The sequence below is a fragment of the Cervus elaphus genome, chromosome 2 (genome assembly GCF_910594005.1).
Source record: "Cervus elaphus chromosome 2, mCerEla1.1, whole genome shotgun sequence".
Classification (NCBI taxonomy): domain Eukaryota; kingdom Metazoa; phylum Chordata; class Mammalia; order Artiodactyla; family Cervidae; genus Cervus; species Cervus elaphus.
This window is the reverse complement of record NC_057816.1, coordinates 39,976,635-40,120,813: the sequence shown is the minus strand read 5'-3', so window position 1 is coordinate 40,120,813 and position 144,179 is coordinate 39,976,635. Positions and strand designations below refer to the sequence as shown.

The window sequence follows — 144,179 nt, the reverse complement described above, 5'->3', positions numbered from 1 at the left end:
CTAATACTTTGGCCACCTGATGGGAAGAACTGACTCATTGGAAAAGACCCTGATTCTGGGAAAGATTAAAGGTAGGAAGAGAAGGGAACAACAGAGGATGAGATGGTTGGATGGCATCACCGACTTGATGGGCATGAGTTTGAGCAAGCTCCAGGAGTTGGTGATGAACAGGGAAGCCTGGTGTGCTGCAGTCCATGGGGTCGCAAAGAGTTGGAGGCCTCTGAACAGATTCTTTCCTCATAGCTCTCAGAAGGAATAACTCTGTCAATACTTTGATTTCAGATTTCTGGCTTTCAGAACTTTAAGACAATAAATTTTTATTGTCTAAGCCATTCGGTTTGTGGTACTTTGTACCACAACCCAGGAAAGGAATACACTTAGTCAAGCTTACCACACATAATAGGCTGTGTTACCTGTACTTGGAAGAATGAAGGAAGGAGTTGATGCACATCTAAAGAATGTAGCCCCGGGGGTAAGGAGCAGCTGCCTGGAGAAAAGGTCAGGAGATGACAGAGGCAACTGGGGAAGAAGCCTGGATTGATGAGCAGGGTGCTGAGGATGGTCTCAAATGAGGGACTGAGAAGGATAGTACTTTGTGTATATATATATTAAACAATCTAAATATAAGTAGATGTCATTATAACCGTTGACAATATCATCACCAAAAAATTAACTGGCTATCTACAGAAAAAAACTACCGATACAACTAGTGTGTGATGATCATTCCTGTGATCAGCTGAGAAGCGTTAATGGAGTTTATATTAACTCTTAAAATGTTAAAAATTAAAAGGTTTCTATTAACATTAACAACATTGAAAAGGAAATGGTACATATTAACTTTGACTATGTTAAAAATTAAAGGGATAATCTTTATATCTGTATCAAAAACTGAGGCACAAACATCTTGATAGAGGATGTATGAGTCCAAGTGACTTACAGCATCATGACTGGCAAATACATCTCTTTATCTCAATGTGGCTACGTGACATGTTAGCACTTTGTTTCCTAAAGTACTTTCTTCTGCTGAAATGTTGCCCGAGATATAAGTAAGGAACACCATAAGGCTAAAAGAATGGGAAAAGGAAGAATAAATGGAAGGAAGAGAGGGAGGAAAGAAGGAGGCAAGGAAAGAAGGGAGGAGGGACTTAGGACATTTTAAAATTCCAGACCCAAGTTCTAATACACTTGAAGTAGCCAGATTTGGTTTCAGATAATACTGGATATTTCTAAAGTAGATATTGAAATATTTGACAAATGTCATGGTTAAATTATTAATATGGGATAAAGATGTTATTTAATAGTAATCTGTAAAACTTAATGCTTCTTCAGAGTTCTCAATTCATGGTTTACTTCTAAAATCTTTGAATCAGCATCTAATTTTGCAAAATAGAATGAAGATTCCTTGGAAGTCTAAGCACTAGGTAGACAGGAAAGAAATTTAATGACAGCATCTTGACATCTTTAATACTGAGCAATATTAATATGATAACAACAGCTACTCCTTTATTCTAAGGATTTCCATTATAAGGACTTGTGGTTATTCATTTTCCTTGCTTCTTGTTAATTATAATTTTTAGGGCTATGTGCATGACTTGAATTCTATTAAATACCAAATGACTTCCCACATATTTAAGTTTGGAATCAACCTCTTTTAATAGATAGAAATTACTCTTTCCCCAAAGAATGATACAGTAACAGCGTCCAAACAGTCAAAATGAATGTCATTGTCCTTCTTTCTTATTGATGAATAACTGATGAGTCTAGTACCAGGTCCAGCTAGGAAAGAAAATGATAATGCATAAGTGGCAGTAGATTTCTGGGGCAGAGTTGGGGGAATGGATTGAATGTCCTTCTATTTTAGGGATCTACTAGTATGTGTGCAAGAAAAGCACTTTGATGTGGTTTTTAAGGGAATGTCTGGTAGATATTTCCTGGCCTGGGATAGTCCATTTATAGGGTATACTGTCTATGTCTCTAAACATTCTGCAAAACAGTCTGATGTCCACTGTCCTCTGTGAAGTCGCTTTTGTAAAGAAGGTCCTAGATGAAATGACTGGCTGAGGCAATGACTTTGGGAAGATCTGAACCAGTTCTGATGTAATGCCTCTTCCAGGAAAATCCCAGGACTTTGAGGGGTGCTTGTTTGTGGTTCTATTGCAAAACATGACAGTCTTGGACTGTCTAATGTATTAGACTCAATATTACCACAAGTGGCCATGATCATACAGCCCTGTTCCACAGCATTAGTGAGAGTAAATGCCTTGGCCAGAACTCTGCCAACACTGTTTCTAGCCAGACATCCATTAGTAAACACTGCTGTCTTAAAACATTGTTTGGCTCCTGTGGCTGGCTCATCCACATAATGGAAACTAGGTCCAGATTTTTTAAAGTATAGAAATGCTATTCTCCAAGAGAGGTAGTTAGAAATTTGGTGGATTCATGATAGAATTTTGCTAAAGTTCTGTTTCATTTCTTTTCTTTTCTTTTTTTTATTTAAAATGTTCTTGCTAGAAAATATAGGGACTCCTCTGGCAGTCCAGTGGTTAAGACTCCAAGCTTCCACTTAGAGGGGGTACATGTTCAATCCCTGGTTGAAGAACCAAGATCTTACATGCCACAGTGTGTGGCTAAAAATTAAAAAGAAAGAAAGAAAGAGAAAAATATGTATATATAAATATTTCTCATTTAGTGATAATGTCAATTAAGGAGGTAACTCCCTAGTTCTCTTAATAACTCAGCCATGCTCAGTGTTGACACCTTCTTCATAGAGATCAGCATAAATTGAAACATCTCTCTTCAACCTGAGTAGTTGATCAGTCTTAGTGGGCATTTCTAACAAATTGAGAGGGCTTAGTGAAAATGCACATTATAAATAATTGTAGCATTTTACACATTCTTAAAAACAACAATCCTTTAACTTAGTAAATACTTCATAGTTTTAAAAAACATGCCACTGTGTGCTCTGTCTTTTGATCTTTGATGGCCCTATGAGGTGGAAATGTTGTTGTTTAGTCACTAAGTCATGTCTGACTCTTTGCAATCCCATGGACTATAGCCTGCCAGGCTCTTCTGTCCATGTGATTTCCTAGGCAAGAATATGGAGTAGGTTGCCTTTTCTTTCTCCAGGGAATCTTCCCAACCCAGGGACTGAACTCATGTTTCCTACATTGGCAGGAGGATTCTTTACCACTGAGCCACGAGGGAAGCTGTAGGAGGTAGAAATTGAAGGCAATCCATATCTGCCTTCCATGAGTGAAACAAGCTCAGAGAGATTAAAAACTTGGCCAGTGTGACAAGTAAATTAGGCTGTTTTCAAGATCAGCCTGAAGGTCTGTGATAGCATTTTCTTAGTATTCCTTGTTGAAGGAGGAGAAACTGCCAGCTAGGTGGGAGGCATCCAAACCCTGTAACTTGCACACCAGTCCTTTGATCTAACCTGGTTTTGGTTCCCCCAGGCTTTTGAGAACCCTTCAGTGACAGCTGCTTCTATAACTTGTCTGGAATGAAAGGTATTTAACCCTAAAAGATTATTGCCATGTGTAAGTAGTAAGAAATCATGAAGTCTTATCAGAAAACCAGTGTGACAAGAAGCTTTAGAGGCTATTTCACAAACCAGTAGTACTTGACATGGTTGCAAAAATACAATATATTACCCTCTCAGTTAAGGAACAACAAATAAATAAGGATAGTAAATTTCCTAGACCGGCGTTAAGAGCAGTGATGCACTTGGTGGGCATTTGTAAATATTACGATATTGAACTTGCTGAATGTCCTTCCCTCGAAGAACCCTGTGAACCTCCAAATGTTCTCTTTTGCAGTCATCACAACATTCCCACTGAGTGTTGCCTAGACAGGAATTATCATCCCATTTTAACCTATGGAGAAGCTGAGTGTTCAGAGACCAATGGACTGACCCAAGGTCATATTGTTGAGTCATCTGGAGAGACTAACCCCAGAGCTAATTTCTTAATGATATGATTGTCACAAGTAAGTGACAGGTTTGAGGTAAACAAAGAAAACTATTTGGAGAATGAGGATATTTATGGCACGCCAATTAAATATGCAGATGGCAAAGACAGAGTCCTAGTTCCAACCCTACTCCTGACTTGTTACGAGATTTGGACAAGTTACTCAACCAGACTGAGCCTCAGCATACGCCTTCTAGAAATGAAATAGTTGAACTAGATCAGGGATTTTCAAACTTTCTTCTTTTTTAAGGAAAGTCTTCCTGTTTTAAACATTTATTCAAACTCCATTGTAACATTATACATTTAATTGATAAAAGCTGAGTTGCATACAATTCTACCTCCTACTTGGCTTGCTTCACCTCCTACTGGATTTCCTGGACACAGTTTAGAAACCACAGTATTAGGTCATCTGAAAACTCCTTCCTGTTCTAAAAGTCAACAGTTTTATGATTGAAAGCAACTAGCTTTCTAATCTGCTACCTGTTCATGTCCTACATATCATCTTGCACAAAAGAGCCCCAGACTTGTAGTCAGAGGAGCTGGGTATGGATCCTGCCCCAACAACCAATTATCAAATGTCACTTGAATCAGATTACTTCACTTCTTTAAGTCTTTGTTTCCTCATCTCTAAAATGAAGAAGTAGTAACCCATCTCAGGTAAGAGTGCTTTGTAAACTGTAAAAGTCTGAATAAGTATGCAATGTCATTAGCATGATCTTCTGTGTACAGCACCCTTCCGTGGAGAAATGGCTTTATCCTCCTAGTGATATGGAGTCCCAACATGGCTGGAGCTTCCCTTAGGCAAGGCCGCTGTAGAGGAGAGTCGGAATTTGTCACACTTGGGCTTTATCTTCCCTGTGAGCCAAAAGCCAAGTCCGTCGTGAGGGTGTGATCTAACAGAACTGTAAACAATTAAACCAAGGAGGCACCATTGTTAAGAATAAAGGGAAGCACTGTCCCCATAACTTGACCTTGATAATAATGAGCCAGCTCTGTTTCCCCCTCCACAAAGAGCCACAACCAGTAATAATTACTGCCATTCCCTGAGTACTCACCACGTGCTAGGCACTGCTTTTACAAGTTCCCTTATTCAGTTTTCACGAGAGCCCTCTCCAGTGGGGTTAGCCTTACTTCATATCTTGAAATGGCCAACAAAACGGGGGTCTTAGTCCCATTTCGCAGCTTAGAAAGTCTGAGTGATTGTCTCGGGCTCACACAATTGGCAAGTGGCAGAGCCTGAACTCTGAATTCAAACCTCTGAACCATTCAGCTCTGTGTCTCTTGGTTGGAAGAAACGGTTTTTCTCGCTCAGCTTGAGGGCGCAGAGCCTCCGTTCCTCTTGATCCCTGCAGTACTTTAGTCAGCTCCGTCTTTCCAACTAGATTATTTTTTTAAATTTCTTCCTCCATCCCAGGTGCTACATTCATCTTCATAAGACTCGGAGGTGGAGAGCGCCCATTAGTCACTGCCGTACCCCTCCTTGTCTCCGCCTGTCCTCTGTACTGTTCTCTGCTCAGGAGTTGGAAAACCAAGCCACAGCTCTTACCCCGGGGAGTTAGCCCCATAACTAATTCATCTGTCAGGAAGATTCTCCTCTCGCACTTCTCCTCTTCACTTCTGTGTTTTTCCAGTTCTTTCTCTCTGCCTGTTGCACACTTCAGCCCTTAAGATCACATGACTTCAGCCTGCCCAGGCTCTTGGCAATGATTTTGCTGACCTTCGGCTTCCCCTCGCGAGGTGGCCAGACTAGCTCTCTTATTAGCACCTGGAAGACGCTTTCCCAGCCGGCAGAGGTAGAGGTATGCCGGAGGAACAGGGGTGAGCACAAGCCTGGAAACTTGCTTGGTCAGCAGGCCTTGGGCCCCGTTCAGCTTGGACATTTCACTTAGGTGGCCCCCGTCCACTGGAAGCATAAGCGTTTACTGCCCAGCTAGGCATGAGGCCATCAGGACGCTCTGCCAGGCCCCAAACCGGGCGCCAGAAATCACAGTAATAAATGGAAGGAAGATGGTGTGGTGCAGTGGAGAGCACATCAGCTTTGGGATTTGAAAAATCTAGTGTAAGTCATTGCTCTACACGTTACATAGCTGTGAGGCTTTGGCAAGTCATTTAACTCCCTGGGCTTCAGGTTACTCGTTTGTAATATGGGGAATTACTACCTACCTAAATTGTTTCTCTAAGGATTATAAGCCATGGTCTAGTACATTAGAGGCATTCAACCAGTGAGAGCACTTATTTTTCAAAGCCCTAATTCTAAATCACTTGCCCTAATCACTTCCTCAGAAATTCGTATTCATTTTGGAGTTTCTGAGCAGCTGTTTTTACCTCTTATTCTTTCATTTCGCTGTGCTGCAAACCAGCCTAGAACATTCTCATATTCTGGTTTCACTTCCATCATTAGCAGTTCCACCCAGTTGACCACTGCCTAAAAAGCAGAACTCAGGGTTTAGCTGTCAGATCCAAGTCAGCATTAACTTTGCTTCTCAAGTTTTAGTTTGATGTGAACCTCACCATTGACATGCTGAAATGGAAGAAGATACTATTTGCCATCTTTGTTACAAGCTCTATCTGTATATTGACAACTTATCATTTGTATCAAGGAACCATTCCATGTGCATGAATATAGACAATAGTCTCTTAATATGCAGACAGAACCTAACTTGAACAAAATATTTAATTAAAGTACTCTTTTCAAATGAATGTTTGTGACCATTCTCAGCCAAGAGAAAACGTCCTCTCTTAGGCAAGTGAAATCTATGCACTTAACAAGTATTTATTGAAAGTGTATGATATACAAAGTCAAAGCTATGGTTTTTCCAGTGGTCATGTATAGATGTGCAAGTTGGACCATTAAGAAGGCTGAGCACCAAAGAATTGATGCTTTCTAACTGTGGTGCTGGAGACGACTCTTGGGAGTCACTTGGACAGCAAGGAGATCAAACCAGTCAATCCTAAAGAAAATCAACCCCAAATACTCCTTCGGAGGATTGATGCTGAAGCTGAAGCTCCAATACTTTGGCCACCTGATGTGAAGAGCTGACTCATTGGAAAAGACCATGATGCTGGGAAAGATTGAAGGCAAAAGGAGAAGAGGGCGGCTGCATCACCAACTCAGTGGACATGAATTTGAACAAACTCTGGGAGACAGTGGAGGACAAAGAATCAGACACAACTCAGCAACCGAACAAGAACAACACGATGTACAAAAGACCTTGTAGATGCTGAGATACATGGTAGACATAGGGGTCATTGAAACAAATCCCCCTTCTCATAGAGCTTAAATTGTAGTGGAAACTCACAATAAACAAGCAAACATGAAAATTTTAAAAATTAATTTGAGATGATTATGATTATAATGAAAACAAAATACAGTGATAGTGACTGGAGATGCTGTTTTATTTATTTTTATTTTATATATTTTTATCTTAATTTAAAAAGTCAAAGTGATAGGTGAGTATAGTTTAGAAAAATTAAATCCCCAAATAAATATATCGAGCAGGGAGAGGAGAGAGAAGGGGGCTTCTCTCTCGTGGAGGTGATCCCTGAGCTGAGACCTGGATTATGAGGAGACAGCTATAAAAACGCCCAGGAAAAGCCTATCAGGCAGAGGAAACAGAAACCCAAAGGTAGAGGTGCAGAGGCGCTTGGTCCACAGGTTCATGGAACAGAAGAAAAAGACAATTTGGTTGAGACGAACTGAACAAAAGGGTGAGAGGTAGGAGGGGAGACTGTAGAGGTAGGCAGAAGCCAGATCAAGTAGGATCTTATAGACTATGGCAAGACTATTGGCTTCATTTAGTTACAGTGAAAGTCCACGGACAGGGTTGAATTAAACAAGGAAGAAATATGGACTGATTTGCATTTTTAAAAGATGATTCCATTTTCTGGCTAGAGAATGGAGTATAGAGGACTAACAGGGAAAATATGAGGCTGGAATGGCAGTCCAGATGAGTGATGATAGTGGCTTAGAGTAGGATCACATGAGTAATAATGGGGAAAGTCAGGATTTATTTCAGAAGAATTTGTTCAGAATTTCCAGAATTTGTTGATGAATTGGATTTGGGGAGTGAGGTAAAAGCAGAAACTAGAATGATCCCTAGGTTTGGACTTGAATTCCTAGCTGTATGGTGGTGCTGTTTACTGAGATAGGAAAGATTGCAGTTGGAACACATTTGGGGGATTTGGTTTTGATGTGTTAAGTATGATAGACCCATGAGACAACCATATGGAGATGTCTTGCTTGGCTATTACAGGATATGTCTGTTTTCCCTCTCACAAAGCATAACCAATTGCTTGGCTGAGTTAGACATCTGCATGAAAAATCAGCAGACACTATGCCAGAACCAGGTGCCTTTATAATGTATTTGCAATTTTTTTCTAAGAGTTGATTCAGAAGACCATGGTGGGTATTCCTTGGACACCTATGCTATTGATACATTCTAAGATGTGTCTGAACAGCTGTGGTTGGTAAAGAAAGTAGCTTCCCAGAACAGAGTTATATTTGGCGAAAAAAAAAAAAAAAACTTTCCAACTATATTTTCCACTTGGCATGTAGATAGAATATGACATGCTATGAAGATACAATACAATGTAGTTGGAAAGTGTTTCTTAGTCTTGCTAATGAAGAAAGGTTTTATTTTTATTCTCTTTCAGATTCTGGTTCATAGATTTATAGCTCTTAGAATTAGGAGGATCTCAAAGAACAATGGGTTTAGCTCCTGATTTCAGGCACACAAAGTATCAAGGCAACAAATGCCTAGACAAATCACACCACTTTTTGTAGTCGTTCTCTGCCTTTGAGAACTGGGATTTTTCTTTGACAGTCTTACTTTGCACATTCAGGTCTTAAAAAACAAGTTTCAGCTAAAAATAAGTAAAAATGAAATAAGTTAAATACAGACAAATAATAAAATTAATTCTATTCACTAAGATGCTTCCTTATATGAAAACTGTGCTTTGAAAGTGAAAACCACGATACCCTGCTCTAGTGTTTAAACATCTCACCCAGGATATTATTTTGCTTTTCTAACACAAAGTTCTTAGATTAATTTCTGTCCTGTCTCATCTATATAAGAAGAGTGGGAATTAACAAGGTTTTTGATACTGCTTTATAGCTAGGCTCTTTCAGTTTATCAAACTCTATTATAATGGCTTTCTCATTTTCAGACTCATTCCTATAGCTATTCTCTTACTGGCTGATGGGTCTGTTACCTTTTTGGAAGCTCCCCTAAGCTAAGTTCATTACCAAACTATGATCTCCCCTCAGTTATAAATCTGACCCTTACACTAGTCTATTCCCAAGACCATCTCCCCTAACTATAAAGCAGAGATATTACGACACATTGAAACAAAGAAACCAAGGAAGTAAAATTATTTGTAAGTCAAGGAAGCAGTCACATCCATAACAAAACTAAAAAACAATCACCATTGTCTACGTTCAGAACAATTGTTGTTCAGTTGCTAAGTTGGGTCTGACTCTTTGCGACCCCGTGGACTGCAGGGCACCAGGCTTCCCTGTCCTTCACTATCTCCCAGAGTTTGCTCAAATTCACGTCCAGTAAGTCAGGGACGCCACCCAACCAATCCTCTATTGCCCTCTTCTCCTCCTGCCTTCCATCTTTCCCAGCATCAGAATCACTAAAAACCAAAAAGAGGGAAGTTATTTCAATAACAGCTTGCTGACATATTCCACCCTTTCTTGTCACGGACTCTCTGTCGCATTTCTGTACCAAAAATCTGAAGGTTTTTTTTGCTGAGCCTTTCAAGGTAACATTAGAACTCGTGTTTTGCATAAAAACTCAATTCAACTTGTTCTCTCTGAAAAAGTTAGTTCAACTCAGGTCTTGCATTTGTACAAGACAAGTCTGATTCTTATAACTAGGATTGCTTATCGAGTGACTGGAAAACTTCCCTTCTCAGCATCATGGCGTGCGTGCACACTCAGTCACTTCAGTCGTGTCCGACTCTTTCTGACACTATGGACTGTATCATACCAGGCTCCTCTGTCCAGGGGATTCTACAGGCAAGAATACCAGAGTGGGTTGCCATGGCCTCCTCCAGGGGACTCCCTGACCTAGAGATTGAACCCACATCTAGGTACATCTCCTGCATTGCAGGCAAAATCTTGACTGCTGAGCCATTGGGAAAGCCCCCTCTGCATCATTAACGCAGAACAAAAGCTGGAGCTACAGACTGCATTACTTTTGTCTTCATGCCTTCAGTCAAGATTAAGAGCCACTGACATCAGAAAAGAATGTTCTCCTTATAGTTTAACTTGTCACCTTCAGAGACACAATAAACCAATTCTATTCAAGAATCATAGCCTATTATTCTTTTCTCTCCTTCCTCAACCAGAAAGGGCTCTCTACTTCCCAACAAAATAACAACTACCTCAACACTAATATAGGAATCAACTATAATCTTTAATCTATTTTATGACCATGCTAGTACCTTTGGTCTTCCCCTGGGACTTCTACCTGATTCTTTTAAACAATTTTACATTTCAACTGGAGAATTTTACAGTGTATTTAACTTTCTGACTTACTGTGTATATTTAATAATCTCTTGAAAAGCTGAAGTGCACTTACTGGAATACTGGAATTCTGGAATTTCCGACCTTTCCTCCTCTCTTTTTTCCTTTCCTGAGATGCAAGTCTTGGCGATGAGCAGAAGAAGAAAATATAGACTGATTGGATATAGTCTTTGGAGCCAGGTAGATCTGGCTTTGTACTTCTGGTCTAGTTATTCAACTTTTCTCTTGGTCTAGTTATTCAACTTTTCAAAGTTTGATTCCTGAGAATGGTAACACTCTGTCATATGGAATGTTGTGAAGACCAAAAGAGATGTGGAAAGTCTCAAGCCTTGTGCCAACAAGTTGATTATACAAGTAGAGTTTGTATATTCCAAGTTCTTATGGAGTTTGGGAGTTGGATACTAGTTAACAGAAACTACTAATCCCAAATTTCCCTGATAATAAAAATTTCTTACAGTATTGGTTAAAAACATAATTCCAAGTTCCTATGGAGTTTGGGAGTTGGATACTAGGTTAACAGAAACTACTAATCCCAAATTTCCCTGATAATAAAAATTTCTTACCATATTGGTTAAAAAAACACAATTTTTGGTTACATCTCAGACTTGGATGAGAAACTGAAGAAACTCCAAGCCTTGGGAGTCAAGAAATTGTACTTTCAATAAACATTCCTTTATAATTTATACCATTAGAAAAGTTATGGAAATACTCATATAGGTTATCATTATCCGTCATGTCCTATAACTATAAGCAAAATCAAAATAAAATAATCTTATAAAATTGGAAATCCACTATACTTCAATAAATAATACATACACACATAAGTACATAAAATTTTAAAATAGCCACTTTAGTAATTTGATCTTGCAATGTGCGAAGCTTTATTATGTTCATAATTAAATTATACAGTTGAATATTTTAACTGCAATTTACACCAAATATTTAAACTTTTAGTCCATCTGTCTTTTTCTCTGTAAGTTCCACAAAACAGTCAAACTTCACCATCATTAGTGAATGAAAATGAAACCACTCTTGGCTTTAACTGATTTAGTATCAGCAGAATAAGAGCCAAGAACAGTGTAAAGCATTTTGTAATGTACAGCACTACATAAATGTTGATTATAATAATTATTAACTGTTATAATTATAATAATAATGACCTACATCTACAAGACTTGACTTGTGAGTTAACCAGCTAGGTGCATTTTAATAGGTCTTTAGCAAATCTCTCTAAGCTTTGCAGAGCCAAAGCTTGGAATATTATGCATAAAAACAGTATAAAATCTCTTCTTGCCTGAACCCAAATTAATTTTTAAAAATTCTTTCTTTCCTTAGGTGTTTTCTAGCTAAACATACATTTTAGGTTATGTTTTGCAATGCATTTAGATACCTTTGTGGTTTAAAGTGTTTGGCACTTGGGTAAACATTTCTATATTTCATTCAGAGATAACACTGTGGATGTGATTATTCTCTCCTTGTGCTGTATGTGGCAGGGACCCAGAGAAGTAAGAAAATGAGGAGGAAAGTGTGAGAAAAAAATTAGATAGATCCATATAGCAGGAGCAGCTCTTTCCAAGTGAATGACCGTTGAAGGTGTAGCATTTACTGAGCACTTCCTAGGAGCCAGCTACTGTCCTGCTGGCCTGAACACAACTACTAATTGCTCTGTTGGTTCACTGGTCTGTTTTGTCTCTGAGCCCTGTGATCAGCCTGAGGCATGACAATTGGTGGTGACTGGTGGATAATTCTCTGTTAAAAAGAGCCAGACTGCTCATGGTTGCCCTGGCAGCAGCTACCACACCATGCTTGATGCTGTATTTCAGAACTGCTTATCAATTTTCTACTTTATGACTATGGTTATCTCACATCAATGTGCTGCTGCTAAATCACTTCAGTCGTGTCCGACTCTGTGCGACCCCAAAGACGGCAGCCCACCAGGCTCCACCGTCCCTGGGATTCTCCAGGCAAGAACACTGGAGTGGGTTGCCATTTCCTTCTCCAGTGCATGAAAGTGAAAAGGGAAAGTGAAGTCATTCAGTCGTGTCCGACTCTTCGCGACCCCATGGACTGCCCACCAGGCTCCTCCATCCATGGAATTTTCCAGGCAAGAGTACTGGAGTGGGGTGCCATTGCCTTCTCCACATATCAGTGTAACCATACACAAAAAGCTGATGGTTTATCTCGCTTTCATACACTGGAGTTAGTTTGAAAGGAACATACTTTAAGGCTGTTAAACAATTATTATTAGACAATATCTAGAGTATACCATCAGGTATTTGTTGATAAGGTGCTTTCACATTATTTTTCACTTGTCTCCTATTAAAATAATCTTTTTTCTTATGTTAGTTCTTTCCTATCACTACATTTTTTTCTGTAACATAGAGCTTAGGATACAACTACACATGTAGAAAGTACTCAAATGTCAGTTGGAATAAATGAACTAATTGCACTATAGAATCTTGTTGGTGATCATTTCTCTTCATTTGACATTTCAGTAAGTGACACTGATGAAAATTTCTGTAACTTAAAAAAATCTGACATGTAGTGCTTTTAGAAAGTCTTGAACTACCAGCCATATGAAAGTCTGAAGATGGTCACCGACAGTGATTAATTATACTCCAAATGTGTTGGATTAGGGTATTTTTCTTTCTCATTTCAGAAAAATTAGAAAACACTGAAATATGTAAGAGTCCAAAATAAAACAGTTTCTGGGGACTTCCCTGGTGGTCCAGTGGTTAAGACTCCATGCTTCCAGTGCAGGGGGTGTAGGTTTGATCCCTGGTCAGGGAACTAAGGGCCTACATGCTGTGCAGTGCAGCCAAAATAATAATAATAATGAATAATAAAAATAAAGCGAAGGATTTCTGCTACTTTTAGTGTATGTGTATTCTATATGACCGCTGGGAATTTTATACTTTCTTTGGAATTATTCTTTCTTTTTCATCGTTTACATTTTGGTGTGCAGTATTCCAAACTTGGGTTTCCCTGGTTGCTCAGACAGTAAAGAATCCGCCTGCAATGCGAGAGACCCGGGTTTGATCCCTGGGTTGGGAAGATCCCCTGGAGAAGGATATGGCTACTCACTCAAGTATTCTGGCCTGGAGAATCCCATGGACAGAGGAGCCTGACAGGCTACCGTCCATGGGGTCACAAAGAGTCAGACACAACTGATTGACTAAGCACAGCACAGCAGCATTCCAAAATTACTTTTATGCATTTGCACATTTTTTCCCATAAAAATAAGTGTACACTTATATTCTATTATAGTTCAATATAAGCATAATATCTCCCTTAATAAAGATGCTCATTTTTGATTGAATAGCTAGATGACTGATGAGAGTAAGAGGTAGAGATGGGGGCAATGTCTACAGGGAGACATCTGATAAGGAACTGGGAATTATTCTTCAGTTTCATAAATAGATATCTCTGTTTTCTACTTCAATTAAAATTAATTTACATCCATTTTAGGGTATTAGATACTATCCTTCACATCAGTGTTTCTCAGTCTTTAGAATACTTCATAATGGTCTGAGAAGCTTGTTTTTAAAATGTAGAGAATTTCCATCCTAATCCTCAGAGGTTTTGATTTAATAGCTACCCAGGCATTTATCAGTTTTGATTAACTGGCATTTAACTCCACTTCCCATTTTCTTCCTAATTTCTCTTCAGTGGAATCTCCCTTTGTGTAGTCTTTGGAAGAGTCATCTGGGCCTGGGCTGTCGGCCCCATTGTTCAGAGGCTCCTTTTCAGAACTTTCAATCTAGAGCAGTGATGCAATGACAGAATTAGAAGGGATGGTCACAGCGTCAGTGTACAGACAATGTCATTCCTGCCTTATGACCTGTGTTGTGACTCCTCTAAATCTTTCTTGGTTCCAATCTTCGGTTAATTCTGTGGACCCCAGATACCCTTCCAATCAACTCCTTGGTAGCACGAGTTGATTTCTATTATTTGTAGAACTATAGGGAACCATTACCAATATAAATGATACCAGTGAAATTTAGGAACTTGGGTTTTAGCAAGTTCTCCAAGTGATTCCGATGCAGGTGGATCCTTAAACTACATTTTGAGAAATACTATTGTATGTCTTAGGCTTCCATGATGTCTCAGATGGTTAAAAAAAAAAATCTGCCTGCAATACGGGAGACCTGGGTTTGATCCCTGGGTTGGGAAGATCACTTGGAGAAGGGAATGGCTACCCATGCCAGTATTTTTGCCTGGAGAATTCCATGGACAGAGGAGCCTGGTGGGCTACAGTCCATGGAGTCACAAAGAGTCAGACACAATTGAGCAGCTAACACTTTCACTTCATTCTATGTCTCAAGTATTCTACATAGCTCCTGATGTTATGACATTCATGAAAAAGACACTCAGTAAATGCTTGCCAAGGACTTCCTTCCAGTAGTTAAGATTCTGCCTTCCAGTGCAGGGGCTGTGGGTTCATTCCCTGGTCCCATGCACCACAACTAGAGAAGCCCACATACCACAACAAAAGAACCTCTGCACTGCAACTATGACCCAAAGCAGCCAAATAAATAAAATAAATATTTTTAAGTAAAAGCTTGCTAGATGAATGAATGGACAATAGATGGATAGATGATGGATTCCTTGTAAGGTAGACCTGACCTCAGGTCTACTAATGCTAGACTTCTGCCAAGTAGATGTAAGGATATTGATGTTGTTTCCTAGTTTTCTTGTTAGGTATATGTGTTTGTTTTACTTTACTATAGTTGAAAAATCACAATGCAGTTTAGAAAAGACATGATAGTCAGAAACTGGCAGGAAAGAATTCATGTTATAAATAGTATCTTATCAACAATGAAGAAATGAGACTTTACAGGTGTTGTCACAGGTTTTTGGCTGGCTTTGTTTTTGTTTTTCTTTCTGGAGGATGGCATAGGTCTTTGACATTTCATACATTTCTTCAGTATTTTACATACTAAAGAAAAACAGTAAACCCATGAAAACAGCTGATTAAAATCTCCTTTTCTTGCTGAAGTAGGTTGAAAAGTAGGCCAGTAGTTAACATAATTTTTCATGACTTTGACCTTGATGGCAACTTCTCCAAAAGCTGTGCAAAGGCCTTGCTATCATTAGTTTTCTTCTTAGGGCTTTTTCATTTGTGATTTCCTCAGCATTCCAAGAAGTCCTTATGAGTGCTAGTGAATGGTCTTCATCAGAATCTTCTTTTAATTTACAGATAGAGTCCTCTTTATAACTCATAGGTCCTTGAGAAATGCGGGTACTTACCTGTGTACCCCAAAGACTGAGACTTAGTTGACATTAATTTATGTTTATAATTTTGGCCATCGTTCCCCACTACTAACTTCTCACGCTTTTTGATTTGAGAGGCCATGTGAGGTGGTGGGACAGATACTGACTTAAGAACTTGGACACGGAGTTTGAATCTTGTTTTTAAAACAATCCAACCATAATGATGGATTTACTTGTCTGTCTTTTCTCACCACTTGGACAGGGATCATGTTTTCTTTGCCTTCTTATTCTTTCCACCTGGCATATAACTCGTCCTCCACTAATGTTTACTTAATGAAGCTTGAATGAATTTCTAATCTTGGGCAGCTCACAGTCTTCCTGGATTTCAGATTTCTCATTTGTAAAATAGACCAGTTGCTCTCTAGCATTATTTCCAGGTCTGACATTCTGCGATTATATGATCTATGTATACTGAAGCCAACTTCCCTAACTCTCTTGTTTGGGGCATTGAGAAATGGCATTGCATTATTTGCTTTATTATGAGTGGCTTCTTCATCTCTGAGTCATTCTTACTGAAAACAGTTTCAAAGAGCCTGCACAATTGCTGTATATTTAGTGTGGAATAACTTGGAGAACTGCCCATTCGATATTTACTTTTATAGTTTGAGGCAGAGCTCTCTGCTCCATGGGGACTGCTGAGATATTTCACGTAGCTTCTTAAAGACATCTTCCATCTTGAGGAGTTTGATACTTAACTGATTAGACTGACTTGACTGCATTTCAGCCTGTTTGTCAGTCCGCTAATAAGAGTTCAGATTCTAGGGCATCCATCTGCCCATACCATACTACAGTTTTTCTTTACCCCTTTAAAGTAGAGAAATTTGCATGGAGAATCATAGAAACACAAGGGCTGCAATCATGATATCAACAGTGTAGATGTAGTGTGGGAAGGACCTAAGGTTTGTTGGAAGGGCTTCAATAAATGCCTGAATGGGGTATAGTAGGGGAAACATCTAATGAGACAGGATTCTGAATTCTCCTCATTCCAGCTTCAACCATCTCAACTATGAGCAAACCTACTTCTGTCCTTTTTACATGCTGATCTTCTGAATACATTTATTTCAAAACATGTTCCGTAGCTAAATAGAAGTTTGACCTCTCAATGTAGTCTACTTTGTCATTTATGATCAAGAGGCTGAAGAGGATAAGGGATTTTCTCTTGAGAGAGGTAACTGAAAGATTCAGACTCATTACTAATTTTCAAAACAAGGATGTTCAGGAAAAGAAATGTCAGAGATCTGGAGGTATAGGCAGAAAAGCCTGCAGTAAGAGAATGCTTAACTTTTATAATTTACGAAGCACTGATACATACACGTCATTGGATCTCCATGACAGATTTCAGAGCAAACACTGCAGGTGATTTTTTTTTTTCTTTGTTTGGACTGCACTGGGTCTTCATTGTGTGTGGGGGCTTTCTCTAGTTGTAGCAAGGTGGGTTTACTCCTAGCTGGATGTGTGGGCTTCTTGTTGGATGGGTTCTCTTGCTGTGGACCATGAACTCTAGGTGCCTGAGTCTCAGTTGCTGTGGTACATGGACTTAGTTGCCCTAGGCATGTGGAAACTTCCTGGATCAGGGATGGAACCGGTGTCCCCTGCATTGGCAGGAGGATTCTCAACCACTGGACCAACGGGAAAGTCCAGGGCAGGTGTTAGTAACCCCAATTTATGGATGAGGAACCTGACACTGGGCAAGGTCAAGTGGCAGGGACAAGGCCATCAAGTGTGTGCGGGAGCCTGGCCTGGGCCTCACGTCTTCTGACCTTGAACCCAGAGCTCTTTGTATTACACCACACTGCTGACTACAGACAGACAGATGACAAACAAGCGTGTCAACATATCTGGGAGACATGAGTTGGTCGTGGGTAGAGGATTCACACACATTCTGGTGCCTCAGGATATGATTTGGCAACCGTGTACTTTTCCCCAGTCAAGCTGACGTTGCTCACAGTCTGAATCATGCGCATTGCTACGGTCGGGGGAACATCTGAGCATACTTCTCCATGTGCTATTTTAACAACATCCATTTGCTAATAAGAAGACAAAATCATCCTAGTAGATTATAAGGAAACCTGCCTTTTGGTTTTGTCAGACTGCTGTTCTGCCTTTTGGTTTTGTCAGACTTCTGTTCTGCTTAAAAATCTTTTTGGTATTTATCAGAATTTTCTTGGCCAACACGTTTAATGTGCACTTAATTAGGTTTTATATTAAAGTCTAATTTTTTTTAAATGTCATTTTCTTTTCTCCTCCCATCTCCTACTCTTATCTACCTCCCTAAAAATTATTCACTATTCAAAATGTAAAATATCTTTTCAAGGATAAAAAAGAAAATGTAAAAAAAATGAATTTATAACCTTACAACATAGGATTCAATATATAGTAATAAATTGAAAGAGTTTAGAGATTAGATTATAAAAATGAGAGAACATTTGAAAAGAAAAACTAGGCTTTTAGGAGGAACAACTGTGTGGTTCTTTTCAATGCTATGTATAAACCAGGTTGAAGTTTGAGATTAAAAGTCATATTTATCTGTAGGAAAAGGTTTTAAGGCCTTTAAAGGTGTAAAATTAATAAACTGTGTAAAGAATTGGGAAACCATTTAAACTAATTTTATAGAACAAAACTCAGAATATTTAATTAGGTCATCTTAGGATAATATAAGCATATTATTTGAGAAATTGCTACTGTGTTCATAAGCTAGGGTTAATTGATAAATTGCATCTTAAAGTTGTTTAGGTGTCTTTGACTTCTTTGAGCCAGATGTAAATAGGATAATTAGTTTGAGCGGGGAGTAGAAAAAGAAAATGATCATGGAGATGAGGTCAAATCTTTCCCTTTTCTTTGTCTAAGAGAAAAATAAATGAGGTCTTCTACAACAGACCCTTCAGGATAGCAGATCTTTCTGTCTCTTAAGATTAAGTACAGATGAGAAAGACAGAAGTAACAGCTTCTTAAATGAGATATAAATTCATTTCTCTCCTACATGAATGAAGTCTGGAAGTAAACAGTCCGGGTTTGGTAAAGTAGATCTACAATTGTCAAAGCCACAGATTCTTTTCACCCTCTTGCTCTGCCACCCATAGCACAGGGCTTCTACCTGATGATACAGAATCGTTGCTGGAGCTCCAGCCATCACAGTTTGTTTTCAGCCCAAATGAAGGAGCTAGAGATGAAGAAGAAGCCTACGTGATTTCCTATTATTAACGAGTCTTCTGGGAAATTCCAAAGAACAATTCTACTAACATTTCATTGATTAGAATTTAGTTTTATAGACATACCTAAAACCAGAGATGGTTTTTTGCCTTTTTTTTGGAGTGGCTATAAACCCAGCCTAAATCAAGTTCCTATCACCAAGTAAAGAAGGAGTGGATATCTGGGATTATGTCTGACACAAGTCTTTTTTTTTTTCCATTACCATTTTGGTTAGTCAGTCACTTGAGCTTATGTTGCTGGAGTTTGCTCGAAATCCCTTGTTTTCCCAGTCTGGACTAAAGTGTAAATAAATAGCTTATTTATTTTTTTCCTCCTACAACTTGCTAGGAAATGCATTTTAAGACATTGTTCAGTACTAGATGCAGGTTGCTCCTTGTGGAACTCCAGAAGAACTGAAACTCAGAATAAAACTCTGTAGAATCATCACTATATTCCTAAATATATGAACATAAATTTAAATGTTATTTAAAGTGATAGGCATACAAATAACCATATTTCAAGCTGGTATGAACCTGTGTGTACCATGAGATTTTTCTGAGAAAAATAGCCACATGCAGTTCAAATCTAAATAAGGAAAACATCTCTAAACATCCTGTAGCTTGTTTTCTAGCAAGGATCATGGGAATGTTAGTAGACACCAGAAAGAATTTGAATGTTCCTAGTCTTAACTTCAAGAAGAGTCATGGCAGTCAAGGCCTGTATACCCTGGGTTAAAGATGTCAAAACAAAAATTAAGGGTACAGATGACTGAACTTAAAAAAAAAAATCACTATTTAATCATGTAAAATTTTGTTACAGGGATCAGAGGTACTACTGCAGTTATCTCAGTGAATCTATTTTTGACTATCAATGCACAAAATACTGTTTTGTTAATTTCCCTAACCTGTTTTTGGCTCCAAATTAATCATCACTGGTTTGCTAAACATATATATGTATGTATACCTATATATGCACATATATATATATATATAATTGAAGTTGACTTAAAATGTATTGGTTTACAGTGTACAGCAAAGTTATTCAGTTACACATATGTATGCTTTTTCATATTTTTCCATTATAACTTATTATAAGATATTGAATTCATTTCCTTGTGGACCTTATTTATTTTATATACAGTAGTTTATATCTGCTAATCCCAAACTCCTACTTTGTCCCTCCCTGCCCCCTTCTCTAAAACTGTTTGCCTTTCCCCTTTGATAACCATAGATTTGTTTTCTATGTCCGAGTCTGTTTTGTAAATATGTTTATTTGTACCATCTTTTAGATTCCACATATAAGTGATATCATATGATATTTATCTTCCTCTAGTTTGACAAACATGTACTGAGTGTCAACTGTGTTCCAGGCATTGTGCTAAGAGATGAATAAAACAATCTCTGCCCTCAAGGAGTTCAGTTTGATGATGACAAGTTGTTTATAATTTTCATCCTTAACAAATGAATAATAGTAACATTGTACTCTGCGAACCTGGAATCTGGGATTAAGAGACATGGTTGATTCACCGAGAACAAAGTGAAAAAAGTACAGGCTTACGATGCTGAAAACATCTGTTTGAAGTTCACAGTCACTTACTACCTGTGCCCTTAAGCAGATTAGTTGTTGTTATTTGTCATGTCCAACTCTGCAACCCCATGGACTGCAGCACGCCAGGCTTCCCTGTCCATCACCAACTCCCAGCTTACTCAAGCTCATGTCCATTGAGTTGGTGATGCCATCCAACCATATCATCCTTTGTCGTCCCCTTCTCCCACCTTAAATCATTCCCAGCATCAGGGTCTTTTCCAATGAGTCAGTTCTTTGGTAGCCAAAGTACTGGAGTTTCAGCTTCAGCATCAGTCCTTCCAATGAATATTCAGGACTAATTTCCTTTAGGATGGACTGGTTTGATCTCCTTGCAGTTCAAGGGACTCTCAAGAGTCTTCTCCAACACCACAGTTCAAAACCATCAATTCTTCGGCACTGAGCTTTCTTTATAGTCCAACTCTCACATGCATACATTGACCACTGGAAAAACCATAGCTTTGACTAGACAGACCTTTTTGGCCAAGTAATGTCTCTGCTTTTTAATATGCTATCTAGCTTGGTCATAACTTTTCTTCCAAGGAGCAAGCGTCTTTTAATTTCATGGCTGCAGTCACCATCTGCAGTGATTTCGGAGCCCCCGAAAGTAAGGTCTGTCACTGTTTCCACTGTTTCCCCATCTATTTGCCATGTGTAAACAGTTGCCGGCATGGAGCAAATTCTAGTTTTTCTATTTGAAGCTCTCTGGAACGTTTTTATCTCAAGTATTCTTTTTATCAAAGTATAGTTGATTTACAGTGTTGTGCCAATCTCGGCTGCACCGCAAAGTGACTCTGTTATACACATATGTCCTTTTTTAAAAAAATTATTTTCCATTATGGTTTATCACAGGATAGTGAATATAGCTCCCTGTGCGATACAGCGGGACCTTGTTGTTTCTCCATCCTATATACAGTGGTTTACATCTGCTAATCCCAAACTCCCAGTCCTTACCTCTCCCATCCCCCTCTCCCTTGGCAACCCCAAGTCTGTCCTCTAAGTCCATGAATCTGTTTCTATTTTGTAGATAGGTTCATTTGTGCCATATTTTAGATTCCACATGTAAGTGATATCATATGATATTTGTGATATGACTTACTTCAGTTAGTATGGTAATCTCTAGGCCCGTCCACGTTGCTGCAAATGGCATTATTTCATTCTTTTTATGGCTGAGTAGTATTCCATTGTATTTATGAACCACATCTTTTTTTGCATTGTTTCCATATCCATAGTGCTACTATGAACAGAGGGATGCATATATCTTTTTGAATTATAGTTTTATATGGGTATATGCCCAGGAGTGAGATTGCTGGATCATATGGTAATTCTATTTTTAGTTTACTGAGGAATTTCCACATTGTTTTTCATAACGGCTGCATTTTCTTCAATAATTTTGATCTATGGTTCGTTGAATCCATGGATATATAACCCGCTGATAAAGAGGGCCGAATGTGTGTATAAACTGCAAAATGATTACCACAATAATTTGGTTAATATCCATTAAATAACAGTTACAATTTGTTCCCCCTTGTGGTAAAAACTTTTAAGACCTGTTTTCTTAGCAACTTTGAAATATACAGGACTTTTTGTATGGCATTTTCTTCTTTTTTTTTTTTTAACTATAACTGTCATGTTGTACATTATATCCCCAGAACATATTTATCTTTTAACAGGAATTTTGCACTCTTTGTCCATCTTCATCCAAAAATAATTGCAATTTTTCTTTTTTTTATATTTATATTTTTTTGATGGACAATATGTTCAAAATTTGGACAGTTTGAATAGAATCGTGTTTTGGCTTTTAATCTTTTAGAGCATTAGGAGTGAGTTCAAGTTCAGGCCAAGATAGAAATAGAAAATATAAAAGTAAAATTCAGGAAAGAAAAAAGAAAATTTGTCAAGGTAGAAGTATAGGATTTTTTTTTCCTCTAAAAGTCTGAGAACTTAATATGTGACTTTTAAGCATGTAGATACAGGATGTGTAGGTCTCTATGTACCATCTGGTCCCACCTTCACATACATCAGGGGTGTGCCTTTCAGGCAGAGCCCATACATAGCAAGCTCTCTTTGGCCCAACTGGTATTTTCAGTTCAGTTCAGTCACTCAGTCATGTCTGACTCTTTGCGACCCCATGAACCGCAGCATGCCAGGCCTCCTTGTCCATCACCAACTCCCGGACTTTATCCAAACTCATGTCCACTGAGTCAGTGATGCCATCCAACCATCTCATCTTCTGTCGTCCCTCCCCTTCTCCTCCTGCCCTCAATCCTTCCCAGCATCAGGGTCTTTTCAAATGAGTCAGCTCTTCGCATCATGTGGCCAAAGTATTGGAGTTTCAGCTTCACCATCAGTCCTTCCAATGATAACTGGTATTTTAGCCTATCTAAAATAATATAATTAAATCAGTAGCCTCACAAGTAGAGAAGAGCCACAAATTAAGAAACTGGGAAAGCAAGTTAACAGCAAAAAGTTTAGCACGTTTCTGAAGTATAAATAGCTTAAAGAAGATTACACAAGGTGCTTTAAGTACTATACAGTTTTCATGTGGAAAATAGTCCATGCAGAAAATCTCTGTACTGTGTTCTGAAATAAAGAATAATTTCTGAGACAAAATGATCTCCAAGAAGAAAAGCATGATAAGGGGTTTTTTCTTGAAGAAGTGTTCCTATTGATTTGGGCAATCAGTAAAAGTGTAATGATGCTCTTGTAATGTCCCCCAACATGGCTGGCCAACATTGAGGGTTTCTTAATAATAACAAATATAAATTATAATAACAGAATTGATTGAAGAGGTAAATAATGTATATCTGGAAAAATTAGAGAATAGGGAAGAATTTTGAACTGTGAGGTCTAAACAAGCATTATGGAGGATCAGAGTAGGGAAAGATTGGCGTTATCTTGAGACCCAGCAGGGAGGACTTCACAGAGGGACACTGGGGTGAGACCAATAAGATGATCCCTGGAATGGAGTTAGGGCCTTACAGGTCCAGGGAAATCACATGAGCTGTAAAGAGTAATTTAATACAAACAAAATGCCATCCCTATAACTCCTTCCTCTCCCATAGTAAGGCTATAAAGGCTCCTAGTGTTGTCTAGTTCTTTTTCTTTTTTGATCAATGAGGGAACTGTGACATGCATGTGTATGTGCGTGTGTGTATGAAAGTCATTAATAGTGCTCTTTCCCTTCACCTGAGTGTGGAATCAGCTGACAAAACAAATAACTAGAGGTTAAAATAGCAGCTTTATTAGTGGTGGCTGTTGTTCAGTCGCTGAGTCAAGTCCAGCTCTTTGTAACCCCAAGGACTACAGCATGCCAGGCTTCCCTGTCCATTAACCTTAGAGCTTGCTCAAACTCATGTCCGTTGAGTCGGTGATGCCATCCAACCATCTCATCCTCTGTAGCCCCTTTCTACTTCTGCCCTCAATCTTTCCCAGCATCAGGGGTTTTTTTCCAGTGAGTTGGCTTTTTTTTATTACTGGTAAAAAGCTAAATTGGAAGACAGAGCTTTGTTATGTGGCTACACTTCATTGCCTAATTGGGTAGACTTACTCATTTAGATGTGGGTTCACTGGAGACTCATGCCTCCCTAAGCAGGTCCCGGCCCCTTACCATTTAGCAGAGACAGACCAGACAGACACAAGGTCTCTGCAGGCAGGCAGCTCCAACCAGGTGAAGCCTACACACGGGGTTAGAGGTAGAGTGAGTTGAACAAGGCATCTAGGGTGCAAAACTCAAGGAGGCCCTCACTCTCAGCTCATGACCATGTCTGTCTCCTGACCCTGAGGGCGCGGGCCTCCTTCATTTTTGTGCCTCAGGTGCCTCCCTGGCCTCCCACTATCCTGGATCCACCAGCACGTCCATTTGTTTTTCCTGAACTCACCAATCAGGTGAGTACATCCCTCCTCTTGCCCTACAGAGAGTGACTGCAGAGGGAAAGAGAGGCCAGAGGTGTGACCTAGTGGAGATGTTCACACATGAAAAGAGGCTAGGGGAAAGGAGTCTCCCCTAAAAATGATCACAGAGGGACTTCCCTTGCAGTCCAGTGGTTAGGACCTCATGCTTCCCCCGTAGGGGCCATGGGTTCCATCCCTGGTTGGGGACCTAAGATCCCACAGGCTACACAGCACAGTGCAGCCAAATAAAGAAAAGAAAAAAAAGGATCATAGAAGTTAGAAGGCTATACAACCAGTGATGACCAGAACACAGGATTCCTGATTCCTGTTTGTAAAAAAAAAAAAAAAATGATATGCAGCTTTGAGTGATTAAACCCATTCACCAGAGCACTCAATTAACCAGGCCTTCTATAACTGCATGCATGCTCAGCTGCATCTCACTCTCTGTGACCCCATGGACTGTAGCCCACCAGGCTCCTCTGTCCATGGAATGCCCCAGGCAAGAATCCTGGAGTGGGTTGCCATGCCCTCCTCCAGGGGATCTTCCGGACCCAGGGATTGAACCCATGTCTCCTGCATCTCCTGTCTTGGCAGGTGGGCTCTTTACCACTGTGATCCCTGTTACTGTTAAATTATTTTGTTTTCATGACTCCTTTGGCAACTTAAGCAAATTATATATTGAATTATATGTAAACTCACACAGGGCATAGTAGGTTGGATGGTGGCCCCCCTGTAGATATGTCCACATCTCTAACATGAGAAGGTCACCTTATCTGGGGGGAAAAAAAGAAAAAAAAGGTCTTTGCATATGTAATTATATTGAGGATCCAAACACGAGATCCTCCTTGACTATCTGTGCGTGCGTGCTAAGTCGCTTCTGTCGTGTCCAATTCTGTGCGACCCTATGGACCGTAGCCTGCCCTACCCCTCTGTCCATGGGGATTCACCGGGTAGGCGCTAAACCCAAGTTTCCTTTTAAGAGCCATGCAAAGGGAAGACAGGTGGAGAAGAGGAGAAGGTCATGTGAAAGTGGAGACAGAGAAGGAAGTAAACGCAGCCATAAGCCAGGGAACACGCGGAGCCACCAGACACTGGAGGAGGCAAGGAAGGATTCTCCCCGAGGCACTCAGGAAGGGAGTGCGGCCCTGCCAGCGCCTTGATATTGGACTTCTGGCCCCAAGAACTGCGAGAGAATAAATGTGTGTTGTTTTTAAGCCACCAAATTTGGGTTAATTTACTACAGCAACCCAGGGAAACAAACCTAGGGCACAGACATATTTGAAAAGCCCCGTATTAATCATTTTCCCAAAACTTCACGGCTTAAGCCAGCATCTCACACAGTTTCTGTGCATCAGGAATTTGGGAACAGCCTGGCTGGGTCGTTCTGGCTCAGGATCTGTCCTGGGGCTTCAATCAAGATGCTGGTCAGAGCATCTGAAGACTTGGCTGGGGTGCTAGATGATCCGCTTCCAAGATGGTCCCCTCGCAAGGCTGGCAAGTGAGTGCACGCTGGTGGCGAGAGGCCTGCATTTTTCGCCACGTGGAGCTCTCCGTTAGACGGAATGTTCTCGTGACACAGTGACAGACTTCTGCCAGAGTAAGTGAGCCAACAAGAGAGCAACGTGGAAGCTGCAATGCTTTTTATGCTCAAGTCTGAGAAGACACACACCATCATTTCCTCAAGGTTCTATTGATTACACAGGCCATTCCTGTTCACTGTGAGAGGGGGCGAGACGCCAGCGTGAACACCAGGAGATAAGGATCACTGAAATCCCTCATGGACGCTGGCTAGCACAGGTCTCAAGTTTTTCAGGGTATTTTTGTTGCTGTTTTTTAGTTGTATCCAATTCTTTTCAACTGCAGCACTCTAGGCTTTCCTGTCCTTCATTATCTCCCAGAGTTGGCTCAGACTCATGTCCATTGAATTGGTGATGCCATCCAACCATCTCATCGTCTGTCACTCCCTTTTCCTCCTGCCCCCAATCTTTCCCAGCATCAGGGTTTTTCCAATGAGTTGACTCTTCACATCAGGTGGCCAAAGGATTGGAGGGTCAGCTTCAGCATCAGTCCTTTTAAAGAATATTCAGAGTTGATTTCCTTTAAGATTGACTGGCTTGATCTCCTTGCTGTCCAAGGGACTCTAAATTAGAGTCTTATTCAGCACCACAATTTTAAAGCATCAATTTTTTGGCGCTCAGCCTGCTTTACAGTCCAGTTCTCACATCTGCAGGGGCTTCCCTTCTGACTTGGATGGTAAAGAATCTGCCTGCAATTCAGGAGAACTGGGTTCAATCCCTGGGCCAGGAAGTTCTCACTTCTATATGTGACTACTGGAAAAACCATAGCTTTGACTCTACGGACATTTGTGGGCAAAGTGATGTCTTTGCTTTTAATAGGCTAGCTATTATTTAACGGCTAGCACAAGGGTATTTAGGAACCAGAACATTTCCTCCATAGCCACTTAAATTATCTATATTTAATCCATAATGCTGAACTATATAAAATACTTTTTAGAGTGATGGAGTTGAGTTATACAAGTTACTCACTTATTCAGTTTAATTTACTTTTATATTTTAGGTTGAACCATATGAAATTAGTGATTTTTGTGGATAAATAATTACCCAACATCAGTAACTTCGTGTTTTTAACATACTACTTATAAAGATAGGACTATGAACTGACACTTTAGATCAGTTTTTAAGCAGTTATAAAAACACTTTTCTTCCAATTCATTACTTAACCATATGTTTAAATGAACTAGAATAAACTATTCTGAAAGTACTCTGGTTATTTGAAATATTACTATAGCTTTGATGTCCCCATTATAGTTTTCTGTCCATGAGCCAAAGGATCTGTGAGGGCATTGTACCATTGTGACTTCATGAAGAGTAATTTAACATCCCTGGGACCAATTTTCATCCTCCAAGAAAGAAGGAATTTGACTAGATGACATCCAGGCTGACTTTCTGTGCAAAAATGTTAAACAAATTTTTATACGCCATGTTGGAGCCACTACTGGTTCCTTCTTTAAACTCAAAGTAGGACAAATTGCATATTTAATAGAGTTGTAGGAAAGTCTTTAACTATATATGTTTATTCATTAACATAGAGGATTAATAGTTAAACTCAAGGTCCTTCATTTTTAGCAGCCCAAAGACTTCCTCCCTCCTTTGTTCTCTAGAAAGCATAGACCGCCCTTCAGTAAATCAATTTTCTTAATTTGACTTGCTATATTTGACAACATTTCTTGGGTTCACATATTTTCTCTGTGCCAAGTACTACATTTTTCATTTCCCACAGAATCAGGACAAACTGAACATCCCCTGCCGCGTCCAGGGCAGATCTGGCTAGATGTCAACTATGTTAATTGGTATAGAGAAAACAGCAGCCCTACTTTTATCTGATTAAAAATCCCCACAAACATTCTCCTCCAAAGTAAAGCTATGTCAGTACGAAGTGATTTAATTACAATATAAAGTTTGGCAGATGCATCCTCCTGTCTTCATTTTACTGGTGCATGCAGAAATGCTGCTGTTTCCTGGAATCTTTCAGTATCTCAAATTTTAATCCTACTTTTGGAGGTTTAGAACTTGGTACTCAAAGTTTTCTGTGGCCTGCCAACTGGAGTAAACTATCTTTGCTTCCCAGAGATATTTTTAAACAAAAGATTTATAGAACAAGCTATAGATCTTCATTTAAAAGGGAGTTTAAAATATTTTATTATACTTTTTAAAAGTCTCCATGTTAAAAATTGCCCCAGGATGAGAGGATTATGTAATATAATTGCTTTAGTTAATTGGGGTGTGGGAGGTGTGGGTGTAACAGAATAAAAGGTAATGAACTTTGATAAATTTATATGAGCAATAACAAAGTACCAGAGAAAATTTAATTTTATCGGAGGGTGGCTTTATATTCAGTGCTCCTTCAAAATTGTATGCTATCTCTTTAATGCTGGAATTCCCCAGGACTCTCTGTCTCACTCCTGGGAGCTTATGCTCAGGGTGACTTCAAGTACTCTGTAATTGTACCTGGTTGACTTAAAAAAAAAAAAAGTTATTTAGTTATTTGACTGTGCTGGGTCCTAGTTGCAGCACTTGGGATCTTTTGGTGTGCGAACTCTTAGTTTGGGCATGTGGGACCTAATTTCCTGATCACAGCTGGAACTGGGCCCCGTATTAGGAAGGTGATGTCTGAGCCACTGGACCACTAGGGAAGTCCCTGATTGACTTTGTTTTTAGAGAGCAGAGCCTCGATGGTGACAGAGCCAGGCCAACAGCGGACCTTTGCTATGACTAGGAAAGTTGGAAGTCCTGGATTGTTCAGTTTCCAGTCTTGTATCTAGACAGCCTCAGGATGGGGAAGCCCAGGAAAGGGGGTATGTTTAAATAAACAGAGAGGTTTGCCTAGACAGATTCTCTTACTTGCAACTGTTTGAATTTGTTAAAAAAAAAAAAAAAACACCCATATTTTGGAAGCCTCATTTTCTTAGAGGTTGAAGTGCTCCAAAGGGATTCCTGAGAAGAGAGCTGCCTGGTTGGTGAGTGCAGATACTGGGCTGACAATAGAACTTTGCTTTGTACTTCATCATTAAGATCTAGAATGATTGATTTCTTGGAAATTTTGAATTGATTTTCTTGTGCTTCCATGTGGAGGAGACAGGGATCCTGATTTCAACAAGGAAAGAGAGCTCCATTCAATCGTGCCCACGGTTTGAAGGACACCGACTTTGATTTCTCATTTCCCCTCCCCCAGCCCCCGGTGGGCACTAATCTGCTTTCTATCTCAGTGGGTTTTCTGACTCCAGATAAATGGAATCATAAAAGATGAGACCTTTTGTGACTGACTTCTTTCACTTAGTGTGTTTTTAAGATTCATCATATCGTAGTGTATTTCAGAACTTAATTCCTTTTTATGGTTAAATAATATTCCATTATACAGACATACTGGGAGCTTCCCTGGGGCCTCAGGTGGTAAAGGATCTGCCTGCAGTGCGGGAGACCTGGGTTCAACCCCTGGGTCAGGTAGATCCCCTGGAGAAGGAAATGTCAACCCACTCCAGTATTCTTGCCTGAAGAACTCCAAGGACAGAGGAGCCTGGCAGGCTGTAGTCTGTGGGTCACAAAGAGTCAGACATGACTGAGTGATTAACACTGATTGTACCAACCACAGTACTTGTACACGCGTATCATTTGGGCCTGTATCTCCAGCTTACACATGAATATCCTTGGTATACTGGGAGTGTCTCATGAGCATATTCGAAACGCTGAATGCTGTTCAGGATGTGGAATAGCAGGAACGCTCATTCATTGCTAATGGGAATGCAAAATGGTTACAGCCACTCTGGGAGACAGTTCTGCAGTTTCTTACAAAACCAATGTTTTGTAAGATCACTAATGCCATGTGATCCAGCAGTTGTGCTCCTTGATATTTACCCAAATGAACCGAAAACTTGTGTCTACACAAAAACTTCTATGCAGATATTTATAGAGCTTTGTTTGTAATTACCAAAACTGGAATCCACCAAGATGTCTTTCAGTAGGTGAATGGAAAAATATACTTAGTTCATCTAGACCATGGGATATTACTCAGCACTAAAAACAAAGGAGCCATCAAACCACAAAAAGACATAGAGGAAACTTAAATGCCTATTACTAAGTGGAAGAAGCAAATCTGAAAAGGTGACACACGGTATGATTCCAACTACATGACATCTGAGAAAAGGCAAAACTATAGATAAAAAGATAATCTCTGGTTGACAGAGTTTAGGGAAGAGGAAGAGGTCAAAAGGGAGAGCACAAAAATGTTTAGGGCAGAAACTACTTATCATGATACTACAATGGTGGATAATGGTTATTATCATTTGTCCAAACCTATAGAATGCACACCACCAAGACTGAACCTTAATGCAAACTTCAGACTTTGGATAATAGTAATGTGTCGGTATAGGTTCATTGATTGTCACAAATATTAATAGTGGATGTTAATAAGTGGGAGAGGTTATACATGTGTGGGAACAGGAGTATTTGCGAATTCTCTGTTTCTCCACTCCATTTTCTTTTATTTATTTGGCTGCGCTAGGTCTTAGTTGTGGCACATGGGATATTTTTTTTTTACCTGTAGCCTGTAAACTCTTAGCTGTGGCATGTGGAATCCAGTTCCCTGACCAAGAATGGAAACCAAGGCCCCTGCATTGGGAACATAGAGTCTTAGCCACTGGACAACCTGGGAAGTCCCTCCATTTCATTTTGCTGTGAACCTAAAACTGCTCTTAAAAATGTTTTATTAATTAAAAAATAATTATATTCAAATTGAATGCATTTCTCTCCCTGCCAACTTCCTCTTCCTCCAACATCATCCTTTTCAGTAAATGGAATCATGATGTATCCAGCATCAGAAAACAAGGTCTCAACCTTTACTTTGGGTCCTCTCATGTATTTCATGCAATCTATTTATCAGATTTTACGCATTTTATTAATGCTTCCTATCTCTAGGATCTATATCCTTCTTCCCCTCTCTAATGCCTCTACTACAATGCCCTTTACCCACTGACCAGTTTTGCCTTGCTCTACCCTTGGGTTAAGAATTAGGAACAAGTACAATTATTTTTACAAGATTTTTGTTTTCTCAATCAGGCCCAATGCAGACCATAAAATGTAAAACTTAGCTGTTCAGAACTTTTTTGATAACTTCTCTCATAATGAGGCTTTCATTAAATTAAAAACCAAAGCATCACACAGGTAGAGAATGAGAAAGTAGATGGAATAATGGTTTATGGGCCAGGGACATCTTTTAATGTATCTGTTGAGTTTAAAAAATGAAAGGGACACAGAGGTCAATTAGATGTTGATGCCATTCTGGACTTAGAATTTGTCAAAGCATTCTCATTGCCTTCAGGACAATATCCAGATTCCTAAGCACAGCATACAAGGTGTTTCATGACAGGGCTACTGTCTTCATTTCAGCTTCATTTTCCCCTATTCTTCATTCACCTAAGTTGTTCAGGTCAAAATTTAGAAGTCATCCTAGTATAATCTTTTTCCCTAGAGTTGCTGTCCTCAGATTCTCTCCCCACTATTTGATCCACCAGCAAATTCTGTTGATCCTACATTAAAAATATACCTAAATCTATCTACAGTTCATTTCTGTGCCTTCCACTCTAAGTCACTGTCACTGACTATTCTTCTTGTCTGTAGCAATTCCTTCCTAACCACTTTCCCTGCTTCTATCTTGCTCAAAATTCCATTCTCCAAACAGCAAGGTTAGAAATCAATATATATTTTGAGATCACGTTATTCCTCTGTTCAAAACATCTGATGACTTTTCATCTCACTTAGAATAAAATCCAAATTCCTGCCAAAGCTCTGTATTAGCTTCCTATTGCTGCTTTAACAAAATTATCAAAAACTTAGTGACTTACATAAGAGAAATTTATTACGTTGTCTTATTTTAGACCTTATTCAATCTGTTGTCTTATTTTATTTATTCGTTCATTTGTTTATTTTTTAGGCTGCTTCACGTAGCATGTGGGATTTTAGTTCTCAGACTGGGAGCCAAACCCATGTCCCCTGCAGTGGAAGCACAGAGTCCCAGCCACTGAACCACCAGGAAATTCCCTGTTGTCTTATTTTAGACCTGTAACTTCCAGAATTCACTTCAAGCTGTCAATAGGGGTGGTTCACTACAGACGTGCTAGAGAGAACCCATTCCTACTTTCTTCCAGTTTCTGGCATTCCTTGGCTTGTGATCACATCATTCCCAATTCTGTTTGTGTGGTCACATAGCCTTCATCTCCTTCTGATTTCCTGCTTCCCTCTATAAGGCTGCTGTGATTACCTCGGGCCCCATCCTTAACTTATTCATATCTGCTACGTCCTTTTTTACCATGTAAGATAACAAATTCACAGGTTCTGGGAATGAGGACATAGACATCTTTGTCAGGGGAGGGGGTATGACTTGGTCTGCGACACTCTATACAGAAACCATGAGAAAAACTGTTCATCAGTAAAATCTGGATTTGTTAAATTTGCTGTTAGTGGGCAGCACCACAGTAATAGAGTTCTGATAACATCTCAAAAGGGGTGATAAGGGAAAGATATTTACAGAATTGGGGAGGAGGCTGGTATTAATCATAGGGTGTCTTGGTGGTGGGTACTAGTAGCCTGGGCAGGAATTGGTTAGAATTTGTAAGCTAACTGAATTACTAGAATCTATGAATCTGTGTAGAGTAAGAGTCAAACCAGTTCATATGTGGTCTTATATTGTAACAAACAGCCCAAACAAGCTGGTGTTAGACAGTAAGGGCTAAAATAGCTTTTGTTACACAGCATGGAATGGTACAGTAGATCATTTCAGTTTGCATTTCATTTCACTTTGCATACAATGATCATTCTTGCCTCATTTCTCAGTCCTCCTATTTTTTGAACAGTTTTCACCCTAAACTGGGAGAAAGCCCTTTATTTGTCTGGGGATGGGATCAATGCAGATCTGCATTGCTATTTTATAAGTTGCAATTATGTATTGAATTTTTCACCAGTCATATTGACCTCTACAAGCATCAGAATTTCTTGTCCTTTTTGCCGGCTGATCATTTGTAAATGATCAATATAAATCCTAGTGCAGCAATGGGGGTGCAGCAGCATTTAAGACACTGAAGATCATGTATCTGGTAACTGCAATGCAGACAGACACTAAGACAAAGATTGTCAGAGTTTGAAAGGCGTTTCAAATCCATATTCTTAGATTTTGATGTGACATAATCTATTTGGATGTGTGCTAAGTCAGGTCAGTCATGTCCGACTATGCGACCCCATGGACTGTAATCCCACAGGCTCCTCTGTCCATGGGATTCTCCAGGCAATAATACTGAAGTGGGTTGCCATGCCCTCCTCCCAACCCAGGGATCGAATCTGCATCTCTTATGTCTCCTGCATTGGCAGGCGGGTTCTTTACCACTAATGCCACCTGGGAAGCCAATCTATTTGGCTTCCTTACATAAGGAAGGAAGATTTATTTGGATCTTCCTTACATAATCAAGTTTCTTTTTTCTCTTAATATGCGTAGGGTTTATTCAACCTTACCAGTATATAACCTTACCAGGAATGGAAGTCTTAGGAATACCAGGAGCCAAGGCCACAGATGTCCATTAACTGGACCTTAATCTAGACGTTGGGGGAGAAAATAGCTGACAGGATAAACATTCAAAGCCAAGGGGATACATGCACAAAGAATAATATGGTGACCAATGGGGTCTTGTTCAGTTGTCTTGGTTGGAAACAGCCAACTTCATGCAGTTATCAGGTTGTTCCAAGGATCTAGGGTTGTCTACTGTCATGGGATAGCTACCTCCAGATGTTACCTAGACTCCTCAACATACCTTAGGAAGCCCTTCATAGTCTAGTCATATCTCTGAGATCATTTCCTAAATCTTTTTTCTCTTCTTCACTCTTCCCTCGGGGGCCACACGGGCCTTCCTGTTCCACAAACAAGTTAATCTGGTTCCTGTCTGAGCGCCATTGTCGTCACTGCTCCCTGCACACAAAGTGTTCTGCCCAATATTTGCAGTGCTGATCCCACAGTTCACTCAAGTCATGTGTCACCATCTTATAAAGACTTCCCCTTGTCATCCAGCTTAAGCTCCTCTTCCCCCGTCCTTCTTGATTCATTTATCTTGCTTAATTTTTCCTCATAGCATTCTTCTCTCCCTGTATCTGTCTCATATTCATTTGTTTGTTATATGTCCCACTTGAATACACACACAGTCAAGAAGGCAGAAAGAACACTTTTCCACTTGTTCACTGATGTGTTTTCAGGGCCTAGAACACTATTCAGCATATATATGTGCTCAGTAACTACTTGTTGATTGAATGAATAAATAAAAACCTCACATACATTTAATGTTTAGGCCGTATATAACAATTTGTAATCCCCAAATGGCCCCTTCTTTTGCATTTGTGGTTTTCCTCTGCCTGGAATAACATTTCCTTTATTCCCTCACAATTTCTAATCACCTTCAAGACTCTTTTTACGTGTCACTGCCTCTGATAAACCTTTATTGATCCCACCAGGAAGAACTAGGTGTCATCTTTCTTTGTTTTTACAGTACTGTTGGCATACTTCTATCATACTACTTAATACAGTTAGTTGACCCTTGAAGAAGGCAAGAGTTACCCTCTGCCTGCCACCCCACTGCCAAGCTGAAAATCCAAGTATAACTTTACAGTCAAACCTCTGCACTGTCGATTCAACCCACCAAAGATCGTATAGCACTGTAGGTGTAGTTATCGAAAAAAATCTAGGTATAAGTGGCCTTGTGAAGTTGAAATCCATGTTGTTCAAGGGTCAGTTGTACATTACATTAACATTTTGCCTAATCTATGTCTGTATCCTGAGACTCTAGTAGAGGGCTTTGCCCATAGTAAATTCTGAGTAAATGTTTATTGAATGAGTTTATTCTCTGAGTGACAATTGTGTGTCAAGCATTGTATGAGTTTCTTATGTACATTATTTCATTTATTTTTTAAAATCTTTATTGGTGTATAGTTTATTTACAATGTTGTGTTAGTTTCAGGTGTATAGCAAAGTGCATCTGTTATACATACACATATATCCACTCTATAAAGATTCTTTTTCTGTTTGGCTATTACACAGTATTGAGTAGAGTTCCCTGTGCTACACAGTATGTCCTTATTAGTTATGTTTTTTACATAGAAGTGTGTACATGTCAATCCCAATCTTCCAATTCATCCCTCCCTATCCCTTACCCACTGGTAACCACAAATTTATTTTCTACATGTGTAACTCTATTTCTGTTTCGTAGATAAGTTCATTTGTACTTACATGCAGTGGAATATCACTCCACCATAAAAAGGATGAAATAATGCTATTTAGTGCCACATGGATGGACCGAGAGATTGTCATACTGAGTGAAGTCAGTCAGACACAGACAAATATGATATCGCTTATATGTGGAATCTAAAAAAGGCTACAAGTGTACATTATTTTAATCCTGAAATCTGTAAGCTATCTGCTATGATTCCTGTTTTATATATGAGGAAACTGAATAACTTGCCCAAGTTTTGAACTTAAGTGTGTCTGACTCCAAATCTGATATTTCTACCATTGCCTCAAATGAATGAATAAATCTCCTTAATTTTATTGATACTGGTCAAAATTTAATATCCTAATTTTATCATTAACATTGAAACGTTGATCTTTTAGTTCAGTGTTGCATGCTCTAATACAATTTTACTTTATTCAGCCTCTTTAGATTACAGAGAAGAATGGATCCCAGGTACCTAAACAGCTCAAGTATCCTATTTTTATTCTGCTTCATGATTAGTTTTTGATGATGATTCAGGATAAAGGTTTGGTTAGTCCTCCCTTTTAACAGAATGATTATATTTAATAGCTAGTCCACATGTATTTTGAAGACATATAAAAGGCCCCAATACACTGTAATTCATATTGAGATCACAGAATTAACATACCTGGAAGAAAGGAGAATGTGGTAGGGGTGAGTTAAAGATATAGTAAAAGACTCAGATATATGGAGGAACCCTGGTGGTCACCCTTATTACTGTCTTTTCTGCATGCTATGTGAAGCAGTGTGTACTAAAATTTCAATAAAAACTTTAGAAGCACATAAAATACTATCATGAGAAGCTCAAGCAGTGACATGCCAGGCTCTAAAGTAAGACAGACCTGATATTTAACCCTTGCTCTCCCACCTAATAAAAGTGAGAAAGTGAAAGTTGCTCAGTTGTGTCCAACTCTTTGCCAACTTTTGGACTATACAGTCCATGGAATTCTCCAGTCCAGAATATTGGAGTGGGGAGTCTTTCTCTTCTCCAGGGGATCTTCCCAATCCAGGGATTGAACCCAGGTCTCCCACACTGCAGGTGGATTCTTCACCAGCTGAACCACAAGGGTGCTTAACTTTTCCTAAGCCTCAATTTCTTTATCTGTAAAATGGAGAGAAAAGAAGAGTATTTGGTAGGGTAGTTAATTACTACCATAATTTTGTTGTTGTTTAGTTGCCCAATTGTGTCCGACTCTTTGCAACCCCATGAACTGCAGCACGCCAGGTTTCCCTGTCCCTCACCTCTCCCAGATTTTGCCCGAGTTCATGTTGACTGCATCAGTGATGCCATTCAACCATCTCATCCTCTGATGCCCTTTCTCCTTCTGCCCTGAATCTTTCCCAGCATCAGGGGCTTTTCCAATGAGTCATCTGTCCGCATCAGATGACCAGAACACTGGAGCTTCAGCTTCAGCATCAGTCCTTCCAGTGAATATTCAGGGATGATCTCCCTTGAGACTGACTGGTTTGATCTCCTTGCTATCTAAGGGACTACTATAAAACACAGCATCAAAATTTTAGAGGCTTGATTTAATAAAGCAAGTAAAATACAACACAGGTGTTCCTGCTCATGCAGTTCTCTGGGGCAGGATTCCTCCAAAGATTAACTCGGGGCCCTAGGCTTCTATTTTTCCATTTTGACTTCCTCTAGATTCTTTGAAATCTTCATTCCGCTGGTAGGTAAATAAAGAGAATATGATGCACTTGCAGGAAGTTTTGGAGGTTTTGTGGGCCGAACCATAAATGGCTTTCATTGTTTCTGTCCACACTCCATCGTGTATCAGGTCAGTCACATGACTCCAACTAAGTACAAAGGAGGCTGGGAATCATAGTACGTGTGCTCAGGAGAAAAGGAAACAGACTCTGGGGAATTCCAAGGTGTCTCTGCTACTTTCGGTCATGAGATTGTTTCAGGGTTTCACTGAGAAAATAAATGTAATGTGCTTAGCACAGGCTAAGGAATCAACGCAGTAGCATGTAACTATTATTATCACAAGGATGTCGGCTGAGAGCCTGAATAAGGAAGTGAAGTGAAGTCCTTGCTTGGAGGTTCTACCAGAGAACTCAGCCACATTCAAAGAAACGTCCTTACTTTTGTGCAAGGTTATATAAGATTATAATCTTTAACTGATTCAGCAGCATTAGGAAGCATAAACATAAAAAGGTGAGGGGTGAAGAGGTTGCCAAGGTGTTCCTGTCAGTTTAGCTAACAGAATGTCAAAAGATTATAATTTAGTTTACCCTTAATGTCTAAGAAGAGTGGGAACAAAGAACTGGTATATTCTTTGGATTTGTGCATGGGCTTAACTGAAATAATAAAGGGTAAAAATTCTGGTTAATTCTCTCTTCCATATTCTTTTTCTCCTTCACTTTCTTACTTTCAAAGTTACAGACCTCATAAAGATTCTTTAGGTACAGTGTATTTTCTTCTCCCCACTTATTTTTCTCCTCTGTTGTTATCTAAAATAGTGTAAGAATCCTGAGAACAGAGACCACGTTTGCCTCGCACATTATTATATCTTAGCATCTAGCAATGCCTAGCACAGAGTAGGCCAGCAAGTATTTGTTGAATGAACTTAATCTATATGGTAGTAACTTCTGTCTTGGTGAAAGGATCTAGATAAAGTAACAGAAAGACAATGAGGTTTTTTTTGTTGTTGTTGGAATATAGCTGCTTTACAATGTTGTGTGAGTTTCTACTACACAGCAAAGTGAATCAGCTATACGGATACACATGTCCAATCTTTTTTAGATTTCCTTCCCATTTAGGCCATCACAGAGCACTGAGCAGAATTCCCTGTGCTATACATTAGGCTTTCATTAGGAATCTATTTTTTTTCTTTTTTAGGAATCTATTTTATACATAGTAATGTGTATATAAGACAATGAGTTTTTAAATCTTGCTTCTACCACTTGAGTATTTGTGCAATTCTGAGACTTCTAAGACTCTTTTTAAGCAATAGAGTAAAGTTGCATAAACATTTAAACTCTAAGACTTTTTCTCTCCTTGTATTAAGTGGCACAAAACTTTTTAGAGTTATAGTTGTTGTTGTTGTTGTTGATTTGCTCAGTTGTGTCCAACTCTTTGCGACCCCATGGACTGGGTGGCCTGCCAGGCTCCTCTGTCCATTGGGTTTTCCAGGCAAGAATAGTGGAGTGGGGAGCCATTTCCTTCCTTTGGGGATCTTCCTGGACCAGGGATTGAACTTGAGTCTCCTGAATTGGCAGGCAGATTCTTTCCCAGTGAGTCACCAGGGAAACCCAGAGTTATAGTAACGAGAGTTAAATGAAAAAATTCATGTAGTGTTCCTAGCACACAAAAAGCATTAAAAAAACTGTTGCTCCCTCCTCTGTCCCTCATACCTCTCTACAATATACTTTATAATTTAGGGAACCTTAGGAAATATGTTCTATTCAAATTCTTCCTTTCTACTGTTTTTGGTTCTGTTCACTTGTAATGAAAGCACTTAAACTTTCAAGTTGATGATCAAAGTTGAGAGTTATTAGTTCCCAAAGAATTGACAGGTTCACTGTTAGAACCGTGTACAGCACCCACAACAGTGCCTTACACACAGCAGCTGTTCAATACATATTTTTTGCAAGAGTCAATGAATTAATACAGTACTGAAATATGAACAATGTTCCATATGGATAATGACAGGATGGACGTAACTATATTTACCTGCAGCCCATAATACATAATTATTGTCCATAACCTGACAATTATGCTCTAAGTGTGAAAAAATGGGCAGATTTTATTAAATGAGAGGTTTGGAGTGGTGTTTCCCAATGGGCGACTTCAGAATGGTTTCATTCATTCATTCAACCAGCATTTGACTATATCTATTACGTGTCGGGCTTCCCAGTTGGCTCAGTGGTGAAGAATTGGGCTGCCAATGCAGGAGACACAAGAGATGTGGGTTCAATTCCCCTGGGTCAGGAAGATCCCCTGGAGGAGGAAATGGCAATCACCTCCAGTATTCTTGTCTAGAAAATCCCGTGGACAGAGGAGCCAGCAGAGCTACAGTCCATGGCATTGCAAAAGGAGTCATACATGACTGAGTGACTTAAACAAACTAAAAACAAACCTATTATGCATCAGCCACATTGCTATAAAGAAGCTATCTCTGCCAGCAGCCCCTGCTAGTACAATCAGTGCTCAGTGGCTCGGGCAATAAAAGTTAAAATAATTCGATAGCAGAAGGATGTACAGAATACTACACGAGCAACAAAAGGAAACTTCTGACTGCCTGGCATATCCAAGTATGACCAAGTAGTGTGATACTGGCTGGAGTGCATGTGGAGGCCTGGGAAGACATGAGGCTCAATGAGCAGCAGAGTTAGGTAGGGGCTACTGATCATGAGGGGCTTCCCTGGTGGCTCATAGGTTAAAGTGTCTGCCCACAATGTGGGAGGCTTGGGTTTGATCCCTAGGTTGGGAAGATCCCCTGGAGAAGGAACTGGCAACCCACTCCAGTATTCTTGCCTGGAGAATCCCATGGACGGAGGAGCCTGGTGGGCTACAGTCCACAGAGTCACAAAGAGTCGGACATGACTGAGTGACTTCACTTTCTTTACTGATCATGAAGGGCCTGTATGCCAGGCTGAGAGCCCTGAATTTTATCCTCTAGAGTAGCGACAAGGATTTTACAGAAGGGTTTTCATGCAAAGAAAAGACAATCAGATTTTAGGTTCAGAATGATCTGGACTGGAGAGTTGAGGTATGAGAGAGAGAAATCAACTAGAACAGTCTACATGGGAAAGAGATCACAGGCTGGAACTAAGGCAATAGAAGTGGTGTAGGAGACAGAAGATGAGTTAGAGGGAATGGAAGTAGAACAGGCTAGATGAGAAAAAAGAGAGAAGAGAGCTGAGAAGGAATCACAGTTTTCTGGCTTGGACTTCAGGGCAGGTGGTGAGGCCATTAACAGAAACAAGGAATACAGGAGATCACTATGGATTCAGGCTGTAAAATGGGCAAGGGCAAGAGAAGTTCAGTTCTGGCCACAGTGGGTTTGAGGCATCCGTGGAACTTCAGGGAGAGCTATTTCTTGACTAGACCAAGGAAAGTGGAACATACAGAAAAGCATATAAGAAAGAGTAGGTCAATAATTCCTATTCTTAGAGCACTTCTCCACCATCTACATTGCTTCATATAGTTTACTCCACAATTATACATCTCTCCAATGATCACTAATTATTTACATATTTGGATACTTCTAAAATATATCCTTGAAAAAGAGTATGGTGATATTTCTAATAGAAGCTAGTTTATTAGTAAAGTGAACATGTCCACAGTTATTTGAATAAAGGTGCTTTGTAAGAATCTCTTTGGTAGAAGTAACAGTGAAATACCTTGCTAGAATGTTATTCATAGCATGCAAAACATACATGTCGCCTTCTGTGTGTTTAGGAATAACTTTTAGATTTTCCCTAAAGATGAAATATTTATCTACTGATTTAGCTCCTGTTGACCTCACCGTGGGTGTACCAGCACAGAGGCCACCCAGTAACTTATTAAGTAGAACCCAGAGAAGAATAGCAAGGATGTCTTGAAAATTGGGTAACTCCACGGCCCAGTGGACACAGGGCAGCAGACTGGGCATCAAACCATAGGCGGATTGCAGATGCACTGAAGGAAGTCATTACAGTTTCGAGAAATTTGGTCTGGCTTGACAAAGATGAAGCCTGCTGGTTTAAGCACTTTATGTTCTTGGCAAAAGCATAGTACTGCAGAATTTCACCAGCCATCATGAAAAAAAAAAAAAAAAAGAGGGGAAAGGGAATGAGAAGAGACCACAAAATTCATGATGACACACAAAATATTAACTGTCTACTAGCTTTGCATCTTTTGAGAGTCACCAGACTGAAGCACAGTATTTCGGACTTGGTTGGCAGATGGTGTACACAGACTTTGAGTATGTTAGCATTTCATATGAAACTAGCAAGACTACATAGGACTACCATGGTAAATTAACATTCATAGAGGTTTAAAAATTAATCCTTAGTGTTGCAAGTGGGGCCCTAATAACATTTTAAGACTTTGTTAAGAGATCTGGATCTCATGTTAACATTCACAGGATATAATAACTCTTCTAAATGCCCACAGGACGGTTTCAGTGTCTTCTTTCCCTGAAAATCTGGTTTATGCAAGAGAAAAGAGGCCAAAGAGAACAAAGACTAAACCAGGGGTAGATGCCAGGTGGTGATGTCTGGGTTCTCTGAATGGGACGTCTCCATTTACCACCCTCTCACTTCCTTCTATGGTCTGGACCTTTAATCACCACAGCAGTCAGCCCTTGTAGGGTCAAGCTAATCTCTGGTGACATCATCCTACTACTTCCCTTTTGAAATTCCAGTGAAGCTATGTGTTTCCTGTCGTATTTGACGCCCCAAGAGAACCCTGGTCCATTAGTATTCAAATATAGACTGGCATCAACGCGTCGCCTTTTCAGAGAAGCGATAAACAAAAACAGGTGGTATTTCCAAGCTTCTCAAGAAAAAGGGTGGGGGAAAGAAAACAAACAAACAAACAAACCCCAACCCTCCTGGGTCAGGAAGCAGGGAGAGCTTCAATACCCACTGGAAGGAGAGGCCTGAGAATGAGTCGACGGAAGCCTCGCCCTTAAAGCCAGGAGGATGGCTTAGGAGGGGCGGCGGGGGGCATCACTGAACATCCCGTTCTTGATTCTATAACGAAAAAAAGCCCCGGGAGCTCCGACACCTCAGAGAGGGGATGAGGAAGCGGCCGCACCTCCTCTTTGTCACACCGTCGCTTCCGACCAAACGCTGGGACACCCCAGAGGCGGGCGAGGGGCGCAGCCGCACGCCCCGCCCCCTCTCCGTGAGCCCGCCCCCTCTCCGTGAGCCCGCCCCTCTCTGTGACCCCGCCCCCTCTCTATGACCCCCGCGAGCCCGGCCTCGGGCGACCTGTTGGCAGGGAGCATCACGTGACGCGGCGGGCCGCGCACTCCCCCCTCCCCCCATCTCCCGCGGGCGGGCCTCCTGTTGCGCCCGCCGGGCGGGTTCCACCACGTAACGCGCGGGCGCCGCCCCGCTCTGCCCTCGCCGAGCGAGGGAGGGCGGGTGCAGAAGAGGACGGAGAAGGGAGAAAGGGGGCGGGAGGAGGAGGAGAACGAGGCGGAGGAGGAGGAGGAGGAGGGGCGGCACCCGCGTCACGTGACCCGGGGCAGCCCGGAAAGCTCCGAGGAGGAGCCTGGCGCCGCCATTTTCCTGCAGCCGCCTGTGCCTCTCACCCTGCCGGGCTCCAGCTGACCAGGGGAGGGCTGGGCTGAAACTGAGGCGGGGGCCGGCGGAGTAGCCGACGCCGTGCCTGACCCCGCGGCGGACCGGAGCCGGCTCTTTCCGGTCCGGGTGGCGGCGCGCGGCCCTGAGCCCCGCCCCGGGCCGGCAGGCGGAGGAGGAGGGGGGCTGGTGCGGGGTTAAGGGGGTGCGGCGGGGGCGGGGGGCGGCGGGGGGCCCTCCGGCGCTTGGGGGTCCCAGTTCCCCGCCTGTTGCCGAGCGGGAGGGCTGGCGGAGGAGCCGCAGAGATGTCGGGCCAGAGCCTGACGGACCGGATCACCGCCGCCCAGCACAGTGTCACCGGGTCCGCCGTGTCCAAGACAGTATGCAAGGCCACGACCCACGAGATCATGGGGCCCAAGAAGAAGCACCTGGACTGTGAGTGGCGGCCCCCGCGCGTCTCACGCTGCCTCTTCCCTCAGCTGTGGTCTCCTCGGGGCCCGGCGGGTCCTGGCTTCCCCCCCGCAGCCGTGTTCTCTGTCTCTTGCCTCCATCACACCTGCCCTCGCGGTTTCCGTTCCCGGTCTGGAGCGTCCCTGACGAGCCCGTCGCCTCCCGCGTCCCCGGGGGCCCCGCCGCAGCCGGCCGGCCGCCCCCCACCTCGCCCCTCGCCGCCCGGCCGCCTCCGGTCCTGGCGCAGCCCTCTGTCCTCTGTCCTCTCTCCGCACCCAGCCGCCCGCTCCCTGGCGTCTCCCCGCCGCCGGCTCCCGGCCTCAGCGCCCCATTGTTTCCCGCAGCAGCCGCCTCGGGGTTTCCGTGAGCGCCCGGATCCCCCCCGTTTCTCTGCAGCCCCGGAGGTCTGCCTCCCCCCGAAGGGACAGTCCCTACTCTCTGCTCCTCCAGCCTCTCCCGTCCCTTCCCTGCCCCCCGCTTTCTCATCCACCTTTCCTCCCTTTCTCGGGTTACCTTTCTTCGCCTCCGTAGCTTCACTTAAGTTCCCTTCGTCTCTTCGTAAATATTATAACTCAGTCCCCGACTACCCCCCCCCCCCCGCCCCCGCCCTTCCCCTGGACTATTTTTCTTAGGATCGTGAAAGTAAAGGGCTTCCCTTGGTGTGGGGACAGCTTTATGGGAAATTCGGGATTTTTAATCACCCCTGGTGGAATTTAGTCACTGTGTTTTCTTGCTTCGGACTGGAATAAGTTGTGAATGTCAGGCGCACCCCCCCCCCCCCGTTTTTGTTTTTTTTTTTTTGTCTGATGGGGATACGGGAAAATGTTTGCTGCTTTTGGTGTCAGTTCTAGTAGAGCTATTAAACCTGGCGGTTTCAGTTTAGAAGCTTTAGTGAAGGGTAGACTGTTGGAATTCAAAGTGAATTAGTAATCAAACCCACAAATAACATATATCTTTTAAAAAACTGGTGAAAAGGTGTTTGGTGATGCTTGAGTTTGGACTCCGTTTTATTTTATGCTGGTTATTTTTTGGGAGATTAGCTTTTCTTACACGGCATAACATTACACCATTCACTGACATATACAGTTACTCCAGATAGCTCCTCCCAACTTTTTCCAAACCTGGAAGCCACCTGTTAATATCCTTTTTTATTCCACTCCTTTACCTCAAGGTACAAAGATCAGTGGATTACTCAATCTTTGACACGGTGGAGCTTTGACCTGAAACTTTAAGGGAAACATGGGGGGAAAGGCATAGTTAAGAAATAAGTTCCTTTTTTTTTTTTTTAATGGCTATTGGACACAGAAGCCTGACTGACTTTTCTCCTTCATGGAAGTTAGACTGTTTGAAGCAAGAGTGAGCATGTCCTGAAAGAGAATTCACTGACGGGAGTCCTGTTTTGATTTCTCGCTTGGACTTTGGCCCTAAGGTTTGCGCTTTTATAATAAAAAAAAAAAATGCACAAAATGTGAATTCTTTCAAGACGCTTTGCTCGTGAAGTACTGTTAGAACAAGTTATTGCTACAGACAGACCCATTATTCATTGTGACTTGTTCCTTCCTTGAGGAAAAGTTTAAAAAAACATTATTACTGCTCGGTGGTTCTTTCTGATGTGCGGTTCTTGCAGGTTGCTTGTTAAACCATCAATCCTTGACTGTTTTAAGGAATTCAGAATGTGTTTGAATGGTGACACTTTTATAAACGGAAAATTCTTTAAAATGCATTATGAAGCCTAAGTGCTTTTTTGATTATCTGATATTTGGAATAGACATTTTTACTGTTTACTTCTCTTCGAATAACTACTTGGATTTCTCTATTCAATCTATGGTTGCCTAACAGTTCTTTAGTGAGGTTGATTTCTGTTGCTTGTTTTCCGTGTTGAAGAAACTACTTGTGACTTTGTGAACTGTTACCCTCTTCTCTCATTTCAAAATGATAAATTATAACAAGAATAGATACCGCTTTTAAAAGTTCTTTTAAAGATTTTTGTCTTATTTCAAATGTTGCAGCTCTAACACATTGTGGAAAAGGTCAGAAAATAGGCTAGGTAAATTTAGGAGAGTGAGACTTGCTTGTGGTTTTATGAATGTTAAATGTTAGCCTTTTCTCTTATAATGGAAGCTACTGCAGAATCGAACTGGGATTACGTTTGGTATGGGTAATCTCACGTTTGTAGTTCTTTCTCTCTACCACTGCTGTGTTTATATATTCCTACTTCTTTAGAACTTGAATATTGCTGATAATGTTTGATTTTTTTTCTTTTAAATCTGTGTAGATAAGGTGCCACTAATTTCTATCAAGTGAAGTTTTAAAAATACACTAATACTGTCTTCCCTATATTGTTTAAAACACCTATATAACCAGTTCCATTAATAAAATACACTTAACTAAAGTCTGACCAATGAGTGGCTTTTCTCTTGCCTTACACACTTTAACATACTTTGAGAAAATCCAAAAGGCTTTTGACATCATGGCCGACCCCCCCCCCCCCCCCCCCCCCCGCCCAAACTTTGAACTTTTTATTTTGTATTGGAGTATAGCTGATTAACATACATAATTAAAAATTATGGTAGTTTCAGGTGAACAGCAAAGTGACTCAGCCATATGACACCATGGACTTTTAGGGCTTTAATGCAGATATAATTTTTCCTCTTTTAGTAATTTTTCTAGTGAAGGTTTAGTTTTGTTGTTAAACCTTTTAATATCCTGAGAAACTGTTGCCTAATTAGTTGAGCCTAATGAAAATAGTTTCATTTTTTAAATGTTAGTAGTTAATAAAAATATGCTTAGGACTTGTTTTTTTTGCTCCAAGCCTTTAGAGTGTGGAGGTGGTTTCTGTGCACCTTGCCAAGGTCTGTCCATATTAGGAAATGATTATTGTAATCCATGAATTATGGCTTAATTCATACTGCTTTGTATATATATTTAAGAAAGAGCTTTTGCTTTGCTTATATGGGTCAATTGATAATAATGTTAACTAGTGTCCGCAGTGGGAAAAGAGTTGTCAAACCTCTGAAACACATTTTTAAAAATAAACATGATTTGCATTTAATTCCAGGCCTCTAATGTCCACAGTCAAGGTGGGAGAATAGCAGCCCTTGTACCTGAAGGACTTCTGTTTGCCAGGCACTTATCATCTAATTTAATCCTCTCTCATAGCTATGGGATAGGCAAGTCATATGCATAGAAGGTTGTCTCTAACTCCATTTAAAGAGATGGATGTAGAATGCTGAAAACATTGATGATTGAAGTACACAGAACAGTTTTATAATTTCTTAAAAACATTCTTATCCGATTTCACAGCCTTCACTCTGCTTTTGACAAGGACATTTTTCTTTTTTCTATACTAGTTTTCTTTCCTTGGGCATTTATGTTATGACATGTTTCACTTAAATGAAATACTATGTTAACAGATCTAATGTCTTCACTTTTATATCCATGTTTTTCCCGGTTAATTTCAAGAGGCATTTCATCCTAGCCACCATCTGCCTTACATTCTGCACAACAAAATCAAAATCACGTTCTTATTAAGTATTCATTTTGAGCATATCTATAAGGTAGATACATTGTGGGTATTTGTGGGTTGTGTACTGGATTTAGACTCAGCCTAATTTTAATTGTGAAATTTGTGCATGTTTTTAAAGTAAGAATTTGTGAAAGCTTCAAAGTTATAGAAGATGTAATTTGTATTTGGGTTAGTGGTTTTTTTTAACATTGAAAAATACATATAAAATATTGACATGCAGCTGAAATAATGATCTTTTATAGCGAATTATTGATTTTTAATGTCTTAATGATATACAGTGGGTACTTAGTTTTTGTATTATCAAGAAGATGTCTGGTAACTGGGATCTGATCTGCAAGAAAGTGCATGTGAAGAAGGTAGTAAGTGGAAGATCTGCCCTTGATGGCTCTTGCTTAGAACTAAGGTAGCTGAGGCTGTCCAAATGGACAGTTACTTTGTAGTTCTGTTTGGGCTTACTGTTCTTTCCCATAAGAATTCCCATAAGAATTATGGTTTATATTTTCATTTTCATTATTTGACTTATTCTGTCCCTTACTCCTCTAATAGTTCTGAAATACAAAAAATGATGATTGAGTCATCAAAGTGATAATAGTAAGATTTGACTACTCCTGTCAAATCCAGGAGGTGTACAGTAGAACTCTACAGATATGTTTTTTCCTCCTTGATTTATTTAGTTATATTTCTGGATAGTATGTATTTTAAAAGAGAAACCTAGAAAAAGATCTAACCTCTAGCCATTTCAGTACCTGCCTTATTTGCAATTAGCAAATTAATTATAAAATATCTTTGTAAAATAATTAGGCATCACTGGACTTGTTATTTTAAGAAATAATATTTAGATTTTAGTCATCTATTTTTTATTCGTGTACCAGTGCTTTTTATGTTTGTATGTTTTGTATATCTGAATAATTTCTAAGATGTCTTAGAATTAATTTTGATTCATTTGATTTTCTCTCCTTTGATTTGTAGAGTATTTGTATTTAATTAGATGTTTTACTTTTTTAGCTTTTTAAAGCTCTTCTACTTAATCCTTTAGTTTTTTGGCTGTGCTGAAGGCTTGTGAGATCTTAGTTTCTCAACCAGGTACTGAACCTGTACTTGCTACAGTGGAAGTGTGGAGTCCTAACCATTGGATAGCCAGAGAATTCCCTAGATGTTTTAAAAATACATTAATTGTTTAATATAATTTATTTGAAATAGAATTGCTTTCATTTAAATAAAATAGTTTATTTTGACTGTGATTATCATTTAGAATACTTAATATGAAAGTTCACTGTTGTAATACATGGAAATCTCTTTTGTTCTGTTTTTTTTTTTTCCAGTTTCAAAAGTGCCTAGTTCCATGATTTCTCCCTTAAAATCAAAGAAGTAAGAAAAATAAACTTAAAGATTTCTTGGCCAGAGGTTACAGCCCTACCAAGGAGAAGTAGGGTTAGATTTTCAAAGTAAAGGCTTACTTTATTTGCTCTTCCTGTTCTTTTGGTGGCTGAAGTGGCATTTCCGTTACTTTGTGTTCTGTCTCAGTATGTTCCCTGTTAAATGGCTTTATATATTTCTTTAGAGAATTGAAGTTTTGGATTTGACCTTTTAGAATTTTGTATATTCATTGTATATATAGTTCTTTTCAAGGAGGATTGTTTGTGGGCAATTAGAATTTACTAATGATATTCCTTGAAAAGGGTATTTTGATGAACCTAAACCTTTGTGTGGAAAAATTAGGTTCAGAATTGTAGTTTGCCGGACTGTAAGAATACCAAGGATGTTTCAGGTTACATTAGAATGTAGTAGCAGTACTCATAGCGAGGCATGTGCTCTGTGCTTAGGCCTGGATTGTGTTTATGTCTATTTAACAAGTGTTTATTTGTGCTTACTTTGTGCTGGGCACTCACATTACTGAACACTTTGTATTTATTAACTTGTTTATTCCTTTCAACAACTTCGTGAGAGAGATTTTTATTATTACCATTTTGCTGAAGAGGGAACTAAGACATTGAGTTTAGTAATTTGCCCAAGTTTGCATAACCAAGAAAAGAACTGGGATTTGAACCCAGGTAGTCTGGCATCAGGTCTGGGTTTCACCTTAGTGTGACTTTTTATGTAATGCTTTTCTATTCCAGGAAATGAATAAGCCATATTTATTTACTCAAGGCAGTGTTTCTCTTTTTCCTGGCCACGCATGTGGGATCTTAGTTTCCCAACCAGGGATCAAACCCACGTCCCCTAATGTGGAATCACAGAGTCTTAACCACTGGACTGCCAGGGAAGTCCCTTGCAGTGTTTTTTGAAATGTGGTCCTCTGCCTCCTGGGAGTCCCCAAGACCTTTTCAGCATATTTGTGAGGTCAAAACTGTATTCATATGCTGAAACATTGTTTAGCTTTCCCATTTTCATTCTTCCACTATTGTACAGTGGAGTTTTCCAGAGGCTGTGTGATGTTGCAACAAGTTGAATGTAGTAGCAGATGGAAGAATACATCTGTTTTTTATTAAGCCAGATAGTAAAGAGTTTTGGAAAAAATATGAAACAGTGCCACTGTTCTAAATTTCGGTTTTGGAAAATAGTTATTTTTTATGAAGAATGTTAACATGATGAGTTTTACTATTTTAAAATGAATTAATCTTTAAACATTTCTCAGTTTTAATTTCTAACCCTCACAGTAAATATCAGAAAAACCACATAAAAGCTCTTTGGATTCCTTAATTTTTAAGATTGTAAATGTTCTGAGACTGAAGAAAAGAATGCAACTTGAAGGAAGAGTGTCTGTTAAGATGGGAGGAAAAGAAACTGAGAAACTAGATTTAAATGGTCCTTGCCATTCTCAGAGTAATTTTGCATTTGATTTGATGGGTAACAGTGACCCAGTCATTGTAAGACTGAGCAAGAGATGTGACATAATCCTTTGATTATGTCATACTGTTGAGTAGAGTGGAAAGAATGTGGTGTGTGACTTGCAAAGGAGACTGCACTGGGGCAAAGAGAGTTTCTAACAGTAATAATGTAATTTTTCCTAAAAGGCCTTGATAAAGTCCGTCCTTAGTTGACACTCTCAATCCTTTTTCCTCACTTTTTGGTTTTGTTGTATTTTGTTCTAAATATAGCTAAGCTGTGTCTTTTTCAGCTAAACAGGTTAGGTACCAGTTGTGCCAAAGTAAGTTCTTGACTCCCAAACTGTTAGCGGTCCTTTGCAGATACCATTCCTTGGACACAGAATATCTTTGCCCTCTGTGTCAAAACAGATCCATCCTTCCTCTTTAACCTTCTTTAAACTAACTTGCTTTTGTTAAAGGTCACGTTTAAAATCACCTCTTTCATAAGGACACTACTGAACAACACCCCCTGGTTATGATTTGGTTTGATTCTCTGTATATTTTGGGTTCATGCGTGTTTTAATTGTGAATAGAAACTGTTCTTTTTTGTACTGTTGTTTTGTTCTGTTTTGTACTTGTATATCTCTTCTCACACTACCTAATCAGTGATGCTTTGGGTACCCATTAAATGCTGAATGATTGCACATAATCTCCTGTCACAGCTCAGGCTATTGAATGAACAACTTATGGACATAGCATCGAGGTCTATTCCAGTAGATATTTTAGTAATGTTTTTATGGGCATTATCTTAGTTCCAATGAATGATAATCACTTGGTTACAAAATTATATATAAAGTCGTTCAGTAGCATTGATTAAAAAACATAAACAAATTGCTGTATTTCATGGGATCCATGAGGAATTGAGGTTTAGTTTTGTTTCAGTATTTTGAGATTTTCCCAAAGTGGTGGTATAGCAAAGAAAAAAATTTCATGGTTACAGCTACTCAGTTTGAAAACTATTTTAAAATGCATGATTTTGAGGATGTAGTCTTAAAAGAAGAAATTAATTTTAAGAATTAAGCAGGAGACCAGAGTTACATTTGAAATGTATCAGAGTTGCTTCCTTGTACAGCTCCAGGAGGTGCTGATCACATTGTGATCTATGTGGAAGCTGTTCCCCGTATGTAACTGTATAGCAACTTCACTTTACATAAAAGAAAGGTTGAAGTACACACTTAGTAGATAATGTCAGAATGCAAAAGAGATGACTGTTTTAGAATGAGGCTTTAGGAGAAGAGCAAAGGTTGGAGTGGTGATAGTGATGGCTGCGATAGTAAGACCACTAGGTCATCCATCAGTTGATTCCAGGAGCTGGTACGAATTACTGAAAGTCTTCTCTGAATGCTTGGAATTCCAGGAGTGATTTCTGAAATGGTGCTGGTATTTATAGTCATAAACTTGGTACTTGAAAGCTTGCTAGGGGCCCTGATTTACTCAAGGGAAATTTTTTCCAAGTAGTGGTTGAAGAAACTTAGACATGCTTTCCAAACTTTTATCCTCACTGAACGGGAGCAGGTGTACTTTATAAATGACTTCATAGGGTCTACTTAGTTGCTGTATTTTAACGTATGGTGGTTGTTTAGTCACTCAGTGCTGTCCAACTCTCGTAACCACATGGACTGTAGCCTGCCAGGCTCCTCTGTCCATGGGATTTTCCAGGCAAGAATACTAGAGTGGGCTGCCATTCCCTTCTCCAAAGCATCTTCCCAACCCAGGGATTGAACCTGAATTTCCTGCATTGGCAGGAGGATTCTTTACCACTGAGCCACCAGGGAAGCCCCATTTTAATATATTGGTTCAGCCAGCAAGTTCAGCCTACCCAGTACGTTTTTCTGGTAATTATAGGTCTTTATAGGTCTCCTCATGTGATTTATAGGCGCTAAGAAAAAGCATCATGGTGCGTGTGTATTAAGATTTTTATGTGCTGATAATGGAGTTCGTTATCTTGTGGAAGCTTCAGAACTACAGAAATAACACTTTAAATACATCTTGTATGTAAAAATCTTACTTTAGTTCATGTATATACCAAAAGTAATTGTAGTGATATTCACACTGGAAAGGGTTTGCAGACCTTTTTGTTGCATTTGAAACAATTGTTTACAGAAATTTGATTTCATGCATGGTATTGAACACTTTGAAATTTTGTCATTTAACTAATACAGAGCTATTGTGAAAAGGGGGATTGTGAGGCAAAGTGATTTTTTTATGCAAAATTTTTTGGGGGTGCTGCACCTTGCGGCATGTATTTTAGTTTTCCAACCAGGGGTTGAACCTGCTCCCCCTGCAGTGGAAGTTGGGAGTCTTAACCACTAGACTGCCAGGGAAGTCTCTTGTATACAATTTTTAAATTGAGATGTAGTTCACATAACGTCAGATATATTGACAATGTTGTGTATGACCTTTACTACTATCTAATTCCAGAACATTTTCTACCACCCCAAAAAGAAAATAGCTATCTGTTCGCAGTCACTCCCCAATCTCGCCACCCTCTTTCACTGGCAACCAGTAATCTACTTTCTATCTATGGATTTTCCTAATCTGGACATTTCATATAAAGAGAATCATACAATTCTTGGCCTTTCATGTCTGGTTTCTTTCACTTAGCAAAAAACTTTCCAGGTTTGTGGATATTGTAGCATGTAACAATACTTTGTTCTTTCTATAACCCCTAATAATATTCTCTTTATGGATAGACCACATTTTATTCTTTCGTCCATTGATGGACATTTGGGTTGTTTACCCCTTTAAATCCACCAAGAATAGTATTGCTATGAACATCTGCATAAAAATGTTTGTGTTAACATGTGTTTTCAGTTCTCTTGGGTATGTACCAAAGAGAGGAATTTCTGGTAGTTAAATGTTTAACTTTTTGAGGGTTTACCAGGTTGTTTTCCACAGCAGCTCTACCATTTTATATTCCCAACAGCAATGTATAAAGGTTTCAGTTTCTCCATATACTTTCTAACACTTATTATTTTCAGGGTATTTAAAATTTTATTAAATTTTTTTCACTGCAATCATCCTAGTTAAATATATACACGTGTGTGTGTGTGTGTGTGTGTATAATGATTTTGCTTGAAGTGAAATGAAAGTTGCTCAGTCATATCTGACTCTTTGTGACCCCATGGGCTATACAGTCCTTGGAATTCTCCAGGCCAGAATACTGGAGTGGGTAGCCTTTCCCTTCTCCAGGGGATCGTCCCAACCCAGGGATTGAACCCAGGTCTCCTGCATTGGAGGCAGATTCTTTACCAGCTGAGCCATCAGGGAAGCCCGAGAGTACCGGAGTGGGTAGGCTAGCCCTTCTGCAGCGAATCTTCCTGACCCAGGAATCGAACCGGGGTCTCCTGCATTGCAGGTGGATTCTTTACCAACTGAGCTATCAGGAAAGCTGGTAATGATTTTGCTTGACATTTTCCCAATGACTAGTGATGTTAAACATTTCTTTAGTGATGTTGAGCTTATTGTCCATTTGTATATTTTTGAAAATATGTCTGTTCAGATCTTTTGCCCATTTGATATTTGACTCTATATTTATTTGGAAGCCTAGAAGAGTTCTTTGGTATTCTGGATAGTAGGTCCTTATGTGACTTATATGACTATTTTTTCCCATCCTGCATTTTACCTTTCTACTTTTTTGATAGTAACCCTTCTACACCCTGGCCTTTTAAAAATTGAAGTATAGTTGATTTACAATATTTTATTAGTTTCAGGTATGCAGCATAGTGATTCATAATATTTTTATATATGATGTGCAGACCTTTTTAATTTTGAAGTTCAGTTTTTCTGTATTTTCTGTTATTTGTGCTTTTGCTATTTTATCTTAAGAAACCATTGGCTAGTCCCAAGGTATGCAGATTTAGGCCTTAACTACTCCTGAGAGTTTTATGTTTTTTAGCTCTTTTAGGTTTGATCAGTGTTGAGTTAATTTTTGTATATGGTGTGTGGAGGCAAGGTGATAGAAAAATGGAGGATATTTGAGTTTTTCCCATTCGTTTGAGGTTGACATGGGGTACAGCTCTGCTTCCTCTGTGTGACATAGAAGTAGAGACTAATGAGGGAGAAAAAATTGTCCTTAATGGCATTCTCCAGTACTGGTATAATTCATTGACTGTGGACAATTCAAATCAAACATTTTTAATTGGGTAGACCACTTAATCTAATCCAGCAAACTTTTTTTTTTTAACGTTCTCAGGGTAGTTTAAATGTGTGAAGAGATAACACATAGTTGCACGAGGATCAATAAGCAGTTATTTTTGTCTACACAGAATGGTGTGTATGATTCCATAGTATCTTACACTTCCCCATAATGACACTTTTCATGTGATGTAACTCTCTATAGCTTCTGCAATTATAAATGTTTATGGTTGCATGTCTTCTTTACTGTGCTAAATAGAACATATAGAAAGTTTGTAATGAAAAGATGCTTAAAGAATGAATGAGGGATAAAATTTTCTTGAGGGGTTGCCAATATGTTACCAAATAATGTTTTAGGTTTTTTCCATGAAGGAAGGGAAAGGTTGCTGTAGGGGTAATGTCTTCACTATGAGTAGTAGTTGTTTCTTTAACCTTTTCCTGTTTCCATAGTGAGGTTACTTTTTATTCTTTATGGTTTGAAAACATGAGGAATTATGGAAGTTAAGAAGTAGACTTCCGGAGTTAGATTATATAAAATTAGGGTAGTTTGACACACTTAAAGTGTTATTTATTCCAGGACCTACTTAATATTGATATATTTGACTTCAAATGTTTCTTAGGCTTTTTTTTCCCTATTATGAATTTTATTTGCTAATGTATGATTGTTGTAAGTGTACTCCTGGCAGTCTTTGACTTTAGACTTTGTGTTATCTGCAGTGGTTCACTTGACAGCAGAATGCTATAAATGCCTTACTTGCTGCCTGCTTGTGTGTTTTGTTATAAGACATTGGCAGAACATGTAAAGTGCAGAGGAAGATAGTTAAAAATGAAATAAATGACTTTAATAGGCTATATAATGAATGAACTGGATGTTGACCTTGATTGACTTCTTGAAATCCAAATTAATTTTTTGGAAAGTGTAATGTAGATAAATCTTAATTCATTTGTGTACCCACACACTCAAGAACTGAGCATTTTGTTTGACGTTATATTTCTTGGAGAAGATCTCAAATGGAAAATTAAGAGCAAATTTTTTTTTAAATTTCATATTATTTTAGTAAAATTATCTCGGAAACTATATAAGATCTTTTGCTTGTTCTGTGAGCAAGACTATGGGGTGAAAGTTCTGAGATTGAGTTCTGTTGAGTTGCACAGTGCCAGCAAAAACCCTGGTTAGAAAGAAGGATTAGGTGGAGTGCTAAGGAAAAGTGATTGAAGTCTAGGAAATATTGGAAAAATGAATGACACTTGGTCATTACCCTAAAAGGAACATGAGAGCTAATGGTGAAAATTTGTAAACAAATAACTGTAATGAATTGAGATAAATGAGTAATATTATTTACATAAATTATCAGAATATGGGGTGGAGTAATTAATTTTGAAGGAGTTAGTGACAGACAGCTTCATAGAGGAGATAACAGGAATTTTAAGGATGAACAGAGATTTGCCAGATGGACGGAGAAATTCCTTCTAAATAGATTAGCACGTGCAGTGACACAAAGGCAAGAAAGAGCATTTTGGTGTGTTTGGGGAAACTGTAAGTAGTGAGTGCCACATGGTGGAATGTAAACTGTTAATGAGAATGGGGGGTGATGAGGTTAGAGAGAGAGCCCTTAAGTGTCTTGCAGGGACTGGAGTTACCTTAATAAACTCTAGTCTCTTCTGCCCAGATCTTCATTTTAGAATCCCTTTCCTCCTGTTAGCTGCTCTCCTAGTTTTCGATGCCTGTGTTATAGAACTGCAGAAGTACTGAATGTTGTTATATGTTGTTGTTTGGGTCACTGAATGAATAGAATCAGGTATACTGACTGCATGACTTTTGTGGGCTTGTCTGCAGGTAGAGATTTTTTTTGTTTCAACTTAATGAATGAACTTAAACACAAACTATCTTATCATCTGATGACAGTCAGTGTAAATAGGAAAAGTTTGCTAAGATTCTTGGGGGCATGTTTGATTTATGTGATTTAACAGTTGATAGCAATTTGTTACATAGGATACATTAATTATTAGTTTCTTTAGGTTTTTAAAGCTCAATTTCTACCGAACAAGACTTTATTAGTCTAATGGAAATTAATATACTCATTAGCAATTACATGTTGTCTACTAGTATAAACAAGCTACTGTGTTGAGATTGTTGAGAAATCTAAAAGTGAAATTGTTGATCATGTCCTCAGTCTACTAAGGAAGATGACATATACAGATAGTTATATTACCGGGCAACAGTGTAAGATAAGTGCAGAATGGATGTCATTGAAAATAGAGGGGAGAGAGATAACTGCTTTTGATAAAGGAGGAGAAAGTGAAAATGAAGTCGCTTAGTTGTGTCCAACTCTTTGCCACCCCATGGACTATAACCTATCAAGCTCCTCTGACCATGGGATTTTCCAGGCAAGAATACTGGAGTGGGCTGCCATTTCCTTCTCCAGGGGATCTTCCCAAACCAGGGATCAAACTCAGGTGTCCTGCACTGCAGGCAGACGCTTTACCATCTGAGCCACCAGGGAAGTCCGTGTAGTGTAGAGGAGGAGAAATGGACCTTAAGTGGTAATTAGGAGGGGTGGGCATTTCAGGGGGAGGAAAGAGCGTGAGCAAACATTTGTAGGTCGCAGAGCTGGCACTGTGTTTGGGAAACAAAGGAATCTAGATGGTAAACAAAGGAATCTACCTTAACTGTAGATGGTAAATGGGGTGCTTTGAGACCAGAGGAAGGACAGGTTAGGCCTGAGGGGAAATATAGCTGGAATAACTGTCTGGTATGAGATTGTGGAGGGAATATGGATTTAATCCTGTGAACTTTAGATATAGCTCATTTCCTGGTAGCTTTTGGCTACTGTAGGTAAAGTTGGACCCCAGTTAAAGCTGATTTTCAAAGCTGTACTATATTTTCTGCTGCCAGTGTTAAAATAGGGAAGGCAAGTTTTGCTGATCTATAAGCTGAGAATAACATTTTACTGCCTTTAGCATTTCATGTTAATTTGATTATTAAAAAGGGTATCATAGTGGCGGATTGGAGGATTCTGAGTCTATAGATTGCTCAGGAATGAATTAATGAGGAAATCTTCTAAACACTAGTAATACATTCCTAATTTTGATCTGAAGATATTTTATTGACGCTTAAGGAACCTTTTCAGTCTTCATTATTACACAAAATCTGATCAGATCATTTATTTTTTAGGATATAGCCTGCATGATGGAAATAGTAGCTCAGATTTAAAGAATCCCTTCTTAAGCAGTTGACGTGCATTAATTCAGTTGACTTAAAAAAAAAAGCCGTTGAGTAGGTAGTCTTATTAGCTTTATTGTACAGATATATAATGAGAAACATAACTGTGATAGAACGAAATAGAGAACAAAATTAACACTTAAATGGCAGTGAAGAACCTTGGGTGGAAGTGAGGCAATCTGAGGAATCGAGATTCCCCAGAGCTCACAGAGAGCTTTTAGGGAATGGGGAATAGTTAGGAGAAAGCCTTTCCTTGAGAAATATAATTTCTGTAAATATGTAAGATTATATTTGGAAACAGCAACTTCTTATACTTTTACAAGGAATAAGCCCTGAACCGGAATGTGGTGTGCTGGCCCCAGACCATATGACCTTAGAAAGATCCGTTTCTCATTAAATTACTTGTTTTCCAAATTACCTCCCTGCTCTGCTCCTCTGTGATGCTGTATTTGGACCCCTTTAGCTTTTTTGTTCTTGGCTTGGTGCTTTGGAAACTAAGAAGTTTCTCTATGAGTTTTGCTTCATTCTCCTTTACAGTATCTCACCTACTGATACATATTATCTTTATTTGAAAAGCAATTTTAACTGGCGTATTTTACTGTCATTGGGAGTGGGGGCTTTGTTTTCTGTGACTTTGTTTTAGGAGAAAATGGCCAAGAAAAATGTGAATTTTCTTTTATTAAAAATATGTGAATTATGTAAAATGTTAAAATACTTGATAATAAAAGACTTCCTATAAGCCTTCCCACCCGTGTTTCAAATGCCTGCTTTTCTGAATTTTCAGTCAGGTTGACCACAAGATGTTTCATCCTTTCTTGTTTGTTCCCTTTGGGTGCAAGTAGCAATTGTAATCAAATTGCTCTTCTGTCCATCTGCAGAGGCATTTTTCTTTTTTCTGGTTTTCGTCTTCTTTTTATTTTAAATTTTGATAGCATCTTGTGCCTGTCTATTTCTTCTGAAAACGGGGATTCTTGCTTTATTCATCTTGGTATCCCCAATACCCAGAATATAATGCCTGGTCTATGATAATAGCTTAGTAAATCTTTAATAAATCTTTGATGAAGATAATGAACTCAACTATGCTGGGCTGGTGAATGAACTCTATCTAGTCAGCAGTTGTTTTGTTTTATTCTTTAAATGTGAAGTTCTTGGACAGAATTCATCTTAATTGCAAATATTCAGATATGATCTTGGTCTTTAGTGAGTTGGTTCACTTGATAAGTTCATAGTGTTCATGCTAGGATTATGTACTTGATACCTGAAAAGGGGTAATGGTGTGGTCCCTTAACATAGACCAAATGGTCTACACTGGCTATTTATCTTGCTTTTGTTGGCTGTTGGGTATAATGGGAGATACATAATGATGCATCACTAATCTATCACCATGTGTTCGTTTGCACAGTAATTTAAAATTATTTAAGTGATGAATTTGTGAATTAATGCCTTAAACCTTATTTTTAGCCCTTATTTTGATTTCATAGAACTACAGAAATCTAAGCATTATTTTTGTGTCAAAGATTCTTTGTTTGATGGAGAGACTGTTTCTTGAAGTATATGTATACTGTGAATATATATTGTGGATGGCATGGCCAACACTGCATCCATTTTTGTGAGTGTAGCTGCTTACTCTTTTTTGGTCTGCAACCATTTGTGTACTTGGGACCACCACTAAGAGAAGATCAGGGAGTTTCCTGACTCTGAGGTTAGGACTCTGCACTCTAATTGCTGAGGACCCAGGTTCAATCCCTGGTCAGGGATCAGCCAAAAAAAAACCCCCAAAGTTTGCTTTTATTTGCAGGTACGTGTATGTATAGTTAGTCTTGAGCTAACTTTTCAGATACAGCATGAGCTATCTTTATTTTTGGCAATATTTTCACCTTTTGTGACTTTAAGCAACTTATTGGTATTGTTTAGAATAATCCTTAGTTGTATACAATCTAAATTATATTAGGAAACTTGTAATATTTATTGTGCTGCAGTCCATGGGGTCGCAAAGAGTTGGACACGATTGGGTGACTGAACAACAACAACGGTATTTATTGTACCTTTTTAAGTGCAGTTTGCCTATCTTCAGATAGCAATTTTGAAAAGGGAGGGGCAAGATTTTGGAAGTGTGTACCATTTTTATCAAGAGAGTAGAAAACAAAATATCTTACTAATTGTAGTTCCTAGCTTTGGGTGAGATATTGAGAAGTTGATCTAGTTTTGGTTTATAAGGCCACTGTGAAGATAAATACAAAATTGAATGGATTGCTCTACATGAATTTGTTTCTAAGAACTGAATATCCAAGAGGGTTACAGGATAGCTGCATTTGATCTTTTGAAGATCTGGCTTGTTCTTTACATGAAAAACATTGTCTTCTGTTTTCAGATCTGGGAGTTACAATCACATTATCCTTATTCCCATTTGTACATTTGTTTTTAGAAGTAAAACCAGCTCTTTAGTAATCACTGAGAAGGTTAAGGTTTAGCAGGCAGTATTTCCCTTTTTATTTTTCTTTTCTCAACATTAACTTTTATAACTTTTCTTCACAGAACTATATAGTTGTATATTAGTTAGCAGGTTTGGAATTAGTGTTAGGTGTTAGTTCAGTATGAGATTTTAGACTTGGTATGGGATAAACCCTCCTTTATTTTTGTTTTTCATATTCTTGCAAAAGGTTGTTTTGAATTGGTGACCTAGAGTGGACAAAGGCATTATTTTCATGTGACTTCAGTAGCACGTCCCAGAAACACTGCATAAACATAGCTGAGTGGCAGTGAACAAGAAGGATAAGTACCGACTTAAAAGTTAGTTATAGAAAAAGAAATTAATTATAGAGTTGCAACTGGCAGCTAAGTTAGAAGGGTATTTATAAAGCAGCTCAGGAGGCTTGAGACACTCCTTGACTGATTGCAGAAAGAAAACCACTTCTTCCTCTCAGGAGGTGGAAACGTTTTTAAGAGAAGCTTAAGCTTGCTTCTTATCGTTGGGCTTATAGACTTAACCTAAAAATGCTTTTTCTTTTATTTTCCTCATCAGTTAGGTTTTCCTCACTTAGCCAGTGACCAACCAAGAAGGTGTTGTAGCTTTTGAGGCCCTTTATAAACATAGTTTACCTCCTTTCCTATTACTTAGAATTAGTAATAATTACATTTCTGGGGCCGAAACCTTCTTGGCTTTTTAACCTTGCTTGTAAATTAAGGCTTGTAGTATTTAAGGCATTTTGAGAAGGGAATACTAAAAATCTTGAAACCTGTTCCTTGTGAACTTGGGTTGAATATTATGATTCCTTCGGTATATCCTGTCAACTTCAGTTTATTGCAGTCAGAATGAAAATGAGGATGCCAATGTGCAGAATATACATACCAGATAAGAAGTGGTTACTGTCTGTACTAGAAATTAGGTTTGTGAGGGCTAAAGGGAAATGTGTGAATTTTAGAATAATTAGAGTAGATGATGACAAGACTTGAACCACGTGGAATGAACGGAAAGAGAATTCAGAGAAAATATGTATGTGTCTTCATCCATCCTCTAGTGGAAAGATTACTGTTTTAAATAATCAGCTACTGGTTTGTGTTAACTTAAGGTAAGCAAGTATTTAAATCTTTTCAACGGAGATAACAGCATCCCTTGCCTTGTCAAAGTGTTAGTTGTTCGGTCGTGTTGAAATCTTTGCCACCCCATGGATTGCAGCCTACCAGACTCCTCTGTCCATGGAATTCTCCAGGCAAGAATACTGGAGTGGGTAGCCATTCCTTTCTCCTGGGAATCTTCCAGACCCGGGGATTGAACCGAGGTCTCCTGCATTGCAGGCAGATTCTTTACTGTCTGAGCCACCAGGGGAAGCTCTTTGCCTTGTCAAAGGCACCAGTAATACAGAATTAAAAGACTAAGAATGTGAAAGAACTTCTTGGCAAACCCAATATGAAGAAATCCCCAAGTATAAAGATTTTGCCACTCTTAAGATTGATTGCAAGTATCTGGTTAACATTTCTCAGTGGGGAGAGGTTGGGCTTTATAAATTTTCTGAAGGTTTTGTAAGACATCTTTTGTGTTTGAGGTGGTTTCATAGTACTATATTGGGAAGGTGATGGAGGAGTAGTCTATTAAAAATGAGGGGAAATTGACTAATAAAATATACTAAATAAAGTAAGTGATACCTAATATTTCATGGTGCTTTAAAGTACTCTGAATATGTTGTCTTACAGTATATTCTTGTGAAAATTAATGACTGCTATCCCTATTTTTAAAATAGAGAACTTGAAACTGAGTGAGTAACTAACATGCCTTGAAGTTATAAAGGTGTAGAATAGTGAATGTAAAATTTGGCTCTAGACCCTCTAGTTACTCTGCCGTCACGTCGCCCTGTTGCAGTACAACCCTAGCACATGGAGACGCATTTGACCAAGCTGGGAGGTGTTGGAGGGACAGCATGGAGCAGAGTCTTAGTGATTGGTGGGATAGCATCCTCATCGTTACTGTTCAAAGCAGAGTGGAAACAAATAGGATAGGCTATCTCAGGACAGACTGTCAAATAAGTGTGTGTCAGAGAAGAACTCTTAATAGGGAGAAGCGAACTTCAAAGGAATCGAAAGAACTAAAAACATACACCCCTTCTCCCCACCTGCCAATCAAGCCTTCTGGAAGGTAGCCAGTATATCAGTGAAAGAGAAAGCTAATGTTCTCTAGTATTTGTCAAACTTAGGCAAGGATTTTGCTCTAAAAGTAGTAGTCTTCAAAATAGTAGCATTTTAGTTGGGTAGAAGGCTATTTGGGGAGCCCTTGTCACTATAGCAAAAGAGAAATTGGTGTAAGGTTGGTATTGTAAAATGAAGGGAGAAAGGTGGTTAAATTTTCCTGCTACTTGTCTGGACCGTTTTAGGATTTATATTATCTTAACAAATCAAGTGAAAGATACATTCTTGCAAATTTGAGGAACTCCTCAGATATCCATTCAGAGACAGAATGTGAGTATTGAAAACTATTTGTGATATTCTCTGTACCTAAATATAGATACTTGCATGAAAGAGCAAACTGTTTTTTATTCTTACTCTTTTATTATTAGTGTTACTGAAGTTGGTACATAAAAGCAGAACTAAATAAAAACCCACTGTAATTGCTATGTACAATATATGTTGTGTTAAATTCATTGTTTCCAAATTCTGTAGTAGTAGAGGTCAGTTTATCAAAATGTCTTATATTGAGAAATACTTAAAGTTTATATTTAGGGGAAACAAGTCCATGATTAACTGTTGAATGTGCAGAATAAGTTATGATTATGTTAATTTTTAATAGAAGAACTAATCTTCAAAATGCTGAATTTTGCTTTAATAAACTTAGGTTAATGACTTTTAAACATAGAGTGATTCAGATAACTTTATTTTGGAACTTCCCTGTTCTCCTGCATAGTTCTGAAAAAATGTTTTCAGATCAACAAACATATTTTGATGGTCAAAGTTTGGACTTTCACCAAACTTTTAGATTTAAACTGGTGGGTTTTTTTATTCTTTAATATTACTGAAGTGTAGTTTACATGGGATTTTTAAGTTGAAAAAATAATATCTTCAATTTTAGCAGTTTTATAAAGTAGATTTTAATCTCAGAATATATTATGCTTTGTACGAAAGTCATTTATCATGAACTTTTCAGATTCTTTTTTTTAATGCTGAGAAATGGGCAAACATGGGTTTATAGTGAATTTTATAAAAACAGCTGTATGGTTATGAAATGTATGAGAATGGAGATCTTTTGGCTGAAATGCTCCTAGTAATCACTAGGAAAAATACTTTGGCCTTAGTTTAGAGTGATGTATTAATAATGTATTATTTGCTCACATTTTTCACTTAAGGAGCACTATTTCAAAATTTAAAGGCATGTAGATGGGCTGTTATTTGGTGGTTACTATTTTGGGTTGTATCTGTCACTACTGTTTATATCAGTTGGAAAAAAGATTTTTCAGAAATGGCTTTTACTCTAAGAAGAGTGCCTGCTTCATGAACTGTGGTAGATGACTGGTGCTGCTTTGACTCACTGAAGGGGGACATACTGCTCTGCTTTAATTGTGAAGTGTGTGAATAAATGTGACTCCCACTGTCTCTTACTGAACTGTCTGGGTAATGCTAGAGGCTTTTGCAGGACCAACAAGGTTGCTGTTCATGACTTAGGTTTGGCAAGGGTGAAGCAGACAGGTGATGGAATGCCTCCGTACTTCTGTGTTATGTGGGTGATGGTAAGTGATCACGGCAGTCAGTTCATAGGCTTCCAAGCCACTGGTGACACACTCTCATTGTTACTGTAATTTTCAGTAGTCTTTATCCAAGGCTCCTGATTATCATGTATAAATAACAGCCTCCTCCTAACACTTGTCGGATTCTTTTTAAGGGCTAAGAAATCCTTCACACTTTTCACCATTTAACATGCATTTGTTCGTTTATTGGTTGTTTCTCTCACTAGTATATAGTGGCAGAAACTTTGTCCACTATTGTGTATTTCTTAAATATTTGGTGTGTGATGCAATGAGTGGTGTTGCTGTTCAGTTGCCCAGCCGTGTCCAACTCTTTGTGACCCCATGCAATGAGTGTTATAGAAGAAATGGAATTTCTGTTCACACTGAGGTTTGCAAAGTTGTGGGAAGATGAAATATAAAGATTCTGTTGTTCTAATTGCATTGGAGAAATGAAACTTGTATTTTCTGGATGAGGTAGACTCTGGCACAGAGGCTAACTACAATTTATTATTCTCTCTGTCTAGACAGATTTAAATTCTTAAGAGACGCCATTAAAATTCTTTTGGATTCCTGCTTTCTAGACGTGGGCTTGGCTGTTACTGAGTAACTTTAATCTAGCTGTGGGGAGGACTTTTTGCCTCTTCATCTCTCCTCTCTGGATCTTAGAGTGGAGAAATGGACTTTTGTTTCAATATAAATATAAATTGAATAAATATATATGTAAATAATATAAATCTACAAATAATATAAATCTACAAATATTTATCCTATCATATCAACACATGTACACAATAGCATGCCACACATGTGACTAATAAAAGCAAAAAAAGATTCCTGAATTTATTTTAACAAATCTAAGAATGAATCTTGATCACTTAAAAATGGTGGGACAGTCTTGTAACAGTTGAGATTATGTTTCTGTTTTTTAAGCATAAAATATTTTTGGACATAGAGGTGAAAATTGCTAGTATTTTACAGTTTCCCAGAGAAGAAATCTGAGAATCATTTACATAGAGATTTTTGTTGGGGATGAGAGGACAAAATAGAGTGGAAGCATGTTTGTGTAGGAAGGCTAGGGAAGAATCAGAATTTAGCCCTCAAAGAAAGAAAAATGCAAATACACTGGGAGTAGATGATGGTAGTGTGTTAATTCCTTAGCTGCATGTGGACTTTTATTAGGTCACTTATAACTAGGGTGACATATAATTTATATTCCAAACTGGGGCACTGTTGAGAGTGAAAGTATATGCTGTCTGAATGGAACACTGGGACAACAGGTGTAAACCAAGACTGTTCCAGGAAAATGAGGACACTTGCTCACCCCCTACTAATAACATACTTTTCTCCAGACTTAGTCCCAGTTCTTTGAACTTCTCTACGTAATTTTTTTTTTCTCCTTTAGTGAACTGTAATGTGCATTCACAGTGTCTTTTAAGCTTTGATTCCTTTTACCTGGTCTTGGTGGAATGAAAGAATTCTTTCCATATTTTCTGCAGCCCTGGACTGTTCTGATTTACAGCATTGGTAGAGGTAAGTACAGAACTTGTAATATGTTGTTAGCTGACCTTTTATTTTGCTTAGGAAATCAGGTTTTGTGTGTTTCTGATCCAGTGTTTGATTGTTTTTGAGAGTCGTGGTATGTCTCCTTAACTGAATTGATGAACTGTTATCAAGTTCTTAGAATGTAGTAAAAAACGAGTTTGTAATTTTGGCATTTACTCTTAAATTGCTTGGTACATACTTAATAACATTGTTTTCTTTTCTATAGGTGGGATTGTAATTCTGAAACTTCAGATCTTCAAAGAAGGGAAGGAGGACAGCTTGTGCTTATGCCATGGACATGTGATTTTTTTTTTATGTTGGAACACTGTAATGCTTTTGTTTTGTTTTCCTTTTCAATTTAAATAAAATTTTTTATTCTTAAGTGATGTGTTTTTATTCTATTAAGTGACTTCTTACTGTTATCTTACATTGTCTGGAAAATTAGACATTGTAATAGTACCTCTGAGATAGTGCTTACCAAAATGCGATTCTCCTCACCTCTGAGATCTTATTTGGAATCTGGGTTAGGACTAAAGTTATCTAGGTTCGGAAACCGCCTGAAATCCTAAACAATCTAAAAATTAAGGCGTTTGTTTATAGCTAAGCTTGGACCCATGACTGTTCTTTGTGTGTGTGCGCTCTCTCACCCACTATAGTGTTCAGCTCTTTGCGACCCAGTCCGTCCGTAGATTGTAGCCCACCAGGCTCCTTTGTCCATGGGATTTTCCAGACAAGGATACTGGAGTGGGTTGCCTCCTTCAGTGGATTTTCCCAACCCAGGGATCAAACCCACATCTCTTGCATCTCCTGCGTTGGCAGGTGGATTATTGACCATCGTGCCACCTGGAAAGCCCCAAGTGTCTGTTCTTCCAGAGTCCTATTGTTTCTCTGTACAGCCCGCCATCTACTGGTAGGAATGCAGAGTGCACCACAACACCGTGGTTTTCAGACTTTCATGTTACAACTGCTTACATAGTAGGCTGAAACATTTTCATAGGGGTGAAAGGACTATTTCATTTGAAAAAGAAGGTAGTGGCATTGAATTCTGAGAGTGTTCCAAGACACTATTTTTCCATATAATGCTTTCATGAGTTGAACTTCTGTTCTTATTGTGAGATTTTTATGTATTTATGACAAATTGATTGTCATAAAGAGACAAATGCATAAATAATAATAGATAATTTTAAGAGAGTAGTTTAAGCTGATTTGAAGAAGATGCTTTGTGTGTGATTAAAATTTTAAGGCGACTGCTTGATGATTCCATTAACGAAAACAATTTATTTTAAATTTTACGGACAGTTCAGCAAACTTGGCTTGTGTAATCTGTGATACAAGAGATAAATTTCAGCAAAATATTAATGTAGAGTACCTTAGGGTTGGCTTTGTTTACCTAGCTCCATCTGCAATTTAAATTCTTTCTTCTCTTAGATATACCTTTGTTAGTTCTACTTCTTTCCTTTGCTACAGATATACAGGAGACCAATCCTTTCTATTTTTAAGTGTTCTGAAGACGCTCAACACTTCCTAAATCTTGTTAATGTTTTTTATTCCTCTTTCTAAAAAAGTTGATTTCTTTTGGTGGTCTCCATAAGCACCTGAAATTAGCACTCTTGAAGGTGTTTTCAGGTTAATATATCTTCTTCAAAAACCTTGTTTAAAATTGAGAGCTAGGTGATGCGAGAATCTGTGAGGATTTATAGCAGCTTTTCTGTTGACTAGTTTTTAAGGGGTGCAAAACCTCTTGTGTGATTTAAAAAAACACAGTTGAAAGAAGAACTTACTAGTCAATAACCAGATTAAATATAACTATACCATCATGCTCTTAATATAACTGTCAGTTCTGTTCAGTCACTCAGTCGTGTCCGACTCTTTGCGACCCCATGAACCACAGCACGCCAGGCCTCCCTGTCCATCGCCAACTCCGGGAGGTTACCCAAACTCATGTCCGTTGAGTCGGTGATGTACTGATATATAATTATCAAGCTATCAAGTTATCTTTATTCACCAGTGTGAATCCTAGTTTTCACCAGTGTGAATCCTTAATCCATTCATTTTTGCAGAAAACACAGTGACAGAAATAGCATACCTAGTTGTGCCAACAGGTTGATTTTTCCCTGCAGCTGTAACTTTTTTTTTTAGTAAGATGGAAGTTTGCCTTACTTTCTTTGTTGGTTCTGGAGTCTTACACAATGGTGTAAGACTGAACTTACAGTCAAAAGTGCTGGTCGCCCTCTGCGACAGTGGCTACCAGATTCCAGCTGTCACACTCGCAGCTCTCGTGCTTCTACCACCTCTTCCTCGTCCGTGAGGGAATAAAGGAACAGAGCAATGCTCTCTTTTCTTCCAGTGATCATGGTATGCTCTAAACGGTCTGAAAGTAGTTATAGTACATGTTTGCTGTGTGACTTGGAGGTCCTAACTGAAATTTGTGAAATTACGGAAATAATAGTGATATAGTTCCTTTACATACTGGTTTTAACTAGCTGTTCTACGTGTAACTTAGTTGCTGAGTAATTTTGAAAGTGTTCAATTCTTTCTGCCACACCCCATATTCGGGCAAATATGCTATACATTAGAAAATATAGTATATCTGAGCTCTTAATGTTACTCTGCGTTATTCTTTAACGCAGTTTTGGTATAATAAAAATATACTGGGAGCATTTTCCCCACTCAGCTTTTTTTCTTTTCTGTGTATTTGTCGGCCTCATCGTACTTCACTACCAGACTGCTGCTGTTTAATGAGCTATTCCTCCGTTATTGAACGTGTCCGCTCACATTGTGACTTAGGTACCTTAGCTTCATAGTGCTCTTATCAAAACCTTTTGGATATCATTGTCGTTTCTTTTTAGTGCTTTGAATGCTTCTTTCTCTCCTCTTTCAAGTTAACTCAATCCTTATTACTCATACTGAATACTCTATGTGAGTCTTTCCCTAGTTTTAATTTTAAATCCAGTTAAAATGTTGATTAGATTTGTTTCTTAACATATAAATCAGTCTGTAAAGGTTGTATTTTTGAGTTAATTCTAATGGAAATTATGTGAAAGTCTAACACAGTTCTCACAGAGGATCCCACAAACTTTAAAGAAAATTGTAACAGCTACATCTTAATTTGGACCATATTTTGTGACCCTTTACACAAAAAATTGAATGATGTAAGATGTAAGATGGTTCATTCTGTTTCCTAGACATCTTTTGGTTGAGGTCTGATTTCAACTTGCATGTTTTCTAAATACTTTTCAAACTTTTCCTAAGTGAAAAAAATTGTGCTAATACTTTATAGCAAAAGTTCAGAAGCTTTTCTTTATCCTCTTGTTGCTGTTTTTTGGTGAATATTTGTTTTTATTTGTACTCCTACCCAGGAAGAGTTTCGAAGATCTGATCAGCGAAGCAGCATTTGATGAACCACTTAATTTGCCTTCCAAATTGAGTGTGTCTCCAGTTTTCTAGATGATTGAAGAGAACAGTCTTATGTTAACTAAAATAATTTCTGAAGGCAGTTGCAAAAGGAGTATCTTTCGAAATGACCCTTTTGAAAGAGACAGTAATGTGTGGCTAAATGATTGTGATGCATTGTGCTTTTTTTTTTTAAAGACTAGCTTTAGGCAGGCTGTTGTATTAGAAAATCTACTTTGGGTATCAGTGTAGTTTTGATATAACCTAGTGGGTGCCTGTTTAGATGAGAACTTGAGGCTTTTACATTCTGCTAATGGTGTATGCCACTGACTGGGTTGCCTGACTTGTGGAAATCTACCCTTCGACAAGTCAATACAGGTCTGTGGCTATCTGGTAACTGGCTATTTCTTAATTTTTGTACTTCACTGAACATTTCCTGATGAATACAAAAATATATTTTTTTTTTCATTTTACTGCTTTTCTTATTAAAGTTAGCTAGAAATTTAGAACTTGCATTAAATTGGCTAGTTGGGTATTTGCTTTGTGTATGTTTCCAAGCATCCTTATCTTTTACAAAAAATTTAATTCTAAGTCTGGTATTTAGTAGTGAGCTCCTGTGACCTTAACTTTGGGTCAGTACCTTACCTGTGTTAATGCAGTAAACATTTATTTTATCTACCCCAGACCTTGTTTGTTGAAGAGGCATATTAAATAATAAAAGTGAGCATTTTGTTTTAAGTTTAGATTGGTTCCTTCTGCTGTCTCTGTGTGGAAGAATGCTCTTCATTTCCATAGTAGGCCTGTTTTCCTCTGCCCTTAAATCCTAGAAACCCTCATGAATTCTCACCTGTACTTAAAGCAGAGAGCCTATATGCCATATAGTTATTTTTTTTGAGTGTAGCGTTTAGGATTTGTTACTAATGTAATATTAAATAAGGTTTTACAGTTTTTATATTCTCAAGGTAAACAGCTAAATGAAAATATAAGATGAGTTTCTACTTTGGAAGCCTTTTGATGGTAAAGGAAGTTTACTTTCAAGTTTGTGCTTTTTAAGAAATGAAATCTGAATTGAGAATGAGAAAAGCAGTAGCTGTCGAGGTTGCCATGATATGTTGATGTTTGTTTGAAACAATTGGCTTTTGGTTGATTAGAGGTGTGGAAAATATTTTCCTTCCTGAGTTGTTGGGGCTCAAGCTTAGAAGCATTTTCAAGTTACTACTATAGTAGAAACATTGTTCAGAGGAAAAATTACCCCTGGAGAAAATGACTGGTTGAGTTAAAGTACTACAGGCAAGTGTGTTATGCAGAGTTTGTGTAACTGTGCAGTTATATTTTCTCCCAGAAATGTTTGTATATCTTTGGTTTTTTTGTATTTGGTCTACTCTGAATTTATGCATGAACTCTTATCCTATTTTTCCTGTTAAATATGAAGTGTTACATTTTAGTTTCTGGAGTTTTCCTTTCATTTTAATGTGGTCATTTCTAAATACCATGAAATATAGTTTTCATAACATTACAATAAACCATTATTTGTTGGATCCCCTTTAACTTGAAGTTGAGAATTTTTGCATGTGATGGGCTCAGGTCTGTTTTTAACCTTTTGGGAAATGCAGGTTGTGCAAAGACTTGTAGATTGTTGGTGTAATTTGTGTAAAAAGTACATTTTGAATGGTCATGTTAGGGCTGCTCAAGTGCATACTAAAATAAATGTTATTTATTCAAAAAGTGTGAGTGACCGTTGTATGCATTGCACTATTCTTAGGAAATCCAGCAGAGAACATAATAGAGCCCTCCCCACATGGAATTTATACTTTAACTGGGAGAGAAAGACATTAAACAGGTTGAAATGAATTAGATGATAAGTGCTTTGGAGAGAAATTAAACAGAATAAGAGGGTATAGTGAGGGTTTGGAGGTAGGGGATTTACCTTAAGGGTTTGTTACTTTTTATAAATATTTAGAGATGTTCATATGATAGGTGACATTTGAGCAAAGGTCTATAGGAATAAACTCAGGGAGTAAGAGAAGGGTGGATATCTGGGAAAAGAGTATTCTAGGCAGAAGGAACAAAATACTGAACACCTGAGGTTAAGAGTGCTTGGCTCGTGGGAGGCATTGCAAAGGAGACATTAGTGTAACTGAAGTAAAGTGAGGAGGAGAGCTGATCACAAAGGGAATATACCATAGATAGAATATACGTAATCTAATGTGTAACATGCTCATTGAAACGGAAATCTACACTTTTGGCTTCATTAGCATCAGGCTGTCTCTGACTAATCCAGTGGTTTACTTACCTCCCTGATTAAGAGTATGGAAAATTACCAACAAAAGTATTTGCAGATTCCTTTTAAAATCTCTGATTCTAGACAAGTGTAGAATTGTGTACCAGCTTTAGTGTTGGTGTGGTAGGTACCTTAGTCTGTGGAGAGGAGTATTTCATAAAGGAAAATACATCATTCATTTTGAGGAATGAGCAAGAGTGGAAGGATTTGGGTATGAAGCAGCAGTGTGTGTGTGTGTGTGTGTGTGTGTGTGTGTGTGTGTGTGAGAGAGAGAGAGAGTCGGTCAGTCGTGTCCGTGTGTGTGTGTGTGTGTGTGTGTGGGTGGGTCAGTCGTGTCCGTGTGTGTGTGTGTGTGTGTGAGAGAGAGAGTCGGTCAGTCGTGTCCGTGTGTGTGTGTGTGTGTGTGTGTGTGTGTGTGTGTGTGTGTGTGTGTGTGTGTGAGAGAGAGAGAGTCGGTCAGTCGTGTCCGACTCTTTGTGACCCCAGGGACTGTAGCCCTCCAGACTCCTCTGTCCATTGGATTCTCCAGGCAGGAATACTGGAGTGGGTAGCCGTTCCCTTCTCCAGGGGATCTGCAGGACCCAAGGATTAAACCCAGGTCACCTACATTGCAGGCGGATTCTTTACCATCTGAGCCACCAGGGAAGCCCGTCTTGGAAGTTAAGGTTCAACAAGGAGGATGTTGACAAAGATGAAATGTATGCCAATCCTGTGTGCAGTTGGGAGATCATTGAGGTTAGTCAGTGTCATGGCCAGTTTTTATTTGGGCATGTTGGGTGGGTGAGACCCCAAATGAGATCTCATTAGAAGTTAGTCCAGCATTTTCTTAGTGGGGACGGTTTTGGGTGGAGCAACTTTTTTTTTTTAATGTTTGTTTATTTTTGGCAGTGCTCAGTCTTTGTTGACGTGGGGGCTGCTCTCTGGTTGAGGTGCATGAGCTTCTCACTGCGGTGGCTTCTCTTGCTGTGGAGCGTGGGCTCTAGGCGCGCGGGCCTCGGTGGTTGCGGCTCTGGGCTCTAGAGCACAGGCCCAGTAGGTGTGGTGCAGACAGCCGTGTTGCCCTGTGGCGTGTGGGAGTTTTCCTGGATTGGGGTTGAACCTGTGTCTCCTGCAGGTGGATTCTTTACCACTGAGCGGGGCGGGGCATCTTTTAATTGTGGAGTGTCAGTTGTGCATTGCATGACAGTCTCCCTCCCTCATCTTTGTCGTCATATGCCAGTAAAGCCCTTCAGAGAGTGTGATAATCCCTCCCCCCAACTTCTAAATACTCCCAAGACTGGTTGACTTCTAATTAGGGAAACATAGGATCTTCATTCCTGCTCTGTCAGTGATGGTGGGGTGGAGAAGGTGGAATATCTACAAGTTTAAGGGACTTGGTTCTTTATGGGCTCTAGGGAGTGTTCACAAACACATGTGGGTGTGCGAACACATACAGACATGTAGAAGTGCCCTTGGGCAAGTATTGTGACAAAAAATTTTGTGACAGGTTCAGTTTTGGAAAGAGGAGTAAAATGATTATTGATGTCATTGTGAGAAATAACTGTTAAAGAAATGAATAACTTACAAAGATAATTTCTGGAAGGATAAAGAAAAATACAGGATACATAAGAATAAATCCATGGGAAAACAGGAAGCTAGGAATATAACTTCATATAATTAAAATCAAAACTTGATCACTGTGCTTGACGTTTTAAAGGATTCAAAATGAGCAGAACTCAGTTAGGCCTTGCTCCCAGTAAATTATATTTTGAGAGAGACAAAGTTTATCTTTGGAATAAGGCAAGTACAATATATTCAGTGCCTTAGGGCAGGTATAAAGTACTATTCAAGAAGGCAGAGATAATAAAATAGCAGAAGTAAAATATCAGAAGCTGAGCCCTACAAACCAAGTTGAATGAACTATTCAATTTTTGTTGCAAGTAGTCTCAATTGTGAAAGACTGTGTTCCATGGACATGCTCTTTGACTGTTTTGTGCTTTGTTGTTCAGGCATTGTTGGCCAGGGTAACTGCTTATCTAAAATGCATTTGCTTATCAAATGTTACTTTGTACAGAAATTGGCCCTATTAGAACAAACATTTTTGAAAGATTATAAGCAGATAAATGGTCATAGTTGCATTGTTTCTTTTTAGCAGTCACAGTCAAGTTAGATCACTTGAGTTCATGTTCATATTTAATCATTAGGTACTAAAGGTGAAAAGTGGACAAACTTTAAATGAGTCACAAATAACTCATATTTTCCCCCTTAATGGTACTTATAACTGAGGTAGTTGTTATGCATTTTGTTTTATGCATACTTTTAAAACAACTCATTTCTTGATCTTCATTACATGTCTAAATTGGATCATAGTTTGTATTTTCTTCATTGAATTTGCAAATAATATCTGTGCAGCAGATATGAGGTGAAATTCTGAGAGGTATATTAACTTTTTCTTTCAGTTTTGGTGCTACAACAATTGTAGATTAGACTATTTTATGGTAATGCTTTCCAGTTATTTATATTTTAAAATATGAAGTTAGAACTTACATTGTTTTACCTGTTTTCAGAGTAATAATTGAGTAGAGTTCCTGGATCAGTTCTTTGGAAATTTATTGCACTGAGAAACTTTCAGCCCATTTTCAGTTTTGTCTGTCAATATTAGCTAGTTGCTATCAAGTGAAAACTGAGCTAACTCAGAAGTGAAGGGAGAAAAGAATGAGAATTGTTTTGAATAAACAGACTCAGAATCCTGTCCACTCACACACCACAAATCTGCTCTATTAGTACAAGCGCAGCATTCTAGGGAGGATTTTAGTAAAGGTGTAATAAACGTGTTTGACCTTCAGCTTCTGTCTGTTTCTGTATGTATGAATTTTTAAAGTATAGGGATGAATATTATTAGTACTGTAATTCTAAAGTTTTATGAAAAGTAAGAGAACTGAAAGTTACTCAAGGGCCTGAAGCAGTTCCTTTTGAGATAAATAAAATGTACTTCAAGGTGAAGGAAGTTTGATTTACTTTCTGATATTATTAATTATGTGATAAAGGAGATCAGTCCTGGGTGTTTATTGGAAGGACTGGTTTTGAAGCTGAAACTCCAATACTTTGGCAACCTGATGCAAAGAGCTGACTTATTGGAAAAGACCCTGATGCTGGGAAAGATTGAGGGCAGGAGGAGAAGGGGATGACAGGATGAGATGGTTGGATGGCATCACTGACTCGATGGACATGGCTTTGGGTGGATTCTGGGAGTTGGTGATATAAAGGGAGGCCTGGTGTGTTGCAGTTCATGGGGTCGCAGAGTCAGACTGAGCGACTAAACTGAACTGAATCAATGCCTTGTTTACTTCTCAGATAGAAGTTCTGTCTCAGTTGTTCTATTGAGAGGATTTTTACGACTTTTCCAAACTATCCATTTTTGTTCCACTCTTGTTAAATCTTTACTCTGTTAGTATGCAGACCTAGCATTAAAAATAAAGCAGAGTAAATTAATCTTTTTTTTTTTTTTTTATTGCAGACTTAATTCAGTGCACAAATGAGATGAATGTGAACATCCCGCAGTTAGCAGACAGTTTATTTGAAAGAACTACTAACAGTAGTTGGGTGGTGGTCTTCAAATCTCTCATTACAACTCATCATTTGATGGTGTATGGAAATGAGGTAAGCAGGATTTTTGGTTAACAAGTGTCCTGGGGGTGTTGACTGGTTCAGGTTGCTTCTCCCACTGACACCTCAGAAATGCCTATAGCAACTGAATGATATAGGTCAAAAGGGCAAGGTGCTTATGCAGAAATAGAATTGTAGACCCTACACTTTTTTCCCTGCCTTATAAGTCAGAAAGCAGAAAGTGGGTCAGAGCATAGGGGATTTACAGTAATGGGATCGAGAAGCAGAGATTAATTCTTGGAGATGGGTTCCATAAGCAGCTCTGGTTTTTGCAGGCCTCTGTGTATAGGTTATATGTTTGTCTTTATTCATTTGGTTTTTCATTACAGCCCAGTCAGATTTCTGTCTGATCTCATATAGTTGTCTGTAGAAGCCCTTTGCCTAGTTCAAGGCTGTGATATTAAGGACTAAGATGGCATTTTGCTGAGAGGGACTGATTGAGGAATACCTTCTTCAGCAGAGTTGTGTCTAAGGTCTTTGTTACCCAAAAGGGGTAACGAATAAGATGCATAAACCTTTGCAATTTAATGTCTGGAGAGAATCATCTTGTTTTCCATGATAGCCCAATAGCTAATTTTTGAGTTCTTGATTTTCTCAGCCTAGCATGCTTATTTGTAAAGTTGTGTCAAAAGGAATATTTAAAACTGTGTTTAAAGAAAGTTTGAATGGAATTAGATGAATCTAGGACCTTGGTATGTGCCTTAGAAAAACGCAGACCACTGATTGCTAGGAGATAGTTCCCATTGAGATGAGGAGGGACTTTTTTTTATTATATTTGTAGTTTTTAAGTTTTAAAAATTATTTTCAGGAGTGCTACCTGAAGTATGATTACTTAGGTAACACATGTAACCCATTTTTAGGACATGTTACTCAGTTGCTTTCTAATTCATTTTTAGCAGTATACAGAGTCAGTAGAAAAATTTGGATATACCAGCTTCAGTGTAACCTAAAACATTTTCATCTTAACTAGAATAATAGTTTCTACTTTTATTAGGAATGTATTTACCTAAGATCATGATCATCTATTCAGAAGAATTTCAGGCTTGTATGTATTTTTTGCCTTAAAGAATAAATTCTTTAGGGAGAAAAAGCCACAAATATAATCAACTGCAATGCCAGTTAAAGAGGCAGACATTCAGTGGTGACTTTCAGAGGTGAATAAGGTAATAATTTGCCCAGTGCTCAGTCGTGTGCAACTTTGTGACCCCATGGACTTGTAGCCTTGCCAGTCTCCTCTGTCCATGGAATTTTCCAGGAAAGACCTGGAGTAGGTTGCCATTTCCTGCTCCAAAGATCTTTCTGACCCAGGGATGAAACCCGCACCTCCTGGGTCTCCTGCATTGGCAGGCGGGTTCTTTATCGCTGAGCCACCTGGGAGGCCCCAACGGTGATAATACCAGAAGCAAAACCTTTTTAAAAGGCAAAGAAATAGGAAGTTGACTGTCATTCCTTACAACTGACTGACAGGAAGAGAAAAGTAGCATTTCAGTAGTGGTTTTCAGATGAACTGTTTCCCTTCAGCAGCCGATAGAAATTTGGCGCCCCGCTCTTTTTTGTGTGCTAGTTTGTACAAGCCTGAAGTTTTTGCATTGGCAGGCATTACTGGTCTCAGAGTATGCATAGAGTTTCCCTATGCTGTGGTAATGGAGAGTCTCTGGAACAGTTGTTCTGAAGTAGGGCAAGGCAGGTGAGTGACTTTCACCCTCAAGGACATTGGCATAGCTGGAGGGGATGCTACTGCATGCAGTAGGCAGAGGCTGCTGGCGTGCCGAACATCTGAAAAGTGCACAGCACAGCCCCTCGCAAGAGGAAATCATCTAGACTTATGAAAATCATAGAGCGTTATTTTGCCTTAGGATTTTTTTTTGTCTTAGGACATTCTAATGCATTTTGAAACAAGTTGTTTTAGGATAAATGATGAAACAGGAGTCTTTGATTTACAAATTGTTTTTCAGAATCGTGGTTTGTTAGTTTGTGGTGATCTCTGATGAACACTATTGAGTCAGAGAAGTGATCATGTACATAAAATTGATAGTAGTCCTCTGCATACATTTACAAAAGTAATCCTTTTAAAATTTGTCCTAAAAAATTGAAAAGAGTTTCTTTAGCTGTTTTAGAGGTTGTGTGTAAAAGGAAATTAAGGTAGTGTTCTGTGGTAAGCATTTTGGAGAGGGGTTTGACAGTATTTTGAGATGATGAATTTTTATACCCATGCTGAGCTAACAGCTCAACTCTAAGTATATATCATGAGAAACCCTTGCATGCCTGCAGGTGGAGACACAAAGACGTCAGTGAGACATCGTTAATAATAGTAAAATTGGAAAGAACTTAAATATCCATGTAGAAACGGATATATAATGGATGTAATAGTTTGTTGAAATACTCAAACATTGTTGAAAATGAGTGAACTAGATGTACATATATTAAATGGATAATTCTTGGGAAGAACTTATTAAAAAACACATTGGAAAAGAATAAGTACAGTATAGAATTTCTGTAAATTTAAAATAGAAGACAAAATTATGTACTGTTTTTAGATCCTTATATATGTAGTAAAATTTTAAAAAACATTCATGGGAATGATAAAAAACCTACTTCAGAAAAGTGATTGCCTCTGCAAAGGGAGGAAGAGAAGGGAATGGTATTCAAGGCGTGTGTCTTTAGTAGTATGTAATTTGATTCTGTAAGGGAATCTAAAGTGATGATCTTTAATCTGGACTGTGGATAAGAGGATATCTGTTCTGTTATACTCCAATATGATTACTAATGTTCTGTTTTTTAAAAAAATAATAAAAATTTGGATCACTAGATACCTGTTTTAAAATAAAGGCACCATCTGAGTATGATTAGCTGTAACCATAATATGCTTTAGTAAAGCGCTTCTAGTTAAAAGTGCCTGTTTCCTTTTAACTTTAATACCATAGCTGTGGGCATTAGACTTTAATAAATTCCTGCATGCTAGTGAAAAATATGTTTTATGTTTTTAGGAGGACTGAAGATGATAAATTGAAACTTTTTAATGTGTTAACCACCACTTTCCCCCCTAATTCTCAAAGTTTCTTAGATGGCAGTACTATTTGACATAATTATTTGTTGTCTTTTTCTCCCCCCAGCGTTTCATTCAGTATTTGGCTTCAAGAAACACGTTGTTTAACTTAAGCAATTTTTTGGATAAAAGTGGATTGCAAGGTAAAGACGCCTTATTCATTACAGAAAAATCAAGAGTGACCCCGTTTGAGGATTACTGCAGAGTTGAACTCTGTTCTTTAGAACATATGCTATGGGGGAGCCTCATGTTTTAGTGAAGGCTATAGAGAAGAAAAAAACTATCTTTTCATATGAAGATTGACTTCACTTCTTGCCACCCAGAGCTCTTTGAGAAGCAGTATAAAGTGGTAGTTTAAGAGCATGGGTTCTGGAAGTGGACTGCCTGGATTAGAATCCAGTCTCTAACACCAACTGCATAAACTTGAGCAAATTACTTTACCTCTCTGCATCTTTAAAATCAGGAGTAATGATAGGACCCACTTGTAGGATTATCATGAGGTGCAACCTAGTTATACATGTAAAGTGCCTAGAATGATGCCTGGCACATAGGAAATACTACTTACATTGTTATAGTTGTTCTAAATCATATACAACTAAAGACTGATAAATATGAAAAATATTAAATTGATTAATGATTTGAGGAGTGGCATTTTGGTTCCACAGGATGTTAAATTTGAGTTTGGGGTTATCAAGTAGTATAAGAAAACAAGTTTTTCAATTCCCAGTAAATAAAAGGAATATTGGTAGAATAAAACAGGATTATTATTTTAGTGAAAATCTAAGGGGAAAATTTTTCTAAGCCACATATGACATATCTAACTTTAAAAATGTGAAGTTAGAATGTAACTTTACATATCTGTAAATGTAGAATGTAACTCTTACATATCTGCTTTCATTGTTGTTTTTGTTATTATTTTATACTTTATTCTAAGAAATGTTGAGAATATCATACATTTTAGTAGCAAAGGTAAGTATAATATGTTTTTCAGATGAATTACTTATTAATACTTACCAGGTATTTTATTTATTTTACTTTAATTCAGTAACTTGAAATTGCTGTAATCTAGTACTATAGCCCTCCCTGTACATACTGTCTTAACGGGATCTGTTACACTTAGCCAGAGCTAGACTGTTAGCATTATAGAATAACTCTAGGAAGAGCCTCATAAAGGACATACTAAGACCGTACTAACGGAGTACTCAATAGTAAGTTTCAGCTGGGAAATATCTTTAGAAAAGGTAAGATTTGTGCTGTGCTTTGAAAGCTGGATGAGGACATGAGTTGACTTAAGCAAAGTTACACAGATGTATGTGGATGATAAAGAGCATGGGTGTTTGTTTATAGGGCAAATGAATATGAGTGGAATGTAAGATGAGGTGTTGGAGAATATGTAATGGCGGATAACCCTTGGGAAGCTGTTTGGGGCCAAAATCATGCACAAAGGATTTTGATACAGTTGGGATTTCATAATGCAGTGAGAAACCATCCAAGTTTTTTGAGTTGAGGGAGGAGGAGAGAGGGAATGTGTCTTATTTAAAAAATCACTCTAGCCTGTTGTATTTGAGTGAGTAACATCTTGAGGACCTTGAGACTACTCTGGTCATTGTTTTGATCATCTAGTAGAGAGTTAATGAGGGCCTGAATTGTGGCTTCTGTGGAGATGAAAAGCAGTAAAATTTAGTGAGTAGCTGTGTATGTGTTTATGAACTGTTAAATAGATAACTTTTGGTAATAGAAAGTACTAATTAGAATTGAATACACAATCTTTCAGAGATTCTGGAAGATCAATAATCTGTACATAGAACCAGCTGTTACAAGGTTGATTTTACTTTAATGAGAGATACCATGCCTTTAACAGTTACGGGGAAAAAAATGAAGCCATGGAATCCCTTTTTCAAGTAAAATCAGTAGACGCTATCTGTATATATAGCAGATGATACTGGAGCTGTTCTGTTTTCTGGAACATGCATAAAACTGTCTCATCTTCTTACTTCTGCTTTCCACCTTATTTAGTTCATTTGAACTGTAAGAGTCTGGAAAACAGTATGCAAACCACTACTCTAGAGCAGAATATATGCATATGTTCCAAGTGGGTTTTTTGTGTCTCATTAACTACTGATTTTCTACTTTCTTGAGATGGAAATGAAGCACTTCTAGTGACAAGGTTTTAAGGCTTTCATTCCTTTTATGTAAAGTACAGTATTTAGGCCTTTTATTTAAAGCTTGTATTCAAAGATACTATAAAGTTTAGACTGAAATGATAAAAGTTATAATTCAGTGATCTTTTTGTAATTTTGATTGCTGATGTATTTTGTTGGGTGGAGTCTGGTATATTTTATTCAGTATATACTGGCTATATATACTGTATATACTGGTTGTATATGTTATAATTAAACTTACAGTGAATGAGATAACTGTGTACATCTAATAGCTGTACTTGAAGTAAGAATAATATAGGTATACAGAGGGTTCAGGGAAGGTTTTAGAGACCGAGCCTTGAAGGATGACAGATGTTTCTCCCCGTAGTGAGGATCTAATAGACTGTTAGAGGGAACAGTATTAACTAAAGAGCTGAAAAATGTTAGTATATAACACCTTATACAATATGAGAATATCTGAGGGGAGTGATTTCTTTCTGTTCACTAATTTTTCTCCAGTAGCAAATTAGTAGCTACTAAGAAATATTTGCTGAATAAATGAATTAGTGATTATGTTAAATCCTGTCACTGTACTTTGTGTGTGTGTGTGCGCTTGTTTTGGTGTTATATCTTTTTAAAGTAGCAGAGACCATCAACTAAAATTAAATTTGTTAGGTGAAGATGAACTAAAGTAGGATGGATCTGCTTTTACAGTGAAAGTTGCTCAGTCGTGTCCGACTCCTTGCGATCCCATGAACTATACAGTCCATGGGATTCTCCAGGCCAGAATACTGGAGTGAGTAGCCTTTCCCTTCTCCAGGGGATCTTCCCAACCCAGGGATCGAACCCAGGTCTCTGGCATTGCAGGCAGGTTCTTTACGAACTGAGCCACAAGAGAAAGAGCAAAAATTTGTAGACTTCCTTGAGCCAGGCAATAGCTAAAACACAAGATTGTTTTTAATAATATTGATTAGATTTTATGTTGCTGAAGTCTTCAAATCTCATGATTGTGTTGAAGCAAAATCTTAGAATGATTTAGCTATTCACTTAGAAAGTTTCATTGAAAGCTGTCACAGAATTATTTTTTGTTAGGCCTTAAATTTGCATATTGCCACTTATTTCATTGTACAGTGTAGTAATTTTCTCTGCTACTTACAAGATTGGCACCCATAAGTTGTTCTAAATCATATGCAACTAAAGATGGAAAAGTATGAAAAATATTAAATCGATTAATGATTTTGAGGAGTGGGATTTTGGTTCTGCAGGATATTAAATTTGAGTTATGGGATTATGAAGTAGTATAAGAAAACAAGTTTTTCAATTCCCGATAAATAAAAGGAATGTTTGTCAGAATAAAGCAGAATTATTATTTTAGTGAAATTCTAAGGTGGAAGATTTTTCTGAGCCACATATGACATACCTAACTTTAAAAATGTAAAGTATTATAGATGTTACTGTCACTTAATTCATATCACTAAAAGGAAGGTGGAATATCAAGACATTGTGGTCATTGGATATATGAGTTGGTTTTCTAAGCTAATTGGGTTTTTTTTTAATATTTTATGAAATCCTTTTATGTTTCTTTTCTTACAGGATATGACATGTCTACATTTATTAGGAGGTATAGTAGGTATCTAAATGAAAAAGCAGTTTCGTACAGACAAGTTGCATTTGATTTCACAAAAGTGAAACGAGGGTGAGTTAAGCTTTCTTTCTTTCATTCTTTTTGGGTTTTTTTTTTTAACATCTAATGGATTTGAATATTTTAAAATGTTAACTGCAGGCATTATTTGAGCAAGTTCCAGGAGATGGTGAAGGACAGGGAAGCCTGGTGTGCCACAGTCCATGGGGTCGCAAAGAGTCAGACACAGCTGAGCGACTGAACAACAACAATAGGCATTATTGATTATGAATTACAGAATTTCAAGCCAGTCTTAAAAGATGAACTTCATGTTTTTTTTAAGAAGTATATCAGATACTTTTGCACTAGGATTTTTGAAGTTCTTACTAAATTTTCCAACAGCTTTATTGAGACAATTTACACAACATAAAATTCACCCTTTTAAAGTATACAATAAGTGGTTTTCAGTATATTTACAAAGTTGTGCAGCATCACTGCTGTCTAATTCCAAAACATGTATTTCCTTTTCCTCTGGACCCTGGCAGTCACAAGTCTACTTTATATCTCTATGGATTCGTCTGTTCTGAATGTTTTTAGGTTTATAAAAGTAATAAAAAACTATTTTTTTTAAATTCTGGCAACATAGAATTCTGACTTAAACTGTTAATATTTTGATATATCTAATCTGTTTTCTGTGTGAAAATAGAAATAAAAATAGGTGTATGAAGACACATAGTAAATCCCATATTTGGATCACACTATTTGAAGACTGCTTCCCTCCCCTAATAGGTATTTTAGATAGTCTCAGTATCTGTGCACATAGATCCAGCTTGTTCTTTTGAATGGCTTTAGAATTGTGTTGTAGATGTACCTTTATTTCCTTTTTTTAAATCTTATAAAAGAAATGCATTGACTGTTCTTTTATATATGCTTGCATTCTTTTTTTTTAATTTATTTTTGATCACACTACTTGGCATGTGGGATCTTAGTTCCCTAACCAGGGGCTGAACCCGTGCACCCTACAGTTGAAGCACGGAGTCTTAACCACTGTGGAGGTCCCTGTGGTTGCGGTTGTAAGTGAAATTCCCTGTAGAATAAATTCTTAGAATGGACAAGTCAAACGATATATATATACATGTACCATTTAAATAGAAAACACCAAATTGCCCTGTATAAAACTGTTACCAAATTATTAAGTACAATTATAAATATCTCTTTCAATGTATTCTTCCATCATCATGAAAATGTATCTCATTAGGTATTTACTTTATGTTAGTTGATTGACTAACTTTTAAATGTGATATTGAGCCTCATTCTCTCTTTGTAAAAATACCACTCTTGCTTTGTTAATTGCTTTTCAGGATCCTTTGCCCATTTCTCTGTTGGACTTTTAAAATTTCTTGTCTTGAAAACTCACTGGCAGTTTAGTCAGATAAATTTAGGTTTGATTTCTAGCTTCACTCCAATTAGATGAGGGATTTTAGTAAGATACTTCAGCCAGCTTGCTAACTTTTAAAAAGTAATTTTATTTTGAAATAATCCACTTCCTGAAATGCTGCAGAAACAATACAGATAACTCCTACACACTTCACTCAGATTGATCAGTTTTTAACATTTAATTATCTTTGTGTGTGTGTGTTTACTTTTTTGTTTGATCCATTTGAGAGTGGATTATATATACATCATGCATGCCTTTTTACAATTTATAACTCTCAACATTTCAGTGCCTGTTTCCTAAGAAAAAATATCTTTTGTTACATATCCATCAATTGGCTCACTTTTTGCACATCGTGCTGCACAAACTGATGCTGGTGTTACAGGACAGTGTGTTACATGGAAAGGACTCCGTGAGGCTGAATGGTTTGGGGTTAACGTGTTGGCACACGTACGGCCCATTTGTACCATAGTAGTGTGGTGTGGCACAGCTGGAGAGCGTTGACTTAAGCTTCAAGTTATTTCGTCTGTGAATTTTTATAAAATTTGTTTTTATTTTTGGTTGCACTGGGTCTTCGTTGCTGTGCATAGCATTCTCTGCTTGCGGTGAGTGGGGCTGCTCTTTGTTGCAGTGCGGCTTCTCATTGCAGTGGCGTCTCTTGCGGAGCACAAGCTCTGGGTGTGCGGGCTTCAGTGGTTGCAGCACGTGTCCTCAGGGGCTGTGGCTCTTGGGCCCGGGGTGCGTGGGCTGCATTAGCTGTAGCACGCAGGCTTGGTAGTTGTGGTACCCGGGCTTCATTGCTCCGTAGCATGTGGGATCTTCTCAGATCAGGGATTGAACCCGTGTCCCCTGCACCACTGCGAAGTTCTGTAAATATCTTTTCACCTGTAGAATGGTGATGTTAATAGCATTTATCTATTAGGATTTTTGTGAGAATTAAGTGATTAATTGTATATAATGCTTATTAGCACATGGCAGACTAACAAGCTTTTGGATTTATTGGGAAAATAAATTGTCACAGGTTATAAATACTGCCCCCCCCGTTTTTTAGCATTTATTAAAACTTAAAACTATGTGATAAAAATTGTTATCTTTATTTTTATGGCTACTATCTTTTAAGCAAACTTGAAGTGGGGTTTTCTACCTCAAAGTGATCAATTAACTATGTTTTCATGGATATTTTTATGAATTCAGTATTTTTATTTAAATCTTAGGTTCGTTTAGAATATATCTTGATATTTAAAAAGTGAGATGGAGATTAACTATAATTTTTTAATAGAAATATGGAATATTCAAAAATCAAAATGAATCATTACCCTGTATGGTTAAATGGGTTTCCCAAGTGGTGCTAGTGATAAAGAACCCACCTGCCAATGCAAGGGACATAAGAGATGTGGCTTCAATCCCTGGCTCAGGAACACCCCCTGGAGAAGGACACGGCAGCCCACCCCAGTATTCTTGACTGGTGTACCCCGTGAACAGAGGAGCCCGGTGTGCCATAACCCATAGGGTCACACAGAGAGGGATACTCCTGAAGCGACTTAGCATGCACGCACTTGGTTAAATGACTTTTCACTTAAGTACACTTATTTATCTAGCTCCTTTTTTGTTATTCTGGCAAATTCTTAGTCATTCTTCAAGAATTCACTCAAACAATTTTTTGAGGAAGCCTTTTTTCCTGTTAGATTTTTAATGACATTGTCTTATCCATGAAGACAGTATAGACTCAGATTCTTATTTTCAGGACTTTCCATGGTGTCTAAACATAGTAGATGCTTAATAGTTTTTGAAAAGATGATTAGATGAGTTTCTAAACAGTAGATTAAATGGTTCCATGAAAAATGGATCCAATAAATTGCCTGTTGATACATCTTTTTTAGTTGTTTGTGTTAAACATTGGTCGCTTCATTTTCTTTTTGTTTAGCATTCCATTTTTTTGATAGTGTTAACTTGCCATGTAGAATTACCCTGAATTCTAAATTGGTACAATTTGAAGTGGTAAGACATTGTTATGTAACTAGCAAAAGAAAGAATAATCCAGGTATTGTCTGTGAGTAAGAGTATGGATGATCAGCCTTTAATTCATTGCTCTTATATTTGGGAAGCAAGTATCTGAATTTAATTACACTTAATTATAGAAGTAATAATAAATACTTGGGTTCTGCATGGAGTATGAATTGTCATGCATTTGGTTTCAATCATATTTAAGGCATTTGGGTTTGTGAACTGAGTTTTTCCGAAGTCAGTTGCTGACGTAAGCATGTGATAACTGTTCAGATTTTTCTTAATTGAGAAGTTTACAGTTCTCTGGGAAGAAATGATGTGGAGGCTAGTGAGAGAGAGAAGAATAAAAAATGTTCCCATTGTTTTTGGCCCAAACCTTTGGGGAGATGGCACCTTTTACTGGGAAGGTTTTTGGAAGCAACATAGGGTAGTGGTTAAAAATTAAGAATTTAATTTTGGAAATACTAGTTTTTAGATGTCTGTTATTTTTTATAAGTTAAGATATCAACTAGGCAGTTTGACAGTACTAACTAGGACCTTTGAGAGTTCTGGTCTGGGTGTATAAGGGGCAGTTTGGTGATTTCTGCCAGGGGAATGACAGTATCCTGGGGAATAAGTGTAGAATGAGAGGGGAGGGCCCAGAAACATTTTGAGATACTCAGCATTTATTTTAGAGAATGAGTAGAGGGTGAGGAGATGAGGAAAGAGACTGAAAAAGTAATGGTGCGGTAGGAAGAAAACAAGGAGTGATGGCTATCCGGGATGCTGAGAGAGTAGAGAATTACAAGAAGAAGGAAAAAGTTTGAATGCTGCTGAGAAGTCTAGTCAAGTAATGTTGGACTGGTATTCACTGGAGAGGCAACATAAAGGTAAAAGTGGAGTTTACACTGGAGTGAGTTGAATAATGAATCAAAATTGTAAATTTGCCAGGTGACTGCAAGGGAATGAGAGGTGCAAGAGAGTTAAGGGTATTTGCAAGGGCATGATTATAATACTTATCTTTGGAATTATGAGCTAGATGAAAGAAGGAAAAACTAGAAGGGATCAATGTGGGTAGTGGTAGGGTTAATACATTGAAGTTTATGATGAAGTCAAATAGTTTTTGTCGTGGGACACTTGACCAAGGTAGCTAGAAAGTTAAAAGGTTACTGTCAGGATGAGATGTCTGAATCTTGGCTTTTTCTTACATTGAGGGTGAGGGAGTGGTAGTGGGGGCTAGGGATAATGTGGTTTCTTGGCAGGTGGTAAGGTTAGGATATGACTGTGAGAATAGGGGATGTGGTTAAGGGTCTTTGAGATCAAGATGTTGGATTGATTCTGCATGTAAGATGTTGAAATTAACTGAGAAAAACTGAACCATTGTTGAAGACTTTTGTGATACAGGGGAAGTGACCAGAAAGTAAAAAAATTACTTGGCAAGGGAGAGGGAGGGAGAACTAAAGGGACCAACAGTGACTGATGAAACAGGAGTGTGATGTGTGTGGGGATAAAGAAAGGGCTGCAAAGAGGGGGTGATGTCCTCATCCTGAACTCCTGAAACTGGTACCAGTCAGGGAGGATATGGGTATGTGTGAGTTAACACATCTTATTTGGGAGGGTTATTGGACTAAAACTGATTAAGTTGCCTACATAAGGCAGGCCAGTGTTTGTTCTTTAAACTCTTGTCCTGCAAAGCACTGTTTTTGCTTTTCATAGCTTAATGGTTTTTCTGGTATCTGGAGTTGTGTTTTAAGGGATAGCTTAGGGTAGAACAGCTATTTCTAAGTATGGATCATTTGTAAGTTAGGGAACATCTATACATGTTTTTGAAAGGGCCTTGTTCCTCTACCAGAAGTTTATGAAAAGCTCTGCTTTAGTGTCTTATACACTTGGGTTTACACACTGACCCTAAAATCAATTCGCTTTCTGACCTTAGATACTCTCATAACCTCAATGAACCTGAAATTTCATTGTCTATAAAATGGGACAAGACCACCTGCAGGATTTTTCTGAGAACTTGAAAAACATACATACACCAAGCCCTTAATACAGAGGCTTGGTCTATAATAAACATATTGGTGTTAGTTGTGTGTGTTAACTCTGTTACCTCTTATCTAGTGTTTTTGGTGTCAGTTTTGTAAAATTCTAATTTATTTGGTACTGCTGGTATTTATCTTTCTTTAGAAGTATCTAAAGAAATACGTAAAGAAATCTTTTTGGAAATATTTAACAGAATATTTTATTAAAAACCGTTTCTCTTAAGTATCACTTATTTTAATGTCCCGATTAGAATGACTTGGTAAAACTGTCCTTTATATTGTAAAAAAATAATATTTTTTAATTGTATGTATTTGAGTATATAATTCATGTTTTATTTATTTATGGCTGTGCTGGGCCTTTGTTGCTGTGCCCAGGTTTCTCTAGCTGTGGAAGCAGAGGCTGCTCTTGTGGGGCACAGGCTTCTCGTTGCGGTGACCTCTCCTGTGAGGAGCCCTGGCTCCAGGGCCCGAGGCTTTAGTAGTGTTGCACGTGGGCTCAGTAGCTGCAGCCTGCAGGCTCCAGAGTCCAGGCTCAGCAGTTTTGGCAGAGGGGCTTAGTGCCCAGCGGCATGTGGGATCTTCCAGACCAGGGAACCAGTCAGTGTTCCCTGCATTACAAGGAGGATTCTTAGCTATTGGACCACCAAGGAATCCCTAAAATAATTTTGATTTGCATCACAAATAAGCTACTTTAAATAAAGTGGTACTCACCCAGACTTCAGACTCCACTGTGCCCTGCTTAGTAATTTGAGGGAAATGCCCTTTAGACGCATGAGCAGTGTGAGCGTCAGATGATTTTCTCATGTGAAAAGTATAGTATAAACCTGGTTATATATTGTAAGCTTTTATTTTTATGCTCATGTTTTACATCTTTTTAGTTTGAAATGAGCACCTTGATATTGGACATATGGTATTTCCTGTTTTTGTTTTTCTATACGATTTCTACTTGAGGTTTCAGGTTCAATAATGACATAAAAACATGTGATGTTTTGTGACAACTTGTCCTCTGTTTAAATAAAGAACCAGATGGGAGTTTGAAACATAGATTTAATAACAGACTCAATTGTTTTTTTCTTTAAACAGGGCTGATGGAGTTATGAGAACCATGAACACAGAAAAACTCCTAAAAACTGTACCAATTATTCAGAATCAAATGGATGCCCTTCTTGATTTTAATGTAAGTTGATTACATAAATGCTTTTGTAATTTGATATTTTAAAAATTGCATTATTTTAATTAGATTTTTTTATCTCAAGTTGTCATAGACTAATTTTTTCACACTATTATCCTATTTGGCTAAGGATTTTCTATAAATGTGGTCCCAAATCAGATTACTTTCTATTTTAATAATTGCTTAAGATTTACTCTGATTTCTTTGGTGGTGCTTCCATGATCCCCGCTATATCATAGGGTATAAAAGCTGAAGAAAGTGATGGAGAGGTGATGAGATTGATGTGAAAATCTGCTTTTTTTTGATAATGGTTTTTAGATGTTAAAAATGTACAAATATTTTCCTTATGACTAGCTGTTTTAAGATTTCACTTTTTGTCTGCTTTGCAGAACTCATAAAGCATGACAGTTATTAAGAAATAAAGGGAAGTTCAAATATACTTGTAACAGTGTGTTGTATAGCTATTGCGCAAGGACTCTGTGTTCCCTGGGATTTTTGTTTTAATGACTGCTACTTGAACTGAGTTTCCAGCTTTGTTACTTGTTTATAGTATGTTGGGTGTTAGCATTTTCAAGTCGTCTTTTTTGGTGCATCTAGCTTAAGATATTTTATTTTAGACCTTGTAAGTGTAAGTTAGTGATTGAAACTGTGACAGTTTAATGCTGAAATTGATTTTCCTTTGTTGCTGTGCTGTTACTTGGTAACCTTTAACTTCTGGAGGCCAGGGACCAGCTAGCTCTGCTTTTCCCTGCTGTGTCCCTTTTGTCAGTACTGTGTGGCACATAGATAGTGTTCAATAAACATTGAGTAAATGCATCCCGTAAGTACTTTATAGACTAGAACAGGTACTCAAGCTCAACCATTTTTAAATGGTTGCAAATAATAAAAGGGAATATTTTTACATTTTTGAATGGTTGCTAGTAATAAAAGAATTTTTTAAGTATATGAAATTTGTATTTCAATGTCCACAATAGTGTTTTTAGAACAGGCTCATTGGTTACATGTAGTCTGTGGCTGCTTTTTTGGTGTAATAATGGGGCCAAGTAGTTGTGACAGATCATATGGCCTGCACAGTTTGAAATACTGAGTCACACCCCTAGTTTGCTGGCTCCTAGTCTAGAAGACAGGGGATTAGTGTAACTGCTGAACTTTATTTTGATTTTTATAGAGAAAATGTCCAACCATGAATTTCTTTTCCACTTAATTTATTGTGGGCATCTTGATAAAGTTGCATGTTCTTTTCAGTGTCTCTTATACTTTGTTGTATGTAATAATTTATTGCTTCCCAGATGGCTCAGACAGTAAAGAACCTGCCTGCAATGCAGGAGACCTGGCTTCAATCCCTGGACTGGGAAAATCCGCTGGAGAAGGAAATGGCAATCCACTCCAGTATTCTTGCCTGGAAAATCCCATGGACAGAGGAGTGTGGTGGGCTACAGTCCATGGGGTTGCAAAGAGTCAGACACGACTGAGCAACTAACACTTTACTTGTTGATAAATGTTGAGGGCATTTGGTTTTTTAATTCAGAAAATAAATGGGGACAAAAAAAACAGAAGGGAGGAATACTAGATACTCCATGTGTGTGTTAGATAATGGTATATCTATACATTTATAGGCCTATTTTATAGAATTAATGCCCTAGACAAAGAATTAGATGGTCAAAGGTCATAAACATTTAAGTTTTTAATAAATATTGCCAAATTATATTCCAAAAGGGTTGAGCCAGTCACTAGTCAATAGGCACCTGTTTTTCTTCGTTCTTATTGGTGTAGAATAATACCTTGGTTTTGACTATTTTGATACCTACTAGTCTGGTACTCAAGAGAGGATAGTTCAGTAATTCAATTGGTTCTTTTAATTTGCGTATCAGTGAAGTTGAACTTCTTTTCACATTATTACCTATATGTATTTTTTATTTTGTGAATTGTCTTATAGAATTCTTTCTATAATGCAGATCGATCTTGTCAGATATTCTGAAAATATTTACCAAATTGTTGCTTACCATTCAGCTTATATTTTTCTGTACCTAACACGTACTTACGTGTACCTAAACACGTAAGTAATTATCATGTACTTAGATATCTAGATGGCAACCCAGTCTAGTATTCTTGCCTGGGAAATCCTATGGACTGAGGAGCCTGGCAGGCTAGAGTCGGTGGGGTCATAAGAGTCTAACACAACTTAGCAACTGAACCACCACCACCACGGTTCTCTAAAAAGGAACATAAGATTAACTTGTTTTATCCTTTTGTTATTTTCTTGAGATAAAGCTAAAGGTAATTTCTCATATATCTTGGTAGACAATTGCTTTTTTTTTTTTTTTTATTAAAACGAGTCACTAATAATAATAATATTGATCATTGGATACATGTTTATATATGGGTGAGTCCCTTCTCTTTTCACATGAAACAAGCACAACATTGTTAATCAACTATACCCCAATACAAAATAAGAAGTTTAAGAAAAAATAAATATTGATCATTTATGTGTAAAATACTACAGGAGACTCTTTACACCAGTATGTCAGTTAATTTTCCTGTAACTATATAAGGTAGAAATATTATACCCATTTTGAAGGTGAATTTGTTTGTAATATTGGGAAAATTATTTCTTTTTTAAAAAAATATTTTCTACCTAGCTTAACTCAGTTCTTTGGTTATTATAGTAGCCATTTAATAAATATTTTTTTATTTAGAAACATTCAATAAATTCTTCATGACTGCAAATGAACTTTACTTAGAAAGGGGCTTTATTTTGTAATTGGAAGTAATTAATGTTGAAAGGAACTTAAAATACTTTTGAGATGTAGCCTAAGAATTTCAAAGTACTTTTGTTTTCACTGACTTATTTCTGAACTAAATTCAGTGTTGTCGGGTTTGTGTTTGTGGCTTTTAAATAAATCTGGACTCTTCAATCAATATTTTTGCACTGTATGGCTGTGACTGATTACTAGAGATAAATGTCTTTTTCTGTCCTACACCTAAGTGTTTGAATTCATTGTATCTTACTTTGAAGGAAGTCATTGTCATTTTAGAACAGAACGTTAGCTAATCTTTTTTTTTTTCCCCCCAGGTTAATAGCAACGAACTTACAAATGGGGTAATAAATGCTGCCTTCATGCTCCTGTTCAAAGATGCCATTAGACTGTTTGCAGCATACAATGAAGGAATTATTAACCTGTTGGGTAAATATTTCTATTGTTTAATAACATTTTATTTCTTATCTTGTATCATTGATCAATAATATTGTCTTAGTTATTACTTAAAGCTGCCTTAAAATTCATTGAGATACAGTTATTCATTGAACAATTTGGAGAAAAGAATTTTATACCTGACTACACATGCTAAGTGATTAAATAATTATACAATTAGAATGTTCAGCCAGATGAACTCTGCACTTTTTAAATATATCTATTTTTTCTATCAGTTTTATTTTTAGAAATTGAAAAATTTCTTAAAAATTAAGTTGAAATTTTGTGTCTCAGGAAAATAATTTCCTCACAGTTTATTCCAAAATGAACTTTTAATTGTAAAATTGATACTTTTTCTAAACTTGATTTTTAGATTGATAATTATTTTAAAATAATTAAATACTTTTTTAAAGGATGTGTTTTACATTTGAGGCATTTTAGGAGTGTGTGGTGCTTTGTTGTGTATTAGGTATATGTGGTATTCAGTTAGTTTTGCCTAGAGATGCTAATTTTTTTCAGTGGAGTTTGAATGGAGTAGAAAAGTAATAGTCTACAAAGAGTGTCAAAGTATCAAGTGTCAAGATGTCAGATGTGTTTACTCCAATATATTTGTTCTCCCTTTTCAGTAATTTTTTAAATTTGATTTTCATAGGCAGGGGTAATACAAACTCATTTAGGGATGGTTTAATCCACAGAGATAGGGAAACTGGATTTTTTTTTTTTTCCACAAGTGAAAAATGGAAAGTTTTTTTTTACAAAGTTTTGGAAAGTATAGTCTCACACCTTGTGACTGGTATAAATTAAGCTCTTTACTGCTATTTATGTAAGTTAAATTAGTTTTCCAAGTGACATCTGGACTTAGAAAAGTTGCCATCTTTCTTAACATTACTTAGAATATTTGGAAATAGACATTTAGCACTGTTTTAAATGGAGTCAAATGTGATCTATATTAACATGCAAATTATACTTAGGGAATTGTTACAGAAGAAATACTGTAGGAATTACTGGTAATAGGAGTAAAATCATAATTTATTCATTTTTAATATAGCAGCATCTCTATTTTAACTTGCTTTGAATACCTAAGCTAATTTAACACTTTTTTCTGTAGGGTGAATGTGTTTTCTGAGACATCAGTGTAACTCGGGCTGTTTTAAATCTTTTTCTCTTTTTAGTATTATATTTTGATGTGAATAAAAGTATGTTTATATCTGTTTTTGGCAGAAAAATATTTTGATATGAAAAAGAACCAGTGCAAAGAAGGTCTTGACATCTATAAGAAGTTCCTGACTAGGATGACTAGAATCTCAGAGTTTCTCAAAGTTGCAGAGGTAAACGGTGTTTAAATGACTATATCTCTTAATTTGGTTTCTTTGTCGTTAAGTGTACATTTCAAAGAAATCAGTCTTTACCCAATGAAAGAAGTGTCTTAAATATAGTAAGGTATCTATTCAGTTATAACACTATACTATATTGCATTCTGTGCTGTAGTATGAATATGATATAACATTGAATATTATCCTGTGTACTTAATCTAGTATTGAATACTAAAAAGTAATCTAATTTTTAAATTCTTTCGCTATAAAATCAGGTATATGGTGGTGATTTTTATGTTTGGAATTGGCTGTATATTGTAGACTTATTCTACTAAATATGGTAAAGAATACTCTATGTTAGTGCAGATCACCTTCCTTCAGTAAGGCTTGCAACCAGAGCCATGTGGTTCAGAATGTTTTCTTCCCTTCAGAAATGAACTTAATGTGTTTATTGTTTGTCATTGTTTATGAAAGCTATGAATGTAGGTTATAAGATAATTAATTTTGTAAATCTTTTTGAAAAATGAGTTTCTGAGGGAGTCACAGAAGGTAGTTGTGGTAATGCTTATAGACATTATCTTGCTTCCACAAAGGCAGCACTTAAAGAGTTTTTGTTTTCCGTTTCTCTTCCTTCTACCTATTATTACCAGAGGTGTCTTGTTAGGGTAATTCTAAAAGATGAATATATTATATTATTGATCAGTAATATCCAAGTAGTTCATCTGAAGCTAGCAAGTTGGTGATTCTGCCGCTGTTACCGTAGTGATGTTTTATTCTGTAGTAGGTGGAGAAAGATACAAAAAGATGATGAGACCTTTGAAGAAAATAGCTTTGTGGTGTTAAACTATTTTATGAAGTGTACTGGCATTTATTTGGATTTAAAGTATCTCTCAAGGAGAAATCAGTTTTTTTTCCCATTTCTTTAGGGTCAGTCACATGCTAAAACCAGAAGTAGTATTTATGATGATTCTAGTAAATTCTTTAAATACATTTAGTTTGTTGACCTTTCCCTTTGGCTTCTTTTGTTCTTTGCATTTGATAAGTTGTATCTACTGACTTAAGTTTTAAGCCCTTACTCACCTCCAGATCTGCTGGTCTCACCCTGTGATGGAATGGACCATCCACTCCATAGGAATACTCCCCTACCTCAAGAATATTCTTTGATCAAGTGGTCTCTGGGCTCGCAATTTCATTATGAGACCTAGTTTTTGAAGTGAAGACTCAAGTAACCTATTCAAATGTGTTTGAAGCTGACAAATATATCATTCAGTGATTAGCTTTGAAGATCTTGGTATGAATTATTTTATCAAATTTTCTACTGATACCATTCTGGAACTGGCCCTTAAAAGGTTGAGAAAAGGAAGGGAGAATGATTAGAAAAGGAAATAGTCATATAGTATGAATAATAACGTCACAGGAGGGAAAAGAATTTTTAAATTAGGGTGTTGAAGTAAATAAGAATGGTTTTTATCTTCTTTGCTAGAAATTGCCTAGTACCTGAGCATCGTGAAAGTGTGTTGGGATTGCTTTGTGGGGACAGTTATATCCTGGTTAAATATCACTTGGTATTTGTATAAAACCTGGCCTGCTTGAGTGAACGTAGGTTTGAAATCTATGGTGACTGCCAGGGAAAGTGTACTTTATGGTGAAAGAGTGAGTCATTGTTGTTAGGTTTGTTCCTTAACTTCTTATGCTCCAACAAACTTGTTTATGGTCAGCCTTTCTAATTCTTGGTGTAGTGTTTTTGTCATAGAAGTGATAGATTTTTCAGATTGTGACAAGGTAACTTCTTTAGGTGTTTCGAAGATGTAGAGATGGTAACTTAGTAGCTTGGTTGAATTTCCAACTCTCCTTCCCCTCCTGTTAGAACTTTTAGAGCCATCAGATAATATCTAAGTCTTTGGAAGTATTGAATGATATCTGCGGAGATTAAATATTCTTCTAATTTTAAAGAACTCTTCCTAAAATATTGCTCATAGTACTAGTCATAAATGTTATTTTCTAAATTTTACTTATAAAACCCCTTATAATTTTATCTATTAAATACGATGCTGCTTCTCTTACAGCAAGTTGGAATTGACAGAGGTGATATACCAGATCTTTCACAGGTAAGTATTGTTGTAATTGTAAGTATTGTCTGCTGTGTTCTACTAGGTCTGAAGGGTACAAAGATGAATAATATGCAGCTCTTGCTGTCAAGATCAGTGTAGTTTTTCTTGATTTTTAATGTTCTGATATATTGCTGATGATTGTTCCAACATTATAACCGTATAAAAATCTACTCATTTCTTCTTGGTAGAGCCAGCGAGTGCTCTGCTGTTCTTTTAGTTTTTTCCCTTTCAGTCTCTGTTTCTCATCATTATCATTACCACCCCACAACCCCCCCACCCCCCGCAAAAAGAAAGAACTGAACTTAGAGAATGGTGTTTTAAAAACAAGATCTTCACTATAATATTGGTAGAGAATTATCTTACACAGGATTTATTTTTCCTGTTTTAAACCTTCCACTTTGGCTCTTTGACTCAGGTAGATACATTAAATAAGTATAAACCTCAAAACATTGCTCTTGAGTCCTGGCTGTGCCACCAGCTGACGCTGTGATCTGGGGAAGTTACTCTCTGTGCTTCAGTTTCATTATTTCTAAAATGTAGGTATTACAATACCCATCTCAGTTGGGAGGGTTAAGAGTTAATACCTAAAAAACATTTAGAGCATTAAGCATTCAGTGTTAGCTATTATAATATTATTTTTTATTATCATTATCTTAAAAAAATTTTAGGAAGGAAACTTTAGAACTGCAGTTTTTCTGGCCTTTTCTGGTGTTTGTTTACTGAGTATTAAGAATGAAAGGACCTGGCATAAACTATTCTTATGTGTCAGCTCTCTCCTCACTAGTTGTTCTCTTTTACCTTATTTTCAGTCATTTTGGGATTCTTTTAAATACTTTGCTTGTTAATGGTTCTTCCTGTTTTTCTCTGTACTCACTCGTTCTGGTTCATCTCTTTGATCTCCAGGCTAAGGATATACACTAGATCTAGTTATGAATTATATGCAAATAAAAACTTTTGTATATGCCCACATGAAATAATTGACCTCATTAAGATTGAGCACGTTATTGCTATAGACTTAAGTGTGGTAAGATGAGTTTGAGTAAGCTCCGGGAGTTGGTGATGGACAGGGAGGCCTGGCGTGCTGCAATTCATGGGGTCGCGAAGAGTCAGACACGACTGAGCAACTGAACTGAACTGAAGTGTGGTAAGAGTCATTGTTTGAACAGTAGAAACTGATTTGACAGTTTCAGATGGGAGGGGAGTTTGGGGGAGGATGGATACATACATATAATATGGCTGAGTCCCTCTGCCATCCACCTGAAACTGTCACAACATTGTTCATGGGCTATATGCCAATATAAATAAAAAGTTTAAAATAAATAAATTTAAAAGTAAAAAGATCAGCCTCAGGCCATACTGTCATTATGTGCCTGTACTTTAATATTCACGGGATTGTACTTTAGGAAAGATGGTAGATATACACGAGTGGAAATTTTTAAAAAGTGGAAATTTGAGATTATTTACTCCTTTTATGTTTGTTGTAAGTTGTTCTTTTTAGGATGTGAAGCATCACATTTCCTTCACTTTTTGTAATCTGGATTTGACTTTGAAAAAATAGATATATTTAAAAGGGATTTAAGAAATAGTTATTAATTATCATACCTAGGTATTTTAAGTATTTGTAAGCACAACTTAAATGTTTCAGAAAAAAATACTTGGTTTAAATGACCTCAGCTTTAATTTAAGATTCTGCAGCATAGTAGTTAGTATCTAGGCTTTGAGATGGGACGTACCTCACACGCTGGCTCCTGCTGTGTATCAGATACGTGATCTGGGGCAAGTTCATTTTCCGTGTCTCAGGTTGTGTCCTTGTAAAATGGATATGGCAGTCGTGTCTTTCTCATGGATTCAGTGATGGCATACAGGGTAGCTCGCACAGTGCCCAGTGTGTTACAGGAGCTTTTAAAATGTTAATCACTGTTAGTAACGCTCTCCTCATCGTCTCTGACGTAGCTCAGACAGTAGTAGGCCTGCTGATTTGCTGGGGTTGAGGGATTGCAGATCTGTCCTCAGATCAACATAGAAGTCCATGTTTTCTACCATGTCTGTCTTTGCTAAGGTCTTGATACAGAGAAAGAAAATACTGGATGAAGGAAGTTGTTCAGGTCGTAGTTAATAGAGAAATTAGCTAGTTCTGTCTCTTCCAACTGCTTTTGGATACCTGTAATTCAGAAACTATATATAAATCCAAAAGAATATTTGGTGTAAGTGAATGCCACTGATGTATTTGCTTCACTTAAAAGTAGTGAACAGTTCCTTTTCAGCTCACTGAAAAGATTTCCTTTTGAAAATAAGTAATTAACTGTTCATATTCAGTTGAAATTTGACACATAGACTGAGGGTTTCAAGCTAGTCTTTAAAAAAAAATTGAGGTAAATACCTGTTTGAATGAGGATTGATAACTGTAAGCACTCATATAATCAATACACCATTTAAGATGTAAATCGTTTCCATCAGCCTCTGTCCCCCTCCAGTCACCCCTAGTCCACTCCACACAAATCACTATTTTGAATTCTAATAGAGTAATTTTTATCAGTTTTTGAATTTAATATAAATGGAATCATGTGACTATTTTCATGCCTGGCTTCTTTTGCTTATCATAATGTTTTGAGAGCTGTCTATATGTTAGATATACCATTAATTAATTCTTTTTAATTGCTGAATAGTATTCCATCATGTGAACTTACCACAGTTTTGTCTCTTTTCTAAATTGGAAAATTTGGAAATTTTTGGATTATTCACAATTTTTTAACTGTTGTAAATAAAGCTGGGGCTTCCCTGGTGTCTCAGCAGTAAAGAATCCACTTGCAGTGCAGGAGATTCAAGAGACTTGGGTTTGTTTCCTGGGTTGGGAAGATCCCCTGGGAAGGAAAATGGCAACCCACTCCAGTATTCTTGCCTGGGAAATCTCATGGACAGAGGAGCCCGGCAGGCTATAGTCCATGGGGTCGCAAAAGTCAGACATGACTTAACTACTAAACCACCAAATAAAGCTGCTTACAAGTTTTTTCTTGTGGAGATATGCTTATCTTTCTCTTAAATAAACAGTTAGAAATGAAATTGGGTAATTAAGGTAGGTATATATTTAGCTTTCTTTTAAAAAAAAATTATATCTTTTTTCAAGGTGGACATATTCCCACCAGCATTGTATGACAGTTATATTGCTCTGTATCTTCAACATTTGATGTTGCTAGTCTGTGTAACCATCTAGTGAGTAAGAAGTTGTATCTCATTATGATTTTTTGTTTCCTTGATGTTAATTTTCAGTTTCATTTGTCAGTAACTATTCAAAACAGTGTTTGGACGCTTTCAGTTACTCAGTATTTATTCCGTACCAGGAGCTCACTCAACAATATATCTAGCTTTTAGGATTGTTTTTATTTAAAATTTAAATAAGTTAAATATTTAAAAATTGCAGGATCCTCTTAATATTTTGTGTTCACATAGTCTTACTTTTTATACCTTTGATTGTTTGTTAATAGTCTTACCAGATGCTTATGTAATAAAAATAATAGTGTCATTCTTAGATAGTTAAATGCCACTGTTAATTCATTCATGGGGAATATACCTATTTATTTTTCTTTCTTGTATTAGATGATTCTTGATTTATTTGAGTAATGGTGTGATTATCATGAAAGTCTTAATATTTGTACAATTTTAGGCCCCCAGTAGTCTTCTTGATGCTTTGGAACAACATTTAGCTTCCTTGGAAGGAAAGAAAATCAAAGATTCTACAGCTGCAAGCAGGTACGTTATTCTTTGTGGGACAAAGAGAGGTGGTGATGTTTCTGAGAAAGTAGTAGATGAGTCTAGCTGAAGTTGCAAGTTATTTAATTTCTCTTTTTCTTGATTTCACCATTTATAAGTCAAGTTTAATAATAGTATCAACCTCAGAGAGTTGCCCTTAAAGATTAATACATGTAAGTTTTTGTAATTTTCAGTAAATGTCAGCATCTGTTAAGATGATGATAGTAACTGTGTGGTTTAGAATGGTGTTCATAATGTTAGTATTTCTCTTAAAATGCATGAGTTCATATGGTATATTCTAAGACTCCCTTTTTACAAATTTGATTCACCCTCACAAATAGCCCTGTGAAGTATGTAGTAGTAATTCAGGGACTCAGAACTAGGATGTTCAACATAAGATTTCATCATCTTTCTCTAATGCCAGTTCTTGGTGGTGATTGGTGACATATTTTCATCTTTCTGATAGACTTTTAGCTGATTTCCAAGACTAAGACCAATGAATCTAGCAAATCGACAATAATATAGATCATCTCTTATTGACCTTGTAATGTTGTTATTGTGTTGGTTAGTAGAAGAAAACTTTTTGTATAATTTATGATTAGAACTTTCCTTCTTTTTGATGTGATTTTCTGATAGATTTTTAGAAATATAAGGCCCAGTTATTTGAGAAAATAATGAAAAACTTAGCCAAGAAGCTTCAGGTATACCGATTAACCTTATATGCTTTTTTAATCTCTAATATTTTAAATTTCTTTAGAACAGTATTACTCTTCCTTTGTCTTCAGAGTTTTATCTTTATATTGGTCATTTATAAAATTGATTTTTATATAAAACTTAGTTTTTCTACTTGTTTACTTAGAGTAGAAATTAATGGTGTTTGGTGTGTGATAAAAGGAAAATCAGTAGCAGTCACTGAGGAGTAGTTTCAGGTTAGAATTCTTTACCATGCATGTTTATTTTGCCTAGAATTAACATTTGGAAATTAAATGTTGGGGTTTATGATCTGGGTAAGTTTTTGATATAAAGGAAAGGCGATGGCTTGCTGTGAATCCACCAGTGAGGAATGAAGAATTACATATGCATGTGCAAATATAGTATGTTTGAAAAGGAAATTCTAGCTTGGTGAAAGGGTAGCAGATAGAAAGGAGGTGCCTGGGGTAGAAAGGATTGGTGACTGGGATGGCATTAGTCTTCTTTTGGGAGAACCTGTGGGTCCTCTGGGAATGACATCTTTAAGGGGTGTTATCAGGGAAGCAGATCTACATATGCATTATTTATTGCTGGTTCTTGTATTTTCGTGTCCTGTAGTAGTACTGCCAAAATCCAGGTTGTAAATTAGCAGAAGAAGGTCACTTCTTAATGAGAAATTCAGTATGTTTTACCCGTCAGGGTTTTCCCTGAAGTATGTGAACTCTTTTCCAGTTGCATTGGAACCCTCCCTTGGGCTTGGAAGAGGCAGTGTCCTTCACCTTTATTGTGAATCCTTTCCAAATCCTTTCCAAAGTCTAACATTTAATTTAAAATTTTTTTTTAGTTAAAAATATTAATAATGAATGTATGTGTAAATCAGCTAATTTTTTAACAGTCCTCTGATGTTAACAGATGAGTGGGTAGAATATTTCTTCTGAAGTACTGATGTTGACTCCATAGGTTTAGTTCATAATTATAGTATCTATCCATGGCTAGCCCGCTAGATCATTTTGTAACCAGGATGTAATGTGAAATCTTTGGCCAAAAACTGAATTACTTTTGCCTGATTATCCTAGGGCAACAACACTTTCCAACGCAGTCTCTTCCCTGGCAAGCACTGGCCTGTCTCTTACCAAAGTGGATGAAAGGGAAAAGCAGGCAGCATTAGAGGAAGAACAGGCTCGTTTAAAAGCTTTAAAGGTAGGTGTATGCATTGTCTTAAATTATTTGGAAAAGCAAGTATAGGTGCTCATAAAGTAATTGGGACTTCCATACAGACTAACAGTATTTAATAAATATTTGTACAAACGAGATGAAATTTAGTAGTCTTAATTTTTCATCCTGACATTGAATGATTGACGATACACCTTTCTGCTATCAAAACAAAATTAGAAAACACTTTCTTTCAAAGGCTTTACAGATCATTCTGGTTTCTAGACTCCTTATGGTCGTGCCCTTTCTCAACAGGAGCAGCGTCTAAAAGAACTTGCAAAGAAGCCTCATACCTCTTTAACAACTGCGGCCTCTCCTGTGTCCACCTCAGCAGGGAGTGTCATGACTGCACCAGCCATTGACATATTTTCTACCCCTAGTTCTTCTAACAGGTAGGTGCAGTGGTTAGCGCTTACCTTTGAATGTCTAGGTTTAAAGATTTATATCAATTGGGCAGAGCTTTTCAGGTTTAATTTGATACCAGATTTTCATAATCATGAATTCACACAAAGAAGGTAGTAGTAAACGGTGGTAGTGAATAATATCTAAATACAAAGTGATAAGAGTTTTTATTGAATATTTAAAAAATGGAAGATGGCTAAATGATAAATTTATACCAGTTAGAGGGTGGTGGTTTTTTTCTGGGCAAATGTTTCCTTGTAAAAAAATAAAAATTAAGCAACTATTGGTTATACACATTTGGGAAGTTTCTAATAGTTCAAGACCTTGTGTATAACTCTTGGATATGTATGTATGATGTGTAATTTCAGAATATTCTTTCATTAGATATTTAAAGTTTTTCATTTCTAGTCCCATAGGTAACTTGAAACACAGTAAGAGTTAGTTGCCAGATTTCTGTGGTATTGAACCCTACCAACCCAACTTCAGTAATCCTGTTGCCTAGTTTAAGCTACTTAACAATAGAAATATTATATTTCCAGGCAATTTAGAATAACTGACTTTTTAAAAATCCCTCCTGTGTTTTACCTTAAAGTGATTTAGAGTATAAGAATCCTGGTTTATTTCTTATCTCTCTCTCTTTTTTTTTTAAATCTCAGTTTCCAGACAAGAGAATGTGCAGATTATGGTTCTCAGTCTTAGCTAACATCAGAATCACAGATTTCTGAGCCCCACCTCTAGAGTTTCTGGTTCAGTAGCTGTAGGGTAAGAATCAAGAATTTTCATATCTGTCAGGGTCGTAGGATCACTAATACAGAGTTTAGCTTGGTGCTTGTTGTTCATTTGCTAAGTCGTGTCCGACTCTTTGCAACCACATGAACTACAGTATACCAGGCTTCCCTGTCCTTTGCTGTCACCTGGAATTTGTTCAGACTCATGTCCATTGAGTCAGTGATGTCACCCAACCATCATATCCTCTGTTGTCCTCTTCTCTTCCTGCCCTCAGTCTTTTCCCAACATCAGGGTCTTTTCCATTGATTGGGCTCTTCACCTCAGGTGGACAAAGTATTGGGAGTTTCAGCATCAGTCCTTTCAGTGAATATTAAGGGTTGGTTTTCTTTAGTTAGGCTTGACTGGTTTAATACCGTGGATGCGGTGCTTAGTGCATGGTAAATGCCACATGGAGAGAGATGCTTGCTTGTTTTTCTTTAATTTTGTTGTTGCTGTTTATTAGCTTATCCTTAAATGGTCTTCCCTTCCATTTACCTATTCCTGTTACAGTTAAGCGTAACTTTCACTAACTCAACTGCTGCCTGCTCCCAAAAGTCTTAGTAGATGTTGTATTTAGTTACGTGTTTTTCTTTCTTTCAGTTTTGTCTTTTTGTTTGTTTTGATTTTTGTGTAATACTCTCCTTAATCTTCAATTACATCAAACCCATTAAGTGTTAAGTTTTTATCTTAGGGATCTTAAAAAGAAGACTGTCTAAGCAGGGTAGGAGGATGTGGATAAAAGGAAAAGAATGTTAAATATTTGAGGATAAAACAAATCATTTGATAAAGATCTAATATTTTTATTTCACTTAATACACTCAACATTTTCACCTTTTTTTAATAATAATTAAGGACAAATCTTACAGCCTGTTATGTAACACTTACTGCATAGTCTGTATTTTTCCCCAAAGCACTAAATACATTTGTATTTTTATCTACTTATAACACTATGTTTTGTATCTAAAAGATACATCTTCAAAACTTTTTATTTTTGAATAAGTGTAAGTTAAAAATAAACTATGCTGAGGTACAAATAATGCCTCAATTCTTTGAAACTGGAATCTTATTTGAGTTGTTTCTTAATCATGTAAAAGTCTCATGGTAAGATATATGTAAGTTGTATTGTGTAATGGGGTGGCTCTGTTATTTATATCATATATGCATGTATAATTTTTTCTCTGTATTACTGATATGCTTGATATTTGAAGCAATAGAGGTAAGGTTAATAGGTATTTTGTGGGAGTTTTGGTACTGAAAATGTAATTGGAGTCCTTTAAATATTAAAAAACACATTTCTTTAGAAAAATTAATTGTCATGTATTTCATAATTTAGAATTATGTTGTTTAGGTTCTAGGTTCTTTTCAATAAAGAGACTAGTTTTTTCCTGGGCAAGACCTTGATTCTTTCTAAAATGGCTATTATTACTTGAATCTTCTCTAAACTTAAGATAGGGTACTTGAATCATTTTCCAGGTCTCCTTTGAAATACGCTGTTATATGAGGGACGTGCAACTCTTATCTTGCTGAAACTTCTTCCTTTTGAGATTTATATTTTTGGGGCTTTTTTCTCACTTTAAAAAATGTTTTTATTTACTGAAATGGGTGAGAGGACTGACTAATGCGACAAAGTCTAATAAATAAATCATATTTTCAAAATATCTTTCTAGCACATCAAAGCTACCAAACGATCTGCTTGATTTGCAGCAGCCAAGCTTTCACCCGTCTGTACTTCCAATGTCAGCTCCTTCTCAGGTAGCAAGTACGTGGGGAGGTAAGGATTAATGAACCTACTTTGTATGCTGTATAGGTGTCTCCCTTCCCCATGTGGTGGGATTTACTTGCTTTCACTTGACCCATGAGAACTTGAAAAATATTAATATGACAGTGAAGTTATTTTGCCCCTTGAAGACATTTTCATTTATTAATAAATACAACTTTAGAATATATGTTCAGTTAAATTATGAAATGAGATTTAATGCAGATGAAGAAGGACCAAATATGTTTAAGTGTGAAATAATTATTTCAACGTTGAATTTCTGTTTTGTTACCCAGAAATATGTAATGGGTATTTTACTTTTGGTATAGAAAAAAAATTGACTTGCAGAGGGGAAAACTCATCTAATGAAGTTCCAGTTAAATTCAGGTAGTATTATCAGGCAGTGCACTATCTTCTGTGGAGGAATGTCATGACAAACTTCTGCTACTTATATTTAAAATGTTCATTTAATTCAGATTTTGGTATTCAAGGAATTTTCCCTTAGTACCAACAGGAAAGTTTGCTGCCCTTGAGTAGTTCTTCAACCTTAAGGTGAACACATTAATGTTCATGACCCAGCATCTTTGAAGAGTGAGCCATGTCAGTTTCTGAGTTAGACATTTAGTATGTTTTTCAAATCATTTCCTATGTTTGGTTTTGGTACTTCTGTTTGTATTTATGTAAATATTATTTACAAACACTCAAAAAATTTTATGACAGAGGAAGATATTCTGAGAAAGGACATTGTCTAGAAAACGGTAGAATGGTAAGCTACCTTGAACTTTGTGCTGGCTTACATGTAAAATCTAACTTGAGTGGCTTACCTCTCAGAGCAGGGATTCATTGTTCTAATGGGGTTTTATGATATATTAGACTTTTTTTCTTTAATAATTTGAGTTAGTAACTTTTTTGGATTTTTTTATAGTTATTTCTTAAGACTCAGTTATATATAATGGAACGTAAACTGTGTAAAGGGAGGAGCTCTAAGATATTTTGTTGAGTGATTATCCCCGATGTCTCGGACATTTCTTGGTATATAGCAGGTACTTTGTAAATGTTTGTTGAGTCAGTAGACATTTTCCTTTTTAAGGGGCAGATTATTTCTGGTTCAAGACAGAACAGGGAAAAGGAATAGTAAAACCCTAAAATGCTAGGTTTTTAGACTTAATTTTGTGAGTTATCACTTTATTTTAAAAACTAACTGAGCTAAATCTTAAGGTCTGGGAGTAATTTCTAAAAGTAGTAAGCTAGTTCAAAGTCAGTGAATTTTTTAGAATTATTTAAATGATCTGTAGACCTCATATTAGGGTTAAGAGAAAGGGATTTCTTAATAGCCTAATGATAATTAGAATTTTAGGATTTTTAATCTGGCAAAATTTACATGCTTATTTCCTGCTTATTGTGAATTGCTTTAGAAAAATGTTATTAATAGGATTAACATGACCATTCAAGCAGTTTTAGTTTGCTTACCTTTAAAAACAAGCTATAGTTTTTCTAAAATTAAGGCTGAAAAGTTGGATTACTGGAGAGATGAAAAATTTTACAGAAGACTTAGTGAGAACTAATATAACATTTTAGTGAAACTGAATTGGGTGATAGCTTTATCTGGATACAGTTGTAGCAATGACAAATCAAAGTTTCTGTTTGGAATCATCGAGCTCACATATGAAAGCAGATAGCCTATTACTGTGAGAGAATAATTTTAAGTATCAGTATGTAAAAATTGTTTTATAGGCTGTTAGAAGAATTATCCAATAGCAGTTTGTGATAGAATGTTGAAGTACATTTAATTGTTTTATTTTTCTATTTTAGGTTATTTAGGTTTATGTACTGTTTTTGTCAAAATTTCCCCCGTATTTTAACATTAGGCTTGCTATCTAAATGTGGCACTGTAAGAATTGTTTTAAAAGAAGTATTATCAGGTATAAGGTATAGTTGGGAGCAGAGGCAGTAGCAGTTGACTACTGTTTTTCCAAAAGCTCACAGTTATATATGAGGAAAGCATGGTGATCTTACTGTAAGCCCCTCAATTTAAGAAAAATAAAACTTTGTCTTGTATTTGGCTTCTGAGTTGGTAATAACTTCGAGGTTTTGACTTATGCATAAAGAGATAGCTGAAGAGTATTTTAAGCTAAGAACTCTTTATACTTAATCATTGTGGTGTTCATATCCATGACATTAAGATTAAGATATTTTCCTTTATTTTTAAAATTAAAGTTACTAAGATAAATAATGTCTTTTATATAAAGCTTTGATCATAACAGTAAATTCCAGAAGGTACTTTTTGAAGTTAACCATTTACCTGAACATTTGAAATATGTAGCATTTTGTATCATGCTTTTATTGCATGTGACAAAACAAAGATTCGATTTTTTTGATAATTCTAAAATGTTATTTAATGCTTTTGTTGCTCTCATTTGCTGAAAATGAATGTCAGCAACAGATTTGGTATTTAATTTAGTTCTTATCATAAGCAACACAGAAATGTGTATTTCCAATCACAGCTAGGTTAGTGATACACAGAGTTAAGCGGAAGTAAGATTTGCCTGTTTATATGAGAGGTATGTAAGTAAGATTGTACCTAAAAATGAACATTGAAGAGAACACAAGCCCGCTTGTTTCTTTCATTGCATTATTAATGAGCCTTTGATTTTTCAAGAAATGGTCTGGAGTCGAAACACGGAATCGCTATTGAATACTAATAGCTGAGATTTCAGTTTTTACCACCTTAAAAACTTTGAGTTACAGCAAATCTAGAGATACACATTATTTTCAGCTTATTAATTACACTGTTGTATATTTTAAGCAAGATTTCAAAATTTATTTCAGGCAAAAAAGAATGACCCATTCTTAAGTTTAATTCGTTTCTTTCTCAGCTGGCATAAAACACACATGAAAACACTCATTAAAAACACATTATGAGGACACTCAATTTTCTGTGTTCAAAGGTAGATAGCAGATATTTATCTCAACACTAAAAAAATGACTGGTGCTATTTTCATCTTTATTTTAACTTTTTGGATTATTTTTCTACATAAAACTAAACTTTCAAGTGAATAATGATAAAAATTATAGGAAAAAGTATTAATAAAAATATACAGAATTTTAGAGTTGCCAGGCTGATGAAGTTGGAATAGCTGGAACATTATTACTATTTTTTTTATCTTTAATGAATTTGAATTAATTTTTATGGTATAATTAAATCTAAATGATATACTATATAGTATATATAGTTCATATACTATACCATAGTAGAAGTGTTTTGTCAAGGTAGATTAAAAGCTGGTTTTTCTTATTGTCTGGTTGATCTAAATATACAGATGCACTTACCATTTTTCTGCATACTCTTCTTTAGGATGTTTCATATAATAGGAAATTATTGATATTAAGTGCTTAGGTAAAAAGTATCAGTCAACAGAGTAGCAGTTAACTAGTAACTTTTTCCGAACATGTCTTTTCTCAAAAACCTAACGAATCTGTTGTAAAAATCTGTATACTCATTTTGAATGACTTCTCTCATGGCTGCTTCTGCATGGACAACTAGAGAGAGGTTTTGTGTTACTTACTTGTCCAACAAAGTACGATGTACTTTAAAAACTCCATGCCACTATCAGATATTTCAGAGTAGTAGTAATACTTTCAACCGAACTGATCAACTCTAAACTTAATGCAGCTCCTTTCTTATACAAGAAGGAGTTAGAGTGGTCATCATTGCATTTGTATTTTAGTACAAAAAGTGCATCTTACTTCTGACTCTTTTCTACTTTTGGTTTCTGGATTATTTTTTCTGATTCTTTCCCCCCATTTTTCCATTTATTGAGGAGTTGGAGGGATGGGAAAGATATTTTATAATCATTTGAGTTAGAATAGTATATCAGTGAGTTTTGGTATGTTTGTAAGACTTCATACAGTGACCTCAATTTTATTTTGATATTTTTCTTTTTGAAGTTACAGTTGCAGGATTTGCAGAACACTAGCTTTCAGTTTATTGACTTTAAGGATAAAGTGTGCCTGTCTTGTAATACAGAAGCTGTTCCTTTGGCCATTGCCTCCTTATTGTTCTGTCTTACAGTCTTAGAGTAGATTAATAGTGCTGAATACTGTATTCTTAAGTTAGGACCACAAACTAGAATACACAAAAATAGGCTACTGGTTGGAGTACAGGAGTACCTTTCATTTTTAGTTGTGCTAGATAAAATTATGACAGTTTATTTTTGCTGCTCTTTATTTTTTTGCTTCTCCCCATACTTAAGGAATGATAAATGGCTTTCAGTCATTACAATGTTGGTTACCTTGAATGAGGAACAGATACAGTAAATATGTGGTTCTAAAATAACTTCAATTGTAGGACTTGATGATAGTATGTATTTGATACATTCTAGTAGGGAACAGTACATTTTTTTATTCCTGCCAAATCATTTAGGCTTTAAAACTTAACAGCCAGGCCTTCAAAGCTAATCCCAGTCTACAACATGGCCAGTCTTTTGTCTCTGTTCTTAATTTTTCCAAAATTTCTTTTTCCATCATTAGACATTTGCTTCATCTTTATTATTTTGTTTCCTACATCTGAACCTGTACAAGAGTTATATGAACATGTTAGAAACTCCTAATCCCTTTTGGCTTTTTGAAGTTCTACTTATTCCACACTCATATCAGTCATTTATATCAGTCATTTCAGTATGCATCGCTGTGCCACCAGAGCCAATACACTCCCATCTTGGGTGGGGAACACTGTTCAGGTTAGATGGCTCATTTATAGAAACATTTTGTTGTTATTCTCTTTTTAAATTACCCGACTGTTGTCTTTCTGATGTTGTAGAGCAGATCCATCCTTAGCATGCTGCTGTTGTTATGGACACAAAAGTATTTTTTTCTGAGGGTTCATTTTGAAATATGTTAAATGCATTTCTTCCATCTTGGTGATTAGATTTGATCATTTGCATTTGGATTAATAATGATAATAGCTACTACTTTTCACTTTGCCTCTTTTGACTAATTACAATACTAATTAATTTACTTCCTTTCTTCATTTTGCTGTAATGCACTTGGACTGCACAGATCCTTTCTCTGCTACTGTAGATGCTGTTGATGATGCCATTCCAAGCTTAAATCCTTTCCTCACAAAAAGTAGTGGTGATGTTCACCTTCCTATTTCTTCAGATGTATCCACTTTTACTACTAGGACACCTACTCATGAAATGTTTGTTGGTAAAGTACCATTTAACCTTTCTTTCCAATTAATGTTTATACTGCCTAAGTATTTTTTAACGTATCCATTATTTTTAAAGCACTGCAATAATTACTTTGGATTTTAATAACAAACTTTAAAATAAACGCAATAGTGTAGTGAGGTTTTTTTAACACTAGTATCCCTGATTTTATTTGATGCAAGTTTTTAGGGAATAAAATTTCCTTTGAAATGGAATTTTGTTTTGTTCTCTGTCATATTGTAGCATCACATGCTACATCCTGTTTATTAGTTCAGAGACTTGGTTATTAGAGTTGGTTGAAGAGTGACATCTCTTGAACTTACTTACATGTTTATATGTGCTTATATTTTTCCCTTTCTGTTTGAGAGAGAGAGTGGTTATCACCCTTAGTAGCTTTCTTAATCTTTTTTCCCCTTTTTAATTTCAAATAATGGTAGAATAACTTTATATTGTCTAAAACCTATACATACCCTCTGTCTAATCTTAAGGGTCTCACTTTATTGTTAGCCTGGAGGTAAATGAAGAATAGGAAATGAAAAGCAACTTGACTGAATAGCTTTAACTGTGATATAAAATCTATAAAAAAAAAGCAAAATTTCATACCAAAGTTATACCAGGAAGAGTAAGTTTTTAAATATATACTAAACTGAAATAAATGTTTTTGAATCCTGCTAAAATGATGCTAAATCCCCTTAAAAGACAATGAAAGTGCTTTTATTCAATTCACAGATACAGCATAAGGTGACACAAATTTAAATCTTTGATTGAAGCAGCATGCGTAAACTCATCTATGTACCCTAGATAGAGCATGAGGCCACATTCTGAATATTGTGTTAGCTATATCTGAGAGAAAAGAAGGGAATGTGACTTGAAAGCAGTAGTTGGAGATTTGAGAAAGTTTCAAGGCAGGTGCTCTAATTATATAATTAGTCTAATAGTTCTAAAGTGTACTATTTGGTGGATGTAATTCCTTTATTATATTATAATACATTTAAAAATTAGATTAAAAGCAACTGAAACTAAATTATACATTTTGTTACTCTTAGAAATATGTCAGATGGTGTACCTTTTTGCTTGGTAATAAGGGGTAACAAGAGTTATCTTTGGAGTGGTTCTGTTAGTCTTTTACAGGTTGTATCTTTTCTTCATATTTACTGAATATGCATGGTATGTATTTAGTAAATATGACTATCTTTTTAAGTTTGATCCCTTAGTTTGAGAATATGAAGGAGATATGACTTTGATTTGGGCTATATATTTCCATTTTTTAAGTCAGAGCAGTGCATGGGCTTCAAGATGTCACATCTGTGTCCCCTGAAGACACAGGGGACTTAACTTACTGTTAAATACTTTATCTTTGTATTGTTACAGAATATTGTTAAATACTCTTTCTTTCTAAAACTTACTGTTACTTTTTTTTTTTTAATGAAAGTGAGTGCAGAAGGAGAAATTAAAAACCACTGATATCAACCAGTTAAGCATTAATGTAGAGTAGGGGTCAGCAAACTGTCTCTTAAAAGGTTGTTAGATTGTAAATATTTTTGGCTTGTGAACCACACAGTCTTTTTCACAGCTACTGAACCTTGACATAGTGTGAAAACAGTCATAGACAAGACACAAACACATGAGCTTGGCTATGTTCCAACAAAACTTTATTTACAGAGACAAGCAGCTATAGTTTGTTGATGCCTTCGTAGAAGAGGCCTTTTAGTAAGTCTTTCAGTGCCAGTTGTAAGAAGTACAGTTGTGTAATAAAAATTCCAGTAGTTTCTTACTCAGTAGTAAGAGCATGAAAGGACCACCCAAGGTGTGTCATTCCTTGGGCTGCATCGTCTAGTTAGCCACTAGCCACAGGTCATCCTTTAAAGCTTGGTTTATTAAAATTAAATGTTAAATACAATTAAAATTTTTCTTCCTCACTTGTACTGTCCCCAGTCCCACTCTTCAGTGGCGCGGCGGCTGCCATAACACACCTCACGCACATCCCTGCATGTTGTGCGGGTTTAGAAAGCAGTTCTGTTACTAGAAAGCTCTGTCGGATCGTGCTGCTCTAGAATAGTGATCAGGAAACCTAGTGTAAAGAGCCAGGTAATAAGTACTGTAGGCTTTTATATGTTGCATAAAATCTCTGAGTCATCATCTTTTCTTTTCTTTTTTTAAACCCTTTCAACATGTAAAAACCATTTTTAGCTCTCATGCCATATAAAAATAGGCCACAACTGTAGTTTGCCAACTCCTGCTCTGCAGAGTTAAGCATGACCAGGGAAAATCAGATAGTTAGATACGTAGATACCTTCCAGATCTTTCAGAGGGGACCTCGATTTGATATGGTTCTCAGTGTAGTTTGTAGCTTGCCCTCATTAAAGCCCTAAGGATACTGGGTTGTGTAAGTCAGGTGAGTGGGTCATGGTCCCCGCCATGCCGTGTTTGTGACTTTGTTGAGGCCTCCTTCCTCATCTGCAGAAGACATTAGACGTCTTGTTACTATTGGCTAACAAGCCAGCTGGTTCATGTTTTTTCATCTAAAGATATGCAGTGTTGGTTATTTTTTAAAATTTGTTGTGAATATTATTTATATATATGTTTTAAATATAGTATTCATAATGGAGCCTTAAGTGCTTTTTTTTAAAGTAAGTTGTAAATTAAAGAACACCAAGGGCTTGGACTCCTCTGTTTTCTCTTTTGTTTTTGTTTGTTCCTGTTTTTGCTTTTAATTACTCCATTCCACTCTTAGCTGTCCCTCCTCACTTTCTCACTTTTCTCTCTTTTTCCTATCCTTTCTTTTCCTCCCTTATATGCCTTGTCAGATACTTTTTGTGGCACTCAAGCTTATCGTAATACTACCCTTATGTGCCATGAGCCTTCTACTGTAGCTGGTTTATTTGGAGGTAGGTAACAATAATCTCTAAAATTTATTAGTTTGTTTATGCAAGAGGGATTTTGTTTTGTTGCTTTCCTTAAAATGAGTTGGTAAGTTACAGAAAAAAAACATGGTTTAATGAATAGTAGAGTTATTTTCTCAAAAAAGTATGAGGCCTATTTATTACTGAACTACCACCAAAATCTATTAACAACCCAGCCAATTTTTCTCAGAGGTGTTTGGAATGCCTTTCTGTCCCTAACACTTGTTCATTTTGTACCTTTCAGTCAGCTTATTATTTTCCTCTTGAGGTTGTTCGTACAGTGCAGTATTAAAAAGTGTTAATATGTAAAGTGGCCAGTGACAGACTTTTCACTGGGTTTTGTGAAGTGAAAGAGTCAGGCAATTCAGTTTTCATCAAGTTAACCTTAACTTGGCGAGCCTGTTCATCTTTTGCAGGGGATCCCTAAATCTTCTCTTTTGAAATGGTGATATTTTATAACATTGCTTTAAGTCACTTTTAAAAATTAAAGGTTGACAATCTAATCAGCTATTATAATTTATTAAGAATTTCCTTTTTACTTTTTTCCTCTGCTAGTCGAAGCTGTTAAAATTTGAGGTACTAGCTCTGAATTACTTCGTATCTTTTCTACTCTTTTATACTTTTAGGCAGTAACATCATAGTTTCACAGATTGGTGCCCCTAGGGACCTCAGGAGATGGCTCCTCTCTTTACAGAAAGTAATGAAGTTGTTTTTGTGTTATTATGGAGGATAGGCTCATCTCTGATATCAGCAAAATTCTAGAAAGAATTGGGGACAGGATATCAGAGGAAAATAGAAATTTGATACACTGTCCTAGTTACAAATTATTGTTCCCTTTGTTTTCTTAATGATACTATAGCTCAGATATTGTTTCCAGGATTTAAAGAACACTGTAAGCTTCTTACACTAATGGTGTAGCACGGGGATGTAATTATAAAGCATGATAGATTTTTGTCTTTCTTGAGTAGATGCATCTGTTCCTTTTGTAAGGAGCTTTGAGAAGAACTGGCAAGCCTGTGGTGTATTTCTTAAACAGTTTGTATACTTCAGAGAGCTGTTAAATCAGTATGTGTAATTATATTTTGATAGTGTTGTATTCTCATTGTATGGTTAGTGTCTTTGAGTTAAGAGTATTTTAAGGGCTAAATGATTATGGGATAAGATTAAACTTGTACATTTAAAAATCTTTGCCTCTACAGAATATTCATACTGTGATGTAAAATGTTACTTTTACAGTAGTATCCTTGATGTATACCAGCTTGTGTGAGTCACTGTTAATAAAAAAATTAGTCCTTTCTGGTTTCTCTGACTTTGAGGACCTTCTTGAACTTCTTACCAAATCTTGTCCTAATTTTTACTTTTTTCTTTAAGATCAGTCTTTTTAGTATAACATTATTATACTTCCTTATATCCTGGTCATGTACATTAAGAGTTCAAATGTGAGATTCTTACAGACTGAAATTGCCTTTAGCAGAAAGATGGGACAGGAAGAAAGGGTCTGTGTTTAGGGTTCAAAAGTTTAATTTCCCTCTACTATAGTTATTAATTTTCTAATACCAGACATTTAAAACTTTTTAACATTATGAGTATAAAATTTAGAGATGGAAGAGAATTCCTTCCACAAGGAAGGAATTTATTATAGCCATTTATTCCAGCCTTCCTCCACAAGTAAAAGAATTCCTTCTTTGTGATCTTTGCTAGGCTGTTCTCTACTTGAATATATACTCAGTGATTGACAGCTCCTCAAGTCATATGACAGCCATAATAAGTCTAGATGATTTTAATTCTTCTAGTTAGCCTGTAGAAATTCAGAACCTCACTTAACAAAAATAAAACTTCACACAATTGAAAGTCTTCCATGTACCTCAGCATTACCTGGTTTCAGTATAAACTTGATGTCTTGGCTGAATGCCACTAGCATCAGTGTAACATTGACCAGAGAGAATAAATTTTCCCTTTATGTTCTTGTGTTTCAGCGTAGTTAGTTAAATCAGTATATTTGATTACATATGTGGCAGCCCCACTTTTGGAAGTAGTTAAGTTGAACTTAGAAGGTAGATGAAAATAGTCTTTTTTTTTTTTTAAATATTCAAAAAACATCTGAACACAGGGGGTTCATAAGAATTAGTGGGTTATAACTTTTAAGAATCCTGTTACTTCGCAAATGAACTTAAACCACATAGCTTTTGATTAACCATTGAAGGAAGGAAGGCGAGAAATATGGAAGGTGAGTAGGCAGAGGGAGAAAGACTTTTTGGGATACTAAATTTTTTTTTTAAACACCACAGAACTCTTATTTTATTCCCAGATGATCCTTTAAATTTTGGTTTCATACAAGATCCTAGAATTTTTGATGCGTTTGGTTTTTTAAAGATCATTAGCATAAAAATTTAAGGTAAAAAATAAGCAAAAATGTTATTTTGTAATGAAACAAACTAGCAATTCAACTTTACTTACTCTTTTATTTTCTTAGTCAGTGGGGTGATTTTGTTTTGGAAAATGTAATCACCACAAAGAGATGTGGTAGTCTAGGAAACATTTTGCTTGAAGGGTTGGCTTTGTTTTTTGCTGTGGGAATTTAGGGCTTTTTCCATTCTGTTGTCATCATTAGATATCTATAAATGTAGAGTTATTAAAGATTGAGCTTCTTCCATTTTGGTTTCTTTTAGGGTTCACTCCTTCTCCAGTTGCACAGCCACATCCTTCAGCTGGCCTTAATGTTGACTTTGAATCTGTGTTTGGAAATAAATCTACCAACGTTACTGTAGATTCTGGGGGTAAGAAAAAATTACTTTATTACCTTTACCCTAGGTTCTAGTTTAGAGTCTTATGTAGGGACAGATAATGGTACTTTTAACATGTGTAAATAGATGGAATTAGGATAGCCAAAGAAGTCGTTCCTCCTCCCCCAATGACTGGAAGAAAATTTCAAGCGACTATTAGCCTTTATTCTTTTCTTAGTGGCAGTTTTGAATCTGGGAAGATTCTGTTTCTCCCAGAGCTGTTAAGAGAGAGAAAAAAGAGATTTTCCTTAGAGTTCTTAATTACTAGTGACCATGTGTAGAATGCTCTGCCTTTTACTCCAAGTTTTACTGAAATGAAATTGGCTTTTTTGAAAACTAGGGAAGTATTACCTATGGTACCTTGACGTATTGAAATAGTCTGTGTAGTGAACAGCTGGAATAATTAAATATCAGAGCTATGGGTGCGGGGGCTTTTTTTTTCTTTTAATCATTTTGTAGTATGCTTGTTCATTTGTCTTAAGACAGCTATATAGACCTATAGAGCTAGGTGTCCATTTAGTATCTTGTTAATTCGAAGTTTGTAAAGATTGGATTCCTGTAAAGTTGACACTAAATTATGTTCTTAATCATAGGGTGGTAAGTGTAGTAATTAAATTCAAACCATTTAAACATATTGAGATACTCTTAATTTCATAATATACAGTTACTAATAGTTATCATAAGTATTTATACAAAGGTAAGAAGCGAGCTTATAAAGAATATGTACGGACTAGGAATTCGTTTTTTTCTGTGCACTGGTAGGTTTACAATGATTTTTGATGTATTTAACTTTTTCCTCTTGAGTTTGTCTTACTGGGAGGAAGGATAAAGGATATAGAAACCAGTTCATATTTTATAAGCCCCCATTTTTGGTGACTTTCTTTTTCAAATTCTCTAGTATTCCTAGGTTATGCTATTGAGTTGGTTGGTGGCTTGGTTGATTGGATTTGTTTTACCTTTTACCCTTCAGGAGAGAACCTTAAGGGATTTTGTTTTATTTTTAAGCAATGTCCTAGTTTACTACATGATTCTGTGCAATTAGAGTGTAGTTTAGCTATTTCTTAGGTATAATTTAGGCTGTTTTTAGACAGAAGAAAAGAGATAAGCTAGTGGTTCATTTTCACTTGATTCTAATGTACTGTTTTACATATACTTTACATTCTTCACTTTGAAGAGTATAAAAAGGTCTATAAAGTATGGTTTCTTAAAAGAAACATTTTTTCAGAGATGTATTTTTTTACCTATATTCTTCAAGTGCGACTGAGTCTTCAGAAGACTTTATCAGCTAAGGGAGAGGATTAATTCCATCCCCTTCTCATCCCAGTTTTGGAATAGGAGTAGTTCACTTGAATGCTTCTTTCTTCATTCCCTTTAACTTTAATATAATTTTGTTATGACATAAGACAAATGAGCTCTGCCAAAGTACATACAGCCTCCTCAATCGATTTACTTTGAAATGGTGGATTTCTCTTTTTTCCACTTAAAAGCGTTTATTTTCTTCGAAGATTCTTCCATTAAACAAACAAGGAGAAAAGACAGAGACCTCCTTTAGAAAGCTGTAGCTCTATAAAGTTCCTTACAAAATCCTATTTCATCTGTTTGTAACTTTAAGGCTTTGATGAACTAGGTGGACTTCTCAAACCAACAGTGGCCTCTCAGAACCAGAGTCTTCCCGTTGCCAAACTCCCACCTAACAAGTTAGTATCTGATGACTTGGATTCATCCTTAGCCAACCTTGTGGGCAGTAAGTATTTTTTTAATTCTTCAATCTTCTTTACAATAGGTTGTTTTATAAAAATGAGTCTAGTTTTTAAATGCTTTCTTTCTCTCCTGTCCTAGATCTTGGCATTGGAAATGGAACCACTAAGAAGTGAGTGTTAAATTTGTATATTTTTCCCCATGTGCCGTCTAGAGGTTGGTTTGGCTTTTATCTCAAGAAAGTATGTGTATAAGCGTCATCTGCATCTTAAATGCTCTGTTCAATCTAAATTTGTAGTAAAGAAACTTCATAATTACAGACATTTATATCTCATTTGTATTTATTTAAAGTGATGTAAATTGGAGTCAGCCAGGTGAAAAGAAGCTAACTGGAGGATCTAACTGGCAACCAAAGGTTGCACCAACAACTGCGTGGAATGCTGCAACAATGGTGAGTTGGAAAATCTCATGATATACTAACATGAATAATTTAGGTTAATATGTACTGTGAAAATGTGTTTAAAGCCGTGATAAAGCATAAGTGCAAAGGTGGTTACAAAATTTAAGAAACAAAAGTAATTTTTATTTCTTTTATTCAGCTTCTAAAGGAAGCTGGGTTGACACTATTTGCCAGGTACATTTTTGTAGCTAACGTTTACTTAAGGGTTATTTTGTGCCAGGCATCATTCTAACAAATAATATGTGGTTTTGTTTTATATAATCCTCAGATTAACCTTACATGGTAGTAACTATTATTACCCCATTTTACAGATGAGGAAATGGAAACATAGGATTATTAAGTAATAAGCCCAAATAAAAAAGATGGGGTAGGTTTTTAGAACTCAGGCAGCGTTACTTTAGAGGCTGTGCCTTTAATCATTATTCTCTACTGCTATTCAAATCTATTGTTATTTATGTAAAATAAATAACACTGAATCAGTTGCTGATTTCACACACATACTTGTGTTTCCCCTAACACTGGCTCAGTGTTCACTAATTCAGTGTTCTGGTGACTTTAAGAACCTTCAGTTCAGTCGCTCAGTCATGTCTGACTCTTTGTGACCCCACGGACCGTAGTACATCAGGCCTCCCTGTCCATCACCAACTCCCGGAGTTTACTCAAACTCATGTCCATTGAGTCGGTGATACCATCCAACCATCTCATCCTCTGTCTTCCCCTTCTTCTCCCGCCTTCAGTCTTTCCCAGCATCAGGGTCTTTTGAACCTTAAGTGCAGCAAATAAGGAGAATCAGCTATAAAAATGAGGCGACAGTATTAACAAAAACCAAGCAAGTGTAGTTTCAGCTGTTTATGTATACACACTCACACATCTCACATAGATTATAATCTTAAATCCTAGATAAATTTATTCTAGTAGATGATATATTCTTTTATTTTACAAAAGAGAAAAGGAGATTCAGAGGTGTTGAGTTGACCACCGCGCTGACTGGTACCTGAGTTGACACTAGACCTGCCCAGCTGGCCCGAGGCAGAGCTGCTGCAAGTGTACCGCACTGCTCCCCAGTTCCCCATCCTCTGCTTATCTGCCTGTCAGAGCCAGGTGTATCCCGTGACAGATTTTTCACCACTTTGCACATGTATATGAGAGACTTCAAAAGCTTCACAAGTACTGATTTGGGGATTACAAATAAATTTTATGTTGCAGCAAATGTGCAAATATAGAATGTATGAATAATGAAAATTAATTGTATGATAATTAACATCCATGGTATTCTCCAGGCAAGAATACTAGAGAGGGTTGCCATTTCCTTCTCCAAGGGATCTTCCCAACCCAGAGTTCGAACCCAAAGTTCTAACCCTGCATTGTCGGCAGATTCTTCACTGTCTGAGCCTCCAGGGAGGACCAATGAGTTAGCATCTAATACTAAAGAAGTTCTAATGGTTTTAGTTACCATAAGGTATGGTCGTCCCTGAGTAGTTTTGTGGCTGTACCACTACCCCTGGTCAGCTACTGTTTTACCAATCCAATATGTCTTCCTGGGTCAGAGAAAACCAATTTTTTCTTGAGAAAAATTTTGAAACATGCTTTCTTGCAAACTTGGGCTAATAAACAGCATTTTGATGATGCAAGCTACACATTGTGTCCTTTCTGTTGTTAGAGACCCTCACATCTTTGTCAGAGCCACTTTTGTTATTAAATCTCTTCCAGAGCATTGTGCTCTTCTGCTGTTTTCCTTGGGTTAATTGTAAAAACTAAATATAGGGCTGAGCTAAAAATAGTGTGCTATTAAAGTTTTCCATGACATTATCTAGAGAGTTTTGTTAATCTCAGTCTTCATTAGTGGAAAATAATATTAAAATTTAGCCACCTTTTAAAATCAGTACTTTTTCTCTGGGCTTCCCTGATGGCTCAGCAGTAAGAATCTACCTGCCAATGCAGAAGGTAACGGGTTTGATCCCTGGAAGATTCCCCTGGAGAAGGAAATGGCAACCCACTCTAGTATTCTTGCTTGGGAAATCCCATGGACAGAGGAACCTGATAGGCTCTAAAGAGTTCGACATGACTTAACGACTAAACAACAACTTTTTTCCTGGTAGTGGTCACTACCATCACTAATAATAAAACCTTACATTTTAAATAGTTTACATTTTACACACTCAGACACACACACACACAATCCTGACTGTAAATTAGTGCACTCTTAGGAGCAACTATTGTCCCAACTGTAAGGGTAAAGTAATTTTTGTTCCCCTCAAGTGGAAAGCAGCTCAGAAGCAGATTTAAATTGAAATCCATCCCTTCTGACTCTGAATCCAGTGTTTTTCCCACTGTAACACACCTCTAGGTGTGAATCATACATTGATATCATATATGAACCATGATATAAATCCAAATGCTGATATGAAAATACAATGACTATTTTCTTATTTTGTATTAAATTAGTATTAATCTATATGAAATAGTAAAGTTTGCAAATAGCACTTGACCTTAGATTGACTGTTAAAATGTAACAGGCATCTAACCATCTAGAATGGGTTGATAAGAAACCGTATCTATGGTGCTGTGTTGTATATGGTAAGGTGTATCATCTCTTGAGGACTTTGTTAAAATATTTGTATGTATGTATTTTATAGAGGTTCTTTTTAATGACTAACATTTAGGGCTGGTGATGTGATTCACTACTTAGATAAACTGCTGCTTATGACATTTCTTTACATTTCTAACCTTTTTATTAATCCTTAAACACTGTCAAGGTTTTTAAACTTTTTAAAACTTAAAACAAATGTATTGATATTAAAATATATAATGATGTTACACTACCAACTCTTAACTGCTTGCTTTTTTCCTGTGGTGTTCATTATACAGTGCACCCCTGTTTATGGTATGCACAGAACTTTGCACTACTGATAGGGTTTATATTTTAATGACACTTGTAATCAGTAAACTCTTTACGTAAGTAAGGTGATGATGCCAAAGACTAAATTTCCCTTGTCAACCTTGATAGTGTTTTAGTATAGATGTTCTTCCATTAGATACTGGAAATACAAGGAATTCTAGGTAGTTAATGAATGTACATGTGAACTAAAATGCTCTCTATGTATTTTATGTTGTGTAAGTACTTGTTCTAATCCAGTGTTATTGCATTATGTAATTGTTCTCCCTGGGAAAAACAGAATGGCATGCATTTTCCACAATACGTAAGTGACCAAAAACTAGCCTTTTTTGCAATAAATTGGCATGCTATTAACCACTGCTGTAGCAGAATCTCATAACCTTCCAGCTATTACTTGTTTTCACATTCAAATTTTCAATGTGCCAAAAATTCTTCCTAGCATCTACTGATTTCATCGATTTGTTGTAGAATTGATTCTGATGATGGTAGCATGGGAAATATAAATTTTTTTTCTTGCTTAATATTCTGCCATTTGCTGCCAGATGGCTGGGCATCTGTGTTTGTATCTGTGCTTCCACTATGCACTTGATGACTTCTGAATGAAGGGAAATGGTGATTGTGGTAATGTTGAAAATAACAATTGCATGAAATCTTACAGGCTTCTGCTGTACTTGGCAGTTTGTCTACTTCTCTCGCAGCTCTTGGTTTTAAGTAGGGAGAGACCAATAAGTTCTACATGCTCACTCAAATACTAAACTTTTAACTATTCACTTTAGTTATGCTTTATTTAACTTCTCCATGTGTATGTTCAAATTGCCATATAATGTTATTTTTTTATGTTTTAGCAGTGTTATTGGTCTTTCACCTGTACTCATCTTAAGTTTTTATTAAAAGATAACACATAGGGAATGTTGTTAAGACAGCAAATAGATCTAAAGTGATTCTTGCTGAGGTCCTATATTTCACAGCATGAATTGAAGTTGGAAGAGGAAGGACCTTAAACATCTTAGTTCTAGATCATTCTTTTAGACATTTAAGCGTAAACAGACTTGAAAATGTATTACTCCTCTGAATTGGTGCTTTGCAGAAGATATTTTAAATAATTTACAGAATAAATTGGAATATTAATATGTATACTCTACATACAAACTTGAGTCATACTGCGTAGTGGTTTGAAATCTTCGGGCTTATTTGAAAGAAGTGAATGAGGTCCTTAGAAACTAGTCTTTTGGAAGATCAGATTGTTCATTGATTTGAGATCTTTAAGTTTTGTCTTTGCTGCAGAAGTGAAGCACCTAGGAACATTCACTGTGCTTCTTTTTCTGGGCAGACATCTTTATGGGAGAGACAGACGTTACGTTACAGGATTTGAGTATTTCTAGAAATCTGAATATTTTTAATGCTGTAAAAGCACATTGAAATCTTAGATCACTGTTGCATCTAAGTTTAAATGGTATTTTTTCTTTCTAATAATTCTGCTTTTCTGCTAATTTCAAGACACCTTTTGTCATTGAGCTTGACACAGTTATTAACGAACACAAATATCACCTTTAATCACAGCTGTCTTAGCAATTCTTTTTAGCTATTAATTACCTGGACTCGATTGACATATATGAGTTACACTTGCTTGTTTGTTTTTTCTCTTATTATGTCAGGCCCCCCCTGTAATGGCCTACCCTGCTACTACACCAACAGGCATGATAGGATATGGAATCGTAAGTATTTTCCCCAACACAGCTTTTTGAAAATTAATTGACCTACATTTAACATGTGTTTATTTCCAAACTTAACTGAAAAAAGAGTTAGTGCCACATACACCCTTAGTAACTAGCACAGAACCTTGCATCATAGCATAGGTTTTATAAGTATTTCTGGAACAGTTATTATACAACAATTATTATTTATTAATGTTCACTGTATTACTTGGCTTATTTTTCCTCTCATGAGTTTTGTTAGACATCTATACTTCATTGTGAACTCATTTAAACATTAATGTTAACTCCAAGTCTCTGTTGATTTGACCTTATACTAATACCAGTGAGGTCTTATAACCTTAATACTACTATAGTGGATGTGGGGAGTTGATATTTCTTGAATTGTGTAGGGGGTAAATTTAGTTTAGTGAAGGCCAGAGAAATTTTCCTATGACATGATTGGTATAGGACAGAAACAGTGTTTAAACTTTTAAGCTGCCCACAACCCACATTATAAACTGCCGCTACTCTGCCAGCTCTCTTAATGTACAGACTCAGATAAGAAATGAAGGTGTAGTAGCTTCAGCCCACTACACATTCTGGGAAACTGTTGCTGGTGGGAGGCAGTGTTCATCCATTGGTATTGCTGCCGTGGCTACGTCTGCTACTTCTTTATTTACGTCTTAGTGAAAGTAGCTCTTTCCCTGCATATGAAAAAGTTTCATAAAAGCTTTTGGGTCAGTACTCATTACTTAAAAAGGGTGTCTACACAGGAAACTCATAAAGTGAATCACTGAAAATAGGAGTCATCTTAAAAAGCTAAATAGAGCTTGCAGAAAGATAAGATTTTAGAATACTGCATTTTAACCAAAATAACGTGATGGTCTGTGTGTACTCTGTTCTGTCACTTATGTTAATTTTATATCGTGGAGTGGTAATTTTTAAAGAGATGGTTGGTTGAGATTTATTTTCAATTCAAGAATGAACTAACCTCTGTGTGTATAATTTAAGCCTCTTTTTTGTTTTCTCTAAAAATGTGTAAAATAAAATGAAAGAACTATTGAAGGTAAACTTCTTCAAAGAATCAACTGTTTTCCCTTGTGGGTACTTGCATTATGGCATAAGAACTGGATTTGATAAACAAAGGCAATTTACTTTGACATGTCTTAGCCATTTTATAGTTTTAAGTTTCCCTATGTCTAAAGATGGCAAATTTGGAATTTTTTTTTTTGGTCTAAATTATTTTGTCTGTTTATTATAGTTTAAATTTTGCAATTCATATAGAAAAAGTTGAGTTTTTTGGTAAACTTTAAAAAATGAGCACATGAAAGATTTTCCATATTAGAAAAAATTATCTTAAAATTTTCAGCTGTCAGTCTTGTTTGCATTTATAGACATTTTCCCTTTGAGTTAATTCAAATGTACTAGTACTGTCCATCATTATCATCCTTCTTGTTTGCTTACTTATAATAAGGAAAATGTGAGTCCACATCCTTTAACTTGAGAATTTTTGTTTACTGTTTTTTAGCCTCCTCAAATGGGAAGTGTACCTGTAATGACACAGCCAAGCTTAATATACAGCCAGCCTGTCATGAGACCACCAAACCCCTTTGGCCCTGTATCAGGAGCACAGGTACCAATTGACATGCTGCACGTAACTAGTGCTCTGCTTGATGTGGGAGAAACACAACACCAAAAAATCCTTTCATGCAGCTCAGAAAAACAGGTTGTTAGCTTCTTTTCCCTTCATAGAGGATGATACTTCCTTCGTGTATCTTGATTATTTGGAAAGAAAGGATAAGTAGATTACAAATAGCTAAAGATGGAAGAGTCTTGCTAACTTATAGTTGGTGCGGACAGAAGTTAAGAATCCTTCTTTCTGATAACAATTCTGATATGCACTCTCCTGTGTTGGCCTTAAGAAACCTTGAACTCAGAACTCAAGCCTTGGCTTGAATGCCACAATGAAGGTGTTGCTTTTGAGATGTCTGTGAAACTTGGCAAGTCTTCAGAAGTTGTGAATGCTATTTTTTCGTTAGGTAACTTTCTCCTGCTAAAGATCATATTTAAAAACAGATAACCCCTCTTCCCGCAAAAGAGCAAAGAAGCTTGAAATGCCATGCTGACCTAGTTTCTTCACAGGAAGGACTTTTCTCTTCAAATGCTTCTAAGGCCTTCTTCAGTTCATGAAAATTCACCTAAATATTCACTCTGTTTCTTTTTCATCTCACTATTGTTAGCATCAGGGAAATCTGGATATATATTTTTTTTTTTTTTTGATAAATGCTTCTCCCATCATGGTTAAGAGGAGATAAGAAGTTTCTCTGTTGTTTACCTCTGATGACATCCTGTGGGATGAGACCTTTGTAAAGAGACAGGTTGGCTTATCCCTCTCTGTGACCCTGCTCATACCGTTTAACAGTTGGAAATACTGACATGTGATTGTAAAGTCACCTCCTTTTGTGGCTTCCAGTGCCGACTGATTGGTCATTTTATGTGTTTAATGCTATTTGAAAGCATTTCTGAGCATGTTTGTTGATGGACTTGTTATGCCTTTTTCACTTGAATGCAGGTAGTTTTACACTTGGTAGTGTATACAGTGTTACATTGCAAAAATTAGTTTGTATTGATCCAGTTAAGTTAGTCTATATGTATCTCATAGACTAGTGAAGTAGAAGAGACCTTTTCATTTTTCAGCCTTTTTGAGCATTGAGCTCATTTAATAAATTGATGCCTTGGGCAGTGCCAGTGACTGGGAGTGGATAGTGAATTTACTTCTGATTGAGAGGTAAAATCTTTGTTCTTTGAATTTCATGTATTTCCCCAGATGCCTCTCTTATTCCCATTTGTCCATGTTAAAGTGACCTTTTCTTCCTGCTCTTCAAACAGTTAAGTATTTATAATGAAGTTAGTTGGCAGTGAGGTAATTGGTGCGGTTATCTTTTTTATGCGTTTGTTTTTATAAACTAGATTATGGGTATTTATAGTTTTCTTTCTTTTCCGACTTCTACCAGCAGCAGTTCTGAATATTGGCTGAATACTGTTAAAGAAATATATAGATTTTGATAGCATTAAGCTGTTGATGATTTCCTTAACTTTTGATGCAGATCCTTTCTTTAGTTTATATGTCTTCCTGTTGTTTTTTAGTTTTTTCTTTGTTCCCCACATTTTTAACTTCAGGTACATATAATTTATTTTTAAAAATACCTTGGGTTTTTACTGTTGCAAGACCAAGTAATAAAGAGCTTAAATTATTTAGAGGAAAAAGAAAACACTATATTTGGGGGCTGTAAATTTATTGGTAACCACTAACTACCTCATTTTCCCTGATGCATAGCTAAACCCTGCACCTAACGTGGGTCTTCTCTTGCAAGCTCCTATCTCAGAAACAGAATATATTGTTACATTAAGCTTGGGTGCTACCTGTCAGTTTGCAAACACTTTCACATACATTACCTCATTCTCAAAATAATGTTTAAGGTAGATGGGCCTACTATCACTATTCTTTTGAGGTAGATGGCCCTACTGTCACCATTCTTTATTTAAAAAAAGTTGAGATATGGAAAGGTTCTTCAACTAAACTAAACAAGTGATGAAATGCAGCGTAGCCCCTTCCTGGTCCGGAGCTCCTTTGCGCCACATTCCCTCTCTACTGCTGCTCCTCAGCCCCTGTGGCCACTACAGTAGCACGGTCTTCCTGTGTCCGTAGTGAACAACTCTGGGCTTCCTCTTGGGTTATAAACTGTATTTATATATTTAAGATATAACTGCTGTAGTTTTCAAGAGCATCCTATACAGTTTTGGATAATACTTTTAACCTTGAAACATTTTACATGAGGGTTTTTGGTGTGTTTGTTTTTAATATAGTTTAAAAAAGAATCTACCTTAAAAAAAAAAAAATTGCTAGCCCCCTGGCATCAGTTCTTAACACAGATTTTGTATCTTGTTTCCTTTTGAAATCCATGTTAACTGTCACTAAAACACCAAAACAGTGCAAGAATTTCCAAGTATATAAATGAAATAGTGATAGAACTGCCTTTTTCTAGTTACTTTCTGCCCGAAGAAAATGAGAACATTAGGGAACAAACTTCTAGTTGAGAAATCAAATTTGAAGTCAGTAGTTAATTTTAAATATTACTGGTTGAGACAAGCAAATGAAGAAGGCAAATTGATGACGAGGAAAAGAAGATTGGGTGGCAGTGAACTGGTTCAGAGAGGCTTTGGACTTCTCCTTTACAGAGTTTTTTGAACCAGTTGAAAGTCAGAATCTTAAATTTTATAATGTTGCTTTTAATTCCTTTCCCGTCTTTGTTTTCCATATATCTTGTGACAGTGTCCCGCTAGTCGTTCCTCTGCTTTTCTTAGCCACTCCCTTTTTGCAGTCTGTAATCCTTGACCCAGATTGGAACCTTTCTTGCCTTTCTAATTTAATCCATGTGTAGATACTGGAGTAAACTTCTGTAGGCAGTATTTGTAGCATCTTATATCCAGACTCAAAAATCTAAGGAGATGAATCTAATATAACTGAACATGTAAGATATACCTGCAGCTTTTCTTTTGTCTTAAAAACTACCTTGCAGAATTTCCCTCTTTGAAATAATAATGAATAAACAGAACATTCATGTTCTTCCAGCTCCATGCCTTCACAATTCTCAGCAATTATCCGGTATTCTACTGCTGTTTTGTCTTTTCGAGAAGAACTTTGTCTGTCATAAAGTGGGTTTACTCTTTACTCATTCTAAGTTATCTCTCATCCCTTTTCAGTTCTCCTGAGAGTTGAAGTTATTTTCCCTATTCTGCATTATTTTTCTTTATAGAACTTGTCACTACTTAGCATCTGTCCGTTTGTCCATTTGTCCATCCATCCCTCCCTCCATCCATTTGATCTAGTGAGAGTTGCCTATACTAGACTGTAACCCTCACAGAGGTAAGCTTGTGTAACTTTTATGTTCATGGTTCCTAAAATGGTACCTGACTTATAACAGGTTTTGAACATTATTTGTCAAACAAGGGAATTTGGTTGAAAACTTAGCTTTTCCATTGTGTCACTTACTCTGTTTCTCATTGAGTTATTTTTTTACTTACTTATAACCATTGTAGTAATTTAAAGCAGTGTGCAGAATTGGTTTAATTTCTTTGCTGGTAGACTGTAAGCTAAAATGTTAGATGACTAACCTGAGGAATGAAGATGCCTTTAATTTTATGATTGAATATTTTTAGTCATTTAAGAATTAAACTATTTATCTTTGGAATAGGAAAGATTTTCTCATGCTTTAGTTTTCAATAATTCTTAGCTAGTTTCTTCTGGGCGCATCACTTCAGGGCAAATAGAGGGGGAGACAATGGAAACAGTGACAGATTTTATTTTCTTGGGCTCTAAAATCACTGTGGATGGTGACTGCAGCCATGACATTAAAAGATGCTTGCTCCTTGGAAGAAGAGCTATGACCAACCTAGACAGCATATTAAAAAGCAGAGACATTGCTTTGCCAACAAAGGTTCATCTAGTCAAAGCTATGGTTTTTCCAGTAGTCATGTTATGGATGTGAGAGCTGAACCATAAAGAAGGCTGAACGCTGAAGAATTGACACTTTTGAACTGTGGTGTTGGAGAAGACTCTTGAGAATCCCCTGAACTGCACAGAGATACAACCAGTCTATCCTAAAGGAAATCAGTCCTGAATATTCATTGGAAGGACTGATGCTGAAGCTGAAACTCCAATACTTTGACTACCTCATGTCAAGGACTGACTCATTGGAGAAGACCTTGATGCTGGGAGAGAGAGAAGACAGGAGGAAAATGGGACGACAGAGGACGAGATGGTTGGATGGCATCAGTGACTCGGTGGACGTGAGTTTGAGCAAGCTCCAGGAGATAGTGAAGGACAGGGAAGCCTGGCGTGCTGCAGTCCATGGGGTCTCAAAGAGTTGGACGTGACTGAGTGACTGAACAACAACAAAGCTAGTTTCTTTTATTAACTTTAGCTGTTCAGTGGGAGCAGTAAACAAAACAATTTTTCTTAATGTTTAATTTAAACCTTTTAGTTGTTCTCTCATTGCTGTGCTTTCTTTGTTTCAATAAAAATTCTTTGAGGTAAAGATGTCTCTTTATACAGTATAAAATAAATGATAGTTTATAAATATAAGTGAAATCCCATCAAAATAGAATCTTTTCATCAAATCCCAGTTCTACTATTGTCAGAAGTCTTCCTATTTCTTGAAGTATTTCTTTTGGGAGCCATTACTTACTAAAGATGTAACTTATAGCTGCTGGTCTCTTACCTACTTACTATGAAACCAAGTTAATATTCTTTTTTTTTCCCCAAGTTAATATTCTTGAGGGTACCTCAACCCTCCCACATATATTTATCATATTACCATTAGTGAAGTATTCCAAACAATGTGTTGTGCGTTGTAAATTATATTTAGGTAACTCTTAGTGCTATGTTAGTGCCCGCTAGCAAGAAAGTAGGTAATACCTTCCACATGGCTGTTAGCTCAGACTGTTCTGTTCTTCAGTATAGCCTTAATTTATTTGATAGACCATACTCTAATGTTCCTATAGACCTACACACTTACTCTGTTCTGTTCACATTTTGTGCTAATTCTATATGTTTTAAAATATTTTCACACAGCTTAAAGATGTTCTGTTTCATGACTAATGTCGCTTTTTTTTTAATGCTGTACACGAGTGTATCTTTGTATATGTTTGACTACATGGAGAATACTAGAACCGTATGGCTAATGCTTTTTTCCCTTCTCTTCCGTGCTTCCTCACGCTATTTGATTTCCTGTTACCAGTTACTAGTGTGTTTATTAACTTGGGGAGAAGGGGGACTCTTACTGCCCTCTCTTGCTTGTGCTTTATATAAACACTGGTACATATTGGTATATAAATTGAAATGTACATTGCCGGTTAATAGTTTATAACTCGTTCTACATTGCAGTAATGCAGCAATTATGTTACTAAGCATGAAGACAGTTAACCTGGTTTCACTTTTTTTTTTTTTTAAGTTACTGTGATGTGAAGTTACAGTCTCTAAATGAATGTTCATCAGACAGTTGAGATGTTGAAGATTTGGTGGGGGGGGGGCATTGTGTTTATGTTCTTACAACTTTTTTATATGAGAATCTCATACTGATCCCCTTACCAATCTGTTTTCCAAAAAGCAATATGGAAACCATAGAGTGTTATATTTGGGGATCTAATTTTTAAAATAAGCATATTAAAAGTTTTATTGTTTTCCTGATTGGTATTGGGAGGCTTTGAGGGTTTTTTAGTAGAGGATATGGATAAGATGTAAAATGGCCGCTGTGTTTTTGTTTGTTTGTATCTGCCAGATTTAAGAAAGTATGACATCAGTTGAGTGTCTGAAAGGACACAATGGCTAGTTGTGAGTGCTTTTTACCAACCTAAATGGGGGTACTGTTAGCTTCAGCTATTGGAATAATTTAAGTCTTACCCAAAAAATAAATGGCCTTTTTAATGACTTTCTTGTGTGTGAGAACTAATAGCTCTCTCTGCCTTTAGGCTTTACGTTTTTTGTTTGTTTGTTTGTTTTAACTTTCTTGGTGTGTTGCTTGTGGGTGTTGGCAGTGCCTCTCCGTCAGCTGATCTGCCCAGCTGCATTTCTGTAGAGCCTTTTGCCTTGTCAGCAGTGTGCTGTGGTCATTCATCCTTGCTTAGTAGAAGATCCCATGGAAGGGGGGTTTACTTTGGGAATTGGGATTTAGTACCATTGGTGAGAATGTTCTGCAGTCCCCTGGGCCTACCTGAGTCAGTCAAAACAAAAATTGGAGGAGTCCCATCTGCTGACCATTATCGTTAATAAGACAACATGTAGAACCAGGCCTTTTCGCTGGATTTTTGCTGAGGACATTTTTTTTTTTCCTAAAAGGTGGAAATCTAATTCTTGTTTTCAACAAAACTGGAACATATTTATTCATAAAATCTTGGGTGACTGAGGTTCTACAAAGTCTTCAGGATGAACATCCGTGACTGTGTATAGCACTGTGAATATAGAAGGCACAAGTGTGTATTGACTGACTGACTAGAGAAATCCTTTTTTAAAAAAATCTTTCTAATCTTAAACTTTTTTCTGTATATTAAATATAGCCATAAATTCTAGCTGAGTGAGATTAATAGAGGTGGCAGATTTTAGAGAGGAAGCAGTCAGACTGCTTTGGGAACTGGGGCTGCTTCGAGTCTGTTGTTGGTGTCTTAGGGCTGCCATAACAGAGGGAACTGCAAAGTCGATGGCTTCAAACAGCAGGAATTTCATCTCTCGCAGCCCTGGAGGCTTACAGTCCAGTAATAGGGTGTCAGCAGGCCATGCTTCTCCCGAATTCTCTAGAGGAGGACCCTTCCTTGCCTTTTCCAGCTTTTGGCAGCCCAGGTCATCCTCTGCCGCTTGCACGTGGCTCTCTCTGCGCGTCTCTGTCTTCATGTGGCATTTCCCTCTTAGAAAGAATCAGTCACTGGATTAGGGCCTACCCTGATGACCCCATCGTTACTTGATTACATCTGCAGAGACCCTATTTCCAAATAGGTCACTTTCATATATACATTCATAGGGGTCAGAACTTCAACATATTGATAGCTTTGGGGAGGATAGTTCTACAGATTCGTCAACTCAACTCCCCACTAACCAGGTGTTTCAGAGAAAGTTGCCCTTGGAAATTTGATGAGCCTCAGTTTCTTAATCTATAAAATGATGATTTTACCTTATGTATTTTAGCATTTGTGGAGGTAGTGTTACCATAAAGTACCAAACTTGATTTTGTATTAAAATTTTTATTTTGTCCAATTTAGTATAATTTATAAGCACCACCACCACCCCCCACCTTTTTGGTGGGGTTAACAAACCTTTTGTGAAAATGTCCAAGTCTAAGGAGCTCTCTCCTTAGATATTTTAAGTTGAAGCCTAGTAGATAAATCAGGTAAAAGAATAAATCATGTAGTAGATAAATCAGGTAAAAGAATAAATCATGTAGTAGATAAATCAGGTAATAGCCTCAAGCTCATATTTGGAACATAGTTTGAAAGTTTTTTTGACTGAAGAAAAGTGCCATATTTTCAATAAATAGCAAATAAATGGTGCATTTTAGGTACAATTGCTGTTGTTCTCCTTATGTACGAGTTAACATAAACCTAAGCTTTTCATTTTCTTTGGTTTTCAAGGGATAAGAAGTTAAAGTCTTATATGAATGAGCCGTGAACATTTTATTCACATAAGCTGAGCCAGTTTTCAGGATTTCCATCCGTCAAATTGAACTTTAAACAGATTTCTCTTACCCTGGAAACACTTCATATATATGGAAATGTTTATTTTTAGCTTTAGCAGTTAATATTTCCTTCCGTGAGTTTAAGAAGTCTTGTGATCCAGTTCCCTCTCTTCAGTTTGGTTTTCTTTAATTCTTTGTCAGTTTACGTTGCCATGATCCTAAGGAGATGTCTCAGATGCCCTTTTGGAATAACATTACTCCTATGTAAGGAGTTTAGAAACAACATACATTTAAAGAGAGACCCTCTTAGGTGACTGTTTTGTGCCCCTAAAACAAGATGAGTAGTGCTTTGAACGTGACAGGAGTAATGCTGGCCTTACTTTTTGGTGTTACTGATGGGCAGAAGCCCATAATGGGGTTGTGTTGAACATAAACCTAGGAAACAGTTTTCAAAGGCATTTGACTCAACCTCCAGGACTGGCCCTTTACCTTATGCAATAGAGAAGTCTTCTCTTTGTAACCATACTTCTCAAAGGCAACTGAGAATAGCATTGTCTTCAGTATAAAATATTGCAGTGCAGTACTGTATGTTTATGTCTTATTCATCTGGATTCAGTAACATTCAAAATCAGCATATCTTTCTGTGGCTTAGTTTTGTAGGTAATGTCTTGGTGAAATCATATTAAGTAGGGTTGAGGTTTCTAAAATGTTTTGATTACACAGCAGTATCAGGAAAGTAGTCTTTAAGCATGTACCATCAGTGTATTTATATTTCTGTATTCTTCCAGCAATGTTATGTACATTAAAAACATGGAGAAATAGACCTTTTAAGAGGGTAAAAATAGGGAAGTTCTAATATTTTCTTCTAATACCCCACTTCAGTGATCATTTTTATACAGAGCTTGTTTTATCACCAAAAATCATTTTAACTTAGCATGTTATAGAATGTGTAAATTTTACTTAGTTATTACTTTAACATGTAAGTTTTACAGTTTTAACTTAGCACGTTATAGAATGTGTTTACTGTGCGTAAGTCACTGCTAATTGCTGAACAAGAGACAAAATATATTTCTTATTCTTAATGTTTCTATACATTTGAGGAGCCTGAAGGTGAGTGTAATATGGAAGCACAAGTGACTGGTTGATGGTAAAATAGAAACTCAATGCAGATTCAGTGAGATTCAAGCTGATCCTATTATATAAAATTAGATGAGCATTTGATTGTAAGGGGATAAGGAAAGTTGAACTAATATTTGAGTGACTAATATATGCCACTCAACGAGCTGGGTGCTTTTTGTATATTTCAGTCCTCAAGGCAGCCGTTAAGGGAGTTTGGGTATTGGGTCTTTCTTAACCCCATTTTATGAAAGAGCCAGGATTAGATTCATCTCCATCTTTACATAAAACTGTGCTCTCATCCTTGGCAAAAGAAGTACACCCATTTTTCTCCTAAGATGTTGACTTTGCCTCTTGAGCAAAGACAAAATCAGTCTTTACAGTGTTGCTATTTGCTGTCCAGGCTTTTGGATTCAAATCCAAATGTAAAGATGTGGCAGAGTTGCTCCTTCTCTAAGAATTTTAAACACAGCCAGTATGTATGTGAAGAAATTTGTCCTAAAATGCCCAGTCCTTGATTCTCCTGGAAGCTTTCAGTTGCACTAGGCTCGTTTTCTGAGACTGATGCTATTTTCTTGTTATAACATGAAATTTTCTTTCTTTGCTGTTGAATGTTGTAGAATGAAGGAATAATAACCATTTTTATTTTATGGTCTTTAGTACATTGATAGAACTCTATTTTTAAAAAATTCCTTTATTGGAATATTTGCTTTTTTTTGAAGTTAACTTACGATTTCTGTACTGTTGTCTTTACTATGCTAAACACACACTACAGCCAAAAAGGAAAAAAAAAAAATCTGCTTTATTGCAACATTTTTATAAAGGTTGATTCAGATGGAGAAAGAGGGTGGAGGAGTGTCAACTGAGTGTTGCCATCATCAATTACCTGTACATTTCAGTATTTTTATTTATATTCAGCTTTTCTTTCATTGCTCAGTATTTCATTTTCGTATAAAATGAGAAAAAACTTAAGTATGTCTGTTTTAGACTAGTGAGACTGACCATTCGTTTAAATGACGTATTTAGTTGTAGGATAGGTAATTTAATTTGAACAAACTGATGGCTGTACTAATTATTTTTAACTCTGTGGAAATTGTGGTATAGAGAATGTTACTGAAATAAATAAGTGAAAGTCTTTCTTTTGTTTGGATGTGTGTGTGTGTGTTGGCATATTTGTAGTAGAATATGACCACAGTAGTCAGTTACAATTTGTCTTATTGCTACCTTGTAAAACACAGTGATTTTGCAGTTAACAAAGATCATTGGATTTTTCTTTTAATTGCTTACCCTCCAGTACTTAGCAGCCCTACATATTCTTTAACATACTCTCAAGAATGATAAGTAAAGGAGAGCTAACCCTTGTCGTTCCGGGTGACTTTCTCAGGCTCCTTAAATCCTGCTGGTTCTCAGCCACCAGGGTCCTGTTGCCCTTTGGCGCACTCTGTTCTTCCCTCTTGCCTTGAGCAGTGACTGGGCTCTTGCAGTGCATTTCCTTTCCTTCAGTTTCCCCACTTGCTCTCTGAACTGGCCCCTTTCTCAGCAGTGCATGGTGTGCGTGTCCTTGGCGTGGGTGCTGGCAGGGTGGGACAGGCGGTGAAGACTGCTGCGCGGCTCAGCCCTCGGCACGCTGTAAGTCAGCCTGTCCAGTCTGGGCCGAGGCTCCGTCTGCTTGAGACAGGTGTTGCTGATACAGAACTTAACTGCGGGGCTATTGAGTCTTATTTTCCCATGTTTTAATGTAGCTACATATTTTTTAAATAGGTGTTGAAGACTTGTGTATGTGTTTATTTTGCCAATTTAACAAACAGTAGAAGTATTAGAAACTAGCAGTTTTTCCCCCAAGGAAAATTGATAGTCTTCAACATTATTATTAAGCCTCTAGTGTGCTCACATATGAAAAAGAAAAGAATTCTGGTGTTCCTTTTTCCCATATTCTTCAGAGGGCATTTTCCTCTCAGACTGCTGCCCTTATGAAAATGTACAAGAATATGTGTTAGTGAGAGGCTCTCATACGGGACTGTAGATATTGGATGGTTGGCGTTCTGCAGTAAGCAGGGACTTTTGTTTTAATGTCAAATGAAAAAGAAATCGTGTTTTGGAGAAAAACCCAGTTAATCTTTAACTCCCTCCAGCTCAGTGATTACTTTACTTAAAATCATTTTGCTTCTGAATGGTCATCCTGGTTGGTATGGAAGGTGGAGGAGAAGCGTCTTTCCAGTTAAGCTGCATCTTATTCTGTCTCTGCCTGGATAATACTTGAATCTCCAAACCCAGACCTACTGTCCTGTCCTCCTGTCCATAGCTGCTTGTGTAAATTCCATCAACTTTTCCATTGTCTCTTCTCATTGTCTTTGAACATTTATTTCTGAGAACAAGATCTGGATTAAGAAAATGACTCAATAACTAATATAACTGAGAATGATTTCTCAACCTGTAAATTAATCTTGGCACCCAAAACAACAAATTGCATATGCTTGAGGTGTAGTATTAATATTTGTTGAAAACTCACTGGCTATTCATGCTCTGTAGTGCTAAAAAAGGGGGGGGAAGGGCAGAAATGGGATCACTTCGAGCCAGCAAAGAGATTTTGAGCCTTGAAATCCTTTACATGAATTCGAATGTTGAGGTAGGAATTGAAACTATTTCTACTTAGCTTTGATTTAATGCTCAGTTGAACATTTCTGTGCTTATGTGCCTCTGCAGTCTAATGCAGGCAGAGGAAAAAAATTAAGTTTGTTCCAAAATATTCTTGCCTGGAGAATCTCATTGACAGAGGAGCCTGGCAGACTGCAGTCCATGGGTTCACAAGAGTTGGACATGACTTAGTGACTAAAAAGAGAAAAAAATGGCTTCATATTTGGTTTAAAGTACTCTTCAAGTAGACTTGGTGAAAGAGATACAGATATGAAAAGGAATATCTTGGTACTTCAGGAGTTGTCTTTACTTGAGGAAATACTAAAAATATTTTACTGATTTCAGCAGTTTATTTGCCTTACTGTATATTTAAACAATAGGAGCAAATTCCAAGAATCAAGTAAATATATTCTAACAGGAAGCTGAATCAAGGATCTTAAGTATTCCCTATATTCAGGGCAGTGTGTGGGTAGTTCAGCTATGGTAGATAACCTCTGAGCTCCTGTCTCCCTCTGGAGTATGAAAACATCAGCTGCAGCTTCTCCATATAAACATGCAGGAGACAACTCCTTGTCCAGAGTGTGAACACCAAGGACAGGACTTTCCACCTCTGATGAGGGAGGAAGGAAAGAGTATTGCATTTAGATGTGTTGGGTCTGGACGGAGGTCAGATTTTGCACACCATTTGACAGACAGCCTCCACCCCGGAAGCCTCCCTCTGCAGTTCACGATTGGTGCTGTGGCTCCCTTCTTCCCCACTCCCACTCACACATATAAAAGTCTTAACCATGGGTCAGCTCATCTCGACCTTTTTGGATAAAAGACTTTATTCCTTTGGAATTCAGAAACAAGAATTTGTTTCTGAAAAGCACATGCCATTGGATACCCTTTAACTTGACATGTGACTGAAACTTTTGTTTTAATGATTCTGCTTTCTGCAAAGGCTGCCATTATATTTATTAAAGATGACAAACAAAAACCACCTCCTCTTTCATTACATTTTCTGCCTTCATGTTCTGTCGTTCTGAGATCTTTTTTCTTTCCCTCTCTCTGTCTCTTTCCCCCAGCTGTCGGCAGCCTCCAGCCCCTCCAGTCACAGTCCTCACAGAGCTTCAGGAAAGGACCCTTTTGCAGAGCTCTCTTTGGAGGATTTCTTATAAATCACTTTAGGTATTGCTGCTTGTTGGGGGAGACGGGGACTGAAATAATTTTTAAAAATTACCAAACATTAAGCACAAACAGCTCTTCTGTTTCTAAAGGACTCTAGGCTCCCCCTCTTCCTTCTCCTCTGTTCTTGCGGTGAATAATAATAGATCCAAATAGGGCATGAGGACAAATGTTTTTGGAAAATGTCTTTAATGTTGTTAGAAGGTGTGAAACCAAAGGACCATCTCACATGTGTACATATAAGCATCCACTGCTCACAGCAGATGGATGAGATCAAACACCACCCATTAAAAACTGGGTGTTTGTATTCAGTCTTAAAAGATTTATAGAGAACAACAGCAGTTTTATACATTGGAGTCAAGCTTAATAAGGAGCATCTTTAGTTTTAATGTAATGGCCAGGATTCATTGTGAAGAATTGATTTTTAACAATTTCTTTAAAGGGTTATATTTTTTATGTATGCCTTTTCACTTTAAAATGGTAATATTCCCGCCCCCCCCAAACCAACTTATTATTATTTTTCTAAGGTAAGGGCAAGTGAATACGTAATGCCCTTTTTGATAGAAAGATTCTGCTTTTAATCCACACCACCTCTTTTCCTGGAAAGCTGTGTCATTTGTTCTTCTTGATGCTGGAGCCCCCAATGTAGATATACCTTGTGGATCTTTGAGAGTTTGTACTCTTCTGATTTGACAGTAGTTCACTAGCATATCTGTTCCAGTAATTTCTTTGGATGAGCAGTGTAAAGGATATTATGAGTGAAGAATCTGAGTGACTAGAAAGTAGATCTTTCAGATTTTGATTTATATTAGTAAAGAAATTTTTAGCAAACATCATACTGTTCCCTTAATTATCTTTAATTTTGGTATAATATTTAGAAGTAAAATTTGAAATTTTGCTTATTGCCTAAATGAGATTTTTATGTGGAATATTTGTGTTCATGGAGAAATTTTCTGAACTTGTCATGGAAAAACTGTTCATTCATCTTCTTTCTTTCCATACCCCTTGGTTTTTAGTAGTTAGAAAGAAACTTGGTAAGCCCTGTAATTTTGTTTCAAATACTGAGTTCTAGCTCATGATAAGGTGATAATACTGACTTTGTTTTGTAATCAGGGTTTGTGATAAGCATGCTCTGAACACTTCCAAGCAAGTTGAATGGTAAAAGGCCCAAAGCATTTTTACTTATGAGAAGGTATCTCTTAAATGCAGTGAATTAACTCTCACTCTTTTTTTTGTTTTTTTTCCAGATACAGTTTATGTAACTAGATGGAAGAGAATGGAATTATTCCAAAAAGACAAGTGCTCAAGCGGCAAATACTTACTTCCAGCAAAATCCAAACTGCTGTCTCTTAAACTCTCTTCTTCCATTAGAATGCTACAGTAACCCAGTAAAGGCCCATGAAGGAGGAGACTGGGACTAGTCTATAGGAGAACGTATCAATACAGTTTATAAAGCCAAGAATTGCCATGATTTCAGACTAAGAGCTGTCTTTTTGGTGACTAACCCTTCAGTTCTTTCAACTCCTATTAATACCCATAATCAGTAACCTACCAAGAAAAGCCCTTATTTGGAAAGTGTGAAATTTGTATTTGGAAAAGCTGCCTGGAGAGAAGAGCTGTGTCCTTTACGCTAATGCACCAGGACTCTTTTGGGGGGATAAAATCATAATTCTTCATTATGCAGTATCTTTCTTTTCTCCAGTCCTCACAGATACAGAAGCAGTAACTAAAATTAACTTTTCTTTTTTAAAAAAAAAATTATATATTCAGTTTGCAGTAGACATTCCTTAAGTATTTGTATTTATTTATGATTATCAATTTACGTAACATTAATATTGTATCAAACCTCCTTATGAAAATGAGTATGGATGTACACGGTATGTGTGATTGTTATCCATAAGAATGAATCTGATTCAGAATGCTTCTCAGCTGACATACAGAGCACTAAATATTTTACGGCAAGTCCATAGGTCTGAATCGCTTAAGAATTCTCAGTCTCTATGGGATTTAGGGAAGCATTATAAATGCATTAATCCTTATAGTCAATTCTGTGCCTAGGATTTTGCAAGGGAACAGTTCACTGAACTAGGAAAAGCACTACATTTTAAATTCAGCATTAGTGCATTGGGAAGGAACTTTACTGCTTTGTGCTTGGCATGTCATTATTTTCCATTTGACATTAGGGCCTTTCCAAAATGAATGTGAGGAATTGCTTTCACTTCAAAACTTTCCTTCTTTTCAGTAAAACTCAAGGAGGTGTTATGGGGGAGGGGAGGGAACAAAATCCTTGAACCTTTTATTTGGCTCATGCCATGTTATGATCATGTACCTTTTAAATAAGGGGAAATAGTATCTTTAAAATTAATGTCTAGCCAAGAGTTTAGTTAACGAAGAATTAAACTGCACTGTTGATCGGTGCTTTGTGTAAATACATCTTAACATTTGGGTTGAGAGGGGCCTTAAGAAGGACAGTTTGTTGTAGGAAAGCAATTCTGTACATGAGTTTAAGCATACTTGTTGCATTGTCTCTGCAGATTCTATTTTTGTTTACAATATTAAAATGTATGTTAGCAAAAATGGGTGGATTTTCAAATAAAATGCAGCTTCCACAAAACTTTTGTTATGGTATTCTGGTCTGAGGCGCATTTTCTTTTTTCCGTTTTTCTTTATCATTGATATTATTATTTTTTGCTAATAAAAGTATACCCCAGTGATTATATTTGATGATTTAATAAAATGTAAAATTTATTTCTGTTTTAACTTAATTTCCAAAAAGCTTTATCTTTGTACTTTTGTTACCTTCTAGACATTGATACGCTGAACTATTTATTAAAATTGTTCATTTTTGCATTTTAATCAGATGCCTTCAGTCAGGTAAGTTTAAGGAAGAAAATGCTGTGAATTTGACGTATTGATGCATGTGATATGTCTGCCAAAAAACACCTCTGACTGTATCGTGTTTCATAGTGAATAGTAAGTAGGATTCAGAGTACATGGTAGAGGGAGTAAAAGCTTTCATTGATAAATGTCTGCATGCTGTTTGCCGTGGTTGGAAAAAATAGTCTTTAACCAATACACTTTGTGAATATTACCACTTTTTTAAGTTTCACTGTTATTAAACCGTTTTCATACAAACTGGAAAATGTACTTTTGTAAGTTAACTTCCTTACCATTATGACGGATTTTGATTTGTCTCTCCTGGTGTTCGAGTGGATGTTATAGTTGAGGTCTATGGCTTGTTCCTTTTATACTGTGTTTTTTTTTACCCCTAGTATATGCAAGCTTGCGAAATGCTTCATAAACATTTCCGTCTTATGGGTCAGACTTTGGGGCTTGTTGGGTTGGTATTATCTCCATTTTACCCGGCTCACAGATTGGAATGAGGGTCTTGTTCAGATCGATTAGCTAACAGACCTTAGAGTCAGGCCTTTGTTTCCTGGTTCTGTCTGTGCATGAACTGAGAAGGGAATCGTTTCCTTCTGTGGTCTAGCCTGATGACCGCTGTTTATTCTCAGGTGGAGCACATTTCCCACGTCCTGCTCTGATGTCTAGATGTGATTGACAAGAAAAAACGCAAACCACACAACCATGTTTGCTTTATAATCAGAATGTAACAAGTGAGGTGAATCAGCTGTTGAATACATAAAAAAAAAACACAAAACTGAATCAGGTTATAAACCTGTATATGCCCACACCGTCTTACTGTCTAGGTAGCAAGTTAGAAGAGATTGTTAGCAGAGGGAAGCTAGCCCATCCCAAGTCATTTTCAAACTTTTATGCTTTTAACATCTCGTTACGACTATTTTATTTTCTTAAAACATACTTTTATTAATCAGTGACTATGAGAGTCCATATTTAGAAAGAGGCATTATGTTGGAGCAGGAATTGTTCACTTCTCCACAAGCTGACAAAACATCACTCCTAGAATATAGGACTTTATGGGATAAGTTTCTCCTTGGACTAAAATAATTGCAGGGCTCTTCTATTGTTTAGATGGTAAAGAATCCACCTGCAGTGCGGGAGACCTGGGTTGGGAAGATCCCCTGGAGAAGGGAATGGCAACCCACTGCAGTATTCTGGCCTGGAGAATTCCATGGATAGAGGAGCCTGGCGGACTATAGTTCATGGGGTTGCAAAGAGTCAGACAGGACTAAGCGACTTTCACTTTTTTTTCCACTTTCTCTTGCTTACCATCACTAATAAGCATGTTTCCAAATTCTTAAGAATTCAGATGACTGATGTCATGCCTGTTCTCCAGCACTGCATGGAGGAAACCAGAATCTTTTCCAGGGGAGGGGGCTCCTGTGTGTGTAGCAGTGGCTGGCTCACAGTCTGAAGAGGCCCCCGCAGTCCTCCAGGTGAATCATCTTTTCCTTAAGAAAAGATGGCTTCACAACTTCCATGAGGCCTTTGTGCCTGTCTTCAGTCTTTGGTTCTGTCGCATTTGCTACCTTGCATGGGTCTGACTAAACCTGGAATTCTGCAGTCTGAGGAGATTCTTTGGGTGGGAAGGCTGCTGTGTTCCTTCCATGCAGTCTCGCTGAGAAAACCTCAAGCTTATTCCTTGCTTGTAAAGCAGCGGCATTCTGTTCAGTGCATCACCAATCAGAGATGTTTTCTAAGTCTCTAGCTAGTATTTTGGTCTAGTTTTGCTAAAAGCACTTAGAAAACATCCCATCTGTTACTGATGTAGCAGGCAGGTGTAGTTTTTATGCTCTATGGAACTCCCCACATTGTCAAAAGTTAAGGTCTTTCTGTGATTACTTGGGGGGCAGGTGTGATGATTTGTGGCAGAGTAGGGTAGGCTGGTTGTAGGATTCAACTAGAAGGAGCAAAAAGCAAAGAGAATGTTTTATGGAAACTTCGCTTCCTAATAAGTTCTCATTCAAAAGAACTTTTCCTTTACTATAAAAGCTGATTTCAAAGTTGGTTTTGAAATAAAAGTCTCTGCCTGAGAATCACGTGGGGAGCTGAAGGTCACCCTGTGTAAGCCTCCTCCAGTCGGGCGCCTGTCTGTCTGACTTGATCACGGGCACTTGGCAGCTGTCTCGTACTGTCTGTGAATAAGCACCAGGCTAGCGTGCCATGGCTTGGAGTGCAGGCAAAGAAACATCCAAAGAGAAGTAAGCAGCCCCCCCTCTCTCCTTCACACACGTGGACTCCGGGGTCTGCACTGATGTGCAGAACTTGCAGTTGGTGTTCTTGACATTTCAAGAACACTTTAAATGGAAGCATCATGCTCACTGCACTGGCACTGTCATCTAGCCTAGTGGCCATCTTAAAAGACACAGTGAAATCTGCATTTCTCATCATTTAAAAAAAAAATTATTTTAATTGGAGGTTAATTACAGTATTATAGTAGTTTTTGCCATACATTGACATGAATCAGCCATGGGTGTACATGTGTCTTATCTTGAAGTAGGGTAGGAGCCGAAAAGCTTTTTATTCCCATGTAATTACTCATCCATGGCAGACTAGAAGTACCCAGGGGAGGCAGAAGCACCACAGTAGGAGGGATAAGACTCAGTGAGAGATTCCCCAGGAGCCCAGCCGCTGGGTTGCCAGAGGCGGGTGACCGAATGGTCGCATCACTGGTGCTCATAACAGCTCTTGGGAGCCCGTCCTTTGAGCTGTACTGATATATAGAACTTGGGATTCATGATGGACAGGATTTACTGCACTGTGGTTCCAAAGTCAAAGCAAGGAATGCCAGCCTATCTGAAAGTGGTAACAGATCAGTGTCATACTGACTTAAAAGTAAGCCAGACAAGATCATGTGAAATGACAGTACATGCAGCAATATAGTCTCTGTCCCTGGTTCCTGGCACAGAGCTGCTAAAACCTCTGTTACTTCCCAAGCGGTAGGAGAGCACTAAGAGCATCTTTAGTTGGTCTTTGGCCTCGTTCTTGACTCAAAGTTTATCAGTCCCTTGGCATTTCTTGGGTGATGGGAGTGCCTTCTATTCTAATGGGGCAACTCTTGTTAGATTCCCAGATAGCTTCAGGATGGAGCCAGTCATCAGAAAGAGCAAGCCATGACGAGAAGTTTGGAAGTTTCAGCCCCAACCTCATCCTCGAGGAAAGGGGAGGGGGCTAGAGACTGAATGAAGGATCAATCTTGTCCATGTCATGAAGCTTCCATAGAAATGCCAATATGAAGGAGTTCAGAGCTTCCAGGTTGTGAACACATACATCATGTGCCAGGAGGCTGGTGTTCCCCAACAGCATGGAGACACAAGCTCCTGCACGTGGGACTCTTCCAGAAGACTTTACCCTATGTGTGTCTTCATCTATCTTTTCTGTACCCTTTATCATATCCTTTTAATATAATAAATTGGTAAAATTTAAGTGTTTCCTTGCATTTTGTGAGCCGTTCTAATTGTCAGGACCACAGAGAGGGACACAGAAGCCCTGTTGTATAGCTCATCAGAAGTACAGGTGACTACCTGGGCTTAATTGGCCCCTGAGCTAGGGTAGGGAGAGGCAGTCAGTCTTGGGGACTCAGCCTGTAACCCATGGTGACCGTGCTAACTGTAGTTAGTGTGAGAATCGTAGGAGCCCCGGCCAATGCCTTGTAACTCGTGTGGAAAACCCGAACATCTGGTGTCATATTGTGTGAGAGTAAAGGAGATACACAGAAGTTTTTCTTTTACAAATAATATGCCTAATAACCAAGGTGTTTATGTGATAGCATTTCAAAAGAGTATATGAGTCATTTTTACTAGTATGTGTCTATTTGGGTAAGGAGGGTAGAATTGCCTCCAACCTAGTACAAACATAAATTCCAAATAAGTTAAAAAGTAGAAATGTAAGGAGGTAAGGAGACTTAGCTCAGTCAGATAGAAAAAGGGAAGGAAATGATAAACAGTTCACCAAAGATAAAATGCTAATAACAGATGAAAACTGTTTAGTAATAACAAAAATTCAAGTGAAAACAGCAGCGTTTGCCAACTATAAGGCTGTTCTGAATGCGTTTGTATATATTGTTCATCTAATTAAGTCAATGAAGGGGGCAATCTTTGTTACATTATAGAGTGAGTGTACAGGCCTGGGGGCGTAAGTCTCCGCGTGATCCTTAACACGGAGGGCACTGCTTGGCCTGGAGGGTCTGGCTCCAGGGCTGCCGTGACCACTGTGCCGCACGCTCTCATAGCGGAGGCCGTCCTGCCGATCAGAATGCCATGTGTCACACCATGGGCAAGAGTAGATTTTGATGGCTCATCTAAAGCTGAAGTGAGTATATATAAACCAGTACAGCCTTTTTGTCTTAACTGGTGATAAGTTGTCAGAATGCTTGAGTTCTTACCCTCCACCCAGTAATTAGACTTTCAGAAAATATATCTGGGTAAATCATTTGGGGGTGGGGTTTTAGCTGGGTGACTTTCAACTGTGGGTGTGTGCTAAGTCACTTCATTCGTGTCCAACTGTTTGCGACCCCATGGACTCTAGCCCGCCAGACTCTGTCCATGGTATTCTCCAGGCACGAATACTGGAGTGGGTCGCCATTCCCTTCTCCAAGGGATCTTCCCGATCCAGGGATTGAACCCGTGTCTCTTAAGTCTGCATTGGCAGGTGGGTTCTTTACCACTAGCACCACCTGGGAAGTGCTCGATTGTTGTGTAGCACATAAGTTTAAAAATAGGAATTGTCCATATCACAGACTAAGAGGTCAGATTAATGAGTTGCATTCCTCCCTGAAGCCGCCCCACCACCCCAGACGGTCCCTGCAACACAAAGCAATCTGAGTCTCATGGTTCGCATCAGCAGACAGTGGACAGTTAAGAGACTCAGACCTTTACTGTTATTGTTCCAGATTAGAAGCCAGTGTGCACCACCAAGCTCTGCCAATTCCCAGGCCTGCCAACCAAAGGTAAAAGAGGTGGTTTCAACCCTCAGGGGAGGGTTAGACTGCTGATGACAAGGGAAGGCATCTCCACTGAAGACAGGAGGAATACTGGTCTGATGAGCTTAGGAGAACAAGATTCCTTACCCATCACCCAGTAGAGAAGAGAGGCTTCAGATCATCAGCACGGGTTCTACTTTCATGAGAAATTTAGAAGGTAAGTGGAACCCCCAGGAAATTTGTCCTTTGTTAGGGGAAACTAGATGGGCCCACAAGGCATTTTTAGTTTTACACTTTAACAAGTAGCTTCTCAGGCACAGTCTCTCGATTGCAAGCCTTAGTGTATATGTTTCATAAAGTTTCCACGCTTGACAATTTTCTCCTCAATGTGTAGCTTCCAGAGATGGGTGGAGCTGACCCAGTACATGCTGGATTCATCTGTCTGCTTGGTTCCAGCCCCTCCCTTTCAATGCTGCTTGTTAACCGCTGGAATCCTCCAGTCTGCCTGTGTGTGGCTCACTGCTCACCAAGCTTTCAAAGTCTGAGTCAGTTTCCACCTTTCTCACGCTTCCATTCTTGATGTTTCTGCTCAGGAGTTTCCACTGCATAGAACTTGAGTTTTCTGCCCCTTTGCATCTTTATGGTTAACCTATTTTGACTGTTCAAATTCTGTCACTCCTGGGAGGGAAAACGAGCAACTCTGATCATTTTTAGGGGCACTATAAATTAGGCAGCCCTTTCAGAAAGCCGTGGAAGTATTTGTATCCTTTGCCCTGTTATCCCTCTTCTGAAAGTCTAAAGAAATAAACCCAACGTGTGGGAAACACTTTATGCAAATGAGTACATGACAGTGATCGAGATTACCAAAGGAACAACTGTGTGAAGTAAGAACAAAGTCAGTGGCCAGTGCTGAAGAATATTTCCATTAGAGGTTCGTAAAGAGTTCATGGAGACCAGGAAAAACCGGTCAACTAGAGAGTAACCAGGGAAGAGATGTCAAGGATATAGATGAAGAAGTCAAGAATGGTCTACTCAGGTGAAACAAGCTCAACCCTAAGCACTGGACTGAGCAGGTAGGAATATAAACCTTACCCTAGCTACACCCAGGCATTGGCAGAGACAGAAGCCAGAATACGTGGAACGGAGGAGATGGGGAAAGTGTAGAGGCATCAAGAAGCTTGGTTACAAACTAAAAGAGGTCAAGGACAATAAACAGAGGGCATACAGGCCAAGGAAGAGTTTTCTTTTAAAATGAAAGTAAATTTACTTTGTTCATGCACTTCACACTTTGAGTGCCTTCTTTGAGCATGTAGATTGAAGTGTGAGAAGCTATAAAAGTGGGGTTTGTGGGCTGTGATGGGGCACCCAGCTCAGTACACAAGTCTACCCGGGTCTCGTGGGGAGAAGAATGCTCTTTCTTTAATTTGGGAGAGGAGGGAAAGGATTTCTGACCCGGATGCCAACAGCTTGGGTGGCTATCAAAGCAGGATCGTGGCGGGAGCAGTGCTGACCTGCTCAGCCCCCACTTGCCACCACTTCCTACCTGTCATTCAAATAAACGGTGTGTCTGCAGCGGGGGGAGAAAAGAGTTTTGCTTTTATGGAATGTATTTTCTTGGGAGAATAGTCAGTGGACAAGTTTTATGACGTGATGAGTACTATAGGAAAAAAGGTGATGCGATGAGTGATGTGATCATAGTATGGTTGGCGTTCAGTCACTAAGTTGTGTCCAACTCTTTGCAACTCCATGGACTGCAGCATGCCAGGCTCCTCCGACCTTCACTATCTCCTGAAACTTGCTCAAACTCATGTCCATTGAGTCGGTGATGCCATCCAACCATCTCATCCTCTGTCGTCCCCTTCTCCTCCTGCCCGCAATCTTTCCCAGCATCAGGGTCTTTTCCAGTGAGTCGGCTCTTCGCATCAGGTGGCCAAAGGATTGGAGCTTCAGTTTTTGTATCACTCCTTCCAATGATTATTCAGGGTTGATTTTCATTAGGATTGACTGGTTTGATCTCCTTGCTGTCCAAGGGACTCTCAGGAGTCTTTTCCAACACCACAAGTAGCACAGAGTATGGTAATACTTTTCTATAAGGTAGCAAGGAAGAC

The 144,179-nt window shown here is 37.5% G+C and overlaps 1 protein-coding gene across 18 annotated transcripts; it reads left to right on the top strand.

The window, feature by feature from the left end:
* The first annotated feature begins 42,769 nt into the window (after positions 1–42,769).
* PICALM (phosphatidylinositol binding clathrin assembly protein) lies at positions 42,770–136,976 on the top strand. 18 transcript variants are annotated; one of them, XM_043876129.1, is made up of 23 exons: positions 42,770–42,979; positions 73,669–73,811; positions 76,931–77,006; positions 80,598–80,700; positions 87,166–87,259; positions 90,327–90,438; positions 91,666–91,772; positions 93,824–93,865; positions 97,530–97,615; positions 99,382–99,505; positions 99,773–99,909; positions 102,355–102,458; positions 107,502–107,651; positions 110,461–110,541; positions 113,226–113,333; positions 114,967–115,083; positions 115,179–115,209; positions 115,389–115,488; positions 118,674–118,697; positions 120,049–120,108; positions 121,616–121,720; positions 134,129–134,231; positions 135,476–136,976. In XM_043876129.1, the coding sequence occupies exons 1-22, from the start codon at positions 42,850–42,852 to the stop codon at positions 134,219–134,221; spliced, it is 2,127 nt and encodes a 708-aa protein (XP_043732064.1). In that variant the 5' UTR covers positions 42,770–42,849; the 3' UTR covers positions 134,222–134,231; positions 135,476–136,976. The 18 variants fall into 18 exon arrangements, with proteins under 18 accessions (XP_043732064.1, XP_043732055.1, XP_043732105.1 ...); XM_043876120.1 differs by having other exon boundaries at positions 114,952–115,083; XM_043876170.1 differs by lacking the exon at positions 110,461–110,541.
* Positions 136,977–144,179: the final 7,203 nt, after the last annotated feature.

Coding starts and splice junctions, on each gene's coding strand:
- PICALM (XM_043876120.1), top strand. CDS start 42,850: ATGTCGGGCCAGAGCCTGACGGACCGGATCACCGCCGCCCAGCACAGT. Junction 93,866..97,529: donor ATATACCAGATCTTTCACAG/GTAAGTATTGTT, acceptor GTACAATTTTAG/GCCCCCAGTAGTCTTCTTGA. Junction 113,334..114,951: donor CGTTACTGTAGATTCTGGGG/GTAAGAAAAAAT, acceptor TGTAACTTTAAG/GCTTTGATGAACTAGGTGGA.